General features: G+C 39.8%; 2 protein-coding genes across 3 annotated transcripts; one reads left to right on the forward strand and one right to left on the reverse strand.

Annotated features, from left to right (window-relative positions):
* Positions 1-24,359: 24,359 nt before the first annotated feature.
* Positions 24,360-116,766, reverse strand: alg2 (ALG2 alpha-1,3/1,6-mannosyltransferase). Of its 2 annotated transcripts, none has more exons than XM_056249455.1 (3): positions 116,744-116,766; positions 28,568-28,893; positions 24,360-26,161 (listed from the first exon to the last, which is right to left on the reverse strand). In XM_056249455.1, exons 2-3 carry the CDS (start codon positions 28,874-28,876, stop codon positions 25,262-25,264), a joined length of 1,209 nt encoding a protein of 402 aa, XP_056105430.1. In that variant the 5' UTR covers positions 28,877-28,893; positions 116,744-116,766; the 3' UTR covers positions 24,360-25,261. The 2 variants fall into 2 exon arrangements, with proteins under 2 accessions (XP_056105430.1, XP_056105429.1); XM_056249454.1 differs by lacking the exon at positions 116,744-116,766 and adding an exon at positions 29,551-29,665.
* On the forward strand, positions 29,884-33,262 carry sec61b (SEC61 translocon subunit beta). Its single transcript, XM_056249456.1, has 4 exons — positions 29,884-30,034; positions 30,696-30,793; positions 31,092-31,196; positions 32,909-33,262. The coding sequence occupies exons 1-4, from the start codon at positions 30,032-30,034 to the stop codon at positions 32,994-32,996; spliced, it is 294 nt and encodes a 97-aa protein (XP_056105431.1). The 5' UTR covers positions 29,884-30,031; the 3' UTR covers positions 32,997-33,262.
* Positions 116,767-119,524: the final 2,758 nt, after the last annotated feature.

A 119,524-nucleotide genomic window follows, 5' to 3' on the forward strand; every position in this document is an offset into this window, starting at 1 on the left:
CCTGCTTGACCAGAGCTTTAAAAACAAATCAGTATCTGCGAACTATTATGGCATTTCATTTGAAATTTTCAAGAAAGTCTCTTTTTAAGGCATGTTGTGCATTTTAACAACATATACAACCTAAATTTCAGCATGCAGATGCTGATATCAAATGATGTCTTTGATTTTCACTTGTTAATTAACATAGTAAAAAAATAGGTGTAAAACATAGGTGTCTACTTTTCATTATTCAAAGTAGATGTCTTCACTGAACCAAAATATCAAGCTGCCAAGACTTAAAATCTGCCATCATTTTTTGTCAATTTTAAGAAGGTATCTAAAACAAATACTATGCAGATTGTTCCCTTCAATTAAATCATAAATGTACATTCAAGGAGAGCAAAATCCTTACTGTCTTAATGCTAAAGATCAGGCCCTTCATATCGGAGCATGCTACACAACTCCTCGTCCAAGCTCTTGTTCTATTCAGAATGGACTATTGCAATGCTCTCTTGGCAGGCCTTCCAGCATGTACTGTCAAACCCCTGCAACTGATCCAGAACGCTGGAGCAAGAGTGAAGAGAGCGCATGTCACACCTCTCTTCATCAATTTGCACTGGTTGCCAATTGGCACTTGCATCAAATGATGTTTGCAGAACAACCGCTGGCTCTGCAGTCGGCACCCCTATACCTAAACTCACTTCTTCAGACTTATGTGCCCTCCAGAAGCTTTGTGTTCTGCAAGCGAACGGCTCCTTGTGGAGACATCCCAAAGAGGCATAAAATCATTTTTACAGACCTTTAACTGGACTGTTCCCTGCTGGTGGAATGACCTAACTCAACCCGAGCTGCTGAGTCTTTCAAGAAACAGCTAGATGCATCTTTTTCATCAACACTTTACCAAAAGCGTCTGCTGCTAAACGATTAAATGTAAATGTACTGTCTTAAAGTCGCAATTTAACGGAAATATAGTAGGGTGCGGATTTGGTTCAGTCTATCGGTTATTGATTGAATGGAGGCAGATCTCAATGCAAGCTTGCAGACCATTGTGAGGAAGTGGCGGAGTATAAGCAACTAAATGATTGGAGAAGTCTGGCATTCGTCACCAGAGAGAAGTCTGCGTTTCTCCAGAAGATTGAGTTATGATATTTGAATTTAAAAAGATTTTTATTTAACATTTAATATATGGACGAATAATATAACAATAAAAAAATACTATGCATTTAGAAACAGGGTGAATTTTCATTTTCAACTATTGACATCATCATGAAAGAAAAAATAAACTAAAATTGAAATGTTAAGGGATATACATGTTTGAATAAACTGTAGAAATAAAGGGTAAAACAACTGTACCATATTTATTAATGCAGCAGTGCGTGTTGGGAGAGGTTTCTGTGTTCTGTAAAAATGCATTAACAGGTTACTTGCTGTTACTTAAAAAAATCCTATTAGATCCTATACAATTAAAAGGCTGCATTGATCTATGTGTTCCTAAAAGTTGCAAGTATTTTTTTTTAACAAAAAGCATTAGAGTCCTTTTTTGCAGTGAAATATTATTTTTAAGGAGCATTTAAGGTTTTTACTTAATAACCAGATGAAATGGGCCTGGTTGACTGTTAAAACAGGCCACAGTTTCACCTCCATATATTCCACATATTGTTGGCAACTATATTATTATTTGAGTGCACACACACCCCAAAACACTTAATGGTTATTGACAGAAAGAAAAAGGGCCCTATTATTCCTGAGAGAGCCTGTGTGAGGCTTCATCTTAACTTGTCAACAGTCCTTACGCACTGTCAGCAGAGCAAGCACTGGTGACATACCCATCACTCTTTCCCTCGCTTTGAGTCTAGTACACAGAACAGACATGCACACATACAGAGGGATCGATTTACGTCTGTTGCCCACTGAAGACGGGAGTGTCTGCCGCGTCCCCGGGAGCACATTATGGGCACGTGCCTGGTGTTAACCCATTAATCTGGCGATGGTCGGATGTGTTATGTTCCCTCTCCCATGAGAGAGCGTTGTGGTGATAGATTGAGCCTATGTGTGTGCGCGCAACGCGAGCACGGCCGCATTAACAATAGGGCTAGGCGGGGCTAAAGCCCCGGGGCCCGAACAAGGAGGGGGCCCTTGATTGGCTGTGGAGCAGATAATACTAGCCATCTGATTGCCAAAGCCTTACCACGCAACGCCCCCCACAAATTAGCCCTGTTATTTAGTAGCGCTTTGCCGAATATTCCATGCATTATCATGGAATCATTATCATTAATATTATAGTGACCGTTCGCAAAGACCCGCCTTTTTTTAGTTAAGTACTGTGTGACAAGCCAGGCGGCTCTCACGAGTCACGCACATCATGTTCTCACTCACACACTAACGTTACACAATTGACTACGAGAGAGAGTTCAGAGCAGCTTACTGTTGATATGAAACAAAGTCTCAACTTTCAAATATTGTAATTAAATAATTTAAACCATACCGTTTTCAAGTTCAAGTCCACCGACGTTAATCTACTGACAGCATTGTTGTCTGACAAAATTGCATATTCGGCGTTATGATTGGACAGGTCGCCTGTCAATCAAACCCCCGTGGGCAGCAGGACAGGGCATGGTGAAATGAAACGTCACGTTTTAATTTAACATAATACATTTATTCTATATTTAACTTGTGAACGATCGACCTGCTGCTGCACATAGGCCTATAGATAGCTGCCTGGAGTGCCTGCGCCTTATTAGAATATAGCTACGCATCAACCAATAAATCGCCTCCACCCTTCACTTCATTCTAGAGTCTAGACTATTTTTTAAAACACAGCGTCATCGTCGACCCCACAAATTTTCGGTAAGTTTGATTATTAACTTGATGGATGTTTGATCTTGCTTTTTGTGTTTGATCAAACTCTATATTCGCCTAAAGGGCTGGCGATAATATATCCGGTAGAAATATGTAAATTTTGCTGAGACATCATGATGTAAGTTTATAAATTAAACGCGTTTTTAATCATTGTGGTTTGGATACAAATTATTTTAAATGATAACTTGAAGCGGTTTTGCACAGCGCACTTGAGTTCCGACCCTGAGGTCTTAAAGTGACAGTAGCTGCTAATAAAGCTGCTGTCGCCATTTGTGTCCATAATGTTAATCAAACATCAGAAAGAAAGTAATTTACTGCCCTTGAATGAATCACTTTTGTAAAATTAATAAGAATGAATGTTGAATTTATAGTGAAAATTATGTTTTGTATATTTGATTACTTTATACAATATAATATTATTCAGTGCTTTACATTTTTCAAGGTCGATTTCTTATGTGCCTTTGTTCTATTGTTATTTGTGACTCTTGTCATCGGTAAGCTTGAGATTCTTTTCTTAAGTTACTATTATTGAAATTGGTCACAAGAATTATGAAATGTTAGTCCCATTAAATTTTGATATGATAAAAAATCGTTTTAAAAGTAATATAACTTAACTGTGAAGTATATCATAGATGGATAAAATGACTCGTATAATGATAGAACATTTAGCTCATGTAGTTGGTGACCTGTAGTGGTGGGGGGCCCTGCAGTAACTCATAGCCCCGGGGCCCAGTGAGCTCTTAATGCGGCCCTGAACGCGAGGAGTGATCTTCAATTCTTAGTTTGAGCAAATAGAGATCGAGGGCGAGCACTTATGAGCTTTCTGTTTCTCTAGTTGTCTCTTGCGCGCTCATTTGGAGTCCGGTCACAGAAATCTCCGCTTTGTCTGACTGCCGCTTGATTGCTATTTGATCCTGGAGCGATCGCAGCTTTTCTCTCGCTATACGAGCCCGTCCCGTCAATGTGTTTGCTTTGCGCTATTTGTTTCCGCGGTTGTACAGGTGTACTCAGCTAATCCGATTGGTTTGACAGAGGCTGTTAGAACACAAACACCCGCGTGTTCCAATCAATAGCGTCATTAAACGTGAATTAGCGCTAACTCAATCAAACTAGTTTAGAACCAATCTTGGTCGTTTACCATGGTAACCCGGGGAGGTCATATCGTTAACTGACGTGCAGATCTTTGTGGATCACGGCAGGGCCTGTCAATCATTCCGCGCTCCTGTATTCAGGATGGATGACGCGGGATGATGGGAAGGAAAAATAAGGAGTCTCCATAGTCTCCTCCAGCATATCAGTGAAATTTTGCAGAACACTTCAATGTTTCATGTTTTTAAATCCAGTGTATGTTTGCTGATTGCCGCTTGCCAATGTGTTGTTTGATAAAATGCTTTGTCTGGGTGATTAGTCTGTCATGCCATGTGTCAAGATCCATTACATTACAAACATGAAAAGTATATAGGCCTACCGTCTTAGCTGGTTCCTCTCTTGGTTCCTTCCTGGTGGTGAATACACAGGCCTCCTTCCAGACCTGTCAAGAGAAGAAAATATAGTTTTATAAATACCGATAGATGATGATTAATACCCTACATCTATTGGATTGAGATCTGGTGACTGTGTGGAGGCCATTTGAATACAGTGAAGTCACTGCCATGTTCAAGAAACCAGTTTGAGATGATTTGATATTTGTGATATGCTGTGTTATCCTGCTGGAAGTAGCTATCAGAAGATGGGTAGGCCTACACAATAAAGGGATGGACATGAAATCATAAGCTGAATGTCACAGCAGAAATCGAGACTCATCAGACCAGGCAACGTTTCCCCCCAAATATTTTGTCCAAATTTGGTGAGCCTGTGTGAATAGCCTCAGTTACCTGTTCTTAGCTGATAGGAGTGGCACTGGTGTGTCTTCTGTTGCTGTAGCCCATCTGCTTCAAGGCTCGATGTGTTGTGCGTTCACAGATGCTCTTCTGCAGACCTCAGTTGTAATGCGTGGTTATTTGAGTTTCTGTTGCCTTTCTATCAGCTCGAACCAGCCTGGCCATTCTCCTCTGACCTCTGGCATCAACAAAGCATTTTTGCCCACAGAACTGCCGCTCACTGGATATTTTCTCTTTTTTGGACTATTCTCGGTAAACCCTAGAGATGGTTGTGTGAAAATCCCAGTAGATCAGCAGTTTCTGAAATATTCTTTCTGGCACCAACAACCATGCCACGTGACTTTAATCACCTTTCTTCCTTCTTCTGATGCTCAGTTTGAACTTCAGCAGATTGTCTTGACCATGTTTACCTGCCTAAATGCATTGCATGTGATTGGCTGATTAGATATCTGCGTTAATGAGCAGTTTAATAGGTGTACATAATAAAGTGGCCTTTGAGTATATATCTGTGCCTGCACTCCTGGCATAGGTCAGACCCTCAGTCATCTCTCAGATAACACACACACACACACACACGTTACTTTTTGTAGGACAAAATAATGTGGTCATTCCATCGGTGTGTCCACTTTTGGCCATGTTGTGCATCACTTTTTGCTGTATGGATAGTACACAGCCAGCATGCACTTAAACTGCATTCTGTGTGTGGCTCCATGTGGATTTGATAAATTAGGTTTTAGACACAAGCCCCCCCTGCTCTGCCCTCTGGACAGATTCTCCTAATGAGAGACCAGTGCATTTGTGTACTAACATCATTATTGTAATCACAGACACTGATGAGGTTATCATTATCATGATTTCTGTGGTCGCACACACAAACAGTTGCACACGCTTGCATAAATAATCTCCTGTCAGAGTGTTTGTTAATGTAATTGATGTAGTTATGAAAATAACCTGCAGTTCCTGCTGTAATTGGTACATATAAAATGTGATGAATACATAACACACTTCATAATAACTCTTAATTAATACACACTGTACAAAGCTCCACTGTGGATACGCATCATGTACAACAAAACATCTCTTCATATAGATTTCTCTACTGTAGTTCTCTCATTAAGTAAAGAAAAAATGTCATGGTGGTGAATGACAAATCTGCTCATATATGGTTAAAAGTTTGGAAAAATTAAGATTAGTTTTTTATGTTTTTAAAAGTCTCCTATGTGCACCATGCAAGGGAGCATTTATTTGATCAAAAATACAATAAAACATTAATATTAGAATTTAAAAGAAGTGTTCTTTTTAAATATCCTTTAAAATGATATTACTTGAGTCTAATGATCCTTCAGAAATCATTCTAATATGCTGATTTCAATTTGCTGCTCAATGATTATTGGTGCTCAATTATTAATATTGTTCTTATTATGTTGATTAATGGTTTTGCTACTTAATATTTTGTGGAAACTGTGAAACATTTTGGATTCTGGATTCTGTTGATAAATAGAAAGTTCAGTGAACAGCATTTATTTGAAATTATTATTATATTAAATAAATATTTTGTAGAATTATACATTTATTTATGGTCAATTTTAATCAATTTAATTGGTCCTTGCTTATTAAAAGTATTAATTTATTTTCTTTAAAAAAAAAAAGTGTTCACCCCAATTGTTTGAATGGTATTATATCATGGTTTTCAAAAAAAAGAGAGAAAAAATTATAAACTGTATAAATATATATTATATATATGAGGCAGCACAACAATTTTCGACACTGATAATAATAAGAAATGTTTCTTGAGCAGCAAAAGCATATTAGAATGATTTCTGAAGGATCATGTGACATTGAAGATTAAAGGAATGGCTACTGAACATTCAGACAGGAATAAATGACATTAAAATATATATAAAAGAGAAAACACTTAAAATGCAGCCTTGGTGAGCACAAGAGACTTCTTTCAAAAATCTTAATTATCCCCCCTCCCCTCCCCTCCCAGACTAACAGATTCAGAATTTAAAACAAGAAAATATGAAAAAAAAATGTGAAGAATGGGATTATGGGAGGAAATGACACATCCGAGTGTCTTTGTCCTGTTAGACCCCTCTCTATTGACCTTCAGTATCTCAGCAGCTCCTCTGCGGATCACGCTACAGATGTTTGCAGTGCCGTGGCGCGCAGTGATTTCCCATGTGTTCTCCCCTTCCTGCACCTTTCCTTTCTCGCCTCTCCTCCGTCTCGTATAGATTGCTGGCTGAGGTTCAGTTGCTAATTGAATATGTTATGAGTCTGTTCGAATGACAGGAAATGATGATTAAGAGATGAAATCAATTCAGCTCAACAGATGCTGTTTGCTGTCAAATTCATTACAGGCATTCAGAAAAAAAAGATTGCGATACTTACGATTGTTAGCACGTTAACAGTCATCTTCCATACTAAAATACTGCCGTAGCATCTGTTTAGTATCCTGAATGTGAAAGGGATGCCTGTAGAACTGCTAAATTCAAATGTTGAATCTCGCTAGATGGGGCTATACTCTTACCTGAATCCATGCTGCTTAGCGTTTCCACATTCACACACACACACACACACACACTTCTGACAGGCCCCTGAGCTGTGATTATCTGCACAGGCAGCACAGGGATCTCTCATAAGCATCCTAACCCCTGCCTGCCAATAATTAGCCCCAGTTAATTACAGCCCTACTGCAGGTTAAGCTAGTGGAAATCACCCAGGAGATACCCTCACACCTTCAGGTACACACACACGCGAGCGCTCACACCTCCCAAGAGGTGAGCTTTATGAGCTCAGTGTCCAGAGCTGAGCCAGATCAGCGTCAATATTGTAACTGACAGCTGACAACATCGGCCCTCAACACTTGCATAGACACAGCAGGCGTGCGAGCAACAGGGGGGAGCGAAAAAGGAAAGATTAAGAAATGGTTTCAGGTTCTGATGTGCTGAGGAGACTGACTCACTCTCGTCTCCTTTGGCTGCTTGCCTTTTCCTACCTCAGATTTCATCCTATCTTCTTTTTCTCTTTCTTTCCAGTACTCCTTTACTTTAATTCCGACATGTTGTTAGTTGCAAAAAACAAACAAACTATTGGACTGTTGGAAACATGCGGTGAAAGCATTCTCATTTTTCTTAATGGCAGTTGCTAGGCTGTGAAGGGTTGGTCAAAATCCCTTGCCTCTTCAAATACATATATAATCATATATCATTTTGAATGGTTATATACTTCCTTTATAAAAATCAATAATCAAATATATTCATTATCACATAATAATTTTTATATTCTTGTGCTTGTGAAATTATATTTTCTTAAATGCATGGATGCAAGTAACCAGTTTCTTTTAGGTGCATTCCAATCTTACTTTGAGATTGCACGTAGTACACGCAGGACACGAAGGCCACGTAACCCACAAGGCCGTTTGTCTCTTTCTCTGGGATCAGTAGAAAGGTTAGAGGGTCCTAAAGGCAGCGTGGGCACATATGATTCTTCGCTGGACATATGGTCAAGCTATATTGAGCGTTACTATCAAACTTGAATTGTTGTATTAAAATGTATTCTTTCCAGTATATTTCCTTCCTTGGGAGTAAATGCCAGTGATCTGTTTTTCTCCCAAACGAGTGAATGTTTTAGCAGTATGTTTTGGTATACTTAACTGATAATAAGGAGCTCAGACTCTCTTCAGCCTTGATGGGAGCTGTTATTTGCTAGTGTCTGTTATTTGTGTGTGTGTGCGTATGACATTCTATGTAGGTTCTGGACGGTCGGACCAGACACCCCGGCGCCCTTCTCTAACCTGCGAGGCCACCACAGGCCTAAATCCAATGAGTGGACGACAACTATCTTTACTAATGGCGATAGGCACCCCTATCTCCTCACATGTGTTAAATTGTTTAGGCTTTAATGTTTCTTAGCCAATGAGAATCATTCAACCTCTAAGCAATGACGTAGCTTAGACCTTGGAAATGGTATAACTGCTGTGATCTTTGTAACTGTAAGGGAGGCGGCCTACGAACTCCTGTGTGAGTCTTGAAGCTGGCTTCTGCTGATGAAAATGCAAACTATCTTCAGTAAAACTTTTCTTTAATTTTTTATAATTCTGACTCCGGGTCTTCATTCTTCATATCTGGTTCTGGGTCTTTGACTGTATACCCCTTACAGTTATGGTGGAGGATGCGCTGGCAATTATTCTCGGTGACACCCCTGGCAAATCAACAAACAAGGTAGTAAGCTTTTGTTAATTGTTAGGGCTGTCTGACTGGAAGAGATTTTGAAGGAGAGCGGGAGAGCTTCACTCCGATGAGGCGAGTGAAGCTTCACTCCGATGAGGCGAGTGAAGGAGTAAGTTAATTATACTGCTGACAGTATAAGTCGCTGAGAGCGTCGTTAAGGGTAACGGCAGCAGACAGCGCAAGCGAAGCGTGCTCTGTGGGGGCCCCGCTGGGCATTACTGGTGTAGCACCACCCCAGCAGAGCACGTCCCTGGGCTAGAGGTCCAGTGGCACCGTAAACCTGCTCAATCTCTTCCATCTCAGATAGGGGATCCCCGAACTTAGTGAAGTGAATCAGGCAGTTAGGGATACTAACAATAACAGGGTTGTTTGCCAGGGATGCATCAGGAACGATTCCGAGAGAAAAATTAAAAAAGTTGTGACCCAAATTGGCATGGACCAGTATATGTAACTGTGATTTTGGAGTATACTTTGCAGTTTCATCACGCAGAAGCCAAGCTGTGTTGTTCAAAGATCGCCGCCTCCATTTCTGCAATAACTTCAGGTGAGTATGAACCATGATTAAGATATGGCAGAAAAATGTAATAACTTAATCAGTAACCTGAAGAGTCCTGAAACAAATAGTGAGACAGGAAAAGCAAACGCTGTAAGCAGCTGTGCTCTAAAGCCCTCACTTTAAATAAATTTGCAGAAATGATTAAGTAAATGGTAGTCAGGATTTTGATTCTGATTGGAAATTTAAACAACATGACTGGCTACAAACAAACAAAGAAACTGAAAAATTAAAATGTTTAGCCTCGTATTGCTTACGATGATTACAAGAAGCAAGTGAAAGAAATTCTGGGTCAGGGATAATTTCCCTCGACAAGCGACTAAAGTTAAACAGACACTTTGTGAAAACAACTTAGAATATTTTGCAGCTTATGAAAATTAATGTTCTGCCAATAATAATGATGAAGATTATGATTGGGTTATTATGATTAAATCCGCCACTGGTGGACTGTAAAAGAATACAGAGAACTGCTTAATCAGTGGCTCTGTTTACATTCCTGAATGGGACACACACTGCTTCAAGGGCGTGTAGTAAGTTGGAGCCGTTGAGGCTGACACATGAACCCTTTTGAAGAAAAGATCTATAATAGTAATTTTTATAAGTTGATGTAAAATTAATGACTCCAACAAATGTGAGTTGCAAAATATATCAAAGTAACTTAAAGGATGATTGTGTTGTAATTAAACATTTTAAAAAGGTTTTAGATGATATAGAGAGACTAATCTCACAGATGATTTACAATAACTGCAAAAGTATCACAAGCAGAGAGTGCTTGCCTCGTCAAACTTAGTGTGTGAATCCTAATTGGAGATTGATAAACTCCAAGAGAAAACTGAAGTCAAATATTAAACTATGGTTGAGAACTTGACAATTAAAATTGAGATTGAGAAATGTGAAACGTTATTGAGAACTAAAATAATTATTTTTATGTAAGAACAAATAAGCAAAAGCAGTACTGGATTAACAGTTGCTAAATGCTGATTAAACAAACAGCTTGAAAAGTTGACCATGAAAGAACTAGAAGCTGATGTTTTGCTTTCAAAAGATAAGTTTGTTATTGGCTGTAATGAAACAGTTTGCTTATCTGAATCTGATGTGTGCTGTGGCTGAAACTGCCAGTGCAACAGACTCAATCTGAGTGGAAATTTGTAATGCCTAAATTTCCTGATGTGTGGGCAAAAGACAAATATAAATAATATGTTTATTTGAAACCGTATGTAATATCTGGCAAAGATGCCTTAAGCTGGGATAGAGTTAAAAGATGGTAGATAAAGTTAGACGTTCAGAGTGCAGTGTACCAGTCCCTCTCTCATTCAATGTCTCTCTCTCAGTCAATGTCAGCTAAAAGCTGTTACCTGAGTCGGTGTCATAAGTGATAATAAGCTATTTGTAGTGACATTTTTGATTAGGTTAATTTAGGACCAGTAACTTCTTTGTCTGATCTTAGTCCCCACCATGAAACGGGGGAGGGGCCGACGGAAATGTACACTGAATGTACGGTTGTGATCTAAATTCACTGAGTATAAATCTAAGCAGCTAGGTTTCTGCTTTTAAGATGGTTAATGGATTTAAGTGATTAAATACTGTTGTTATTAATCTGTCTCCCTATGTGAACACTATTAGGCAATCCGAATGGCTCTGGTGACTCTTGAACGTGCCTTTCCTAAGCTCTAGAAAACAGCTGAGTTCTGTTGAAGCAAACAGCCTGTGATGGGAAAGAGCGGTCACCAGTGGGCACGAGTGGCCATCTCTATGACGGGTAAGACCTTCTATTGGCCTGACAGGGGGCAACCCAAGCCAGAGTGGATCACGTAAAGTCATTGGGCATCTCCTGAATGGAGGTGTGTTATGTGAGACAGGTATGAGGGTTGAGCAGGAGCTGTGAGGCCAGCAGCGTCCTTATGGCGTTAAGGGGAGATGACGCGGTGACGAGTCACGGCATGTCTCCCCAATAAAGCAAAGCTCCTCGATATATACCACTCGCCAGAAGAAACCGCATTAGTTGTATGGCTTGTTTTTTTTATTGTGACAAGCGTCTGCAAATATGCCAGGGGAAAACACCCTGATGGAGATTATAGATAAAGGGCTAACAGAAATGGGCTTTCAAGAGCCAGCTGAGGCCATGAAGTGATTCCCATTAGTTGTTGTGGAGACAGTAGCAAAACTTTTTATGTACTGGTTTGCCTTATGGGCAAGGAAAATCATAGTGATGATTTTGAACTAATAGGTCTATGACATAGTTTTAACTCCTGAAGGTCGTTAGACATGGTGGTGGCTAAAGATGAAGACAGTTTTTGTAGATTTGAGAAAAGTCTGGATAACAAGGTGAATGGTCAAAGGTTATTGTAATTAATTTAATATTACATTTTGTGTAAGTTACAGCCTTAGAAGGCTGTTGAAAAAGATTATTTATTTATAGTGAGAGAGACTGCTTGAGCAGAGGAAGGGATGGTAACTGTGTCTGTCTTTCCATTATTGGCCTGCTAGAGCAAGCTGAAGCAAAATAATGATAATGAAACAAAACAACCCAGCTGACCTTGTTAAATTCTAATGAATAATGAACAGGCATGCTTTGAAACTGGTTGGGAGACCATGTAAAATTAGGTAGAAGCTACCGGAAAATGGGAAGTTTAAAATCTTATTTAAAATTTAAATCTTTTAGCAATAATATAAAGAAAAATGAACATTGAAAATGAACAGTTAACATATGTGTGTCTAGTATGAGTGCGTATGATGGTGACAGCACTTTATGTCTTGTATGTATTAGTTTGGGGTACTATTATTTCCTGATTTTGAGGATATTGTGTCATTAACCTCTGGAATTAGTGTTTTATCATTACAGATGGGTTAAGTGAAATGACCAACTTTAGAAAAGTTGATAATTCTAAGTCAATCTGATGAAAAGACAATGCAGAACATGGGACGAGCTTTAATTGGAGTGGTTTTCCAGCTCTGTCTGCTATTGGTAATTATGAATGCTTTTGTCATTTATGATATTGAACTGAATTACTCTCTGGATTAGTATTTTATATAAATTGGAATTGTAAAGAAGATTGCCGTCCATTCTGGGGTAAAACTCTTGTCTAAATTCAACTGAGGGTCTAAATTTAAATAGACAACTAGGTGGGATCATAAGGATAAACGTAGGAAAAAAAAAAAAAAAAGATATATACATATAGACTTGACGGCAGAGAGACAAAGTGACACATTGGCTAAGTCACTATCCAAATTATCCAGAGTGAGCTCCCTCATTTTTATTGAAAGGCCGGAGGGCGAACAAAGAAGGAGTGAATATAACTTCTAAAAAGAAAAGGTTTTATTTCTCAATCCCTTGAATGTATGTATGACATTAGATGTCTAAGAAAACTACAATTTAATAAAGGTAAAAAGAGAAAGCAGCTATATGGCTGTGGGCTGGGATCTGAGTAACATAATATTTTGGTTTCTGTAAAACTGTAAAGATAAGTGGAACTGAGACAAATACTGTGAGAAGTAGTTATAATGAAAAATAAAGTTGAAGTTAATGATAAGAAAACAAGAGTATTGAAGAATTAATAAAATACCATGATTCCCCTAACGAGGGAACTTTAAGTGTCAGTAGGCTGACAGTGGTGAGAGACTCGGATGCAGAAGGAACTGGCATGTAGGGCAAGATGGAAGAAATATAGTAGAAGAAAATGTATGTTATGAAAATACAATTTCTGATAGGATTTATGGAAGTCAAATTAAGTTTAAATGGTATGAAAAAGGTTAGGGTTAGACATTGTATGATTGACAGGGATTCAAGTGATATAAAGATAAGGAATAAACAAAAGCTTTATTAAGCAGAATGGGGAACGATCCTATATTTTAGTGGTAAAATAATGACTGAAATGATGATGTGAATTTGTTTTATTTTATTTCTATTTTTGAAACAAACAAAAAAGGGTATAAGATGTTATACAATTAAAATGGTACATGCTATGTGACCGTAAACTGAAGGATGATTTCAGTAAAGACTTAAAGGGCTTACATCGATTATTATGGGTCTTAATTATTAATATTTTATTGTTTGTTGTTTATTTTTTGTTAGACAACCATTGTGTTTTGAACCTAAAGGGTCTATAAAAGGGGTAGTGAAAATAATGGATTAACCATCCAACTTTGTTTATAATAAAAGGATTTGGAAATCATAATTTTATAAAAAAATAAAAAAACTAGTGCATATATTCTGGTATTCATGATTATAGACAATGTCTTTATTTAGGATCTGAGTAGTGACTGTGGATCTAGCCCATGCTAGTAGGAATACAGCAATAGTGCTTGCTTATTTAGCCTGGCTTCCAGAGAAAAAATATGTACTTGTTTCGTAATCAGTTATGTGTTTTATAAAAATTTTAACCTGACTGATAAACTGAGGAAGAATGACATTGATGTCCTGTTGTGAGTGGAAGGTGGGAGAGCCTCTTAATGGGGACTGGAATTTTTAATATCCAGCATGTCCGTGACGAGGTGAAGAGACAAGTGTGACCCGTCAGGGGAGCATGCGTCACCACTCCTCCCTTCCGTAGTGACCTCACTGGTTAGACCAGACGTGGCGGTATTGGACCCCACATTGGTCTAAAACGGGGGACTGAAGGGTTGGTCAAAATCCCTTGCCTCTTCAAATACATATATAATCATATATCATTTTGAATGGTTATATACTTCCTTTATAAAAATCAATAATCAAATATATTCATTATCACATAATAATTTTTATATTCTTGTGCTTGTGAAATTATATTTTCTTAAATGCATGGATGCAAGTAACCAGTTTCTTTTAGGTGCATTCCAATCTTACTTTGAGATTGCACGTAGTACACGCAGGACACGAAGGCCACGTAACCCACAAGGCCGTTTGTCTCTTTCTCTGGGATCAGTAGAAAGGTTAGAGGGTCCTAAAGGCAGCGTGGGCACATATGATTCTTCGCTGGACATATGGTCAAGCTATATTGAGCGTTACTATCAAACTTGAATTGTTGTATTAAAATGTATTCTTTCCAGTATATTTCCTTCCTTGGGAGTAAATGCCAGTGATCTGTTTTTCTCCCAAACGAGTGAATGTTTTAGCAGTATGTTTTGGTATACTTAACTGATAATAAGGAGCTCAGACTCTCTTCAGCCTTGATGGGAGCTGTTATTTGCTAGTGTCTGTTATTTGTGTGTGTGTGCGTATGACATTCTATGTAGGTTCTGGACGGTCGGACCAGACACCCCGGCGCCCTTCTCTAACCTGCGAGGCCACCACAGGCCTAAATCCAATGAGTGGACGACAACTATCTTTACTAATGGCGATAGGCACCCCTATCTCCTCACATGTGTTAAATTGTTTAGGCTTTAATGTTTCTTAGCCAATGAGAATCATTCAACCTGTAAGCAATGACGTAGCTTAGACCTTGGAAATGGTATAACTGCTGTGATCTTTGTAACTGTAAGGGAGGCGGCCTACGAACTCCTGTGTGAGTCTTGAAGCTGGCTTCTGCTGATGAAAATGCAAACTATCTTCAGTAAAACTTTTCTTTAATTTTTTATAATTCTGACTCCGGGTCTTCATTCTTCATATCTGGTTCTGGGTCTTTGACTGTATACCCCTTACAGCTGGCACAGGACCGCCGAGAGTTGGGACTCAAGGGTCTTCAGTTCTGTAGCTGGTTGTTTTGAGCTGTGACATCAAAGACAGCAGACAGTGAAAATATCCATTTCACACCAAAATTTGTTAATTTTTTGCACAAAAAACTGCCAGCTGTGGTTTCCAGAATAATTCTGTAAAAAATACAGCAAAAATGTAAACATGTTATTTACAGGACAACCTTTAAATTTCACAATTAAACGGTAAATTACAAAGACAAAATCTTAAAATAAAATACTTTTAACATATACTGACAACCACATAATAACGCTATAGTGGTAAAGAGAAAAGCCACACGATGAATCAAAGTTCATCACAAACTTAGATAATACTAATATACATTGAACAAAATTATAAATGCAACTCTTTTGTTTTTGCCCCCATTTTTCATGAGCTGAACTCAAAGATCTAAGACTTTTTCTATGTTCACAGAAGGCCTATTTCTCTCAAATATTGTTCACAAATCTGTCTAAATCTGTGTTAGTGAGCACTTCTCCTTTGCTGAGATAATCCATCCACCTCACAGGTGTGGCATATCAAGATGCTGATTAGACAGCATGATTATTGCACAGGTGTGCCTTAGGCTGGCCACAATAAAAGGCCACTCTAAAATGTGCAGTTTTCACTTTTCACTGTAAATTATAAGTATAAGATGATTTGTTCAACTTACAATACACAAAATCTACACAAAATGTAAGGTTAGATCTATTACAGTTTTTCTCCATATGAGTATGGGAACTTACTATAAACCATCCATCTTCTTCCACTTATCCGGGGCCGGGGCAGCAGTCTAAGCAGAGATGCCCAGACTTCCCTCTCCCTAGACACTTCCTCCAGCTCTTCCGGGGGGACACCGAGGCATTCCCAGGCCAGCCGGGAGACATAGTCCCTCCAGCGTGTCCAAGGTCTTCCCCGGGGTCTCCTCCCAGTGGGACGTGCCCGGAACACCTTCCCGGGAAGGCGTCCAGGAGGCATCCGGAACAGATGCCCGAGCCACCTCAGCTGACCCCTCTCGATGGGGAGGAGCAGCGGCTCTACTCTGAGCTCTTCCCGAGTGACCGAGCTTCTCACCCTATCTCTAAGGGATCGTCCAGCCACCCTGCAGAGAAAGCTCATTTCGGCCGCCTGTATCCGGGATCTTGTCCTTTCGGTCATGACTCAAAGCTCATGACCATAGGTGAGAGTAGGAACGTAGATTGACCGGTAAATCGAGAGCTTCGCCTTGCGGCTCAGCTCCTTCTTCACCACGACAGACCGGTACATCGACCGCATTACTGCAGAAGCTGCACCGATCCGTCTGTCAATCTCCCGTTCCATCCTTCCCTCACCCGTGAACAAAACCCCAAGATACTTAAACTCCTCCACTTGAGGCAGGAACTCTCCACCAACCTGAAGTGGGCAAGCCACCCTTTTCCGACTGAGGACCATGGCCTCGGATTTGGAGGTGCTGATTCTCATCCCAGCCGCTTCACACTCGGCTGCAAACCGTCCCAGTGCATGCTGAAGGTCCTGGTCTGAAGGGGCCAACACGATAACATCATCTGCAAAGAGCAGAGACGAAATCGTGTGGTCCCCAAACTTGACACCCTCCGGCCCCTGGCTGCGCCTAGAAATTCTGTCCATAAAAATTATGAACAGAACCGGCGACAAAGGGCAGCCCTGCCGGAGTCCAACATGCACCGGGAAGAAGTCTGACTTACTGCCGGCAATGTGAACCAAGCTCCTGCTTCGGTCGTGCAGGGACCGGACAGCCCTTAGCAAAGGACCCAGGACCCCATACTCCTGGAGCACCCTCCACAGGCCGCCGCGAGGGACACAGTTGAATGCCTTCTCCAAATCCACAAAGCACATGTGGATTGGTTGGGAAAACTCCCATGAACCCTCCAGCACCCTGTAGAGGGTATAGAGCTGGTCCAGTGTTCCACGGCCTGGAGGAAAACCGCACTGTTCCTCCTGAATCCGAGGTTCCACTATCGGCCGTATTCTCCTCTGCAGTACCCTGGCATAGACTTTCCCAGGGAGGCTGAGAAGTGTGATCCCCCTGTAGTTGGAACGCACCCTCCGGTCCCCCTTCTTAAAAAGAGGACCACCACCCCGGTCTGCCATCCCAGAGGCACTGTCCCCAACCGCCACGCGATGCTGTAGAAGCGTGTCAGCCAAGACAGCCCCACAACATCCAGAGACTTGAGGTACTCAGGGCTGATCTCATCCACCCCCGGTGCCTTGCCACTGAGGAGTTTCTTGACTACCTCGGTGACTTCAGCTAGGGTGATGGACGAGTCCACCTCTGAGCCCTCAGCCTCTGCTTCCTCAATGGAAGACGTGACGGCGGGATTTTTGGAGATCCTCGAAGTATTCCTTCCACCGTCCGATGACAACCCAGTTGAGGTCAACAGCTGCCCACCTCCACTGTAAACAGCTTTGGTAGGGCACTGCTTCCCTCTCCTGAGGCGCCGGACAGTTTGCCAGAATCTCTTCGAGGCCAGCCGATAGTCCTTCTCCATGGCCTCACCGAACTCCTCCCAGGCCCGAGTTTTTGCCTCCACAACCACCCAGGCTGCAGTCCGCTTGGCCTGCCGGTACACGTCAGCTGCCTCAGGAGTCCCACAAGCCAACCAGGCCCGATAGGACTCCTTCTTTAGCTTGACGGCATCCTTTACTTCCGGTGTCCACTACCGGGTTTGGAGATTGCCGCCTCGACAGACACCGGAGACCTTACGGCCACAGCTCCGAGTGGCCGCTTCGACAATGGAGGTGGAGAACATGGTCCACTCGGACTCAATATCTCCAGCCTCCCTTGGGATCCGGTCGAGGCTCCGCCGGAGATGGGAGTTGAAGATCTTTCTGACAGGAGACTCGGCCAAACGTTAACCAATTAACAGGTTTTTACTGTCGCATTTTTACAGTCTTTTACAATTAAAAATATATTTTTTTAATTAGATAATTTTTTTATTAGTGTATTTATTAAGATTTTGAATTCATTTTACTTTAAGTTTTAGTAATGTCCTTTTGACATTTTTTATTCTTTTTTTAATATTTTTTATATACAAATTTTCAATTAAAGCTGCAGTCCGGCATTTTTCCTCTTTGTCGCCATCTCTGTTCGAAATCTGCAATTGCAGTCATTCGCGGAATTATCAACTTTACGTGAGTTGTAGTTCAACACCCTCTACACGGCACAGCGCGGATGAACACAATATTTGAGGAGATTGTGCGGCTGTCAGTCACCGCGCCGATGTGGATAATGGCATTCTGAATCACAGATTATTCTTTTTGGAAGTATGACCAACATAATCACTTTCACCGGAAAATGTCATCTGAACTAAGAAACATCCACCTTTGTTCTGGTTCTGACATTGCAGTAAATCCGCTGATTAAATCTAACAATCGCTTATAAGTTATCATATCACGCAAAACCGTGCAAATTATACTTTGTTCTCAAATTGTTAATGTTAACAACATAAGCAAGCATTGCGTGACTACATGTAATGTCCTTCCGATATGTATCCTCCTTGTTTTCGCATGGGTCCGGTTGCAGCCTCTTCTTTCTGTAGCCACTCCGAAGTCCGAACGAAGTTTTTTGCATTTTACAGCGGGTGAATCTCCAGTTGTCACTGGTGATTGTCGTTTGAACCTTTCTGGATCCGCCATCAAATTGATAAGTTTAATTATATCAAGTGCTGTGAGAAAAGGCTTTAAATCTCCACCTCCAACATCCTCACACGCAATATAGCCTATACTAGCCGAAACTCCTTCTTTATGTGTACAGATGTGACATAATGACGCAAAGACATGCTTGAATCTCCTGCGGAAATCCACCAGTACCACTGGAATTAAAAACATTATTACAAGCTTACCGCTTTGAATCGAGCTACGGCAAGCAGAGAGTTTTGAACACTGGCTGGTTATGTATTTTCTCAAATATGTATTTTGGATCATTTTTAACCCCAAAAAAGCTACGGACTGCAGCTTTAACATAAATGATTTTTAATATTTTAAGTTAACAAAAACAACATTGTTTTAAACTTCTAAAGGGAACAGGTTTTTGGTAAAATCTCTACTGTAATATAATTAAAAAAAAAAAAACATTTCAACAGAATACATGGCTACTTTTGAATGGGTATCTATAGAGGAAAATGCTTTCATGGCCTAGATGGTGTAGTTATGATCTTCTGCAGAGCAAACCTGATACTAAATAATTTTATCAAGCACACACAGTCACACTCACAATAGCTGTAAACTCTCTGCTTAGTGAGTCATTAAAATCATATATCCTTCATCACTCTCATGGGAATCTGAGTGATAGCTGGCCATTTGCAACAACACAATTAACCATTATAGATCAGTAATGAGCCAATTAGCAATTACACACTGTTTAAGAGCCATCAGAGTGTGCTTAATTCACACCTCTGGAACTTGTTAAAGTTGTGTATTTCATTCAGCTATAATTCCTCTTTCCCATTCTCCACTCAGTCACACTGACTTAGCACTCTTTTGGCATTCCTTTGCTTTTAACCATTCACACCCCTATCAAATCTAAAAAAGGGGAAACGGCAAATACTGTGGATATTCAGTAATGTGATTTGCGAGATCACTTCATCTCTTAGCCCATATTAATCAAGTGTAATGCCAGTGTGAGTCTTCACTTCTTGAATAGTGCCCAATGTCCTTATTACCCTGAATGAAGCTTCTGTTCCAATGAAACGCTTCTATACACATCCACTAAAAACACTCCATTAATATCATCACCCTGAAAACTCTGGGGAAGGCCAAGTTGCCCTTTACAAAAAGTTAGAGAAAGAAAATAACAAACATGCACATGTATCGATGACTCCAAATATCTTTTTTCAATAAGATTTTTGTCTTGTTTTCTGCTAAACAATATCATAATGTCTGTAGACGCAAAAGTTCTTGTTTTCAGTTGCCATTTTGTTCTGGTTTTAAGCATTTAACAACTTTTTTTGGCTTATATGTATAACAATATATTGCCAATGCTTTATTGAAAATAATTACACATTTTTTTAAGTATTGCTTGGGTTGGGGAAAATCAGCTTTCACAATATAGCCCTGATATGACTTTCATTTTATTTTAAGATTTGTTTAAATTGCCTATTTTTACTGAAAACCAAGACAAAATTCCAACCATCCATCATGGGAAACACAATTACAGATTACGTTTTTTTTTTTTTTTTTTGCTGTATAAAAGTTGTTATCTCTCTCTTCCCCTCTCTGAGTTTCTAAAACTCAGATGCCTGATTACTAATAAACGTCAGTAGTCCACAATGTCATTATCTCAACAACTGAGTTTCTCTCTCCCAACCCAACAGCTCCACTCACCCCGTTGACTCTTAATTAAATCCTTGGCACGCATATTCCTTTACCTCTTCATTTGCGCACACACACTCGCACAATGAAGTGTTGTTTTACTCGCTCGCTGATAGCTTTTAAGGGTGGGTGCTTTTATTGAGGGGCCACGCTGTGGGTTTATCAGAGCGGTCTGTGAATAAATGGCTAACCCTCGTGCCCTCTCTCTTGGCCGTCTCTGTAATTCCTGCGCTTCCATTAGCTGCTGTATTGATAACGGTCATTAGCATATTTATGGTGATGGCGGGAACGTTATTGTTTGTGTTGGTTATTAATCTTCCCTCTGAGCAACTGCTCTGACAGCTCAATCTATTCTGCCATCTCGACACACACCCGCTCACACGCACAGCGCTTTCAAGTTGAACGGCGCTTTTGTTTGAGGGTAAATAGGCGGTGTCGGGGGGCGCTCGGTAAGCAGGACGGGATGGGTGATTGACGCGACCCCTCCTCAGGTGAGCGCTGATCTCCAGCTGGGCCGAGAGCTCGCTGGCATCACTGTCACTCTGCCAACCGCTGCCAGCCTCACGCGATCAGTCCTCCTGATTACAATTAAAATACATTTACTGTAAACACACAACTCAACACTTTCTAGAGTGGAGTCAAGAGTGTGTGTATGTAGGACAAAACCTGGTTTGCTAAGAGTGTGTGTAGTTGACTCTGAGGGGAGTTGTTTTTTTGTGCCCAGGGAGGGCGGATGGGGGTAGCTGAGTGTCTAATCGGGGGTCCCAGGTGACTGGTGAATATGCGCGGTGTCACTCCCTCTGTTTGAGTGACAGCTCGCTGATTAAGGGCCAACTGAAGGCTGGAAAGCAGCCAGGATCACTGAGGGCAATGAGCATCTCAACCACACATTCTCTATCTCAAACCACACACACACACACACACACCATCTCCAGAAACAAATGGCACTCCTAGATCAGAGCAAAACACCTGGACAGGGAAGCAAAAATAAAAGGGGTTGGATAAAGGTCTTGTGTTCTTGTCTGGGTCAACTTTTACTAAGTTCAAATGATATCCAAAGCTACGATGGTACGCAAAGCCACTTTCACCGGAATAAAAATGTTCCCTTATGTATTTGATGTAACAGTCATACACTATAACACTAGTTATTTAATAGACATAGTCTTAGAAATCAAATTTCCTAAGCTTCCTGCACGGGGCCATTGTCTATTGTAAATTTGACACGTAACGTTTCTTTATCTTTGGCGATAAATAACTGGTTTTATTGAGGCTATCATTTTGCTCATAACTTGCCATGGAGAGATGTTATTGATTGCTATTTAAAAAAAACGGAGCAAGATTTTTATTTGTTTTATACCACAAATGTAAATCAAAGCCCACCCCTCACAGTGCACCAATAATCCGCACCAGATATATGCTAATGTGATGGAATATTTTATTGAAGCTGTAAAATTTGAAATCATAATTTGCAAGCGTTTCATATAAGAAAACACCAAAAGACAGGCTATGAATACAAATGGTTGTAAACTAATATGTCATACAAAACAGTTAAGAGATATTCCTGTCTGCGTGTATCCATCAGGGGAAAGATATTATTCCTACTTCCTTTTTTACAATGCGCTTCTTTGGGAACAAATGCTGTTACTATGAGATTTACCACTGATCAGCAAATGCTCAACTGGGAATTAGTGTTGTCTGTGTTTTACGCAGATTTCTCTTACTCTTCTCTTACTTTTTAAAGTAAACACCACAGTTATAAATTAATGAATCTTTTTCGACATCATTGCAAAACTAGTTTGAAGAAAATGTATTGCTCATACTTTAATTCATGTGCGATTGCAGCAAACAATATGGAGCCCAATGTCTCGTTCATTGTATTCTCGAGTGCAGGCTTGATGAAAACAGTTAATTACAGCCAGGTCATGTCCATCACATCTGCACAACAAAACCTAAAACGTTCCTCCATTCTCCTATTCAATGATTCATATCTAAGTATCTTTAGCCCAAACACAGGCAGTGCTAGCGAGAGGTTTGAAGGTTGTGCATTCTGACCTTGTTATTGTGCCTGCTTGATTTACATGTTCGCTGGCCCCATAACCCCTCTTTTTATGTATGATTAAAACCCAATCAGCGCAAGGCTAAAAATAAGGTCCTCATCTTTAACGCATTGAGTGTTAATGAGGAAATGCAACAAAAACTGCTCCCAAACTGCCAACAAAACGGATGTGACGCTAGCGAGGCAATATATCTGACCGTCTGCGATACAGAATTAAAGCCTATTTAAAAACACCCGCCCCCATCCCCCTTTATTAATTTAGCTGCAAGCCCAAGTGCGCTCACCTCTGAGGTTATCACAGATATCCAGTGTTTCATATGAGTGGACAGGTCGTTTAAAGCAGTGGTTCTTAACCAGGGGCCAATGGCCTACTAAAAAGCCTTAGCAAACTTCAAAGGGGGCCTCAAGATGATTTCAAATGATTTTAAATAAGACTTTAAAATAAGCAAAAACAACAAAAAATCAAGATATTTCTTATTTTAATTCACCTCCTCAACAACACTATCCTTTGAAAAACACCCACAGTCTTGGAAAGCCTGAATATACAAGGTAGTCTAATTTTGAATTTGTGATTTCTAGACCTGGAAAAATGTTGAAATAATTAAAGCTGCAGTCCGTAGCTTTTTTTGGGTTAAAAATGATCCAAAATACATATTTGAGAAAATACATAACCAGCCAGTGTTCAACGCTATCTGCTTGCCGTACCTCGATTCAAAACGGTAAGCTTGTAATAATGTTTTTAATTCCAGTGGTCTTTGCGTCATTACGTCACATCTGTACACATAAAGAAGGAGTCTCGGCTAGTAGGCTATATTGCGTGTGAGGATGTTGGAGGTGGAGATTTATAGCCTTTTCTCACAGCACTTGATATAATTAAAGTTATCAATTTGATGGCGGATCCAGAAAGGTTCAAATGACAATCACCAGTGACAACAGATTCACCCGCTGTAAAATACAAAAGACTTCGTTCAGACCTTGGAGTGGCTACAGAAAAAAAAGAGACTGGGAAGGGCAATACATGTAGTCACGCAATGCTGGCGTTGTTAACATTAACAATTTGAGAACAAAGTATAATTTGCACGGTTTTGCGTGATATGATAAGCGATTTTTAGATTTAATCAGCGGATTTACTGCAATGTCAGAACCAGAACAAAAGTGGATGTTTCTTACTTGTTCAGATGACATTTTCCGGTGAAAATGATTATGTTGGTCATACTTCCAAAAAGTATAATCTGTGATTCTGAATGCCAGTATCGACACCGGCACGGTGACTGACAGCCTCAGTCTCCTCAAACATTGTGTTCATCCGCGCTGTGCGGTGTCGAACTACAACTCACGTAAAGTTGATTGCAGATTTCGAACAGAGATGGCGAGGAAGAGGAAAAACTGCGGACTGCAGCTTTAAAATTATAAAAACACTGGGCATTTTAAAAACAAATATGTTTTAACTGAACTATCCCATTTTATGATTATGCTGAGCTCTAAAATATTTTATGGGGAAAAAATTGTGAATAACAAAGGATTTAATAATTTTTAAAATCCTTATTCTTAATCCATATCCATTAAATCACGAATAACTTTAAAAGTCATGTAAATGCATTGGTTAAAAAGAGTGAGATAGTTGAAGAACAGCACTTGAAAACAATGCTTTGGTATTACAGAAAAAGTACTTGTTGTGGAAAAAGGAGTCACAAAGATCGAGAACCACTGAATTAAATGGACTTAAATCATCACCAATTCCCATCAAGACATTCTAAACCTGTATGACTTTCTTTCTTCAGTCGAACACAATAGAAAATATTTTGAACACAATGAAAGTCAATGGGGTCCAAAAAACGTATTTTATTATATGCACAAAAACAGTTGAAATTTCTTTGTTTAGCAGAAGAAAGTTAGTCATGCAAGTTTGAAACAACATGAGGGTGATTAAATAATGAAAGGATTTTCATTTTAGATTAACTATCCCAAAAATGGGGTTTTGGAAAATTTGAAAATAAAATGCTCAAAAATACAAAACGGTTGGTCAAATTAAATAAAACAAAAAATGTTAACACAACAGTGATCTGTTTTAATTTGAAGTAAATAGGCCACTGTTCTGTCTGGTCAGTCTGTATCCAATGTATACAAAAAAAGAAAAGCTTCAAATGACAAAGTCAAACACGACACAGCATCTCATTTAATCTGGGCTTTGGTCTTGTATCAATAGCATGAGGAGATACACAATCAGTAACAACCTCAAACCCAATACAGCATATGACCTTCAGTGTCCTAGGAAAACTTCTTTTCTACTCAAACAACCTTATTATGAGCATCTTTAGTTTGAGACTTTAATAACTCGTAACATCCTCTATTGTTATCACTAAACAAAAGCATAGACACTGGTGAACAGAGCAGGGCACAGAAACTTCTCTATCGATTTCTGTCCGAGAAACTCTCTAATGGTCCTTCGGCATAAAAAAATGCACACACATACGGTCCTCAGGCCTCGCAGTGACCAGCTTGATCAATGTGGCTGGCGCACAATAATTCATTACCCTCTCGGTCGGACGAGTGCTCCACATTCTTCAAGGCTTGTATTATACTCTTAAGCCATGTTAACTCCTGCTGCTCTTTTCTTTCATTAGTGACGACATACTTTCATTAGTCCCTCCACGGCAACCGGACAGGTAGGATGCATCCGTGTGCTGGTCCGAAGCGGAGTGGCCTTTATGATGTCATAATTGGTTATTGGGTAAGGTTGGTGATATGACTGTAGAGCTGCTCAGTAAAGGCCTGCAGCGAAAAGCGCTGCTGTACCCGCTCTCTGCCAGCCTGTCCCATACGCTGCTTGAGTTTAGGGTCTGAAACAAACTTCTGCATTGCTTCGGAGAAGCACTCGGGGGTGGGTTCACAGAGGAAGCCTGTTTCGTCATGGGCCACAGACTCTAGCGGTCCACCCGAGTTAACTGCAATAACGGGGCAACGTGAGTACATGGCTTCAATGGGTACAATGCCAAAGTGTTCATTGCTGGGGGTGTACAGTACACAAGTGCTGCTGTGCAGCAAAGACAGTTTCTGTTTGTCTGAAAAAGAGCGCAGGAATGTGACATGGTCCTCCAGGCCAAGAGAGGCCACTAGTGAGCGCAGCTCTTCGTAGTGCTCTACATTCTCAACCACGCGTTCATCGTAACCCCCCGCCATTACAAGCTGCACACGCTCCCATTCCCCCGTAGACAGACGCTCCTTCAGGACCGCTAACGCTTGCAGCGCCAACGGCAGGTTCTTCTTGCGTTCATAGCGGTTGATTGACAGAAAGAGGAAGCTTCGCCCTTCAGGGAGCAGCCCGCTGAGATCCTCCACTTCATCATTGAAAGCTGCAGAGTTCAGAGAGGGATAGAGGACGTCGGTGTGGATCTCAGCTAGTTTGGGGAACGTCTGTTTGAAGACTTCTGCCGTGAACTGGCTGTTGACCAAAATTCGATCGGCCATGCCTGTGGTCAGTTCCTCAAACCAGTCGATGGGGCCGCGATATAGCCGCTTTAGAGCAGAGCGACGCTGAGTCAGTAGTTGGTCAGGGAAATGACAGTAGAATAAGACTTTCTTCCTGTGACGTGCCAAACGTAAAAAGGGAATACATGCTGAAACCTGGAAATAGGAGATAAAATTAAACCTGGTGCTTTTGATGACAACCAAAGACTTTAGAGACTTAATACTTTAATATGCACTCCTATTACTTATGAATGGGAGCAAAGTGCAGCATGCAATATAGCGGAATAAGTCCTGCCTTTTAAATAAAAGGACCAATCGGCAATTGGTAGTCATCACGTCACTGGTGTTAGAAGCTCCAGTTTCTACAGAAAGTGTTCTGAGACTGGCGCTTAGGACTGCGCATTGGCTGGTCTAGCTTGTGAAATAAGCTTTTTTTAATGCTATTTGAGCATAAGAAACAACATTTATGGCACAGTTCATGTCCGATTCTGTTGCTGATTTAAAATATGTTATTTAGATGTGAGTTCGACAAGCAGTTTTTGAGATTTCAGGATTCCCCCATTCAAGTAGATAGGGCTTGGTATTGGATTCACAAAATAGCTGCCCGGAGGCGTTGCAAATATAGGGGCGCAGAGTGAACAGACTTTCCTTTGAAAGGGATTTTGATGAGAACGGCTCTCTGGAATACTCAATTCTGACTGGGCAATCGCAGCACTGAGTGGTCAAATGTTTCTCTATAATGACCACTACATTTTATTTGACCAGTGTCTATGGTGCTACTGTGCTAGTTTTTATGTCTCTTGGCTTTTCTAGCAACGCCAAAGTCATGGGTTTGATTCCCAGGGAATGCATGAAGTCATTGTTGCAAAATAAACCTCTTCAAGATGAAACAAGACTTCTGTTGGGTTTAATTTTGTGATGATGACTTGCCAGATGAGTAATTATGACTATTATTATTTTTTAATATTCATTTATGATTTTTATGGCATTTTCAGTTCACAAACAACTTACAGTTATGTAGAAGCTAAATATTGTCATTTTACGACAACATTACATTTTAAAATAAACAATAATAAAATTTGTCATTAGTACCTCACTTTCACTTTACTCCAGGCTCTTGTCTTATTTTGGGTCAGACTTGACGAATTCGGTTGTTAAAGTTTAACTAGAGACTCACTCTGACCAGATCATTGAATCAATCAATGAGTTGATGAATTGATGAATTGAGAATACGGTGCTTAGCATAAGTGAACACACCCATGCTAAAGTTGACTAAAAATAAAAAATCATCCGTTGGAAATTAATCTTAATGCCTTAATTAAAAAGAATGAGGAAAAATCCAACCTTTAAGGACACCAATTTTCTTTGTCAATGAAAAATGTATTGTAAATACATAAATGTTCTTCCTTAAAATACAGGGGGCATAAGTCAGGACACCCCTATGTTAAATTCCCATAGAGGCAGGCATATTTTTATTTTTAAAGGCCAGTTATTTCATGGATCCAGGATACTATGGATCCTGATAAAGTTCCCTTGGCTTTTGGAATTAAAATAGTCCCACATCATCACATACCCTTCACCATACCTAGAGACTGGCATGGGGTACTTTCCATAAGATCATTTCTCAATGCAAATCAAACCAGCTATTAGGCTAACTCAAATACAACCATGCCAGTCTCTAGGTATGGTGAAGGGTATGTGATGATGTGGGACTATTTTAATACCAAAGGCCAAGGGAACTTTATCAGGATGCATAGTATCCTGGATCCATGAAATAACTGGCCTTTAAAAATAAAAATCTGCCTGCCTCTATGGGAATTTAGCATAGGGGTGTCCTGACTTATGCCCCCTGTATTTTAAGGAAGAACATTTGCTTTCTTGAACAAAGAAAATTGGTGTCCTTAAAGGTTGGATTTTTCCTCATTTATTAAATTAAGGCATTAAGATCAATTTCCAAAAGATTATTTTTTATTCCTCTTTTTAGTCAACTTTAGCATGGGTGTGTTCACTTATCAGATTCTGTGCGATTGATATCTAGATATCAGTTCGAAACAACAAGTAATGATATGTTTTTTATGAAATATAGCGGAAAAGTCACATAATATGCTTTGGAATGTAATGAAGTTAAATGAAAATAAAATACAGATACTTGAAAAATAAGTACAGTAACAAAGTACAAATACTGTTACTGTCCACCACAGATAATTGTTGTTAACTAAAACTGTAAAAAAAAAAAAAAAAAAATTGTAATTGAAATAAAGTATAGTTGAAATCTATAAAATAAAAATTCAGATGAAAAAAGTATTATCTTTGCAATTAACTTAAATAAAAAAGTTGAAGTTGAAGTACTAAAATTACTAAAACTGAAATAAAGATATATTAAAGCTAAATAATAAAAAAATAAAAAAATGTTAAAAGCACATACCATAATTACTAAAACTTACTGACAACTGAAAATATAAAAATTAAATCTAATTCAAAAATAAATACTATAGTAGTATATAAACAATACAAACATAACACTGATAATAAGTAGCTAGTTTTAGTAGCATTAGTAGTTACCTGATCACAGAAAATAACATCAAACTCCTCCCCACTAAAGAGCACAAGATAGAGAGTTAGGTAGATCATGCGCAGGTATGCACAGAGAGCGTGGAAATAACCAAACACACTGGTGGGCAGCCAGTCGCCCACACACAGCACAGGCAGGTCAGGTGAGAGAGTCTCAGAGAAGCAGTGCTGGGGGTCATAGTGTGCCGTCCAGATCTGAACAGTGCAGCCGCGAGATCGCAGAGCTACAGCTGCATCCACCACCAGACGCTCCGCTCCACCTATACCCAGATCAGGGTGCAGAAACACCACCCGAACCATCCTGTTCTGACCAGAACCTGTTGAGTCAAAAGGTGGTCAAATGACAGTTACACCTCATTTTTAAGCTCAACACAAAGCAACTAGATTTTCCAGTTACTCTTTTTCCACAAAACCTATAATTATCACACATACACTTATATTTGCTTTATTTAAATGACAACATTTCATAGACATCTATTTTTTTTGTCAGATTTAGCTCACTTCTGAGTACACATTTGTTCCCAAAGTATGGTTATAAAGTTACCATTGTTTTTATCAGATGATTAATCTAATCACATCTTAGCCTTGATTACATCAAGTATCTCATGTCTCTACGATGTTACAACAGGCCAGAGCGCGCCCACGTCTCTGTGCACGTTCACGTGTCCATGTCACTGGGACATCTGTCATAAACTCTAATGCCTTCTATTGTATATTATTACAGCAGTCCTGCATCATTAAATGTCTGCAGATATCTATAAACAAGTGCGATACGCCAAATCAAAGTTGGGAAAACATCCATATTCATTCTTATACATTATACAGTAAGTCTAGACTCAGTATATACCCTGCTACATACTAAGTAGTGACAACATTGCACACAAAGCACATAAAACATCATATTTTCTTTACACAAACTCAAATTGTGCTTACAGTAAAATGTTTAAAAAACATTGAGGCGAGAAAATGCGTACCTTTACCGTCAGGTGTCTGTATGAATGATCAAATATAGCTCAAAGTTCGCGATTTAGTGAAACTGGCTTCCTGATTGAGCCAAAATGTCTGCCCTACTCTGTACACATCATCAATTGCACGCGACACGTCACTGCACTCTCTTCTACCGCCTTTGGGTTTTCACAAAATACATTTAGAAGCTGAGCTGCATTCGCTGATTTTAGTTACCTTTATTCGGGACGGTTTGAACGTTTTATATCAAATTAGGTTTACAAACGAATCCAAATTGCGTTTAAAGTAACACGCAAGATCACAGTTCCGGTCAGGCGCTCTACTGGCTCCTATTGGGGTCCTTTAGATGGCTGTCGTGGCCTTCTCAGCGAGACGTCATCAATAGTCTTTCTCTTGTAGTTGTCTGGATCGGCTGGAGTTCAGTTATAGAGACAGTCACTTATTCATTATTTTACCCGCAGTCTCCTGAAACATACACTATTAAACAAAATGGTAAGGTTCTTAATCCAGCTTTTCGTAGATGTGGAGCTTTATATTAAATGTTTTGCGCGTATTAGTCATATCTGGATTGCTAGCTGTCTAGCCAGTCATGCTTTCTAATAACGTAACGTTACCGTTATTTGGAATAGTCTACTCAGTTTTACCATTTAATTGCTTAGTAGCTAATCGCATGTGAGTTTCAATTACTAGCAGTGGGGTTTTGAATAGTATTAAGTCTTGTTGTGCTAGACGATTCAATGCAGTTTGTGGGTTGGTTTGCTCACTAGCTGCAATCAGCGCATTTGTTTGGGAGACGTGGCTCTCTTTTGGACCCCCTCAGTCTAAATCTGGTCCACTCTTTTACCATGGATACTATCTTGTACTATTGAGTCTAGGTGGCATTATCTCACTATTATCTTGGATTGAACATCTAGTGATCTATATCTTTTAAAAAATATTTTATCATCCTCACATAAGATATATATATATATATATATTTATTTTATCTTGGTGGGATTTATCAGCCATTTAAGGTCTACTATAGCATTATTAACTTATTGTTCTTACTGTAGCATGTTTACACATACACAAGTTTCTGTTTGTGCCAGAAGTCATATTAAGTCAATCACTGTGCATTTGGTGTACCAAGTCCTTTATTTGTCTGTCATCTCAGCCTGGTCCCGCAGCTAGTGCAACAAATGTTGGTGCCTCCAGCCGTTCCCCGAGTAAGACCGTGGCCCCCCGCGCTGCCGGCACCTCAGCCAGACAGAGGTAAGAACCTTGCAAGAACAGTTGCACCATCAAGCTGGATCTAATAGTGTTCCTGTGATTTGATCAGCAGACCTGAGTGTTATTGTTTATTCTGACCTCTGTAAGTGACAGTTGACCATCATTAGTCTCTATTTAATGTCTGTCCTGTGAATTTGACACCGTCAGGGTATGATTTAGTTGCTCACTGAACTGATAGTCAGGCTCTTATCAGTTGGTTGGCATTTTAATTTAATTTTAGTGTTTGATAATATCTGACACTTTTATTTGTCTTGAATGTTAAAGCATATTTTCTTATTAGGAAAGCCCCTAGCAGTGGCGCACGTAGCGGAGGCAGATCCACAGCATCAGCTGGCACAGGAGGGATGTGGCGCTTTTACACTGAGGACTCACCGGGACTTAAAGTGTGAGTACTCGCGCAGAAGGATTTAGAACTCTTTCTACCCAAAGAGAGAGTAAAATATATATATAAAAAAAAGAATACTTTTATTCAGGAAGGATGCATTGCATTTATAAAAAGTAACAGTAAAGACATGTATAATGTTACAAAAGATTTCTATTTAAAATAAATTCTGTTCTTTTTAACTTTTTATTCAAAGAATCCTGAAAAAATGTATCAAGTTTTCTACAAAAATATTAAGTGGCACAACTTCAGCTTTGTAATCACAGGGATAAATTACATTTTAAAATCTATTAAAATAGAAAAAGATTACTATGATTTGTTATAATATTTCACAGTATAACTGTATTTTTGATCAAATAAATGCAGCATTGGTGAACATAAGATACTTTTTTCAAAACCCCAACATTTTTGAATGGGAGTCCGAGTGTATGTACATGAATAACATTGTTTGAAAATTACATTTATTTGTTTATTAGAAATGTTCATATAAATAGTGCTTTTAGTAACATTATTATATATAATTATTATTCAGTTATTCAAATATATAACCGGCATGTATTTGAAAATAGACTGCAGAAATGAAGCAATAAAAAAAAAATACAGGTATAATCAGCCAATGTTGATATCAGTTTTTTCTTATTACAAGAAAAATCTTATGTAATATTCATTTCCTTTTTTATCGCTTGTTATTATGACTTTAAAAAAATCATAATAAAACCACAAGCTAGGAAATCATGCTAGACATTTTTATTGCTTGATTTAAGGACAAAATAAGAAAAGGTGATGATTTGAGGTACTTAATGTGCAGAGAACCAACACAGACGCTCATTTTTAATTCATCCCCTCAGCTCAACAGGAAGTGACACGAAAGGGACGGGCAGAGGGTTCTGAGAGGTTTAGCATTTATAAGGATAAACATGAAATTTTAACGACAGGAAATTGGCCTCATGGGCTCAACCTCCGTCTTTATTTGATGTCTCCCCTGCCGTTTCCCCTCCTACAGCTGTGTGCGCCTGTATTTACAGGCTCTCTCAATGAAACTAACTTCTGTTATAGTCTGTTCATCTACAGCAATTTCTCCTTTTTTTATTTAAAGAGCGGTTCTAGATTTGTAATGTTACATCTGTTCATTCAATATGTAGGAATTATCCGAGCATGTCAGAATGGATTTGAGTGTGGTTACAGTGGCTGTATTTACAGTCAAGAGTCTCTTAGAGTTAGAGAGTCTGGAGTTATGAGTGAAGTCTTTTTCACTCTTTAGATTGTGTGTGTGTCTGTGTGTTTTGAGCTTAATTAAAGTTCCGTTGGAAAAGGTCACATCAATTAAAGCCTGAGGGGTGGGCCTTCTGTCGGCATGGTTACGCGGCTGCCTAGCGACTCAGGGGATGGTCAGTTCCTGCTTTAATAAAGCCCCACATTTTCCACCTAGCTCGTTAACAGTATCCTACTCGCCAGCATTTAGAATCCTAATTACACCATCTTCTATCACATGATTAAGACGAGCAGTCCCGATTGGCCCACAGAGAGGAAGTTTGTGCCAAGCTTTATCTAAATTCCTCTCATATTCTAATCAAGGATCTTCTGAAATTTGAGAATTAGTTACTGAGTTTAGTCTGTCTGTCCTCCACTAGGGGTCCCTCTGTCTTACCAATTGTTTAATGATCATAATGAGATCTGGCAGTAATACCATCTATTTCTTTTCCCCCTTCTTGCAGTGGCCCAGTACCCGTTTTGGTGATGAGTCTGCTCTTTATCGCATCTGTATTCATGCTGCACATCTGGGGAAAGTACACACGCTCCTAAACCTGCATGACCTCTGGACCCTAAAGCCTGCCGCTGAATCTTAAGCCATTGGACTTGGACCAAACTCTGACCATCAACACCTTTTCCTTCATTAAAACCTCAATTTCAAAGGGTTTTCAACCCCATTCAAGTTTACCCAGCCACTACAACCGTTTGGTAATTTACAAACCCTCAGCTTGCCCTCCTTCCACCAGATCAGGACATCTTTTTTGTTAAACCTTTGTACAAACTAATATGTAAAATTGTACAATAAAATGCTGTAAAACTTGTCACCATTGTTTTTCTTTCATTTTCACTAAGGGAAAAAACCAGAGGGTCTGATTTGCATCACAGAGCATAATTAGCACATCTCCAGTCTGTGGGATAAAAAGTGGTTGTATGCAAATGTGCATTCCAGACGTGCCGTTACTGTGTGAGCTGTTTTGGCTCCACCAGTCTCTGAACGTGACGTAATAGGTGTGCTATTATTCCAATTCCATTGAGCTTACAGTCATGTCCTATCAACACTAAATCAACCGTGCCTGTGCAAAAACAAAATCTTGCCCTGCCAAGCTCACAAAATTATATAAAAAGGGAATAAGAAATTTCTTTAAATCAGGTGTTAATTTATATTTTAAAACAGCACAATGTGTGGCTTTGCTTTAAAATAGCAATTATATATTCCTAATCTGTTGTAAATGGTTAGATTCTTTCAGTCATTGAAATGATGGGTTTCTCAGCACCCCAGAAGCCAGAAAATCTGAAACTGCATAGAGTTTCGCATCTGAGCTCCTCATAAGTTCTTTTCAGAAAGTGGGCAGGTTTAATTTGCAGCCTGTAATGGAAGGGATTGAGTTGTATCTGAACATAAATAAGGGCTTAGACTAAGCCTGAACTAGTTCTTAGTTCGATTAGGACATTTATATAGCTTTTATAAATGTGCCTTAGAAAAAAAAACATTACTGGTGTGCACCTTGAGACAAAACAATGGCACTGACATATTTTAAGATATGTCAGTGCAAGTTGCTTTCAGTTAAAACAGCTCAAACATGCATTTTAGTCTTCGTTTGTGAAACTCAGGGAAGGAGTTGTGGCGGATGCAAGAACTGTTTGAAGGAAAGCCAAAGCAAGTGACCAATAAAACTGTACTGATTAGTAGAATTATAAAATTCATGCTATTTGAATTCATGAGGGATTCCATATGGCTTATCTTTTGGCTGAAAGATACATGAATTAGCCTCAGTTTAACAGAAATCTTCTTCACTTAAAAATAGACAAGCATTCCTTCCATTTGCAACACTGAGATACATGTTTGTCAAAACATCTAAATTAAATGTTCTATTTTTTGTATATTTAATGACCTACGGGATTATAGAGCCTGTTACACATAATTTAGGCATGTTCAGAATCAAACAGGCCTGTTCATGTCATTTACCTCAGTTCATGGCATATACAATTTGCTAAAGGAATACTTCACCCACAAATGAATATCCCTCAGAATGTCTATTCTAGATTGTGCTAAATTGTTTTTGCTGATAATATCCACAAACGGACATAAAACTGAAGGCGCAGTAGCGATTTAGCTGTTGTTAGCGGGCGCGTATTCATATACGAACGTCAATCATAATCTTCACCCGACAGCATGAAATGATCCTGTAGGAGGCGCTGTGACCCACTCTAATAGGTTAAACAGCCTCTCTGTTTCTGTGTGTGCGAGTTTAAGTCTGTGATCTTCATTATTCATGTCCTAACTGAGAGTAAGGTTTCCCTCTGGTTCATTCTAATCCCAACAGCTAACAACACACTCAGAATTATTCAGTATCATCTGAAAAATGGATCCATATGGGCAAGGAGTGCTGCATTTGAGTGTGTGTGTGTGATAGAGATTGCATGGAGTGTGTTTTAATTGTTGTCTACTGGGCTCTATGTGCTACTTTAGGCTGAGATCCAGTGTTTATGACTAATGCATTAACATACAATAATCTGCTCCAGATACAAAAACAAAAAAGAGTGATTATAAATGTATTTATATTAAAAGCATTTTATTTATTGTTTTTAAATACATTTTTTTAAATATTTTGACTATTTTTAAAATATATACTTTTCATGTTTATTTGTCATATATTGCACCATTAGTGTTTTTACTATATATTTATTTTGACATGGATATGGGTCTATTTGCATATTCAAGGACTAGAGGAAGTCACTGAAATTCACACTGAATTTCTTTGAAATTTGAAAACGTGTCTGGGTGAGCGTGTTCACACCTCGAGATTCAGAGTTTTTTTCTGTTCATTTTTTTTTTTTCTTGTAACCATTTCCTGACTTCTAACCACTGCCTGTGTAGAGGGACAGCCCCGGAGAAAAGACACTCACAGAAATCACCAACAACAGCTGCATGCAGAAGCTCAATGCTTTCAGTTTTTTAAGGCCGCATGGCTCATTTTCTATGCAGATACCTCTTCCTTTCTTCTTTATTTCTCTCACATACACATATTACCAGACTTTTTCTTTCCTCAGAGGACACACAAACATTCACCCCTTTACTTCAGTGATATCACTTTCAACACATTCTCTGTATAAGTTTTTTAACTTGTTATAATCAAAATTAGAACACAATTATTTTCGAGAGAAAGGGAGTGATGTGGAGGAAACCAGAAGTGGAGCGGATCAGTTTGGAAACCCCAGGTTGGCAGTCGCTAGTCAAGGTGGAAATGCAGGTTTAGCTCATTTTCAGAGGATGTGGTTCAGGAAAGAGTGCAGTTTGCCCCCGCCCCCTAAAAGTTGGTATGGTGGACCCTTCCACTTGGGGAAATTCTGTGTAATACTGGAACAAGAAAGTTGAGGGAGTGGTCAGGTCTAAACGGGGTCCAAAACGCTTTGTGATCCGATGACTCAAACCAAATTGGAGGTAAAAACCCCCATTACGACATCGCATTTGTAGTGTAAATGTTAATGTGTTGTTGATTAAAAGTCCGCCTACTCAACTGTCAGTCATCCATTGTGCTAAACCTACGGTTTTGAACATTGAAAGTAAGATATCAAAATTTGGCAAAACACACACGTTCCTGAAATGGAACACTCAAGAGTCAAGATGGATGATAATACCAGGTGTAAACAGGCCAGGTCATGCTCGTCTAAATCTGGTCACTTTACACCATTCTGTCAAAACAAAACCCGATTCATACCTTGGATATTTCAGTAGTTATTTGTAACTCTGGAATCGCATTCACATGCACAGCAACCCAGGTGTGTCGCACATTACAGCAGAGCAGTATCTGTGACATGTTATTGTCACACTATGATACATGTGATGTGAAATAAAAACTGACAAGTGCGGTTTATCTTCTTGAAAGAGACATTTTGTGAGGATGACTTTGTAATAGCCCGGAGGTGATGACACGGTGGCATTTGCATAAGTAGAACAAGAGCAGTGGCAAGCCACTCCTTGTCTGTGGGAAGTGAGCCTCCTGCATTCTTACATCTTTTGTACTTACTTATCATGAATTTCATATGTGCTAAGGAGATTCACTGAAATACATAATGATCTTAGAATTGTTTCCCTAAATATTCACGTGTCTGCTCACATAAAACATTTAGACTTTTTCAAACTGTTTCGTTTATGTTAAAACAGTTATCAAATGTCCTGGAATATCTGAAAATATTTCATTTTCTTCAAACCGTCACTATAAATGTGACAGTATATAGTGACAGTTTGAAGAAAATGAAGTATTTTCAGATATTCCAGGACATTTGATAACTGTTTTAACATAAACGAAACAGTTTATCTATATCTAAAATAACTCAATAACTTTAATTACTAAATATTCTTTTAAATTGTTTTCTAGAATGCTTGGCATGATGGTGATGACATCAAAATTGGTGACAGTGAATTTTAACATTTGTATTTATTTATCACATAAAATGTACACATAATCGCTAAATGAAAATATGTCAAGGTTCTTTGGAAAATAAAATTTTGACGTATGATTTCCCTGATTTAAACACTTTTTAAAATTTACTGCGAAGGAAAACTTCCAAAATCCAAAGAAAAAAAGAAGAAGATTTCAACACCTGAGGTTAAGTGAGTAGACACTAAAAAGTTTAAATTCATTACAATGCTTACAGTGCTATAGCATCCTTTCAAAGTAGATTTTTTTTTATTTTATATTTTTTCTCTATTTTGTCCTCTTATTGAAGAATCGCCCATATAACAGAGACTTTGTGGTTATCACACCTTCACCCGTGGTTCAAACCAAATCTGTGATAAGTGTTTAAAGTCAAAAAGAAAGCTGATTGTTGGCCTCCATTAGTAATCTGTCTCTTTGATCTGTGCGCTTCTGATGTTTGGGTGTATTTCTGTTTCGGTCTCTGTCTCTGTCCATTTCTGCCTCGTGTAAACCGAGTGTGTGTGTGTGTGTGTGTGTCTGGCAGTGTAACTGGGCGTATGGCTCAATGAGTTTGAGCCGTATTGGAATTGCCTACTCTCCTCAGGGAGCCAGAGCGGACAACTGGTGTGGAATGGCGGGAGAAGAGCAGCAGCTTCAGGATGGTAGTGTGTGTGTGTAGGGAAGCGTGCTAGTAGAGTGCCTGGTTTTAATGGATCATATGGTTGATAAAGCGTGGAATGGAGAGACAGCGGCCATTGATCCTACACTAAGGCTACACCAAGTTACTGAGGTCCTTTGAGACACACACACACACACACACACACACACACACACACACACACACACACACACACACACACACACACACACACACACACACACACACACACACACACACACACACACACACACACACACACACACACACACACACACACACACACACACACACACACACAAGAGGAACACTGAGTATGTATCATTGCTGACATTGCTTATATATAATGACAGAAATCTGTCTTCATTTTGACATTTTGATACATATTCAGTTCAGTGAGTCAGATGCTGATTCTCTGATTCAATTAAGTGAAGGATTCATGATACTGATTAAAACTGATAACTGCCAGTCTTTTTAAACTAATTGACTGAACTATTCATTAAAAGAGTTGGCTCATAAGAGTCATTTGTTCGTGAAGCAGACTTTGTTATTGATTCATTCAAATGGTTTGGAGTCTTTCCACCCGCTACTGTTATGGCAATTTCGTACGTTTTTGTATGATCTGCTTATGCCCCAGTAATATGTTTTAGGGGTGGGGTTAGGGAACCTTCATGTTTACTTCTTTTTAATAATAATGTTTTTGTACGACTCATATCGTGATTCATATAAAATCACCACCCTGTAACTTTTTTTACAATTTCCCATGAGATCAGGTTGGGTAATCAGACACTGCGCTGTATGTTTTGATTTACTAAAAAGAATGGGCTCATAAGAATAATTTGTTCGTCAATCGGACTACACTGGTCATGCTGTATGTTTTTTGATTCACTTAAAAGAACCATATAATAAGAGTCATTTGTTTGGTAATCATTCTACACTGGCTGCTTTGTACGTTGTTTGTGTTTGCAACAGAAAAAACGCTTTGCGGTACTATGTGTTTTTTTTGCGTCACATTCAAACTATAAAATCTCATTCACATCTGAAGTACAAAAAAAAAATATATATATATATATATATATAAATTATATATAGTAAAATATGTTCATCAATCAGAATACTCTGCTCTGTAAAAAGTGATCAGTTGACTTAACTTAAAGGGGTCATAATGCCATTTTTGTACAAGCTAATATGATTCTTTAGGGTCTAAATTAAAAGTTTGTAATATACTTTAATTAAAAATTCTCGTTAGTATTGTAAGAAAACACTTATTTTACCTGGTCAAAAACAGCTCTGTTTTCAGCACGCCGTTTCAGTGCATATGACTTTAAATGATAATGAGCTTTGCTCACCCCGCCTCTCTGTTCTGTGCGTACACCGTTTGAACACAATAACACAATAACCATAACGCGTTGTTCAGTATAAACGTGGGATTATGAATTATATTGAGAACATCATACATAGAAAACATGGCGTAATGTACCCTAAGTGTAAACCTTAGACACATTCATTGTGAAGCGTGCAGCTAGCGATTTGCAAAGATTATTTAATATATTAATATAAAGTTTAAAGTCCCCATGAATTCAAAATTGACCATACTTACTTTGTTTGCCTAAATTGATCGTTTTGTGTTGAACAATTCATCCATGCAAGTCAATCCACACAAAAAAAAATTTTGGCTTCGTAATCTTTCATCAAAATCTGAAATTTCCCCTCCCCTCTGCGTTGGAGGACCTTGCCTGATGACGTAGGTTTCACGGTTTGGGCGTCTTCTTAACATCCGTAATCACGCCCCTCCAACTGACAGTAGACAGGCTGAATGAAAACACCTACTTTTCTAGATCCAAACAGGTGCTAGTTGGGAAAAAAGCCACGCCCACCATTTTGCCTCATTTAGTATTCCGTTTCTCTCGGAAATACGTCACAACACTGGAGAAAAGTCGTTTGCAACTTCCGGTTCACGGGGACTTTAATAAAACGTTACACTCACTTCCGTTCTTCTGGAGATTCAGCAGGAACACCAATAGTTGGTACCGATCCTTTATTCATGAGCAGCTTCTTAGCAAATCCAGCTTTATACTGATCCTCGTTTATAAAGCAGTCTGGTGTGTGAAATGATTCGCGCAAACATGAGAGCATTGACGTTGCTCGTGGGGAATATTTCCTTCGAAAACAAACTCAGCCACTGGGTCTTCAGCGGTTCGGATTTAGGAACATTAAAATGACTGCTGTGTTCGTTATTACACCCAAGAACAGAACACCACAATCGCTTAGACCGTTAGACGCCATTCTGCTCATAGACAGTGCTCCAGCATATAAACAATGACCGCGCCGGTCCGCGCGGACTATGATTGACAGCTCCCTCACGAGCGAGGGCGGGTCTGTGTTGAAACGCTCATGTCAATCAACAATCGTGGGAGGGGCTTCCGACCGTGTGAGGTCACACGGTCGAACGGCTTGATTTGAGGCAGGGGAAAACATATAAGGAGATTAAAACAAAAACACTGGATGGATTTTTATCATTTTATGATGGTTGTGTACAGGCACTGCCAACACACATTTCAGTACAATCAACTTGTAAAAGTGCATGTACCATTATATGACCCCTTTAATAAAGTGAGGAAATCCATTGCCTTAAAATTATTAAGTAAATAAACTTAATGGGTATTGAAAAAATTCAAAAAAATTTGAACTTGACAATTCCACATAACTTATTTTTTTCAATTACGCATGACGTTTATTTACCTAATAATTAAGGCAACAGGTTTCCTCACTTTTTTTTAAGTAAAGTCAACTGATCACTTTTTACAGTGGCGGATTACACTCGCCTATACATGAATTCACATGTTAATACTCTCTAAAAGTGAACATTGTAATTCAGAACCAAACAGAGGCCTGGTTTACATCCTAAACCAATAAAACTGTTTAGTGAATGCCGGTTTTGATCAGTCAATCATTAATGAGGAAGAAACCGGCCGCCATGTGAGCAGGAGAGCAGAAGAACTGACAGAAGACAAGCAAACGATCGCGAGCCAATGAGCTCAATATCATCATCTGATGTATAGTGATAACGGTGTCATCACGTCTTCATTTTGAACAGTGGCATGTGGCCAAACGTCAGCTGGCACAGTGGTGGTTTAAACCAAACCAGGCTGTTCATCTGGAACTGTTGTAACTCTGGATGGATGACAGACAGAAAGTTGGCCTAATGTGACTCCGTTGGCAGTGAGGAGTGAATACCCCCTACCTTTCTTTCTCTCTTCCTCTCGAATTGTCCACCACTGTCTTTTTCCAGGTCCACACAGACAGAAATAGCAGTGTACTGAGTGCTGAGAAGGCAGTGATGATACAGCGTGTGTGACTGCCGCTGGAATGTGGAATATGTGTGTATGTGTGTGAACGTGTGACCTGCTGAAGAATGCGCTACGTTCGTATGACGTTGGGGGGCACGAGGATATCCCAAGTCACAGATTAAAATGGCGCAGGCAACGCGGATGGTCTCCCCTCTTCCTATTACTGTATGTGCTTTCTAATATTAACCCCCCCTCTCACCAGCACACATGTTCTGTCCCATCCCTGAGGTGCATGAGTATGTGAGTGTTATTTTTAGGGCCTGCTTTTTTCCACTACTGCTCAAGGAGGCCGGTCAGGTGGTGAGACGTGAGGGGGGCTTGCCTAATGAGAGAGGGCCAAATGCAAGACTATGTAACAGACACTCAGCACTATTACACAAACGCCCGTGCTATATATCACCAAAGACCTCAGCGATTGTAACACATGCTTCTGTAGGGCCTGGATTAGCTCTCACAAGACAACACACACTCCCAGTGTGCATTTCATGGGTGGTAGAGCCAGACAGAGCATGTGTGAGTGTGTAATTTGCTTTTTGAGGCTGTACCACGGGTCAGGTGCAGCTGTCACTAGCCAAGAATATATTCCAATTTGTTGTAATTTGCTGATCTAATTGTATTAAAAGCTACTTCATCATTTACTCATCACCATGTTGTTACAAACCCATTCAAAACCCTGGCTGCTTTTCCATTCACTGAAGGTATAGGATGTCATGCCCCAACATAGACAAAAACGCTAAAAAAGAAGAAAAAAAAAAGTAGTCAGTGAGGCTTTTGTCGTTTCATGTCGTCCGTTGGCATACATTAATTGATAGCACATTTGTACATTATCATAATTTTCCCGTCTTTCTGCAGTTCTGTTATTGTTAAGTTTGGTATTTGACAAATCTGTAATAAAATAAAATATAAATAATGAAAAACTTAAGCTAAGATACAAAAATTACAAAAGCTAATACAAAAAGACAAAATTACTAAAACTAAAATTCAAATAAAAATGGAAAATATAAACAATCATTAAAAAAAATCATAAAAAGCTAATTCAACATATCCAATAATCATATATAAATAACACTAAAATATTAATTTACAAAAAAACAAGATAAACAGTTAAAGTAAAAAAAAAAAAAAAACGTTTTTCTGGACACATCCTGTTCACAGTCTCTTTCTGTTGTTAGAGAGCACGAGGGTGAGTAAATTATTACCAAAAAAAAAAAACATTTTTGGGTGACCTATTACTTAAAAATGAAGAGAACTGGATAACATTTTTGAGGAATTTGGCATTAAAACTGTGGAAACAAGTTCCAACTGAACGAATTGTTCTCTTTCTCTCAGCTTCCACATGTCCAAACAGACGTGACCGTTGTAATGCTTTAGGGACAGCCGGGAGATAAGGCTTATGGAAGCATGAGTGTGCATGTGTGTTTTCTTGCTGTCCCAGCCAGCATCACCCTGTGATGTCACGGGGCAGGGGGTGGACACAGGACCAGGGTGTCACTGTCACGTCTCACACACTATGTCCTTCCTCTCTCCTTGTCCACTGCAGTACTGTCGCTCTTCTCATTTATCCCTCGTATGTTTTCCTTGCACATTCTGGAAAGCTTACCACGCATAAAGGGGGGCTACATTTAAATAAATCTCTCCCCCATTCCCCTTTATAGTACCAACATATCTATTTTTCACTCTCTATATAAATGTTACATGATTGAGGTGAGTGTATGCTGCGATCTCACATGAACAAGCTTGTGTGTCTTGTGTTTTGAGTGTTTATCTAGGTCTTCAGTCGCTCACAAGTGCAGATGAAAGGACACGCTTCATTTTGTGTCATGGAAAATCTGTTTGATTCATCCACAGTCAGCAGAGTCCAAGCGTAGCCGGAGATATCAGACATGGTCTCGGTTGAATTCTTGTAAGATGAACATTTCAATGATTTAATTAGTCCAGAAAGTTTTGACTTGTGTTTGAATATCCAAGTTTTTTTTAAAAGAAATTAATAATTTTATTAGAATGCATTACATTTGAATTATTCAATGGTGCAAACAGATATCATTTTGGCTGTGCAGCAGCTCTAAAAAAAAAAAAGTGTTATTGTTAAGCTGAAGTCAGTTCAGAGTGGATTCAGTTCTAATGTACTGAATCAACACTGTAAAGTGACAGTGACAGTAAAGTCATTTATAATATTACAAAAGATTTGGGTAACACTTTATAAGGTCTTATTTGTTAACATTAGTTCATGTATTAATTAACATGAACTCACAATGAGCAATACATTTGTTTCAGTATTAATTAATCTGTGTTATTACACGGCTCTGTGAAATGGTTGATTCTGATTGGTCAATCGCGCCATCCATCGGTATGTTATTCCCCGATAACAACCGCTAAAAACTGATAACACAGGCTCATCCGAGTAACTGAAGTCAGCGCTATACACTTGCTAGGAAGAGTTTTTCTTTGTGGATGTTTAGTGAGCTAATAAAATACTACAATTCAAATCAATATTTTGTGTACAATTATTTAATTATGTCATCCGGGTATCGCAGACTCACTCTCTCGTTTCATACAAACGCACATGCTGCCATTTTACAACGATTGTTTTGTACACTGTAATGGATTATAACAAACAGGTACAATTTTAAAACAGATTCATCTCAGATCAATCTTATCCCCATAATTATGAATGTGGTGAAATACCTTGTAATCCCGTATCCCTTAAAGGCGCAATATGGAACTTTTGGCCACCAGGGGTCACTCAATCAAAATAATAACAAAAGACGTACTTTGATGACGTCGGGAAAGTGCGTGGTCTCATGGGAGTTGTTGTCATTGTCACTGTCAAGCAGCGAATCTGGCATCTCCAGCAGAAAACATGTTCACTGACGAGGTAATGTATTGTTATATTCATAGGCGTCATTTACGGGGGGGACGGGTGGGACATGTCCCCACCACATTTTGCCAGGGTCGATTTTGTCCCCACCACTTTTGAAACATCTCGGATGTACCAATACAAGTAAAACATCTCCAGTTAACTAGCAGAGCATTCGTTTCGTTCGTTAGTTAAATAAGAGGCGATCTAGCGCTGAAATGTGTTGCTTTTTTAATCAAGTGATCATGTGCTCGTTGCCTCTGCGATCAGAGCCGCGGATAGTGTTCTGTTGTGGCTCGCGCATGCGCCGCAATGTCTTCACTCGGACGCGCGCTTCAATCCGTTGCGGAGATTCTCTATTTGTTCCGGTGAAATCGCAAAACAAAATGCAAACAAAGTGTCCCTGCTTGATATACAACCACTGATAAACATTATCGGTTTTGATGAGGAAAAAAAAAAAAACTACACGAGTGGCGTGTGGATTAGAACCGAGAACCTCCGACACGCTTGGGAAAAATTCTGCCACTCGACCATTGTAGTACATACATACATTAGGCTGATCTATGACACTAAACATATATTAGATCTCATTGTACGACCAATTAAACCCAAAGTACTATTTAACCCCCCCACCCATCACATTTTTGGTCGGACATCATCACATCTTTGTATACATTTTTATTTATTTACATCAGTAAGCTACAGGACATCGTCTTTCAAAACATGACCTGCGCGAAAGAGAAAAAAAAAATGAATGTGTCATTGTACCCAGCACTTTTGAAAATGCACTTTCGAATGGGTCTCTGTCCCCAGCACATTTCAAACCAAACTGACGCCCATGGTTATATTACATCTCTATTGTTGTTACGTTTAGTTACGGCTTTTCACTTTATATAATGTCAATCTAATGAAATAGCCGCGAGCTACAGTTAGTTAACAAACTTATTAGTAAAGTGTGAGACAGAATGTTGTGCGTGTGGTCGCTATGTCAACATACCTATTAGTTGAGTGACTTATATGCATCTTATGTGACCATAATGGTGTGTTCACACCGAACGCGAATAGAGCGTCAAATACGCGTCTATCGCGTCTAGTTAGACGCTTGAACATTCGCGCTAGTTCAAATTTTTCAACTTGCGCGGAAGACATTCGCGGCACACGCGACGCCCGGCGTGAATGATGCGTCTATTCGCGTCTTTACATTGACTTTGTATGTAATCTACTCGCGCAAATAATTAAATTCACGTTCGTTGTGAACACAGCATAAGACTATTGCTATGGGTTTGTACTTATCGAATTATAATGTTAAACATTTAATCATGTCATGTTAAACAATACAAGATGTATACGTATTCAGCTAAACCCGTCTCAATGTTGTCAAGATCGCAATGCAATATGCAAACATACATTATGCTATGATTATACGATTATTATGTTAGCTGAATGGTTACTTAACTTACCTGTTTATTAAGACGCAAGCGAGATCAGCATCTCTCTGCAATGCGAGCTTATCACGAAGCTTTCGCCATCTTTCAAAGGCTTCTCCCAGGTTTACGCGTCTCTTGCTTCTTCTATGGTCCCAAAATCTTCTCGGGTCATTTTTTTCACCCGTACGTTTGCGCTTTGTTGAGCTGGCAGAACGTACAGGCAAAGAGTAGGCATGATCCATTCTCATACACAGACTTTTTAATACGGGTGTTCCCCTTATACTGTCAGTGTTCCTCTTTGAGTTTGGCGGTTCCGCCGAGTTCCGTAGGAAGGAAGACGCAAACGCGGATATGACGTGATAGACGGGCGACATAACGGAAATAAAGAAACGGTCCGTGTCTTCGAATTAAAATATTAATTTCTCTGGATTTAGAAGTTAATTGGAACTGTCGGGATAATGTAAATACACAACTTTAAAAAATATATAACATAGATATAGTGATTTCTTATATTTTTTAAGCAAAAAAATGACATATTGTGCCTTTAAATGTCTGTATAGTTTGAACTTGGCTTGCTAGCAACTGCTTTCTCCATGGAAGCTTTGCGTTTTAAGACCTATTTAAATATTTCAAATCAAGTCAATATTTCGTGTCTAATTATTTATGTGGCAAGTAGCCGTTTAATAAGCGGGATAATGTACATTCAGCCAGTTGTTATCGTAGAATAAACCCCTTCAGGCTAACTCCAACTGGCTGGATGTACATTATCCCTTAATGTTAGTTCAGTCAGGACCTAACTGAAATCTATGGACAATCTTTGGATTTGGCGAGAGGCTTAAGGTGCTCGAGCTGCCATGACAGCTTGAGATAACATCCTTGAGACAAAAATCTCCCAAGCCTTTTAATAACCAAATGTTTCTTAGCATATGTTTACAGATGGAGATACAATGATTGCGTACATAGAGTTTATATACAGAATCCACTGCTCTATTATGAAGATGCTAGGAGGTGAAGGGGTGGAGGTGGATGTACATGTCTGTGCGACAGACTGCGGAGCATTCGTTGAATGGGCATAAATACTATAGTTGATTAGAGTAGGTGGAGTAACAAATCAGCTGAGTGTCAGCTGATATTGTTTAGCGTTCAGTGGTCTGCCTGAACTACGCTTGAATTCCATTCGATCACTTAAGCTCTATTTAATAAAAATCCAGCTGTTCATTGATTGTTCAAGTTCGTGCACAGAGCATTAACTAATGTTAACAAATACAACTTTTGATTTTAATAATGTATTAATAAATTGTCAAATTACCTCCTAGGGCTTAGTGGCCACATAGGTGGACAGCACTTGTTTGCTCTTATGTCCACAATTGTGTTCACTGCTGAATTGGTGGTATTATGGACACGTATGGGGGTACTTATACTGCCATCTGGTAGTGTCAGAAATTTATAACACACTATGGTCAAAATTCAAAATGGCGGCAAACACAAGGAAAGATTCAAGTGGTAGCTCCATACACAAACGTCGACCAGTTAAGAAGTTCTGTCATATTTCATGGCTTATTCTGATTTAGATATTTATAAAAGCCTTGTATATTTGTCATGACATGCAAATTTGAAAAAAAAAGTGCAAAACTACCAACTTTGTAGGTCGCTAAACATGAAGTACACGTATGTGTACTTATGGACTGAAGCTCCTCGAAACAGCTAATATGCTAGTAAACATGCACACACATAAAATGGGAAAAAAGCTAGCTCTGATGCAGCTGCACATGGTCCCAATGACATAAATAACAATTAAATCACTAAGTACATACGTACATACTTAAATTAGTTGGGTTGAAAATGTTAGTAAAAATGTAATATGCTAGTAAAAATGTGCACATGTAAATTAGCTTGTATATTATCCCATTGGAATAAATAAAAAATAAATAATGCAAACCTACATAAATTAATTAAATTTGTATTTGATTTTATCATGTTTTTATTTCCAGAGCGTTTTTCTGTGCAAAGAGCATTGGAGCTACTTTGGGTTAATTGATGGAGATAACACAGATTTGGATGTGTCTGATAACGATGATCCCTTAGAGATGTCTTATTGATCACAAGTTCAGTATGGTGTACCACAAGGCAGAAGGCTCAGTACTAGGACCGTTGCTGTTCACTCTATACATGCTCCCCTTGGGAGATATCATTAGGAAGCATGGCATTAGTTTTCACTGTTATGCTGATGATACTCAGCTCTATATTTTTTCACGCCCCGACGAAACTTGCCAATACAAAAAAACCTAATGCATTGCTGATATAAAAACTGGATGACTAGCAATTACCAACTTTAAAACTAAAAAATCTAAATTACGTCATGTGCTTTCAATGAAAAATGTGGAACAGTTAGTTCATTACATCAAGGCTAGATCATTGTAATGCTCTACTGGGTGGTTGCCCTGCACGCTTAATAAACAAACCTCAGCTGGTTCAAAACGCAGCTACTAGAGTTCTAACCAGAACCAGGAAGTATGACCATATTGCCCGGTTATGTCAACATTGCATTGGCTCCCTATTAACCATCGTATACATTTTTAAATATTGCAATGTTTCCATGTTGTTTTTACTCTCTGATAGTCAAAACATGTTAAAAAATATGTGTGTATGTGTTATTAATACATTAAAAAACAGTCAGGAAAAAAACTGCTGTGTTCAAGGCAGAAATAAAGGGTTTTTCATTCTATTACACAAAGGTGACTTTATTGTGTTTTATGGAAATTCGGACCATGAGTCCACATATGTGGACATCATTTTTCTCTAAAAGTACATCATATCAAAAGATGATTCTTAGTTTTTATTCTAATTAGGTTCCAATAAGCCCAAATAGCAAAGAGAATAAAAAAATGCATGTAAAAAATCAGCTTGGGCCTTAAGAGGTTGGAGCTGCAGTCCGCAGTTTTTCCTCTTTGTCGCCATCTCTGTTCGAAATCTGCAATTGCAGTCATTCGCGGAATTATCAGCTTTACGTAAGTTGTAGAACACCCTCGACACGACACAGCGCGGATGAACACAATGTTTGAGGAGAGTGTGAGGCTGTCAGTCACCGCACCGGTGTCGATACTGGCATTCAGAATCACAGATTATTCTTTTTGGAAGTATGACCAACATAATAATTTTCCCCGGAAAATGTCATCTGAACAAGTAAGAAACATCCACTTTTGTTCTGGTTCTGACATTGCAGTAATTCGCGCTGATTAAATCTAACAATGGCTTATCATATCACGCAAAACCGTGCAAATTATACTTTGTTCTCAAATTGTTAATGTTAACAACGCCAGCATTGCGTGACTACATGTAATGTCCTTCCGAAATGTATCCTTGTTTTCGCATGTGCCGGTTGCAGTCTCTTTTTTTCTACTCCGAATTCCGAACGAAGTCTTTTGCATTTTACAGCGGGTGAATCTGTTGTCACTGGTGATTGTCGTTTGAACCTTTCTGGATCCACCATCAAATTGATAAGTTTAATTATATCAAGTGCTGTGAGAAAAGGATATAAATCTCCACCTCCAACATTCTCACACGCAATATAGCCTACTAGCCGAGACTCCTTCTTTATGTGTACAGATGTGACGTAATGACGCAAAGACATGCTTGAATCTCCCGCGGAAATCCACCAGTACCACTGGAATTAAAAACATTATTACAAGCTTACCGCTTTGAATCGAGCTAAGGCAAGCAGAGAGTTTTGAACACTGGCTGGTTATGTATTTTCTCAAATATGTATTTTGGATCATTTTTAACCCAAAAAAAGCTACGGACTGCAGCTCACCCGTTGTAAAACGCAAAAGACTTCGTTCGGACTTCGGAGTGGCTAACTTACAGAAAAAAAGAGACTGCAACCGGCACATGCGAAAACAAGGATACATATCGGAAGGACATTACATGTAGTCACGCAATACTGACGTTGTTAACATTAACAATTTGAGAACAAAGTATAATTTGCACGGTTTTGCGTGATATGATAACTTATAAGCAATTGTTAGATTTAATCAGCGGATTTACTGCAATGTCAGAACCAGAACAAAAGTGGACGTTACTTACTTGTTCAGATGACATTTTCCGGTGAAACTTTTTATGTTGGTCATACTTCCAAAAAGAATAATCTGTGATTCTGAATGCCAGTATCCACACCGGTGCGGTGACTGACAGCCGCACACTCTCCTCAAACATTGTTCATCCGCGCTGTGCCGTGTCGAGGGTGTCGAAGTACAACTCACGTAAAGCTGATAATTCCGCGAATAACTGCAATTGCAGATTTCGAAAAGAGATGGCGACAAAGAGGAAAAACTGCGGACTGCAGCTTTAACTAAAGTATAGCCAATTAATGAAACCGTATTGTAGTGTTACCAAGATTTGTAATTCAAATAAAAACTGCTTTTATTAATAAATTTCTTTTATCAAAATGATGCATAATGACATGCAACTAATGTTAAACCAAACCCTAATCCTAACCCTATAGTAAGTACATGTAGTTAATTAATATTACTCAATACTTAAATGTATAATTTCACTGTAACAAGAACACCTTAAAATAAAGTGTAACCGAAATGTTCTTGAGCAACAAATCAGCATATCAGAATGATTTCTGAAGGATCATGTGACACTGAGAGTAATGATGCTGAAAATTCAGCTTTGCTATCACATGTATAAATTACATTTTAAAATATATTCAAATAGTAAATAGTTAAGTTATTTTAAATATTTAACAATATTACTGCTTTTACTGTATTTTTGAATACTGTAAGTTTGGAATACTGTCCAGTTTTCAGTTTCCAGAAGTCTATCAAAACTTTCACATTTTGTTTTTAAATCATAAATGACTGAATTCGGTCATTGTGACTCATAAACATGAATTTAGAAGCTGTTGTGTTTTTCACAAACAAAAGCATTTTGCTAACTAAGCAAAATCTGGCAGTTATCTGGTCCATCAAGTATGTAAACTCATCCTTTTGGTCTTTATTTGGAAACTTGCTAGCATGTTAACATACATGTTTAGAAGCACAACTGCTTGGACGCTAGAGGTATGACTGTATTTAAATTGTGCTGCAGAACAAACGTGAAAGTGTCTTGACCATAAACTGAAAACAAATATTCCAAAAACCCTTGGTCAGTAAAGGTAACTGCTACTCTAAAAATCTCAGTAGACCTGACTAATCAATTTGCATACAAGACTGAGTCTATAATGAAGGTGTGGACATGTATGAGTGTGGTTTGCCTAAGGAACACAGATCCACCCTTCTCACACACATTCTGAATTATTCAGTCTACAAAGTTTACTATTTTAGAAACAGTTTTGCAGACTTTGAACCAGCTTTGCTTCTGGCCCATTAATCTGGGCATGTTCTTCAGACTTAAATTATGATTGTCAGCCACAATGTTGGATTGAGATCAGAGCACTGACTTGCACTGCAGGGCTTTGGGATCACTATCCTGAAAGACTTTCTCCAAAGCTTCAGTTTTTTAGACTCTTACAGTTTTATCCTGCAATGCACACCATCCATCCTTCCTTCTGTTTTAAAAAGATTTCCAGTCTCTCTTGATGAAAAGCCGCTCCACAATATGATCCTCCCACCATCATACACTGTAGCAATGGTGCTTTCTAAGTCAAAGTGTCTGCATTGTTAGATTTTCCCCAAATATACAGTATTGCTGTGAAGTTAGTCTCGTTTAACCACAAAATCTTTTCCCACATCCAACTGGCTCACTAATGCCTTCTGGCAAACTCCAGACAAGCTTTCCATTTGGATTCTGGTTCTTTAGTTCAACCCTTCCATACAAGCCAGTGTTCTCTAGAGCTCTTGACATGGTTCACTAGTATTTATTCTCAGATGCTGTACTATATGGCATCTTCAACATGATTGTTGATTTCTTTATAGCTTTTCTTAAAAATCTCAGAGAGTTGAGGAAAGTACAGGTGGATTGAAGCAGCTTTCCCTTCCAGGCAAATGAACTAACTGTCCCCTCTGGGACATCCTAACATCAAACTTCACTATTTTATTTGAAATGCCTTGTAGACATAATACACTTTTATCTGCAGTGAATTACATAGGAACAACCGGTAAACTCTATGTTGTCAATCATCGGAAACGACCTGTAAACGCTGAGCTGTTTTCTTTATCCGCCTGGATGAGGAGAAGTGCTTTAAGTCTCATTTTAGATTCAAAAAAAATTCTGAGTGACAGGGATGATCTTAAAAACATGAGACACATAACAGTTACTATAGTATTGCAGTTACCACATGGCTACAGAATAACTGCATGCGCATTGCTGATGAATGGAAAAGAAGACAGGATCTCCAGTGCGAGATGCGGCGCAACGGTCAACTTGCGTTTCAGACTTCCTCCTCACTGCAAAAATAGCATTTGTTGAAACCAAGTGGCCAAAATGACTAGTTTTCTACTTCAATTTGTGACTTCACAATGTGACAGATATTTGCACTTCAACACTTCAACTCTTTCAGTGTGTATGTGAGTGAGTGTGTGTCTGTGACAGCTAATAATCAGCTAGTAATAGTGTAAGTTTGCATTGCTAAAGTCATTCACACATTGATATATATTTACTAATAATCTACACATTTTGTTTTAGATCAGAAGCAGTCTTGTTTTATGGAAAGAATAAAATATTCACATTTCAAATAATATACTTTCAGTTTTAACCTCTAAAGCAGGCAGAGCCTTGCTAATCAAAGGACAAGTAATTTGCTGCAATTAACCTTGATCTCTGAAATAGGCCCATTATAATTCAAGTACAGAATGTTGTTTTCAGGGCTAAAATAAAACGGTTCTGAGAGGCGTGGTCGGTCAGGTGAGGTGGATTACTTTGATGTCTTGACTGTAGGCATCGGTGGAGGCTCTGGGGCGAGGAAAGGGAGGGGTACACTGAGCGACCATCCAGCCATGGCTGCACGCAGCGCTCCTGAATGATTCATGCACCAAAGAAAAATGCAAACTCGCCGATTTAGCGCACAGATATTTGTTCTTTTAAAAGATTGATGGCCTTGAGCGGAGAAAGAATGGGGTGAATAACTAATGTATGTGTTTGTTTCTTCTGAATGTGCACATTAGAGAAGCAGCTGATAATATTTGTTTTTGAATATGCTAGTGAGCGTGCTTAACTGGCTAAGGAGTTGTGTGTGTGTGTGTGTGTGTGTGTGTGTATGTGTGTGTGTTGGCCCTTGATGCATAATTGAGCTTTTCAGAGAACAGGTTGTAGTGGAGATTATTATATATTAATATATTTTTAGGTTAGAGACGTTTCGTGATTTGTTTCTCTGTGGACAAAAAAAAAACCGGTCTCAACTAAAGCAGAATAATGTCTCTCTTCCTACAACAGTTTGATTTAGTCTCACACTGACATTAATGCCTCAATCAGCAGATATTACAGTAAACCTGTGCAGCCAGTTTCTCAATTCGTTCGAACTAAATTGTTTTACATGAATCCTGTGTATCCGGATGTTTTAAATCGCCATACGTGTTTCACTTTCAGTGTTGCTAAAGATTAATGTTAATTTTTACAATCTTTATATTACAATCCTGCAAAGATGACAGAAAATGTACCTGCAATTGATGTCCTGTGGCAAATCATGCACTGTAAAAAAAAAGTTGCTGCCTTATATTTTTTAGTACAATCAACTTGGATGTTTAAGTCATATAAACTTGAATTACATTAAACTGTCTTAATAAAAAAAACTAGTTGAATCTTGTATAACTTATAAAAAATTGCCTAACCTATTTTGATGAGTTAAAGCAATGTAAAAACATATGTTGTCATAACTTACTGATCTTATACATTTCAGTGTAAGGATAATTGCATTTTAGACCTTCATGGAATAGCGTTTGAGACATAGACACACCAGTAAGTGGTGACATATTTTGTTAATAAAATGAAACGACAAGAATAGCGTAATAACTTTATTACGTCTGGTCTCTCGGTATGGTGCATGCAGTAAGTTTTATTGAGGGCATCCTTTTTAAATGTAGTCATAGCCTAAGTGGTATTTTGCCAGTAAAAACAGTTAAAACATTCTTAAAAATATCTTCTTTTGTGTTTCATACAGTCAAACAGATTTGGAATGACATGAGGTTGAGTAAATGATGACAGAATGTTTAAGTGAACTGTCCCTTTAACATAAAAACAGCATATCAGATTGTCTGTAGGTACGCTCACCTGAAGCTGCACTCTCCAAACCTTTGTTCCTCTACAGAAGACATTTTTTAATTGCTTGGGAAGACTTAATTGAATAAATTCTAATCTAATTTAATTATATTCTGGCCTGCAGAGGGACTATATCATCAAAAGTGCACAGCCCTGAATATCACCGAGACCCACTCACACACAAGCGTGTTCCTGCCCGTGAAGGAACTTGGCTGGGAACATTAAGAGACACGGATGACATGCTAGACCTGTCTGACTGCTGCTACACATTCTCTCACTCTTCTGCCCTGCGTGCAACTCACAAACAATACACACACACTACTAGGGATGAGCAGGGCCTAAATATTTTCAGAACCTAGTCCATTGTGCACACAGTCATAGGAAAACAAAAACTCAAAAACAACAGGATAGTGTGTATAGTGTGTGATTCTAGGTTGATGCTCGTGTGGAAAGCTGGCGGTTGTCCTGGGTTTATCAGTGCATGCGTCCGGAACGTGTCACCTCACGCTGGGGTCTCCCCGCCTATAAAATATGCATTACATACAGGATAACATGGAAAGAGCGCGGCAGCACAACACACACACACACACACACACTCAGACCCGGGACAACAATTGGGCTTTGCACCAATGAGCATGAGCCCGGCGAACACACGCGCGCACACACACGTACCCACATGCACAAAAGTGAGATTATCTAAAGGCCTGGTGAGAAGGTATATCCTCGCTATCTTGATTTGCAGTATCTGTTACATTTTAGTAAACAAATATGGGCGGATCATACAGTGGTGGTAACATAAGACACAACAGCACTTTAATTTGTTGATGAATGTGTAATGTGTGTGTGTATTTGATATGAAGGATTAAGCAAACTTTTGTTCTCATCAGGTTTCCACAGGGTTCCATAAATATGTGCATGATTACAAAATGCAATTAGCAGTTCAATGCGGTCACATTTACCGTTATTTGTCAAATTTTCACAGGTGAAATCCAGTCATTTCAATAGGAATCCACTCAATGTGGAATTCCATTTGAGGGCAAAGGTTTTCCCCACACACGTATTTTGCATCGGCTTCAAGTTGGAAACGCAAATTCGCCACGCTGGACAACAGAGAGTGACTTCTGTGTAAGATGTGTTTCATATATCGTTACTCTATTGACAATTGACCTTTTTTTCCCTGAACATTTCACCGAAACCTTAAAGGGATAGTTCACCCCAAAATGAAAATTCTGTCAGTAATTACTCACCCTCATGTTGTTCCAACCCCGTAAGACTTTCGTTCATCTTCGGAACACAAATTAAGAAATTTGTGATTAAATCTGAGAGCTGGATCACTCCTCCATAGACTTCTTAAGGGATCGAAACTGGCCGGCCGAGAAAAGTTAAAGACATCGTTAAAATAGTCCTAGTGACTACAGTGGCTCAACCTTAAGTTTATCAAGCGACGAGAATACTTTTTGTACGCAAAAAACAAACAAAAATAACGACTTTATTCAACTATTCATTTCCTTCTCTGTGGGCCTCGAGATAGTTCACGTAGTGAAACTGCGCAGCGCTTCTGGGTTGTACGTCACACGTAGGCTCACTATTGGCCGACGCTGGTCATGTGTGTGACGTACAACCCAGAAGTGCTGCGCAGTTTCACTACGTGAACTATCTCGAGGTGATTTTGCTGGTAACACTTTAGTTTAGGGTCCAATTCTCACTATTAACTAGTTGCTTATTAGCATACATAATACTAGGATATAAGCTGTTTATCAGTACTACAGTATAAAGCACATATTAATGCCTAATTCTGCATGATCATATTCTACATCCCTTAATCCTACCCAATACCTAAACTTAACAACTACCTGACTAATAATAAGCAGTAATGAGTTTATTGAGGCAAAATTCATAGTTAATAGTGAGTTAATAGTGAGAATTGGACTCTATAATCGAAAGCGTGACCATGTTGTTTTATATAATGATGAACAGTGAAAAGTGTTAAAAAGGATGAACATTAAAACAATTTTTTTTTACAGCGCACACTTGGAAGTGTAACATGTTTTGCTATCTTTCTGTCAATCTTTGTTTGATGGCTAACAGCAAGCTAATAAATAATAATAATATTAATTGGAAGCATATTCATAATAAATCATCAACAAGAACATGCACGTTTAATCACATGCAGAAAGTTCCAACTTTTTCCAAACATCATACAGTTCTCGGAATAACTGTGGCTTTCCAGCTGTGAGAGAGCAATATGATGTGCGTGTTACATAATTCTCCTACTTACATATAATCCCATAACTCACCACACCTGAGAGTTACGTTGCAATACATTTCAGGATGCACACGTCATTATGTCATACGTGCAGCATGGTCCAGCCTGAATGACATCGGAGCATCGTTCAAGGCTGACCACGCCTTCACAGACACATGACCCTTGACCCAGATAAATCTTGACCACTGCACATCAGGGACAGATGGAATGCAGTCACTCGCTGCCAGAAACTCCATAGTGTGTGTGTATGTGTGTGTCTGTTTGCGTCTTTATCAGAGAGACGACGCTGGCCTGTGAGGTCACAGCTGTGCTGGTCAACAAGCTCCGCCTACAGCAGCTGTCTCAGGTCCCCGTGAGACAAATGGGAAAAATCAGACTGTCTCTTGCAAATAAACACAGTCAAAAAGACATGTACATAGACTACGCACAAACATACACGCATGCTTACCGCAGCACGTAGACTGCGCTGAGAAGGCAGCTGAATAATAACGTTTTCTGACGTGCATCAGCTTTCAATTCTTACTTCCGACTTGATTTTACCCCGTCAACACCCTCCTTCAGACCAGAAGGGGGCACGTCATCGCAGCATCATAGCAACTTGCTCACATACAGCACACATTCACTAGGCCACTGCAGTGACGCCCTGTAGACCACAGTCTGGGCAGATGTCCATCAGACAACAGGAAGTCTCCTTGGCCTGAGAGTTTTCTTATTGTTATTTTTGACAGCCATTACAAATGACCTCCGCCTGCGTGAAAGCCACTAAACACCTCAGATTTACATGGTTTGCTAGCATTTCACCAAAAGTACACAGTTTTTAAGAAACATGATTGTGAGCATTTACTGTATGTGATTCTGCTAGAATGTGAAATGACTTTAAAGGTGAAGTGCATAATTTGTGCACCACTAGCGACTCTCGATTCGATTCTCAATACTAGCAAGAAATGACTTAGGTGTCAAGACACCTAACCCCCCCATCGCAGTGAATAGCTGCCCAGGTGTGTGTGTCCACGGTTTTCAGTGTGTGTGTTCAGTACTCACTACTCTTAATGGGTGTCCACTAACTTGAATGGGTTAAATGCAGAGGAAAAATTCTGAGTATGGGTTACCATACGTGACTTTTACTTTCACTATTAACTTTACAGAGCCACAGTTTTGACCCTTTTGGAGGAAATCAACCACGAAATGGCTTTAAAATGGGTGCTTATAATATTTGCATATGCAGCTGGGATACAATAAATAAAATAATTGTAAAAAATACATTTGTCTACATATTTAGCTAGGATAGAAAATGAAAAAATACACTTTACTTAAATAGATTTGAATGTCTAAAAGCGAAAACTTAGCTACAGAGCCACAGTTTTTACACTTTTTTTGTGGAAATCAACCAATCAAATTATAGTTCAATCATGACAACTCTCTGAAAAGTTTCAGCATGTTATTGAATATGGCAATGTATTTGGTATTGGGGGACTAAATCTTCTACACTGCTGCTACTGCTGTTGATTATCGTTGCTGCTGCTGCAAAGCAAGTATGGATTTGCTACTGCTAATATACAGAGTAGACACACTGCAGTGAGCATGTAAGACATGCTACTGCTGCATGAATAGACATACATAAATCCATAGCAGATCTAGGCAGTTTGAGCTGTCAAGTCTGATTATTTCACTGCTCTCAAAATAAAGAGTCCAACGGAGCCACAAATGTGCATCAATGCAGGTACAGTGCTGAAAAAAAAAAAAAATGCATGCAAAAATAATGTCTGTATGTCATGTATGAAATGTATGTCACATTCCATAGATTTACTTTACTATACATTTACTTTAGATGGGCCGTAAATCTTTACTGGAAAAAGAATCCCGATTTACTGGACAGTTCAGTAAGTGTCAGTGTGTCCTTGTACATCTTTCAGTTCGATTTACATGCAGCAGAATGTATCTGTGACAGTTTGCTTGTGTGGAAGAGTTTTCTAAGAGAAGGTAAAAGCCCAAATCTCTGTGATGCTGCTGCTTGTTGACAATACAACTAAGGCTGTGATTCTTACGACAGTCAGGACAATAGCATGTCCAACAAGTGGGCACCAAAACGATTCAGATTTTGGCCAGAAACAAACTTTCACTAATCTGTTAATGCAAATTATCCAAAAATATGTGACAAACCAAATGTGTTATTAATCATGTAAAAATCGAGCTACATGCCAAAAGCTTCACTAACTTGCTCAGCAAGATTCTTTTCAAACTGTTGTTACACCATGACAGTTATTAATCTGAAAGAGATAAATGATTTTTGTCTAGGTCATTGGGTTTGAGTCCTAGGGAATGCATGAACTTACAACATATATACCTTGGAAGCTAAGTGAGATGCATCTGGCAAAGCTTAAAATGTAAAAGACATATTTGCAGTGAAATCTAACTTGCATAGCTAAAATGTTTGCGTTTATTTACTTGAGTACAATATGTCTTGGGCCTTAGATTCAGATATCGAATGGCCCATCGCATAGTTTATATTTATGATAGCAGCCTGTGTGTGATTGAAGCAGGAAGCACTAGTTCCATTCCCCGTCGTTTACACATTGTGCCACAGCTGTTTCCCCCTGTGGGCAGTACCTATAATTGTGTGTGAGAGATAGAGAAAGTGAGACAGGAGAAAAAGAGGTGAGAACGGTCTTGGAGAGGTATGTGGTGTTGGATATTGTTTTCTCATTGCTCTGGTAATGTACTCATCTATAATGGATCAGAATCTAAGATTCTTTGTCTAAACAAATCCTCTCAAATGTACTTTTCATGTTTGGCTGTCTCCTGTAACACGTGACCCTTGTAATACAGACATATTCTGTTACATGATACACACAGACACAGACATACACAGACTCAAGACATTTAAGACCCTGTTTACACCTGGTATTAAGAAGCCTTTTTGTCAATTCGATCACAAGTGGACAACGCTTAATATTAAGGAAAGCGCGTTAGCCAGACGGGATTTAATCTTTGTCGGCTGAAGACCCAAGTTTGGTTTGAAGACGAAAAACATACCAAGCACAGTGTTTCTTTCACCATTCCTGATTTCTAACACGGCGTGGTCTTGAAGCTATCAAAGCTAAAACAAAAGCTGCTGCTCTCCATATGTTTTTCCGTCGTCTCTGGTCGCGTTCATATGTAAATTGCTTGAGCTTATTTCATCCATTAGACCGAAAGAAATGAAACCCATACATTCACCCACACATAGACCTCTCCACTCAAATAAATCAGGAAAGAAGTGCTCGAAAGTGCAAGAAAATGATTTAAACACCAGGTGTAAACGGGTATGTGTCTGCCTCATCAACTTGTGATCTGATCGACCAAAACACATCTTAGGCCCTGTCCCAAATGGCACACTTCATATGCACTTTCGGTCTTGTGGACTTACAATGGCTCCCACGTGTGTGTGTCTCCAGCCTGTTCTCACGTAAATGCGTCTCTATAGCACGCATTGTGTATTATCGTCCAATTTATACGCGAAAATGAGTTTTTACGCGCATATGATACGCAGTTTTCGCGTGCATTTGATACGCAGTTCATTTGCGTGTAATACGCACGCACCCCACTCCACTAATTCTACCCAAACGTATAATACACACGCACCCCACACCACTACTAAACCTACCCTAACCAACCCATGCGTATCCTATGCACGTAAAAACTCATTTTCGCGTATAAATTACACGATAAACACACTGCGTGCTATAGAGATGCATTTAGTGTGATCGGGTTGGTGTCTCTCAGTCCATGAGACCATAGGTTCCCATTTAGTCATTTTAGGTTTCAGAAGGGTGCTCACGAGCATCCATTTTGTGGTCGATATGCGTCCTCGATACGCACTTTTGCCGAGCCCCCACTGCTCCGCACCTGACTTCTTCCCGACAGTCAAAGTGGCGTTACGTTACAAAAGTGCGGATTCAGAGGAAGACCGCGAGTGTTTAGGGTGCCATTTGGGAGAGGGCCTTAATACCAGGTGTAAACAGGGCCTAAGAGTATTTTACAAGCCCTTGTTCTTCAGTATCACAAAGGCTGACAGGGTTTTGCTCTGGGATATCCAATTAATAATTAAATAATTAATTATTATAATCACACACACAAACACACACACATTAATATAATATATAACAGACTATTAATAGGTGGTAGAACAGACACAGATTAGATTGTTAGTAAAAAAAGATGCTCAGAAGATCCATATCCACTTTATTTTTTAATGTAAGAGCAGACTGTGCAAGACTTCCTGTATCAAAAACAGTCCATTATGCTGTTTGATATTGCAAACTGGTATTTGTTATCTCATTATTAGAGAGGGAAAGGATAGGGCCAACACAGGTTATACTCCTCTTGCCCTCTGGCTCAGGTGCTGATGTCCTTGTTGGATTGCACATGCATGTTCATTTATAAGCCAGAGCATGAGTTTCAGAGTTTGCAAGTGTTCTCTCAAGTGTTCTCTCCCTGTGTAAAAATACTGCCCATATGATGGCAAGCGCGTGGCATGGTGCTGCTGATGACACAAGTAGCGCCTCCAAACAGCTCCGCCAAGACTAAAAATAGTCTCCCTCTGAATGCAGCCAGCCACAAGTACAGAGCAGCACTATCATTTTACTCACCCTGAAAGAGAGAGAGAGCCTGTCCCCTTGTTTAACAGTTTCATTATGTGAAGAGTGCGTCACTATGAGGTGGAAAAAAAGTGAAAAAGAGGGAAAAAATTAAAGAAAGGAAAGTAAGAGTGAGGGCGTAGTTGGCAGGGGGAAAACGGTAACCAGAGGGGATTATGGGGTTCGGCAAACAAGAACCCTGTATGAGTGCGTGTTTTGGATCTGCGCGTTGGATCTGGTGAGTTACCTAATGAGATGTATGCAAGTTCCTCTCAAAGAAGAATAAGACGTTCGGTCCTAAAGGTCCCCTACTTTTACGTAACGAGACGGGACCTTTGAAATGGTGGCAAATTTTTTTAATGTTGCACGGTCTGCCATTTGTGTTTGGTGAAAACTTCCCCCCTCTTATATCACACAACTCAAACCACTTCCTCCTTCTATGACATCATCACGATGGCCCACTGCCCCTGATGCTCTCACCACAGCGATGACTCCACGCCAGGCCTCTTTCTCTCTCTCTTTCCACTCCTCCGCTCTGGCCCGTTTGCACGTCTGCTCTTGCGCGGGACACAGAGAGAGAGAGAGAGAAAGAGAGACACACACACACGGGAGCGTGTGACGCAGCCAGACTTGGTTGGGCTCCTGTGGCCTGGTTCTCAGAGGCAGTACTGACTGGACTCTTTGTCTCAGCGGCGGAGTTAAAAATAAAACCCGGGAAAGAGTTTGGCTAGCGTTATACCAGTGTTAGTGATACGTTTCACCGACGTCTGGGGAATAGAGACCCCTCTTACACACTCAGACGCATACGGATACACTCACACCTCTCTTGGGAGCTGAACTCACGATGAACTTGGATGTGAAAAACATCCCAAAGCAATGGCCCACAGTGTTTTCTGGACCGGGCAGGAGCGTCCACAAAACCGCCACCTCATGACGGAACACTTGTGTCATATTGCGTAACTCAGACACACATGCAAATTAAATATACGTCCATGTAAACATGCAGCTCTGATACAGCTGTAAGGGTTATTTATTATACTACATTTCCTTTAGCTTAATAAGATGAAAAAGGAGGGTATTTTATAATGGAGATTTTGGGGAAGATTATGAAATGTAAAACTCACAGATAACTTTTAACCCAACACTACCTTGTTCTCTCAAGTGTGCAGCGATTCTGAATGTACCACTTCAGAGCTCTTTCTTGTCACAAATACCTATTATATTACATAGAAATAAAATTTTAAAAAAGTTTTAAAAAATAGGACTTCTCGGATGAGAATTTAACATTGCATATAAAAAGCACTGTACTATAAATGAGAGTGAAGGGAAAGAGGAAAAACGTCCAAATGCATTGTCCATTGAATGGAATCCACTAAAAAATGAAATGTAGAAATAAAATCCCTGATATATAAAAAATAAATAAATATGAAAAAACATTTTCATATATAAATATAAACACATACATTTAATTATACACATACATTACAAACATACATATAAATGACAATTAAAAAGAAAAATGTAAATTAAGTTGCTTTCAAAATGAATATATATATATATATATATGGTGCAAATTTGTATAATATATAAATATAAATTTTAAAATATTTTTATTTTGCACTTACAACTTGCTTTTCTTCATCCATACAAATACATAAAGAAAAGGCCAATGTTATTCAATGAAATCGTTGTTTTCAAAAATGATTTAGTCATGTATTATTTTATTACATTTAACTGACATTTTAACCATAAAAACTAAATATGTTGGATAATTTGAAAAGTGATTTATCAAATAATTAATTAATAATTAATAATGTATTCCTTCACTTATTAACATCAAAAGACTGTACGAGCAGTATAACATCAAGACGAGGATGAGAGTGTGCTTGGTAATTTAAAGCTGCTGCCTTTATGTGTGTGTGTGTGTGTGTGTGTGTCAGTGAGAGATGTTATGGGGTCACCTCATCCCCTCGAGGCAGGGCAAACCCTTGGCACATTCTGTGAGTACTGGACTCAAGAAACAGTCACAAGGGATCCCACTTGCCAAAGTACACACACACCCAAGGATGCCATAGAAGAATTTGTCAGCTTGCTGGATGAGCTGGGTGGGGTAGGGGATCTTAAACTACACCCCGCCCCTCCTTCCAACCCAAAGAGGAATCAGGTGGTGCGACGACACACAGTGTGATGGAAAGAGAGCCAGATATATCAGCAGGCGGGCTATTAATGTCTCACAGACACACACACGTAACACAGGGGTATGGTTACAGTGCATTATATGGAGATGATGCTCTTAGACTCTCTGGCATCGACTTGTCCGTTTGTAAGTTGTGTAACAGAGATGCTGTCAATAGAAAGTGTTTATTTTCATTTCTTTGTCTGTAAAAGCAAAAACTATGTAGACATAAGTCAAAATAACCTGAATATTATCTTTCTGTACCTCTGTACACAATGCAGAACAAACCCAAAATAAAAATAAAATAAAATAAAACAAAATAATGTAAAATAGAATATAAATATTAGATGAAGCACATTGGAATCCGTGTATCATTCGTTTATTTTTTATTTTTTATATTGAATGTAGAAAAACTGAGCAGCCCCCTGACCTGAACCCTATAGAAAATGTGTGGGGTGAACTGAAGAGGAGAGTGTATCAACATGGACTTGTGAATCTGAAGGATGGAGAGATTCTGTATGGAGGAATGGCATTATAGGAGAAGACTCTGAGCTGTTATCTTGGTAAATGGAGGTTGCAAAAAGTATTGAGTGCCAATAATTGTTTACTTCAATGAAAGGTTAGATTTCATTTTAGATTTGATTTTTTTTTTTTTATGAAAGATCAAAAGGATGAGCAATGCACATTTATTTTCATAGCCTTCTTTGCTTCTTTGCTCATATTTACCAAGGGTGCCATAATTCTGACCATTATGGTGCTCTTCTGAGGTTTATACTGTAGGCCTTGTGTTTTACTAATATTGATTAAAATTAATATTTCAAAATGATGCGCTTGTGCGCTTACTGCGCACTCGCATGAATGTACACAAGGGTGCTACGCCAAAATTTAAACTTAACAATAAATTACATTTTCGGTTTGTTTCTTGCCAATTTATTATTTATTATTTTTATAGCCCTATACGGGAAAAGTATTACCAGGTGACCTCTAGTCATTTGTAATAATTGCGGTGGTTGTCTGTGATCTTAATCCCGTGCGAATCGGCCATGTCTGTAATTTGTAAAGTAAAAATTCCCCCGCAAATGACCTACCATATTTCGCCGAACACCGAGGTCCTGTGTTAACATTAGTCCCGTGCGAATCGGCATCTCTGTGATTTGGCGGGGTCATTTATAATTTTTTCAAGGTTTTTATTTCCTGTGCGCTTTTTTATCCATCTTTCGCGAAGAATGGAGTGTTGGAACACTGTTGGAGTGTTTTGATAGTATTTTGTGTGCTGGGTCATATCGCTATACACCATACAACTATACAATTTGCAGAAAGAGAAAGCTGAAAATCATCAGAAGAGCAAAAACAAAAAGAATGATTAGATGGAGATGGATGACATGTTTAGCAGCATGCGGTACGGACCATTCTTCTGTTTATGATAGCCTATTTCATACAGCTAGACCTATAATAACGACAAGACATTTCCAAGCAATAGCCTAATGTCATCATATCCGGGAGATAAGTCAGTAAATTCTAGTAAAATCACAGGCTTCGCTTATCCCGTGCGAATGCGCCACACGAAACTCAGATGTCAAATTCGCACGAGGTCCCCAGATAATACTAATCCCGTGCGAATAGGACTTATGACACGTTTGTATCCACGTAAAAAAAAAAGCTTAAAGGCAGGGTAGGCAGGTTTTTTCTAAAACACTTTTTCCTAAATTTGTTTAAACTGTCTTTATATACTAATACATATTTAAAATGTAAGTACTCTGAAAAGGAGAGTATAAAAATCGAGTGTCTGTAGTCCTCTCAGGGCTGCAATAAACACAGCTACTTGTCACTCCCCATCGCAACCATGGCTACTACCCCTGCTGCAACAGGAGCAGCCCACATGCACTCGTGCACAAACTGCAGATAAAAGCCACCGCTCAGGCCATTGGGAGGGCCATGGCCAGTTTAGTGGTGCTGGAGGACCACTTATGGTTAAACTTGACGGAGATTAAGGACGCGGATAGAACCGCCTTCCTCGACTCCCCCATTTCCTCCACTGGTCTCTTCGGCTCTGCTGTGGACGGTTTTGCTGAGTGCTTAACTGCCGCATCTGAGCGCATCTCCTTCCTGGGTGCAGTAATAGACTCGGCTCAAATGAGGGCGTGGCTGTCAGACGAGCGCATTCTGGCTATTCAGTGACTCGCAAGCTCGTTCAGAGTGGGGACCAAGCGCCCCCTCAGAACCTTTCAGAGGATGCTAGGCCTCTGCGTTATCAGTACCTCCGCTGGGTATGCTTCAAATCCGGCCCCTGCAGTACTGGCTAAAGCCACAGGTTCCTCTCCAGGCATGGCGCTCAGGCCATCTTCATATCAGGGTGGACCACGGCTGCACCAGAGCCCTGGCCCCTTCGATAAAACCCAGCCTCTTCGAGTCAGAGGTAAGCTTGGGGATAGTCTCAAGAAGGATGGTGGTCACGACAGATGCCTCCAACACAGGTTGGGGTGCTCTGTGCGAGGGCAAACCGGCCTCCGGCTCTTGGACGAGCACAGAGGGACGGTTGCATATCAACTGCCTAGAAAGGCTGGCGGTTTTGCTGGCCCTCAAAACCTTCCTACCACACCTGGCAGGTCACCACGTCCTGGTCCGGACGGACAACACGACAGTGGTGTCCTATATAAACCGCCAGGGTGGGCTCAGGTCGAGACATCTGTACGAACTTGCCAGAAGTCTCCTCTTATGGGCAAAAAGCAACCTGCGCTCGCTGAGAGCTACACGTGTCGGCAAACTAAACCAGGGAGGATATGCTGTCCCGGGGCAAGGTGTCCCCAGAGGAATGGACCTTCCATCCCCAAACTGTTCAAACGATCTGGGATGTTTTCGGGGAGGGCAGAGGTTGACCTCTTCGCCTCCGAAGACAACTCTCACTTCCCACTATTTTTCTCGAAGGACAGGGATGCGCTGGCCCACGAATAACCCAGCCTTCCCCTGTATGCTTTTCCTCTGGTCACGCTCCTCTCTCAGGTCATAAAAAAGGATCAGGGAGGGCAGACACACAGTCCTACTAATGGCCCCCCTCTGGCAGAACCAGCCTTGGTTACCCAAGTTGATCCAGCTGCTCACAGCAGTCCCGTGGTCAATACCCCTGAGGGAAGACCTTCTTTCCCAGGCGAACAGGACAGTTTGGCACCCCGTCCCAAACTATGGGCCCTCCATGTGTGGCTTCTCGACGGGAGCTTGCGGACCTCCCAGCAAAGAGTCCTGAGCACAATCAGCGAAGCTAGAGCTCCGTCTACGAGACGCCTCTATGCTCTTAAGTGGTCTGTGTTCTCCGGCTGGTGCTCAACCAGGAACCAGAACCCGACTTTATATGAAGTATCTCTGATACTTTCATTTCTCCAAGAGCTGCTGGATGCAGGCCGTACCCCATCCACGCTCAAAGTCTACGTGGCAGCCATCGCAGCCTTCCCTGCCCCAGTGGCCGGCCAGTCGATAGGGAGAAGCGACATGATTGTCCGCTTCCTAAGGGGAGCAAGGAGGCTTAACCCTACAGTGCTCTCCTGAGACCTATCAACGGTCCTCAGGGCCCTCAAAGGGCCTCCATTCGAGCCACTACAATCGGCCGAATTATATATGCCATTATATATGGCGATATATGCACGGCAGCCGGCTAGTCCTCATCGTCTACCTTCGCCAGATTTTATAACTTAGAAGTCCCTGCGCTGCAGACGCACATCCTTTCCGTATAATTGAGTTGGCCTCTGCACGAGCCAGCCCATCATCATTAGGGTCTTGCCCTATCAAGGCGTCATGTCAGACTTAGGCCCTTGCTTTGGACTCTTGTTCAAGCGTCCCAACTTGGGTCATAGAACATGTCGTTACACTTAACATAGCACGGCGTGATTGGATTGGTTCCCCATAGCGTATAGCTACGCAATACGACTGACATTTGAAAGGGAACGACTCGGTTACTAACGTAACCTCGGTTCCCTGAGATAAGGGAACGAGTATTGCGTAGACGGCCGTGCTATGACGCATACGACTCTGCGTTCGTCGCTTCAGTTTTTCTTCTTCTTATTCTGAAATATACTTATAATATGAAAAAAAAACCCAGAATGAACAGATGATACACGGATTCCTTGGCAACCAACTGAAATAAAGTAGCCTGAAATAAAGAACTAAAATCACTAAAACAGAAAAATGTATTAAAGCTGAATAGGAATATAAAAAACCCCTGAAAATTTAAAAACTCATAAATAAGAATCAAAATATTATTAAATACTCAAATAGAACCGATTTTTTTTTTTGGTCTAAAATAGCTTTTTTCACTAATGGATGAGATGTGCTTGTTTTCACTAATGGATAAGCTTATCTGCTTGGTAGATTGATATACACTTCATATAGTAATTTACTGGCACACATGAAAGCTTACCTGCCCTAAATAAAGTGTTTTTGTGTGTGGTTTGGCCTTGAGTTTATGCCCTAAACATGCCCTCATTATGGGTTGGGTCTGTGAGGCGTTATCTCAGCACAAACATACTCTATTTTTCTCTTTTTCACTACATACAGACTAATGCCGCGTGCTTATGTAACCGTGTCACACAAAAGAAACTGAAGTAAACAGCCCATGTATACACAACAAATCAATTGCTTTGCATCCTTCACCCGTCCATTTTTCTCATATATACACACAAACACACAACTTGTGCAAAGTTTGTCTGTTGCTGTGTAGAAGATCAAAGCAGATTCTTCTGAGAGGTATGTGTGTGTGAATGCTTGCGTATGTATGTGCACAAGTTTTTGAAATAGATACAAATATGTTATCGCTCAGCCAGCACAGTTCACTCAGAGTAGCAGCAGTGCAACGATGGGATTCTGTGGATTTGGTATTGAGGGGCCAAAAAACACCCGCCAGTGTAAATCTTCCTGTGGAATCCAGACTACTCCGTTAGCTGTTCCTTATCAGAAAGAACCTCCTACGTCCCTAATACATCATCACAATCACTCTGTTCCTCACCTGGAATTCTACATATTCCGAATTCCTCACATATTCTTAAAAGCTTCCCATTTCGGAATGCATCGGCGGGCATGATTACCGCATCAGCATCACGTGAAGCACTGAAGAATCAGGAAGACTCAGCTGAGCATTCGAAATGGACAACAGCAGGAATTCCCTCTGCGCTCAGAATTATGGGACAACTCCCACACAGACAGACACTGCTCCTCAACACGCTCTCCAAGCCAACCAGACCTAGTATGGTATGGGGAGTGAACGCACACTCCAAATGAAATCCAAAATGATAAAGATCCCATCTTTGATGTGTATGAGGTTGAAGCTGTTCCTTCCAAAGTTTGCTGTAAATGAGGCGTCTGAACATGCCTGAGGAATGAGAGCCACACCAGATTAAAACTATTACACAACACACAATAAAATGACCACAGCATTCTCATATCATCAAGATTAGGAACTCTCTCACTGATATTACTCAGGCCTATGGAAGCTCCTGCCGCTCTCCCTCTTATGGGCATTAGTGGTTTGTTTCCGTCGGCCAAAACAATTTGTTCATGTATTATATCAAGAGACAGAGAAATTCTACTAGGGGCTCATGAGATCAAAAGAGTGCCTTTAAAAGAGACCAGATTTTAAGCACAAGCATCATAGCAACCACCAAAACACCCTATAGCAACTGCCTAGAGATATCTATCTATAGTGACAGTTTGTCTTACTATATTATTTACTGTAATGCATCCATCCATCTGTCTGTATGTAAATGTATCTGAGTCTATCTATATCTGACAATCTATCTGATGATTTTCCTAAGTATGTAACTAGCTAGTGGTGACTGTTTTTCTTACACTACTTGATGCATGTTATAACCATCAAACCTTAAAGTTAAAACTAGTCTAAACCTTTATACAAAGCTTTGTCAAGCCAACAAAGTGTGTCATGACAAACTGTACCGATCTACTATGAACATTATTGAATTCAATTGAATTGAATTTTTTTATCGTCACTGTATGCATACAACTCTCGTTGTTCCCGCCAACGATTACAAAATTACACATGCAGTTCCACACTAGATGCAATTAATAAACTGAATAACAGATAGAATAACAATTAAATGTTTACAATCAGTCCAAGCATATTTGACAAACACTACTATGAATCAGTGTCCAACAGTATTAATTGTTCGAACAAACTAATAAAACTTAACACTGTTCAACAATGTTCCTTAAATCGATTCAATTCAATTACACACTATTTCCATGAGATAACATTCTCTGTGCATTTCATCAAATTTGCCAAACAATTAAAAGAGTTAAAATAATTACAACACAACAGGCTTGTTGGCTTGATTCAGAGTGTCAATGGCTCTGGGAATAAAACTGTTCCTCAGTCGTGAAGTACAGGCATAAAATGCCTTATAACGCCTACGGGAGTAAACATGTCATCACATGTTTGATGGGATTAGTTCAAACATGTGACGACATGGATGTGTAGAATCCTTACAGATGCTGATAGCTTTTGCCAAACAACGTAATCTATAGATATCTTTTAGTGCTGGTAATTCAACTCCGATTATCTTCTGTGCTTGCAAGACAACCTTCTGGAGTGCTTTCTTATGACCAGCTGTTCAGCAAGAAAACCGTACAGAAATGCAGTATGTTATGCTCTCTATAGTACACAGATAAAAAGTAATCAGCGTCTGTTGAGGCAAACAAGCCTTCTTCATTCTTAGCAAAAACTGTTTTTGCTGTGCTTTCTCAATCAAAACAGTAGTGTTTGTGGACCAAGTATGTCCCCCGAGATGTATAGGAACTTGAAACTGGACACTCTCCACTCTGTCCCCTTTGATGAATACTGGAGCATATTCCAGCTGTTGTGCTCTCCCCATGTTGATGATTAGCTCCCTAGTTTTCTCTGTATTAAGGGTCAGGTTACTTTTAGAGCACCAGCTTACCAAGTTCTGTTCCTCCCCTCTATAGGCTGATTCATCATTGTTGGAAATCAGACCAATCACAGTTGTGACATCAGCTATTTTTACAATGATGTAATCAGAAAGTGCAGGGACACAATCATGTGTTAAGAGGGAATAAAGAATGGGACTCAGTACACATTATTATAATAAGGTTGTCGGCCCACTGGGTAAAGTCAACCTCCCCGCTGAATTCTGCCTCGGATTTTTCATATATCTCATATATTAATCAGGATGCACTACACCAACGAAAGGAAACCACACGCCAACACAAGAGACATAAGAAAGAGCATATTTTGTGTTTCAGTACAGAATGACTGTGTGCATAGGTATAGTGAGAGAAAAAATCATCTCATGAACCAAAACACATGACTTGAAACTGTACCCCATATAAAGTATAGTTAAGATCTATAAAGAATATTAAAAACTTGAATATAAGTTCCAATATGACTACCGCAGTGATATTGAGCTTGAGGGCTGAAGTCTCTGGAGTGTTTTGCTTTATTAAGAGCTATATATTGGCTTAGAGAGCCAGCGGAGCACAAAATAACTTAAGATTTCTATCCCTGCTGTCAGTCAAAACAGTAACTAACTACCGATGGCACACTGAACACAGGTGTACGTGTGCGTAGGCATGAGTAAGGGCAAGAGAACAGCCCTAGGCTTTACAGAGATGAATAAAGACATCAGGGAGCAATCCGTAACACCGCATTGCTGCAGGGACACACACGCACACATGTAACACCAGGTACGCACAGTTGTTGCAGCTGTCAGAAGCCAGCACATTCCAGTCATCAGGCTGTGCATTGTCTCTCTCCCTCTCTCGTTGGTTCTCTCTATAATCAATGCCTGGCTAAATTTGAAGGTACAATCCTTGAGTGCTCAAAATACGAGAGAACCGAGAAACTGGTTTTGTAATTGATATGGGTGTTGCTTCTAAAGCACAATATGGAAGATTACTGTGTGTTGGATGTTTCTTTGCTGCTAACAGGCAGTTGCAGAAGTTATATTGGTAATACACTTTAATAAGGTTCAATTTGTTGATATTACTTAAAAATATTTAAAAATGCTGTAAAATGATTGACTATTGTTAGTTCATTATACTTAAAGGGTTAGTTCACCCAAAAATTCGTGTCGTTCCAAACCCGTAAGAATTTCATTCATCTTCGAAACACAAATTAAGATATTTTAATGAAATCTGAGATATTTCTGTCCCTCCATTGACAGTCCATGCAACTACAACTTTGTCTCTTCAAAAAGTTTATAAAGAGATTGTAACTAATCCATATGAATTGTAGCCTGGTTTCCCCATACTGCCTTTGCGCAGCGCGATTTTGTTCACGCTGCTAGGCAGTCTGGATACCATGGACCAAATTTTCGCCTCAGCGAGGGGACCAATCACAGAACGGGGAGGGAGCAGCAAGACGATGACGACGTCTATGCGACACACCGAAGCAGTTTGTTTATACCTATGGATCAAACATGGCAGACGCAAAGTTACCTTTCGATGCAGCCTTAGATATTGTTCTAAGTAGTTTAGAACGCAAATAAATCTCTGACCCATAGTCTTCTTCCTCGTCTAATTTCTTTCGCTCTACATACGTCATCTGGTATAATTGAAACGATTGGCTATGAGCTACAGGTGCATTTGATAGACATTCGTAGCACCCAATAAACGGCTCTGGGCATTCGTAAACCACGCCTCAAATACGAGAAAATGAACATGTGGTTCCCAGACCACGTCTCAATGTCAACGAGACGTGGTCTGACGTTAGCCAGGCTATATGAATTGAGCAGTTTAGTCCAAATTTTCTGCAGAGACATGATCGTTTTGTGTGATTAACAGATTGAATTTAAGCTTTTATTCACAAACATTCATCAATGCACACATCAGTTGTGGTAAACGGAAGCTCAAGCATGTTCGCTTGACGTGCGAGAGCCAATGAGGTTAATTCTCGTGTGTTACGCAACCAAGTGTGCTGCACAAATCCTGAAAAGTGAAGCCAAATTGTTTTGATCGCCCCCAGGTGGCTGGATGCAGTATAGCTCATAAACCCCGCCCTCTCCATGTAATCTAATGGGACCTGAGACTAAACAATCAATTACACTTCAAATATTTTTTTTCCAAAGATAGTTTCTGTCATTTTAGGTAGTTTTTATCATGCTGATGTAAGTTCAAGGGTTTTAATTAATATTTGGTGCTATAAAAACGGGAGTGTGACGTCATGACTGACAGCTAAGATTTACAGCTTCTCTAAGCAAAGTAGTAGGCACCAGCTGACTTTTTTGGAAATTTTTGGGAGACGATTGGATCTTCAACTTTAATTTCTAAATTTCCATAACTGTTTATTTCACACCAACATGATGAGTTGTTCTGCAGTAAACTGCACTAACCGATGTGTGGGCGGGACTTGATAACGCAGATCCACTTCATGCTCACTAGTGCGCAGACTCGGACTATGCAGAGCCATATTTGGACATTGGCGGCTTCACTTCGCTACAAGTGCATGTATGAAATAACGTTATAGGCCAAAATGCGGAAACGATTTAGCATTTTAGCACTTCCGGTTTGTTATGCTTATAATTGTGCTTGCTTTTATAAACTCTTCTAACTCAAACTTTCTGGGAAAATGTTTTTAGATAAAAATTGAAAAAGTTGTCGGAAGCTTAGTGATGGTGACGTTGAAATCGTGGGACCGTGGTGTAGTTCATTTATAGCCTACCTTTAGCTGTTCTGACGACTGCATTTAGGCTTCAAAATTCATAAAAGTTGTGTTAATCTGTTACAAATATCTTGATGGACAAAACGTGTAAGTATCAGAAACTTTTGTTGATCACAGAGCTTTTTTTGTGATAATCCAAAAGCCTATGGGAAAATCCTATTTTTGTTTTGATTTTTGTCTAGGGAACCAGTGTAATGCTAACTGCCGGTTGTCCTAGAAAGTGATGTCATACCTGCCCCACCATTAAGCCAGATTGGCCTACTATTCAATTCACTTCTCTAAAATGCTGTATGAACATCACAAATCAGCAGTCAAACCGGTTAATAAATATGTTGTCAGTGCGAAACACTTTGTGAACAAAACCAATGACTACCACTTTATTGATATAAATGTATTATTAATAATGTCATTAATAAAAATTATGAATTAATTAATGTTACATTATAAGTTGCTGACTGCGAACGGCTATTGACAAAATGAATGGTGCTCCTCTTTACGCTTGTCTATGGGTGTTTGTGTGTAATTGGCCCTTAAACACTCCCAGAAGTTGTCTGTCCGATCATCTTGTTTGACCCGGTGGCACTGTGCTCTTCCTGCCAATTAAACATTATCTCATTACAGCCATATCACTGCACACACACAGACATTTTAAGCAGGAGTGCAAACTCTTACACTCTCTGTACTTCCAACATATACTGGCACAGATGTAGAAACACAAACAAACCTTTTTTACACACAAACACATTTCACACACACATAGAATGATCACAACGCCATGTATATACATTTCAGCACAAACACACACACACACAAAGTGAACATTCGCTGGCTCCCAGCAGTGTTATAATGAGAGTGTTGGCAAGGGCATATGGCTATGTTGGATTTATCCAGATGAAGTGATGATTATTTAAACGAGTTGTACTCATCTTTTAATGACTGACTAATTCTGCTGACCCAGGGCTGTTGACCTTGAGCAAGGCATGTATGCATGTGTCCTTTTGTATGTGAGCATGCCAGAAACGTACAATGTAAAAAATAAGGATTCCTCAGTAGTTCTTTGTAGAAGTACTTTAATATGTTCTTTCTGTGTATTGGTTTTAAGTATTATCCATTAACAGAGGAAATGTAAAACAGTTTTGATTCTTTAAAACACTAAATTCTCTTATATAGCACCAGGATCTAAAACTGAGTTAATTGAAAAAAAAAGGTCAAATAAATCAATAATGTAAGATGAACATCCTGTTTACAAATCAGACATATTTATGACCACATAACTTTTGTACTTCTAGTTTCAAAGTGTTCAGTTTTAATAGGCATGGTGTTTTACATGGGAATACCAAGAATATTTAAAATCATTAGATAAAGTGAAAAATAAGATACAGTCAACCAACTTCGTGTATACAGACAGGAGCCATCTTTGGAAAACAGTCTCGACTAATCAAACCACGAACGCCATTCATACAGTTCAGAAATTCACTGAACTTCATACAGTTCAGCTCACTTAGCACGTCGTTCGTGGTTTGATTAGTCTAGACTGTTTTCCAAAGATGGCTCCTGTCTGTATACACGAAGTGGACTGTCTTTATCTTTATCTTCTTATTAAACGGTCTGTACACTTACAAAGTTCTCAATGCTTCGTTTTGCATGTAGGGACCCTCATTATGTTACTGTGTTCGTGTGGGGCTATTTTGAGCCTTGTTAGTGGTATAAACTAGCGATTTCTTTTTACTTATTATATGCCCCCATTACTAGCGTTATACGCTAAACAGTTTTTAGAGATAAAACTCTTTACATTCGATTATCATGAAAACAAATCTAAGAGAACGGTTGACTAGGTACCAATGTTTTATTAGACCAAAGGTTCATTTTGCGCCGGAGTTCTCTTTAAGTTAAAGACACTTTTGAGTTTTGATGAAACTACAAATGATGTCTCATACATTAAAACATTTCTTTCTTTTGTAGGATATACCTGGAACTTGCTTACACAACAAGCTAGCTAGCAGTCAATTAACTATTGACTATGTGTCACGTTTTTTGGCGTGGCAACCCAAATTGCACAAATCATATATACAATCTGAATAGTCAGGGCTCCAGACTAACTTTTCCACTGGTTGCACTGGTGCTACCAACTTTCTCAGTTGGTCGCACCAGCATATGATTTGGTCGCACCTTTTCTTTTTTTTTTTGCTACATGCCATGGGATTAATCAATGCATGCTGATGAATAGTGGTTTTAATGGACCAAGGCTAGCAAAGGCTTTCTGGGTTGCAGCAGAAATACCTGTAATATATTAATTATCATTGCCAAATTTCAGGATTTTCATGGATTTTGGACAGTAATTTTAATCTGTAATTTTAAGCATTTTACATTTGAATTAAATACAATCTATCTATTTACATTTGAATCATATTCTATCTATCTATCTATCTATCTGTCTATTATCATCTTTCTATCTTTTAAAAATCATTAAACATTCAAATGTATGCATTACATTTTAAAAGATTAGAGTATTATAATAAACTGATACAGATTTTTCGTTATCAAAGTTTATAGTTGTAACAAAAAGCAGAAATCTCACACTCCTTACCTTCTGCATTTTATAATAATTTCCTTTTCCTCTGTCGAGCGATCATGAGAGTAATCGTTCGACAGAGGAAAATATAACCGCTGAAAAGACGTAGGAGGAAGGGGCTCGGTGTTTCGTGAGACCATTTTTATCATTTTTATATGCCTTAATTCGTGAATTCGTAATTGGCGCGTTTCACCATCAGTGTGCAATGCGCGTGACGTCTACGTTCGTCAATAAATAAACTGCACGTGTCTTGCGGAAGAACATTGTAGACGGAACTTCTCTCCGTTAATGTCTATGGCGAGTCACGCAGGCACTGGGCTACTCCGCAGCCGAGACGACCCCGGGATAAAACAGTCCGAATATAAACACTTATTATAGGCGTACCGTAGTGATTCAGAATAAGTCAAAAACACGGTTTGGAAAATGGATTCATGATGTAGCCTACTCGTTCATTTTGAACATAAGTTACGGACTGCAGCAGCTGATACAACGGCGTTCTGTTGCTCAAGCGTCCACTCGCACAAATGCGACCACATAACATTTTAACTCGCACATTCTCAAAAAATGGTCGCATATGCGACCAATTTGGTCGCAGTCTGGAACCCTGATAGTATGTAATCGCAAACCAAAATACTCAGGAGAGCTACAGGAACAAACAGCCACACTAAACAAAGATGATAACCGACAAAGATAACTGAAAACACAGGGCTATATATACCAAGACAAACACAGGCAACTAAACGAGACACAGGTGTAAATCACGCGTAACCATAGTAACAAACATGGACCTAATAAGCAACCAAGGAAACAGAAATAAACTGAAATAAAACACAAAAGAAAATCCAGAAACAAAAATAAAGTTTAATGCTATTATGTTATTTAAAACTAAAATGTAAATATATATATATTGCAGTACACAAAAGTTATTTTAAATGAATCGCATAATAGAGGTAGGTCAGCTGACCCATCTTATTCACTCTCTGGGGTCCTTTTTCCATATCCTGAATTTTGACACAAGAGAATGGAATATGAATGCAAAAGCAACCTGGAACAAATGGAAAAATAAATGAATGGAACGGTAAAACCAAATGCCTGCCTGTTTCCAAATCCGGTGTTTATTTACACACAATCACAAATGTGTACACGTAAACAGAAATGCACACTTTGTAGGTTGGTAACATTAAGCAAAACTGACCTGTTTGCAGTGAGATATTTTCAGTGTCTGTCACTAATAAACAAACCTCACACACTGCATATTCCAAACAGTTGCACAAGTCACAATGAAACCCTATAATGTGCTTTCTTGAAATATGTCTGATGTCAAAAGGACTCAGTATATTGAACAATGAAGCTGGGTAGGCTGACTGTGTGTTGAAGACTGTCATTATCAGAAAGAGAGATAGAGATGACTGTGTGTGTGTATGCCAAGTGAGGGGGGCATTTCCCTAAGGGAAAAATCACCATTGGACCCCCACCCCCCATTCTACTCTCGTCCCCCAGTTCAGACTGTGAGCCTGTCAGAACCGATCACCTCACACAGTCTCCTCAGGGACAGAGAGAGAGAGACAGACAGACCGAGATAGAAACTTAGAGGGGGATTTTTATTAGTATGAAATACATACGAATAGCTTCAATATTTACATCTTTAAGCTTTCCATAACTTGTTGCTCACTAGATGATAAACATGCCTCCCCTCTTTTTTAGTAAACGCTAAAAATAATTAAATCCATTTTATTTCAAAAGTTCTGTTACCTCGAAGTGGACGGAAATAACTATAATCCACACAGAAAGTCATTTTGAAATGTATTTCTGAAAAAAAAAAAAAAAGTCAAGTAGTCTGAAGATTGTGGAGGAGGGAGAGAGGTAAGAAGTGTGTCTTATTAATTTATGTGCTGCTGGGCTGGTCTAATGAGATTACAAGCAGAGATGGTAAGGAGACCGAGCCACTCTATTAGAGCTCTGAGTCAGACTAGGAGAAGAACCCTGAGCCCCGGGCCCCTTCCCGACTACATTGCTCAGCTACAGGGGCCCCTAACCTTAAACCCAGTGCCACTGCGGCTTATCACATACACACAGACCTGCATGAGTCAATGGCTATGTTGAGCTCTTATACACGTATATACACACACACACACATTTTTTTATATGAAAAATTAAAATAGATTCGATTTTTTTGATAGAAAAGCTAATTATATTTAATAATGATATTATTATAATTATAAATATAAGACTAACCCAATCACTAACCTTTAACGAATTTTGCATTATATAAAAAAAACTGCCTTCAAATATACACTACTGTGCAAAAGTCTTAGTATTAGGTCTTAGGCGCGTTAGTATTTTCACCCCCAAAAATGGTTTTAAACCAGTTATTTATGTTTTTTGCTGTAGTGTCAGTAGGAAATATCAGTTTACAAAAAATTCCTTTTGCCAATAATTCAGTGAGATTTTTGTATGCACAAGGAGACTGACAATAGTCAGTCACCACAGAGATCTGATCGCACCATCATCGAGTCTGTCTGTGATTACAAGAAATTTGACTAAATCCAGAAGAACTGTGGCAACGTCTCTAAGAAGATTGAAGAAACCCACCTGCAAAGCTACATGAAAAACTGTGCAAGTGTACCTAGGATAAAAGCTGTTTTAAACGCAAAGGGTGGTCACACCAAATATTTATTTTGATTTAGTTAGTAGAAGTTAATTGATAAATAAAGTATATTTGAAGTTATTTTTGAAAGCATCCTCACTTTATAAAACTTGCATAAAACTTTTCACAGTAGCCTAATGTAGCTTTGCAGGTGGGTTTATTCAAGCATCTTGGAGACGTTGACACAGTTCTTCTGGATTTAGTCTGTCTCAGTTTCTTCTGTTTCTTGTAATCACAGACAGACTCGATGATGGTGAGATCAGATCTCTGTGTGGAGCAGACTGGCTGTTGTCAGTCTCCTTGTGCATACAAAAATCTCACCGGCTTATTACATTTAAAGGTCCAGGGTGTGATTTTTCGCGACATCTAGCGGTTCGGTTTCGAGTTTACACTAAGGCCCCGTCCACACTACTGCGTTTTCGTTTAAAAACGGAGACCTTTTGCTACGTTTGCACCTCCCGTCCACACTAAAACGGCAAAAACGGAGACCCAAAACGGAGAAGTTTAGAAAAGCTGCCGATCCGTTTTTCGTTTTGAAAATCCGGAGGGCGTTTTAGTGTAGACGGGTCCAAACGGAGGACTTTAGAAACGATGACGTAGTAGAAGCTCACGCTCGGCTCTATGATTGGGTGTCATCAGTCATGGCGTATATCTTTGCTAGCAGCTGTTGTACAAGTAAATTCTGCATTTTACAACGCTATAACTGCCTACATGCGCCGGAGACCCGGAGTCAAGCTATTATTCGAGCGATCTGTGACAATTCCCATGTGCAGCGGCGGCGTTGACCGTACATGGAGCGTCGGTTTGGGGTTAACCCAGAGCATGGTGGGATAATTTTATCAATGAAGTTGTGTTTACACCGGCATGTGCATGCCCAGTGTTGGTGAATGGTCACGTGATCCGCGTTTTCAGTCGTTTTAATGTGGACGGAGATCAATTCTAATACGCAGCTAAAACGCTGGTGTGGACGGAGATCGTATTCGTTTTAATTCTCCGTTTCTAAACTAAAACGCAGTAGTGTGGATGGGGCCTAAGGGCTCAGCCCACCGCTCACCCCTCCCTTTCGAAGAAGCTAAGGTGGCTAAAACGGGACAAACATCGTCGTCTGAGACAGCAGAGAATAGCCAGCGTAAACCCAGTTTCTGTACCACAGTCCATTATAAACCACATCATGGATAAAGTTTCAGGTGAGGATCAAGGGTCTTAATACATAATATAATAATAGTAATCAGCTGATTGTCTCACGAACGTAACCAGCACATTCTCCCCACATAGCAAACCCATAATACAGCGAGGGAGAAGAACCACATGAAACTATGCAACTATATATTTTTTCTAACAGGGTAGTAAAAGTTTGGCTGGCTAATATGAGCTGTTACTGTGTAGTACCCCAGAGTGCAGTCTGGACGATGGGGCGGGGCGACACTTTTAGGCGGTCCGCCCACCCCCAATTTAATTGGTTTATAATACCGCAATCTTATTGGTGTAAACGATTCAGGTCTGAGCATGCGCATTCCTTAATGTACGACTTTGTAAATGATTTGGCCATATCAAAGAAAAATTAAATGCTAACTTTAATCGTATCTTATTATCAGTTTACCATGGTAATTTTTGTTAATATCTATTGGCTAATACTTTATTATACTTAAGACACAGTATAGATTAAGTTATTGTTTAAAAACGAACGCTTGGTGACGTTACTTCTACTTCAGGGAGATGTTTTACATTAGATTAGTGCGTCATTCACTTGGCTTCTTCATATTTCTATCAGGATCGATGGATCAGCACAAACTCGGGATTTTACGCAAATGATGATAATTGACTGTAAGAATGTAAGCAGCTGATTTTAAATTCTAAAGCATGACCGTTTTTTGTTGTCATTTTTTAAACGAGATTGTCCAATGCTTACATTATTTGGTACAAAGTGCAAATAAAATGTTTAATGGCAAACACGTTTCCTGGTTGATTACCTGTTCATACAAAATGAGGGCCTATTGGTTCTGTAAAGCCTTATGTTATATTTTTTAAAGATTCATGTTTTCTAATAAGTGTCAACCGGTTATGTACGACTGTCTATCTGTGACTGTGACATCAGTAGGCTATATTAAAAATCCAATTGTTTATTCATCCACCATCGCATTGCGTGTTCATGTTCATGTAGGCTACTGGATAAAAATGGTTACAAATATTAACACTCACATATAGGCTCTGCATAACCATAAAAAAAAACACGCTGCTATAAATCTGTGCAATTATAATAGGCTGTAATAAATATAAAAATAAAATAAAACACACTTTCGGATTTATCCTTTGTTTTACTGAAATACAGGGAATTATCATAATTTGTGCAAAATCCCGAGTTTGTGTTTATTCACTGATCCTAATGGAAAAACGAAGAAGCACGAATGATGTAAAATTAAGGAGCTCTGCATGACATGCGGAAAAATATTATCTAAATGAGCCCACATAGAAATGATCTCTCCTTTGATCTGCCAGTAATTTCATGCAGTCATTCTCATTGCCCACCAAAAGTGGCACTGACTTATCTGTAGGGTAAATTAATATAGTATAGCTAGGCTAAATCTCAAACAGTGTATTATTTATCAGCAACATATTTTGTGATATCGCCAACCCATAAAACTGCTCAATATTAAAGCTTACAATATGACTTTTTGTAAAGCTGCTTTGAAACGATGTGAATTGTGAATACATTTTGACAGTAACTTCATCTAACTTGATTCGTAAGTTCATCAAAACATTATCCAATTGATCGTTACTGAAATCGCAATGGTTATCACTTAATATAGTAGGCTACTACGGCCAAACAGCGTCATAGATAATTCATAAACTCGTACATAAAAGAATGTGCATGCTCGTGCCTCAAGCGTCTATGCCAATAAGATTGCTGTATTATAAACCAATAAAATCGGGTGTGGGCGGAGCGACACGTGTCGCCCCACCTAAAAGTGTCGCCCCGCCCCATCGTCCAGACTGCACTCTACTCGTTACTGTGGCTGAGCTGATTAAAGCGTAAAGCCTTGTTTAAACTCGACGCGTCCGCATGAGCCCAAAGGTGCGTGCGGCAAAAATGACGTGATTGTAACCCCCAATTTCCACCAACTGCGGAAAGGCTGCGGATCCGCTCCGGAACGGCGGCGGAGTCAATAGGTTTCCAATTTTCCATTCAAGTCAATGTGTGTATTTTCACTGACTGCGGAACGGCTGCGTTCCGACTCCGTCCCAGCTCCGGCGACCGCAGCCCTCCGGAGCAGATACGCAAAATTTCTATTTTTGCCGGATGCCGGAGAGCGCCGCAGGAAGTCGAGCACAGAAACAAAATAAAATATCCGGTAATTTTCAAAATAAAAATATACTTTTTCCTTTTCCAACAAGAACAATAGTTAACTTTATTTACACAGCCTACTACTTTCCCAATTCATTCAAAAAGGAACCCAAAATAAACATTTATCATTTTATAAGTTGATTATATAATTATAAACATTGTACTAGAATCACAATAATCTCCACAAAAAAAGGAGATCAGCAGGTCAGCACAGAGTTGTTTCCCCTGTACTCCTCTGGATGGAAACAAACTGTTGCTGGTTTTGTGGTTCTGTTTATAGAAACTAAATCCTGTTATATCGCGCGATCAAACGTAAATTCGCGAGATATCGTATGTCCTCGTGACTTCAGCTGTCAGTCATGGCCGCAGCCGTTCTGCAACAGATCCGGATCTGGTAGGTTTTGAAGGACGGCGGAACACGGATCCGACACGCAGCGGAGCCGATCCGCAGCCGTTCTGCAGTTGGTGGAAATCCGGGGTAACAGCGCGCGCGCCTCCGCATCCCCTAGACACACTTACTACACACACAATAGACTCTGATTTTGGAAACTCGATCGACTTAAAATGCTTCCAAGATCGACGGGTTGGTGATTCCTGTAGCTAACTGTTTTACGGTCAATGACAAGAGTAGCCTACTAATCAGCTGTCTCACGAACTTAACCAGCACATTTATCCCCACATAGCAAAGCCATAACACAGCGAGGTAGAAGAATTAAGTTACATGAAACAATCCAACTACATATTTACACCACTGACAAGGGAAAAGTCACTACTCACGGTGTTTATGACTAGCTTCTTCTAGCTTCCTGCGGCTTCTCTTTCAAGGTAGTGACGAAACGCGCTCTGTATGCGTTGTTTGTTCGCGTTCGGTTACTGTAGAAACATGACGTCACAATATGGCGACCTTCGTAGAAGGGGATTCCCGCACCTATGTAGATATAAGTGCCTCATTCTAAGGTAATAAAAACATTACGGTTTATTAAGTAAGTTCTTTATACACCACTGAACACATAGTTATGGATGTCATATTGCATTTCTGTTAATAAATACTCAAAAATGTTACTCACTGCTCCTTTAATAGCAAAATGAATGTTTGGAAATGTAAATTGATATTTCCCACTGACACTACAGCAAAAGACATAAATAACTGGCGTAAAACCCTTTTTTGGGGTAAAAATGCTAACGTGCCTAAGACTTTTGCACAGTAGTGTATATATATATATACAAAGTTCTGTCATTAAACTCTAGATGGCGCAGGCTAATAGGTCCTTAACTCCACCTGCTTGCAATCACATTGTTATCTATAGGGCACAGCTGATTGGTTCCTGCTGTATCAGTAGCCAATGAGCTTGCATACTCAAGCTTTAAATGCTGGTTAGCATTTTCGCAGTGCACTTTCAGAAACCCTCACCTTCCCCTGCTCCACCTGTTTAGATCTGTTACGGGTAATTCATGTACACTATATTGTACAGCAGCAGCATGTCTTACTTGCCCACAGCAACGTGTCATGTATGTATTGGCAATAGGAAGTCCCATACTTGGGCTGCGTTCCAGTCCACTTTTAGACACGCACTTGCGAACTTCCATAAGCACTTCCCCTCGAGGGAATCCCTGCCGCCATTTTGAAGTGCGTTCCACTTCATGAAGTGGACGAGGGAAGTTTATATGGTCAGACACTTGTTCCTTCGATTTTGACAGAGGGAGCGAGTCTACATACCGGTATGTACACTTCAGGCAGCTCCATATACCACAATGCAAAACAATTGTGACGTCACCGCAGATCTCGTCTAATCACCACCACCACCACAAACAACTCTGATATATTAATTATATATATATTTAATTTAAAACAACCCAAACACACCTATATACATTTGGATGCTGCATTAAACAAATTCTAAAAGGAAAAAAATAAATAAATAATAAATCAACTCAATGGCTGATTCCAAGTGATCAAGGGCTTAGGACGTTCCAATTCAGCCAATTGCAGTTTCCGCCAGTAGTGGGCACTCGTGCAACGTAAGCAATGACGTACATCTGAGTGAACAAGACGGAGGGAAGTTGGCGAGTAAAGGGCATGACAATTTTGGACTGGAACGCAGCCTTGTTCTGCAGCAGCAGCAGCAACAATAGCAGCGTAGCAGATCTATTCCACCAAGACCAAACACGTTGTCATAAGGGGCTTTCGCACAGGAGGAACCTTTTCATAGTTCCTAGAACTATTAGCGGAAGTACCCGGATTTTGGCGGGTTCGCACAGCAGGAACTATTTTAGTTGTACGAACCATAGATATCCATAATAAAGGCTAGATGTCTCGTCCGCGCTGCTGGCCAATGGAGGTCGACGTCCGCACCTGCCGGCCATCTTGTCACAGGCAGGCAGCTCGCTCACTCATAACATTCTGTTTTAATGGTCCATGTACTTGTTAAATAACCATAACTTACTCAATTTTCTACCGATTTTCAAACGGTTTGGTTTGTTATAAACGTCAGAGATCTAGTTATGACACTACACACTTTTGAAAAAGAAGTGTATCAATAAATAATCATCCAGAATTATAGCCACGTTAATAACGTTTGTAACAAACCAAACCGTTTGTAAATCCGTCAAGATTTCAATGAGATAAGAGTATTTGTGTTCGTGCTGATCACTCATCTTACATCAGGTACCAGTTGCCTGTGACAAGATGGCCGCCGGTGATGACGATAGAGACTCCGCCGTAAGACATCTAGCCTTTATTATGGATATCTATGGTACAAACTCTTTTGGAAGAACTAATGTATCTCCTACTTCAGAGTAGGGTCTAAATCAGCACTATAGGAACTATCCGTGATGTTAGTGTACGCTGATTGACCGAACACACGAAAAACCAAGGGGGTAATCCACCAGCCGGAAACTGAAGTCTCCCCGGGGGCCGCCATTGGCTAACAAGCCTTCACCTGCTGTTAGCATTCCATTGACTCCCATTCATTTTGACAGCGAATAACTTTACATCCGAGGCGTTTAAAGACTCCATTTGTCCATTGTTTATTTCCAAAGAAACAAGACAATGTATAAAAGGCTCCATTACCTTGTATCTTACGTTATGGTCCCGTTGAAGCAGTTTTTGTAAAAATAGGCTAACGATTGCGTCATAACACGCGATTCTCTGTCGCACAGTAGAGAAATTACCGTCCAGACAGAAGTAGAAGCTCGCGCGCAATCGGGGGACGTGGAGGCATAAAGTCAAGGGAGAAGCCCATAGAGAGTCATAAAGTTGATCCTGCTGCGAGCTTATGGACAACTAATACTCACGATCTCTGGCTCTGCAAGATTCGGAAGGGAATGATTCAGATTCCCCTTGGCACAGCTACTAGAAGACGTACAACTGTGAGACAGGTTGCTCACGTCACATGTACGTCGTCAAACTCAGTTTGAGCCTGCGCAGTGCACTTGGCAATCAGGAAGTGAGTGCTTCTAATTGACTTCACTTTTCTCCGTTCAAGTCTATGGGGTCGCTGTGTCCATTTCTTTTACTGTCTATGCGCAAAACACCAGCACCCGCCATTTTTAAAAAGGCTGTGTAAACACACAGATTATAGACTATATATTTACTCAACAAACTAACTCTACGAACATGGAAACCAGTGATAGGTGGGCCTCTTAACCTTTACGCTGAGGAGAAAATCCAACGCAACTTTGAGGGGACCAAGCGAAACATGATTATGTATTTCTGCTCAGCTAGCATCACTGGACATCAACCACACGCTATAACTTTTCATCACTGTCTACTTTCTATGTATAATAGTTCTATCTAATAACATATTAAGACAGGACTGTTAGACAGATCGTAAACTAATGAACACTGTTTGCTCTGGCTCTGGTGTTTCTCAGCGCCGTCAAAATAAAGGTCCGCAACACCGTCAAAATAAAAGTCACAACAACAAGTGCTGCTTACGTCACTTCAGAGTTCCTACTGGCGGTGCGAATGCAACTAGAAAACGTTCCTAGGGGAACCATTAGTTCTCGGGGACCCATCCTGATGGTTAGTTCCTAGAGCTAACTATCCGGTTGCGAAAGCCCCTATACCCATTACCGTGCCAAACACTCAAAGAGTTGTCATGACAGAAATATATATATACATATATATTTAAAGTATGTTACCAAAGTGAGGGTTTATTAGATTTAGTTAGTTCGATTCTGGGAATAATTAGGTTAACTTGCACCCCTAAAACTAACCTTTTTGCATTTTTATATTTTCATTAAAGGTCCCGTTCTTCGCGATTCCATTTTTCAAACTTTAATTAGTGTGTAATTTTGCTGTTAGAGTATAAATAATACCTGTAAAATTATAAAGCTCAAAGTTCAATGCCTAGCGAGATATTTTATTTAACAGAAGTCCCCTTTCAAAGCCTGCAGCGAATGGCCGGTTTGAACTACATCCCTCTACTTCCTTTTTTAATGACGTAACAGTTTTTTGACTCATCTCCGCCCACAGGAATACACCAAAAAAAGGGGCGTGGTCTTGTTGCGCTCCCATGGAGAAGAAGCACTTCAGCTGCGCATGCATCTCCAATTTATGGTAAGAGGCGTGACCTTTCCGGGCAACGTGCGATAAGCTACTGTCGAATCACAACACAGGAACCGCTGGCACAATCATAACTCGTTACGTATTTCTGAAGGAGAGACTTCATAGAACAAGGAAGTCATCAGGCCGTTTTTTGGACAGTAAAAAACAGCGGTATACAGATAAGTAAATTGTGTGAAAAATACTGTGTTTTTTTGACACGCGAAACATGAACACATGTTATATTGCACACTGTAAACACAATCAAAGCTTCAAAAAAACATGAAGAACGGGACCTTTAAGAGACAATTTAGTATGTTTATTAAGTTGTTTTTCTTGTAAAGACCGTTGGATTTTCCTCACAATGTGATTTCAGGAACATTTAGTTCCCACAATGCAGACACAACATGACCCACGCACAGAAGATGACAAAAAGTGTCAGAGCCATAGTGCTGTGGGAAGTGCACGTGAAGAGCCGTTGTGTTCATGAGGGTACAGGTTTGAGACCTGTCTGCATCATTTCTATTACACAGGTAGTAGGCTACACATGCTTCGACATTTTCTGCTATGGTGGTTATGTAGGTGACCCGAGTCAAAATACAGAATTTTATTTCTCTGATTGTCTATAAAATATATATATATATTTTTTTTAAAGTGAAATATTTTTACAGTGAAATAACTGATGGGATCAGATTGCCCATTACAGTAATTGAGTAATAACGCAAAAGGGACATTAATGAGACATTAAATATCTGAAGACAACAAGTGAAAACGCTTCTATTTTGCATTTTTATAATTTTATATCCACTACCGTTCAAAGGTTTGGGTTTTTTATGTTTTTGAAAGAAGTCTTACTAGCCCTTTTTTTTTTTTTTTTTACAGTACTGTATATCAATTAGCCTACTAAATGTATTATTAGTATTAAAAAAATTGTGAAAAATTTAAATGAAATCTTTGACATGAATTCCAGAAATGCTCAGTGTCAAAAAAAAATAGCCTATTTGATTATTGACCTAGAAATAGACATAATATTAAAAATATTTACATTTTACATTGTTATACATTTTTTAAAAATTCTAATTTATTTACAGGTATAAATTAGATTTTGAACGGCAGATTTTCTTTTGAACACCACTGTCCATTCAAAAGCTCTGAGTTATTCATATTAGCTTATATGCTAACAACTATATTAGCTTAGTAACAGAACCGGAAGCTCTAAAAAGGTTTACGGGCATCTATCCAACTCCTTCCTCAGCATTTGCCCTCTCTCAGTATGCTCTCCTTTTTCCATGATGTCTTTCTGATCTCAAATCCCCTCCAACAAGGTGTCCAAGTTTAGATTTAAACATGCATACGGGGAAAGACTCTTAAGACGGCCTTTACGAGTTAGCATGTCTTGGTGTGACGTGTGGGAGGATCAAGGCTCTTAGGGCTGTCCTGGCTAAACTAGTTAAATGTTTCCGGCTGCGGCTTCCCCCGCTCCTGTTGCCTCATGGCGTCTCCCTTACTTGGTGTATTGGGCCGTGCCACAATAGCTACGAGGAGGGACAAATGCACTTTTAAGGATGGCTAATAGGCTTGGGATAGCCTGACCTAACGAGATCACTATCAGTGTGTTTGTGAGTGTGCTTATTCATATCTAGAACACACTTAGACACATACATTGATACACTTTGTATTCATGACTGTTGCTGTTAGGTTAAAAGTAAATGATACACATAGGTGGTATATGCGGTTTTGTGAGGGAAATAAGATTATAAACAGACTAAGCTGTTACCACACTACATATTGAACCATGGTGTTTTTTCTTGTCTTAAGCATAAATCACACGAAATATTAGAGTTAGACTTAAAACAAGAAGAAAAAACAACAGTGTAAGAAAGATAAACTTAGTTCAAGATATGTTCTCTCAAAAAAAAGGTTTCACTTCATTTTGATGGTCCCTTTAAGACTTTCAATTGACTAAGTAAAGTTGCTCCTACATAAATGTCAATTAACTCTCATTACAGACTGATCTCATGAAATGGCGTATGTATGACACGCCAATTCGTATTTTCATTTTTGGCGTGCTATCAACACGCATAATCGCTTTTCAGCGTGTTTATCAACGCCTTTGACTTAACGTTATATTACTGTATTATGTATATATAAATATATGACCTACCCCAACCCCGTCCCTAAACCTACCCGTCACTGGGGTTAATACCATTTATGAGTCTTCTCCTACCATCCTAGGAAAAGAAATATCGCTCCACAGATGTAGATATAGATTTTGCTTCGTTTCGCTCGGACATTTAACGGCGTACACATACACGCGGAATCACTCGGACATTTAACGGCGTAGACATACACGCAAAAGATTTCGGCGTGGACATACACGCGGATAGCTCAATGCGTATAGATAACACGCCACTTGAATTGAAAGTGGCGTGTATGTTTACGCAAAGTCATGATGTCATGTTGCTCATTAGAGCATTTGGGGTCGTGTTTGGGTAAGTAGAATAAATTGACATCTAGTTGCAAAGTTACTTATAGTCACTAGAATGTCTGTTGAGGATCATACAAATAAAATGTTAGCAGATATTTAGCAAACAGTTTACTAATAACTGAGAGTTAGTTGATATGTAGTTGCAATATTACTTATAGTCAAGTTTGAAATTTGCATACGAACGTTTTCACACACAAATTTGTTCTTGCAAATGGCATATGCTGATTTTACACACAAATTGTATGTTACATATGCACAGTTTGTGAATGAGACCCAAATATTATTTTTTGCAACGTAGTGTATATGTGTGTCATAATCCTGGATGGAATTCCCTTATCAGTGAGATGGTGTGTGAAGTCGGCTCTCTGTAATCCTAATCCAGATTCCACGTCAGAACCCGCAATGTGTCCCCCATGTCGTAACTCTGTGTTGACAGCCAGGATTACCTCCTCTTTATTCCTCCTGCTGATCGAGAATTCCATCAGCAGCTCACCTGTCACGTGTATAAACACACACACACACACACAATGAGATTTTATATTTAGTGGTGCACATAACTGGTGTGCCGGTGCGCATGCGTGGAAAAAATAGACAATGCTTAGCAGAAAACGAATCGGTTACCTAACGTAACCTCGGTTCTCTCTAGATGAGGGAACGAGTATTGCGTAATCTAGCTTACGCTACGGGAAAGATTAATCTTTTCTGAGAAATTGAAGCCCAAAAATTATCCTATAATTTTGTATCCATTGTCAACGCAGTTCAGCTGCAGCAGACCATGAGCGGGCTAGCTAGCAGCTCATTGGTTCGCTCACAGAGAACTGCTTAAGCCTATGAGGAGACGCGAATGAACTCTCGGCCAATGAGAGTCTGACATGCTCTCATTGCGTCAGAGCCCGCCGAAACGGGCGTGGTCAGAGAGTATAAATTCGCCTCTCAGGCTGTAAACACTAGTTTTCATAGAATGAAGCGAGAACGCTAGTAGCACAAGCACGGCCAGGAACGCAATACTCGTTCCCTCATCTAGAGAGAACCGAGGTTACGTTAGGTAACCGATTCGTTCTCTTACGAGAGGTTCTCTAGTATTGCGTAAGCTAGCTTACGCTACGGGAACACCTGGTCAACGCCGTGCGTGCTAAGCATCCACTATGAGTCCCAGGGGAGACCCCGGGGAACCCTTATGAGTGGGAATAAATATATGTACCTGTGACAAAGGCCAGCAGAACGGGCCGGAGATTATGTAGTACATAAGCACATGATAGAGAGGGACAGAGCGAAACCGGTCTGAGTGAATAATTCCCTATAGTGCAGCTCAACCAGAAGAGCTGTAACCTACTAGACTGCTAGTAGTTTAGCCTGCAAGGCGGGAACTTCCAGATTGTAAAATCTGACAAAAGTGGAGGGGGAAGCCCATCCCGCTGCCACACAAATGTCATGAATGGAAATTCCGCTGGACCATGCCCACGATGAGGCCATGCCTCTAGTGGAATGAGCCCTGATGCCCAGAGGGCATGGCAGGTCTTTTGATGCGTATGCGGCTGCAATGGCATCAACTATCCATCTGGATAGAGTCTGTTTCGAGGCGGCCAACCCCTTGGTGCGCCCACCGAACGAAACGAAAAGCTGCTCAGATCGTCTGACCGGAGCAGTGCGAGTAATGTATAATCTCAGGGCCCTGACCGGACACAGGAGATTAGAGTCAGATTCGCTATCGGAAGCAGGCAGAGCCGATAGGGAAATAACTTGTGCCCTGAACGGGGTAGCAATCGCTTTTGGGACATAACCATGTCTAGGTTTGAGAACGACTAAGGAGTCATTGGGCCCAAACTCGAGACAGGAAGCGCTACTGGACAGCGTGTGAAGGTCTCCCACACGTTTTACTGACGCGAGCGCGAGCAGAAAAACGGTTTTGAGCGAAAGGTATTTGAGGTCCACGGTGTTTAGCGGTTCGAATGGGGGGGCTTTCATAGCTTCAAGAACTATGGAAAGGTCCCAAATCGCCACCGAAGGGGGGCGCGGGGGGTTCATCCTTCTAGCTCCCCTGAGGAAGCGGATGACCAAGCCCTCTTTGCCCAGTGACTGGCTGCGCCGGGGTTCAACGAACGCTGCGACGGCTGCCACATACACCTTGAGAGTGGACGGGGACCTGCCCTTGTCCAACATCTCTTGGAGAAAAACTAGCAAGGAAGCAAGGAAGGGACCTCGCATGACCGTGGGTCCAAATTTCTGTCGGTGCACCATTTAGAGAACACAGACCATTTAGACGCATAGAGCCTTCTAGTAGAAGCCGCCCTAGCCTGCGTGATCGTGTTTAACACTCCCTCTGGCAAAGCGACGGGTAGTCGTTGATCACCCACGCATGTAGCGCCCAGCGCTCTGGGTGGGGATGCCAGATCGTGCCGCGAGCTTGGGAGAGGAGATCTGCTCTGACTGGAATGGGCCACGGGGCTGTCTGTGACAGCTGAGTGAGCTCCGGAAACCAAGTCTGACCCTCCCAACGCGGGGCTATGAGGAGCACAGAGTGGCGTGTTTCCCTGATTCTCTGAAGCACCTGTGGTAGCAGAGAAACCGGAGGGAATGCATAAAGCGGGTGGCTGGGCCAGGTCTGGGCTAGCGCGTCCTTGCTCTTTGAGAAAAATATTGGGCAGTGGGTGTTCTCTTCTGAGGCGAAGAGGTCCACCTCTGCTCTGCCGAATATTCGCCACAGCTTTTGGACTGTAAGAGGGTGCAGGGACCATTCCCCGGGGGGAATGGGGTTCCTGGACAGACTGTCTGGACCGTCGTTCAGATGACCCGGCACGTGCGTCGCTCTGAGCGAGAGCAGGTGACACTGAGACCAAGCTAAGATGCGTTCTGTCAGCTGGAAGAGATTCCTGGATCTGACTCCGCCCTGACGGTTTAGATAGGAGACCACGGCTATATTGTCCGAACGGATCAGCATGTGGTGACCGTGAATGCGCGGAAGAAAGCGCGTAAGCGCGTTCTCGACCGCCAGCATCTCCAAACAGTTTATGTGGAGGAGACTCTCCTGAGCTGACCAGGGGCCGAAGGCCGGTGAGCCCTCGCAGACCGCACCCCAACCCGTGTTGGATGCGTCTGTCGAGAGGACTTTTCGACGAGAAAAGGTCCCCATGGAAACCCCCCGCTGAAACCATTCTGCCACGGTCCATGGCTGCAGAGCTGTGATACAGGTCTGCGTTACCTTTATCAGCTGGCGGCCCGTGGTCCACGCGCGGTGAGACACACGGCTCTTCAACCAGAGCTGAAGCGGGCGCATGCGCAGTAACCCCAGCTGGAGCACCGCGGAGGCTGAGGCCATGTAACCCAACGCCTTCTGAAAAGTTTTCAGAGGTGTGAGTCTGTTCATCTGAAAAGATGCGGCGAGACGCTGAATACGGCGCGCGCGCTGTGTTGACAGACGAGCCGTCATCGTGACCGAGTCTAGCTCTATACCCAAGAAGGATATAGTCTGACTGGGTTGTAGTGCGCTCTTTGTCCAGTTGACAGAGAGGCCCAAAGCTTTCAGATGGTCGAGGAGAACTGCACGATGAGACAGTAGCTCTCTCTGTGATTGTGCCAAAATCAGCCAGTCGTCCAAATAGTTCAGTATTTGCAGCCCCTGACTCCGCAGGGGGGCGAGCACCGCATCCATGCACTTCGTGAACGTGCGGGGTGCTAGGGATAAGCCGAACGGGAGGACGGTGTATTGATAAACCTGGCCTTCGAAGGCGAAACGTAAGAATGGCCTGTGAAGGGGATTTATCTGAATCTGAAAGTAAGCATCTTTCAGATCTAGTGAAATGAACCAGTCCCCCTGGCGCACGTGCGCGAGGAGTTTTCTGATAGTGAGCATTTTGAACGGTCTCTTCATGAGAACTTTGTTCAGAAATCTGAGGTCTAAGATTGGTCTGAGGCCGCCGTATTTCTTTGGAACCAGAAAATAACGGCCGTAAAACCCTGACTCGCTCATAGATAGAGGAACTCTCTCTATAGCCCTTTTGCACAATAGTTTTGCTATCTCTGAACGGATCTCTCACTGCTTCTGGGGTCACAATAGTTTCTAGCCGCGCTCGGAAACGTGGAGGGCGGCGGTGAAACTGTAAGCGATAGCCTAGCCTTATTGTGTTTAGCACCCACTGGGAAATTCCCGGAATAGCTTCCCACGCTTTGAAGCGTAACGCTAAGGGGTGAATGGCTACATGGTCCCCGTTGCTGCACATAGCGGGCTGCGCTGGCGCGCTCATAGTGTTTATGACAGCGGGACTTACACTCAGAGAGGAGTTTAAGGGCCGTGTAACAGAGTGAGCAGAGGTGGGATGCGCACACGGGCTCGTGGGCGCGCTTATGCACTCTGAAACTCGAGCGGGTTGGAACCGCTTTATGAGAGTGGGCTCTGTGAGACACACGGGAACTGAAATGCTTTTGTGTATGAGTGAACACAGTGTTGTGGGCACATTTTCTACCAATGAGGCTTTATGCTCTTTTTGAGATTTCTCTGGGTCTCCGTGAAAACGGCGTTTGTGCTCATGCAAGTGGGAAAGGGGACCGGCTTGGTAATGGCGGGGTACACTGCTGTAGTAGCCGCGTGAGCGGGGACTAACAGAGGGCGAAACTTTGACGGCGGTCCGGCCGCGGCGGGAGAGCGTTGTCTTTTCCTCAGCTGTGCTAGGCAGACTTCGAGTGATCAGGTTTCAGCGTGATCCTGGGCCGAGGCCCCCGGGGAGGCGGCGGTCTGTGGCGGCTGTCAGAGCGAGAATGAGGGCGGCCGCCCTGGCGTCGCTGAGAAGTCTGACTATGCTGAGCTGGGCGCTGGGGCGGGGCTCGTGCAGGAGGCTGGTCACGTGAGCGGCCTGCAGAGGAGCTAGCGCGACGAGGCAGAAAAAGATTCATGGCCTGGGAGGCTTTCTGCACTTCGGAGAAACGGTCAACGATACCCGTGACAGCAGATCCGAAGAGGCCGGATGGAGAGAGCGGGGCGTTGAGAAAGGCGGCGCGCTCAGAATCTCCAATGTCGGCGAGTGTGAGCCACAAATGTCTTTCAGACACACAAATGGCGGCCATGCATTTCCCCAGGGCTTGAGCAGCAGATTTTGTAGCGCGAAGGGCAATGTCCGTGGCGCTCCTCAAATCCGCGACTGAGGGGGGATTTTTTCCGCTCTCGTCCCATTCACAAAGTAAATCGCCCTGTAGAATCTGAAGGACGGACATGGAGTGTAGTGCAGAGGCTGCTTGGCCGGCGGCTGAGTAAGCGCGGGCGTGAAAGCTCGAAGTCGCTCTGCAGGCTTTAGAGGGAAGCACAGGTGATGAGCGCCATCTCGTGGAAGGCGGGCATAAATGTGCGGCGACCAGGTCCTCTACAGGGGGAATGGAGAGATAGCCCTTTTCTGCGGCTCCGTCCACAACGCGAAGCGGGGCGGAAGAGTCAGAGCGAGTTCTGGCAGAGAGCGGGGCATTCCATGACTTCGTGAGTTCCGCGTGCAGTTCAGGCAGGAAGAGCGCGGCCCGTTTAGTGACGGGAGTCGAGCGCTGGCGGAAGTAGCTGCCGTCCATACGGTTGATGGTCTGCTCGGGGGGAGGGGACCAATCGAGCCGGAGGCGTTCGACGGCCCGTGAGAGGAGGCGCACTAATTCCTCCTAAATTCCAGCGCGGGTCCCAGAGGATTCTCGGGCCGAGGAGGCGTGAGAACCGGACCATTCCTCACTGTCTGAAGCGAGAAGCGAACAGGTTTCCTTGATGTCCGCGGCGTCATCGGAGGCGACAGAGCGGCCACTCGGCGGCAACTGTACGTCCGGAAGCGGCGGAGAAGGAGAGCGGGAGGCGACAGGCTCCGGCGGGATGAACGCTTCCAGCTGGGGTTCCGGCGGCCTCTGAGAGCGGCGTTTCTTCTTCCGCGGCGAAGTCAGAGGCGGCGCGGAAGCAACTTTAGTGGCCTGAAGTCGAGCCCGCAGGGTCGACAACGGCATCTCCTCGCAGAGAACGCAGCCGCCATCGGCGAGGGCGAGCTCGGCGTGCTCCAATCCGAGGCAGAGAGCGCAGATGACGTGGCGGTCTCCAGTCTCGAGGGGAGCGCGGCAAGAACCGCAGGAAGATTTACGAGACATCTTTACAAAGACGCTCGGCTCTTTTAGATACAATACAATACAGGAAGCTTTTTCGTAAAAAGGATACAAATCCGTCGGATGGCGCTAGCTCGCAGGACGGCTGAAGGTGGCGAAGACGGCCGGCTTCCTCAGTCTCCCAGATGCTCGCTAGAGTTGCCTTTTTCTGACGACGGCGGCTTCTCTCAGGATCAGCAGATGCGTGTAGCCTCGCTGAAGAGATGAAAATCAGTGTTTACAGCCTGAGAGGCGAATTTATACTCTCTGACCACGCCCGTTTCGGCGGGCTCTGACGCAATGAGAGCATGTCAGACTCTCATTGGCCGAGAGTTCATTCGCGTCTCCTCATAGGCTTAAGCAGTTCTCTGTGAGCGAACCAATGAGCTGCTAGCTAGCCCGCTCATGGTCTGCTGCAGCTGAACTGCGTTGACAAAGGATACAAAATTATAGGATAATTTTTTGGCTTCAATTTCTCAGAAAAGATTAATCTTTCCCGTAGCGTAAGCTAGCTTACGCAATACGAGAGAACCTCTCGTAAGAGAACAAAGCGCTTTTGAGTAAATTTTTCTTACTGGAGTAGGTTTTTTCTCCATCTCTGCCTCTGGTAAGATATCGTGATGATAAGTCTGTTCATTAATTATTAGGAGTGCAACGGATCGCAGTTGATCCATAATCCGTACGGACCAGGCCCCACAGTTCGGCAAGCATGTGATTTCGTGGATTAACTGCTAAGTTTAACCATCATAGAGTGAAATTTTATCATTTGGACTTGCCAATTTACACATTCAAACGATTTTAAATGCGGTAGAAGAGGCGAAAATTGGGACTCGCACGCTGTTATCTGTGCGCAGCCTCACACACCAAACGCGTGCGCACACAGAGAGAGAGAGAGAGAGAGGCGTGTTTCATACAGCACTTGAACACCGAATTGAAGAGACACATACACACCAAAATTATATCAAAATATCTGAGTATTCTCTCAGTAATGTCATAAGTGAACAGTTGAGAAAGACACCGGATGCGTGTCAGTATATTCGATCGGTGCATTCGGTCTTAAAAGTGACAGCAGCCTAATATTCCTGCTGTTGGCGGTGTCATTTATGTTAATAAAAAAAAAAAACATCATCCTCATCATCAACCATGTTCAAGAGAAAAGAAGATACATTTAGGAGTAAAGTGATGACGACAGCTTGTAGGATAAGTGTGCCACATAAAGTGTGAGCACCAAGCAGCATCTCCAGGTGCTGCCTTGAGAACCAGACCAAAAAAAGTTATGTACCCCATATTATATTGTTAGTAGGTGCAATTCATTATTAGTGAATCTTGTTAAGTACTTTTCATCATTTGTAAATGCTGTCGAACATTCTGCTAAAAGATGCCAAAAGTGGTATTTGTGTAACCTCAACATGTAACCTCCCCTGACCTGACTTATTTTATATAAACCGGGTTACGGAACTTATTTTTTTCTTCCCACAGCGTGGCTGAAGTTACCAAAGTCTTCTATGTGAACTCTGACTATATCTCAAGTAATAGATCAGTCACTGTGGGTCTGAATGAGTCTCTTTGTCTCCCTGTGCAGCTACGACCGGAAACACACGCACGTACGCATGTACGTACAGCATTCTGCGTAAGTTTTGCGTAAGTATACGCAGGCCACCCATCATTGGTATGGTCACGCTGTTGTTTTAGGACTGAATCGTCAGCAAACGCCCAACTGTCTTTGGGAAGGAAATCAGAACGCAGCACTCTAGAAATAAAATCATCCCAGAGTGAGTCTCAGTACCGTCTCACTCTTGCTTACTTTTCATTTGCCTGTCCTCATCTCCTGCTCTCTCTCTCTCTCTCTCTCTTCTCAAGATATACCCATAGGAGGTATGAAGACAATGCTGACTCTCACACTCCCTTCAGCCCAGAACACTAGAGGCAATAAACTTTTCATTTGACATCTGTGTTTCTGTCTCTACTTTTTTTTTCAAAATCTCTCATTTTTCATTTGCGCTTGTGTCAAACTTGCTGCTGTCACAGCGTGACTTTGTAAATTGTGCAGTGGCCGTGATCAGCATGCCACCATTGTGAGTATGTATGTGCGTATTTGTGCAGTCTGCTAGTTTAGACTGCTATCATCAAGGGAACTGTGAATAAAATCCATAACTTTCATTGACATTTCTGTGGTGGAACCAGGAAGCTCTGGATTTCCACAGTGAAAAGAAGCATTGAATGATAAACACTATCGGACTGACCCAAGATCAGGGCATTTACATAGATACTTTTTTGTATTCAAAACATTTACATACAAAGACGCTCAGATAGCTCTCAAAAACGTGACGGCTCATGAAAGTAAACGTTTGTTGTTTTGTTTGGCATGATTTTAATAAAGTTGTAAATACCTGGAGAAAGCCAGTACATTTTAATTGGCATATACTGTACTGTACTGTATAAAAGAATCTTAACATTGACGAAGCGTAACATTAAATATACATACTCATTTACACAAAAACTCATCTAAAATAAACAGATAACAATAATGTAAGTAAATATTTTAATAGGTTATGACACCTGTGATGTTATGCTTTATCTATGGTGCATTGGATGGAGCAGTCCCACTGCCTAACATGTGCTGAATGGTCGGTTGAGCAATAAGATCGCAGCACATCTCAATTCTCACAAAGATGCGTTTTGTGTCCTCGTATCCTTCCGAGTTTGTTCTTTCAAGGTAGCCTGGCAGACCGGTCTAAGCGACAACGCAAGTCCGTTCTTTGAATTGAGAAACAGCCATTGTTTAATTGTTCTGAGAAAGTTAGAAAAACATTCAATTTTCTCTCATAATTGATGAACTGTTTGTGTACAGAACTTTGGCGTGGAATGAAAATTCACTCCATTTTGTAAATAGATCTTATTGTGAAAAAATCATCCATGTATATATATTTTTTGACCTGATAATGTTTAATCAAAATGTCATAACTTGGTCTTCCAGTGAAAACAACACACTACTCCAATCATTTAGACTGCTTAAACCCGCCCTCCACAATCGACTGCAAGCTTGGATTCATTTGTGTCCAAAGACTATAGGCTACATCTCAAAATCCAATCAACAACTGATGGATACAGCCACATTTTCTCTTTTTTGATAATCTGTCACACTCGGATGTAAATAACAATATGGAGAAAAAGATCCATCACTGTTTCAGTTTCACTGTGACTTTTAGCAGACAAATGTATTTAGCTACAATGTGCATGTGGTAATATATTTATTTTTTGTGTCTGTCACTAACCCCTTTCAAAAGCTGCTGAGAACAGGTGTAGCCTTCTGTCCTTTCAGCCCCAGAATGTGCTACGACTCCACAAAGTAATACCCAGACTAAAAATGAATTTAATTTGCACCTGCGTCACTTCCGCTATAACATTTTCAGGGTGTTTCTTATCGGTTCTTTCTGGCATTTATGAAAAGGTCAGAGAAGAATACGCTCTGTAGACTGCAAGACTGTTCTGTACAAGCCCAAATCGCAGCTTTACTCCCCGGCTTTGTATCGCCGCATCCTGAAACATTTAACTAACGTTGGACCATTTCAATGCACAATGGAACATGGCTGTTTAAGAGTAGATTGGTGGAGAATGTGAGTGTGTGCTGCTAGTTTTCATGTTCCATATACATGAAAGACATAAACTAGCCTCCATAACAACAAATATACAATCTGGACAATTTCCACAACATCTGCTGCACTTTTATTCATTAGTGTAAATGTGTGTGTGTGTGTGTGTCAATGGGGTCTCACTGACTTCATTCTGTGGGGCTTTGTGAACTTGTGAGTCATAATTCTGACGATGAGTGTCTTTCCACCGGAACAAACGACACAAGGAACAAAAAGAACAGAGCAGTCCTCCTTTATTCTATTCCTAGTTCTTACACAAAAGCACAAACACAAACAGAACGATTCTGCATACAACAGTTTTTTTGACAACTTTGTTCCATCTAAACCTTTGTCTCCCTTACAGTTCAGATATAAAATCATCTTTGTGGGCTGAAATATAATGTTTAATGTGTGGTGATCTCTTTTAACTTTTAACACCAACACAACTGAGACGTTCAAGATATATGGGTCTGTGATTTTGTATCTCTTTTGCACTGCATATAGCATGCTTGCATTTGAAGAGTGATAGTCTTGTTCTAGAATATTCTTCTTGACAAACAGATTAAACATTTATCACTTTCATTTCCAATTCACAAATATGCCAGGCCAAATATTACGACTTGCCATTTACACATGCTAACAGCACATCTAGGTCAGGTTAATGCAAAAGCATGAGAATATTTTTACTGTAACCACTGATGGAGGTTGTCCTAAATAACGGATGGTAATAGCATATGTTCCATGGACTAAGTCTCTTAATAATCATAACAGAGTCTGTGAATCTTATTTGACTACTAAAGTAAAATAAATCTTTGTTTTGAATGTAGGTTAGCAGTCTGTATTAAATGTGATGGCATGAAAAGACCATGTATTGTTAAATATTGTCAAGAAACTTCTTTAAGGGTGCTTTCACAATGGCAGTTTAGTCCGAAACCAAGCATGGTTTGCATGAAAAATTGATAATGTGAAAGCTGTCATACGGATCCGGGAGTGCACTGGGGAAATCATGCCGAGACTACATGTAGGAGATGGTCTGAGTTCGGTTGCACTGGAACTGTGGTGCGATTTGCATTAATGTGAGTTTGCAAGCAGCAGAAGCTGCCTTCATGCGGAGCACATAAAGTAGATGGAAGTGTTGTTCACTCTGCAGCACAAATAATACCAACTTAATAATAAAAACAACAACTCAATACATTGACCCACGTTCTGTTTACTATCATGAGCCATGCACCTTTGTTATGATGAATTAAAATGCATTAAGATGAATGCAAATGCACCAGGGTTCAATAGAATCAAGTGAGTGTGAAACCAGACCAACACTGCAGGGGGCACCGGGAACAATCAGAGTTTTGTATTTTAATATTTTTAAATGTAATTTATTCCTGTGCTGGCAAAACTGATTTTTTTTCCAGTTTTCAGTGTCACATGATCCTTCAGAAATCATTCTAATATGCTTATCTGATGCTCAAAAGCATTTCTTATTATTATCAATGTTAAAAACGGCTGAGCAGCTTAATATTTTGTAGAAACTGTGATGCATTTTTTCCCCAGGATTTGTTAATAAGTAAACGGTAAAAAGAACTGCATTTTTTTTATATATATTAAAAATGCCTTTACTCTCACTTTTGATTAATTAAATGCATCCTTGCTGAATAAAATTAATTTTAAAAAATCTTCAAACTTTTGAACGGTAGTGTATAAAGTAAACAATATGAATAGTTGTTTTTGTATAATAGTATAATAACAATTTTCCGATAGCAGATTATAACTAGGGGTGCAACAAATTATTATTTTGATAATCAATTATTCTAATGGTTATTAGATTGAATAATTGACTAATTGTTGATTAATCAATAGGTTTTGATCTATTATTCAGCTTTTGCAGTTTGTAAAACAATTAGTCCTATTTTAACTAAGTAAAACAAGGAAATCACTTCAGTGTTGGCAGGTTTTAAGTTGGCAGCCCTGCATGTGAAAGCATTTTTTTTTTTCGTTATGTGAAAGGCGCACTATGTAATTTTTCGCCACTAGAGGTCGCTTATTCAAATCAAAGGCGAAGCTTGATGACGCCTTGATTTCGCGGAATCATGGGAATTGTTGTCTTCACCTCTACAGCCGGTGGCAAATACGACAGGACTCGTGCAGAAATCATATTCATGGATGACCGGTAATGTAAAGATTTATTGACGTTACGAAAGCTGTTTGAGCGATTGCTAATGAGAGACAAATGCGACACACGGCTCGAGAGCAGTGGAGCTTTTATTATGCCGCTTCCGCTTATTCCGGTCATGCGTATGTGAGGTAACGCAGTGCTGTTTTATCATATTAGATACATTTGAGTGTGTTGAAAGTTGTTATAATCAAGAAAGTTGCTACTCTGTGCGTTCGCTCTGCGGCTACTATATGAGACACTTGTTGCACACTGCAGTGAGCTAGATCGATATTAGGCATGGTAAATATGGTACTCGCCAGTTGCTCACCTGTCTAATAATAAATCACATATAAAGCGTCTTTGGTGTTTAATAATAAATCACATAATATATTAAAGCGTCTTTGGTGTTTCCATGGTTTCTACAAAATAAAACCGTAAATCGAGGGTAATTAAACCGGAAATCGAGGGTAACGCGGGTATGATGTCATTGATAGGCGACGCACGGACACGGTCCGTGTCCTGGTTAAAACTGTTTAAATCCAGAGAAATAAGCATTCTTATAAACATTGTAAGTAAACAAATCAACCAAATATATAACATTGTTCTAGTGGTTTTTGGATATTTTGATCCACAAATCTTACATAAGTGTGCCTTTAACCTCTTAAAGGTCCCGTTCTTCGCGATTCCATTTTTCAAACTTTAATTAGTGTTTAATGTTGCTGTTAGAGCATAAATAATACCTGTAAAATTATAAATCTCAAAGTTCAATGCCTAGCGAGATATTTTATTTAACAGAAGTCCCATTTCAAAGCCTACAGCGAACGGCCGGTTTGGACTACATCCCTCTACTTCCTTTTTTAATGACGTAACTAGAATAGTTTTTTGACTCATCTCCGCCCACAGGAATACACAAAAAAAGGGGCGTGGTCTTGTTGCGCTCCCATGGAGAAGAAGCACTTCAGCTGCGCATGCATCTCCAATTTATGGTAAGAGGCGTGACCTTTCCGGGCAACGTGCGATAAGCTACTGTCGAATCACAACACAGGAACCGCTGGCACAATCAGAACTCGTTACGTATTTCTGAAGGAGGGACTTCATAGAAGTCATCAGGCCGTTTTTTGGACAGTGAAAACAGCGGTATACAGATATTAGTAAATTGTGTGAAAAATACTGTGTTTTTTTTACACGCGAAACATGAACACATGTTATATTGCACACTGTAAACACAATCAAAGCTTCAAAAAAACATGAAGAACGGGACCTTTAAGTGTCACCGGCCCACTGATGGGCCCAAATCCATTACATTTTTAAAACAGTAATATCCTATACTAAACCTAAACTAATCTTGACAAACTATATATCATTTGAAAGCTTACAATCTCTAGTTTCTATTTTCAAAATAAATTACAGAGGAGCCGTAATTTATCAATTTGCAACAATAATATTTTCATACTCCCAAGGCATGTTTAGACCTTTATTTTGAAATAGTGATGAACATGCAAAATCATGAAAGAAGGGTAGAAACCTCAGTTTGTTTTCATGCCAAGAGTTCAAAAGATAGCATCCATTCAATTATTTTAGAAAAAAAGGTCTGAATTTTTTATAAATATAAAGAATTTTTTTTTAGATTCACCATTTGTGATGTGGCAGCAAACTATAACGCACATAATTGTTCTTTTTATGTGTTTCTTAGAGGTTGAATTCATATCAAAATCTGCCAAACTTCTCATACTACTTCTGAATAGGATGTCTACTTCATAAATTGTTTGAAAATTGTGTAAATAATGGTTCAGATCACTCAAAACACATATGGAAATGGAGGCGCCCTTATATGGGCAGTAATGAAGTCTGGTTGTCATCTAGTGAAAAAGTTTGGTACTGCGTCCAAACAAAATCTTACTGAAAGCTAATTTTTTGAGATATCAACCTATAATTTGAAACGCGACTTGTTCAGATTTTTGGCTTTGATTTTTTTTGTGCAGTTTTAGAGTCGCCAAAAAATAAGAATGAATTAGTAGCCTATCTAATTAAATCATATTGAGAGTTTTTGAACCAATAGCAGCCATTCCTGATTCAGGTAACAAACCATTGAAAATGTCTTCTATCTTTCAACAAATTCAGCATACTGAACAAACTGCATTCCCTTGCAAGCTTTTGTTGTGTGCATCAAATAACTGGCAACTACAGTCTATGGGCAGAAATAATTTAATCTTATTTACAGCACCCTCACAACTAGTGAGACAGACCCTGTTAGATCACTGTACAGCCTCGTACACATTTATGACAATATTTGGATTCTGTATTGAGCACGTTTTGGGATTAAGTGGCCCTACACAGAGTTATCCTGTGAATCTGCGCAGTCAAGTATGTGAGGGGAGAAAGTGAAATATTTCAGGTTAGATGCAGATCTGTCTGTGGCTTTCTCATAGAGCTACAAAGACAAGAAGTGGAATAAATATCCTCTTACTGACACACACATACACACACACACACACACACACACACACAAATGCACGTCACTAGGAACACGGTGCCTTGTTACACAAGCCCCCACTGGAAACAGGATGCTGCCTTATCACACACATAGACTCAATGAGTAAACACACTCACCAACAAATTTAGAAGTCTGTATCTAAACCCTGTCACCACGTTTGAGAGTGTGTGTGTGTGTGTGTGTGTGTGTGTCAACGAATGTGTTAAAAGTTAACACAGAGAGCTGTTATTCACAGAATGAATCAGCAGAGAGGAAAAAGGAGAAGGAAACGTTGTGGTTGAGCACGCACATACACGTTAAAGCACTCGCTCACATATATATGTGCACACACACACACACACACACACAGACACACACACACACACACGCTCGTGCACAAAAATAGCTCAGTCAGCGTAAACAACACATTTCATTCATGAAAAGCAGCTCAGTCTCCGCCCATACATGGTCTGTCATCAGAGTCATGTGACCTTAAACCGCACAAAGCAGAAACAGAGAGACATATACCCTGAAAGGGAAAGGAGTGAGAAGAAAAGAAGGAAAGGGAAACAGAAAGACAGAGAGAGAGAGAAAATAGAGTAAGAGAGATGAGGATGTTAACGGTTCTCTCGTCATCACTAGTTCCAGTTCCTTGGTTGGTGAAAGTAGGAAACACCACAAACGTCACGTGGACAGAGTTCACTTTCCATTGTGCGCAACCCACCCCCTCACACACGCTAATACACACACACTCACCCATACAAATTTGGCAACTGTACACTAGAGTCACCAGCTGCCTTTCTCTCCACCCACGAATTTCACCATTGCAACAAACAACTTTCCATGTTTCGCACAAACACTTAGACAATTACAGCATGACAGCTGCATCCATGATGGGCTGAACATCACAAAAGGCTGTGTTTGTGTGTGAGACAGAGAGAGAGATTCATAATTTCTGTCAGATGGAGCATTGTTTCTTTGGTCTATATTCAGTTCTAAGTTTATTTTTGTGACGGGAACTAAAGGCATTTATTTTGGGGTAGTTGACGCATAATACACCCATCGACTTTTTTCTATATCAAAATGACGATTTCTATATCAAGTCAGAGTAATGGGGAAGTCAGTGCATATTTTAGGTCCTGTGACAATTTATTTGAAGTTGGTGCCCATTTTTAGTTACTTTTTTCCTTCACCTTCAATTTCAAATGGTCACATGATGTAACAAAATAATTGTTTTACTATGCAACTGTATATATACACTTATTTTTTACATACTAACATATACTTCACTTGACATCTACAGTACATGTGCTTCTCATTGTTTGTGATGCAACTCCCCAGACAGGGGTGTCTGTGTTTGAGTGAAACAGAGATATTTCAGTTCCATTGTAACTTGTGACAGAGACTGAAAATGCGTAGGTAACCTGCAGATGCGTGGGTGTGTCATCGGAGACTCATGACCGACCACTTCCCCTTTCTACAGGTATACAGGACACTGGTCACATGGTGGGAGGAGAGTCAGGCGGTCAAACAGACTGAGGTAGGCTACGTGTGACATCCATAAAAGGACATCTAATTGGGATTAGAAAGCACACAGACACAATCATGATTGTTTATCTAATTGTCAATGCATAATTATAATTATCGAACAGCCTCAAATGGTTAGGTTCCAAAACGTTGTGTTTCTCTGGATAAATAATGTCTTATAACATACCAGTCAGTCAAAAATAACCATTGGATGACATCTTGAAAATAATCTAAGTACACACAAGCACTAACAGCATGCTAAATTTGGGGGGAGAATCATTATGCACGTATGTAAATGAGGTTGAAAAATAGATGTCCTAGTATTGTGACAATTTAAACAGGGCTGCACTTTGTAAACAAGTCCATGCTATTGCATAAATCACAGTTTTGTAATTAGACTGTTTCTCTAACAGCCCTTGTGTTTTACCAACATACACACATATGCACACACGCAAACATTCGCGCTCACAAACACACAGAGCGGCGTTTTGGGCAGCCGTGCGTAGGAGACCTTTGCGTGTTTGGTGCGGAACCGGGCTGTTGAAGGCCTGAGTTGTCATGGCGATGATAGTTTGATTCACCATGGCGACTAATGAGTGAAAGAGAAATGGAAAGACAGACATGAGCAAGGGAGATAGCATCATAGGAAAAGAGCGAGAGAGATCCAACTTAAGCATCATCCACCTAATGGTTAGATGAAACCTGCCAACGCTGGCTAAATAAAACTGTAAATATGAAGATGATTCAAATGGTGTGAAAACAGTGAGAAAATCAAAACAGAAAAAAAAGTGCTTGATTGCTCAGATTTTTTACACTTAATTGAATTCAGCTGTCCACAGCCATGAACAATGAATTGTTTCTATCTTCTCCAGTGACACAAGTATATATTGTATAGTATGCATGCATAGTGTGCACAGTATGCAAATTTCTCTTTATGCATAAATACCTCAGGTGACCACGTTTGCCAAAATACATACTGCATAATACTGTATACTTTGTGCACCTCATACTTTGACCTTCCATTGCCAGTTTGACTGATCAGTAGTAATAATAGTAAGTAATAGCTCATGGGGACGCAGGTTCCCCGGCTCATGAGTCTGACCTGGGTCATCATGTCCCGATACTATTTTCTTTCTCTCACCCCTACTTTCCTGTCTACACCGCAATTTACTATAAAATGAAGACAAAGCCTAAAGAATAAAATTATTTTAATTAGATAATTACCTGATTTATTTTTTATTTTTATCTCGATGATAAGTGGGTGCCACCCAAATCCAATGTGACGAAGTCATGACAACAATGTAGTATTTTACTATTTGAAACAGGCCACAACAGGGCCTAACTAATGGTAGAGAGTCGGACTTGTAACCTGAAGTTCGTGGGTTCGAGTCTCAGTACCGGCAGGAAATGTAGGTGGGGGGAGTAAATTAACAGCACTCTCTTCCACTCTCATTACCCGCAACTGAGTTGAGCAAGTGTGTGTGTGTGTGTGTGTTCAATACGCACTTGGACGGGTGAAATGCAGAGCACAAATTCCGAGAATGGGACACCATACTTGGCTACACACGTCACGTCACTTAACGTTCTTGTAAAATGGTTACAGTTTCATTTACTATGTAAAAAAATACATCACTAAAGCATGGAAGCAAGGGCTTTGGGTACCATTTGGGGCAAAGACAAAAAGTAAGGTAGTATTTCATTCTGAACATAACCACAGTTACCCAATATCCTCTGTGAACTTCTTAGGGAGGTTAAAAGTCAAAGACAAGAGTGTGTAATAGTTTATTTCTAGCAGCATAGTAAGTTCTAAAAGGGAAGAACCCTTAATACATTCCTCACATTTTTAATTGGTGAAACAGCTCTGAAATACCAAGGTCTCTTTATCACTCCACTGCTCGCTCTCCAGAAAATATAAACAGATCCGCTCCATTTATTCTACTTGTAACAAACATTAGGTTCCTAATATGTCATCACTGGGGAAGGAACAGACCATGACTAGTTAGTCAGAATATAAACAGTGAGTAGCCAATTTTTAGAAAGAGCCTGATCCATCACAGTTGGTGATAGCTAGTTATGCTGTATATTGGAGATGACCTCATCCCTCTGTTACAAGTCCAAGCCGACTCATTTGAATCCGAAGTTTGAATGAAATACCATTCCAGTGGTAAAGGAACTCATTATCAATGGTGCGGTTGCTATGACCTAAGGCCTGATGGACATTCATAGTATTGTCTGGGTGATTTGAATACTGTTTTTGTTAATAGTGCAGATAGGGCTCTGTTGCGTAGGTTGTGGTTTGAGTGCAATGAGCACACCTCAGGCCATTTATTGAACATAAATAACTATGGAATCTATATTTGTCAATAACTATTTTTGTTTGCCTATTTATGGAATTGTGTTTCCATCTCAGATTAAAAAATAAAACAGGCAAATGTGAGAAAGTTTAAAAAAAATAGTCACAATGTATTTCTTTCTGTGATACAATACAGCCAAAATTGAGATATCATAATTACAAGAAATAAATGAGTAATTGTGGTATTTATGAGAAAGAAACACGCAAATGTGAGATCTAAAGTCACAATGAGAAATAAAATAACTTTGAGATAAAATATCACAATTTGACAGTCACAATGTGAGATATAAAAATATAAATATGACAAATAAAGTAAAATCTACAATATAAATTGTCTTAATTATGATCACAATTAAAATAAATAAAGTAGTAGTGAGAAAGTAGCAATTGTGAATGTCACATTTCTGAAAAGTGAGTTCTAAAGTCACATTTATGAAAAAAAGTCAATTATGAGACAAGACACAATTTGAGATTTTGAGAATTTGACAAATTAAAAATATAAGATTAAAAAGAGAAATGAGAAATGGGGCACAATGACCTTTTTTTTCTTTTTCTTTTTTTTTTACTTTGAGGTGAAAACATGCTTCCATAGTTATCAGCTTTGCTTAATGGAAGAAAAATAGGACTTCTGAGCAGATGAACAGATAAGTGGTTGGGTGGAGTTTGACAGTTGGACATGTGCACGCTCAACACCTCGTTTGAATTTTCCAGTATATACTACAGGTTCAGGTTAGTGGAATGCACCTGTTCAGCAGCTCCTGAAAGATCAATAGAAATGGCCATATTTATTCCATTTTCTTCTTCCCTTCTCTGATAACATATTATATTTGGTGCTGCATTGACCTAAAATGACAACAATCTATGCGTCTCTTTTCTTCACCCCTTTTTAACCTTTAAGCAGCACTGAGTGCATATGTGGGAAAAAGAGAGAGAGAGAGAGAATGAGAGAGAGAGCGAGAGCGTGTAACTAGATCGTTTTGGCTTCTTTTAAACTCTCCTCCATTTGGGAACTTCCATAACCATCAAAGTACTCCACTTGGGGAAAAAAAACAATCTACCCCTGCTTTTCCATTTACACACACACACACACACACACACACACACACACACACACACACACACACACACACACACACAATGTCACATTTTTAAGTCCAATACAAAATTACATTCACACAAAACATGATGTAACCGAATAGACAAGTAAATGTTAGTTAAACCATATAGGTAAATCCTACAGTGTTTCACTCTTGAGTCATCAAAATCTTTAATTCTTTAATTTCTGCATTCTAGCCTCAACGGCAGAGCTGTAAGGTATGACTTTGTCCTCTGCACCCTGTCTGGCCTTTAGCTATGCCCCCAACCACCTATATGGAGACAGATTTTCTGTGACCATTTAGCCCAGTATGTGACACTCCTAGCTGTAACTTTAACCACCCACGGGCTGCACACTCGGCTGGCCCACTGTGTTGAACTCATTCATCAGCCGCCAATCAAACATGACCCTGACCACAGTGACTGGCCAGCAGCGTCTACATTAACAAAACAGTCTGCAGGTACTTCTCTCTTCCCTCTCACTTTGTTCAAATTATTCATGAAACTACATTTTTATCGTTTTAATTCATTCTTAATGAAACCACTTTTTATCCCAGAAAATCAGAAGTTTAAGCTTGAGCATGAATACAAATTAAAGGCAAGGAATTCAAAGAAATAATTAGAGTGCAGACTGACTGTTGTAGGGTTGTAGGCAGTTCAATAGAAAGCCATACGTTTTCAGTCAATGAAAATCAGATAAAGTCTGCAGGGGAATACAAGAAAAAAGGAGTAAGGATGGAGTGAAAGTGAAGGAGTGTTGATAAAGGTGCTCATGCGAGATAGAGCAGCTCTTAGCTCTCTTATACCGTGTTCTAAACCACTGGAGCCAAATCACAGACAAAAGCCCCACTGTTTCAAACTTCCTGTCTGTGCGGGTATCAGAGCGCCCAGGTTATGTATGTATGTGTGTGTGTTTGTGTGTGAGAGTTACTCTTAAATGAAAAGACTTCAAAAAGATTTGACGTAAATTTCGTCAAGCCTACCTTATCTATAATTTAGATAAGCTGGGTTTGATGAGATTAACATCTATGGTTATAGTTTAACACCTCAGTCAGTTCTCTATAGGACGCCACCATGGGCACGTATTCATGGGCTGACCACAGGACAGGTGATATGATTTGTCCTCTCAGCCAAACAGGCCTGAGGGTTGTGTGCCAAGGATCCAATCAGGCTGCAGGCTGCTGAATCTCAGGCAATAAGAGATGAGTTTCACCCTGCGTCTGGCCTCAAACACCTTCAAGGACTAAACACGTCAGTCTGGCTGTAACTAGAAGTATGCCAACAATAGATTATTTACATGCACATTAGTGAGTGTGCCTCTGTTCAAAGAAAAGGGAACACTTTATAGTGCATAAACAGTCAAAAAAAAAGTATAGCCAAACTCGGGTGAAACTCATGACCCTTAATCAATTCAATACAAGTTCAAATCAAATTTGTCCCAATAAAAAAAATTCAAAGATGTGCAGAGTGAGCAGTAAATGTGTCACTACTAGCTGCAAGTTCTTTTATTATTATTTATTAGCTTTTTTTCTTTATTATAGAGGATAGTGAATATTTGACAGAAAAGTGGAGGAAAGGGGTTGGGCTCAATGTCCCATGTGCACAATAGCTCCTCAAATCTCACGAGCAATGCGCTTTAATAATTCTATTTACATTATAAAAGCAATTATGTCCTTGTAAGCAATTAAAAGTGCCTTATTTTGACTTAAATGGATACATTTGATAATTTAATGGGAATGTAAAATAGTAGCCATGCACTACTATTTGAGCTACAGGAATGTTAATGCACAATTTTTCATTAAACAATGTAGTTTGCCCTCATTTCACATGTATTACTTAGCTAAGTGCTTTGAATAAGTACTCAGTGTTGTAATGGAGTCAAATGGGGAAGTCCCTCTCACTTTAGAGTGAAGATCAGTTCGATTTATGCTTTAACTACTGTACTGCATACTTGGCGGCCATTCAGCTCTCTACTGATCCAGCACCGAAGAAACCATCGTATCACTAAACACAAACATCCGATAGATATGATACAATTATTATTTTTTTTTAAATCCCTTTTACCTAAATATGAAAGAGTTTTGTGTTTGGAAGTGTTTGCTAATAATACATAGTATTCTCTTTGTATTAGAGATCAAGAGGGCGATAAGCTAATGACGTTCCTTCTTGACATAGAAAGTCTAAAAGAGCCTTTTGGTTCCCAAAACCTCAAGCAATCACAAGACAGAAGAAGTATAGTGTGTTTGCATGTGTATCTTCCCACAAAACCTATCTCTGACGTTAAGTTGTCAGTCTTGTATGCAGTCATAAACTATCAAACTGTGGGCCATACAACTGACTGTCATATCAAAGCCAGATTGTGATTGTACCTACTTGATAAAACTGCAGTTCAATCTGAGGTGACATAAATTCATTAAACATGCAGAGCAGTATGTCAGGTGACATCAGGTATATTGACCTGGTCTTGACCTACTTTTATTGGCCCTGTAAAATCCGGAGATTTGCAGGTTTTTCTGTAATGTGGTTTACTGGTGAAAGCAGCCATGGTGGGGGGAACCGACATGGCAGAGTGACGCTTAATGCGATTATTTATTATACAAAAACGTCTCTGTCCAAACATTTAGATAAGACCATCCCCTTTCTACTCTAAAACCAGCACATCTGAATCATATCCTCTTAGAAACATACAAACACACATACACCCCCATACATTCACTCAACAGGCCTATAAATGCAACCATAAGAAATATTACACAAAACAGGCACACTTTGTAGCCATGTTGCCGAGTTAACTTTCCACCATTAAGTCAATGTGCTACTGTGATCTGTAACATGCTAGGGCTTGCTTAAGAATAATCTAGTTACATAATTCTGACATCATTAGACACAAAAAAATGGGTAGTGCAAAATTAATAATGACTTTTAAAAAAACTGAATATTTTGTAATATTTTAATATTTTAATAATACACACATTTTTTTGTTTAATGTGTGTATTATAGAGTCACAAATTCTCTTTACTTTAACTCTATTGTTTCATATTATTCTTGTCCATCATATAGCTTAGTATATTACTTACATTTATAAAAAGATTAAAAAATATATATTTGTCTTATATTTAAATATTAAAAGAAATATTTAAATAGATCAATTTGAATATAAAAAAGTAAATAAAGTAAAATAAATATCATAAATCCAATAACAGACACCAAAGGACTGATCTAAGGAAAGTTGTTTTTGAACCTTTGTAAACATCATTTTAGAGAAATTCCCAGCACAGAGGGGAAAATACAAGATAAGACATATAAATAAGGTTCAGGATATTAAATTCTGAGTTTCTCATTCACTTCAACACTATCTTGCTCTCATTTATACACTATGTACAAAAGTGCACAAACCACACATTAACTTAAAGCTTGAGTAAAAATCATGTTTTAGAATGTTTCAAAAGTTCAAAGGTCACCTCATCGCCCCCTTTCTACTAAGGTCAGAATAGTATATTTAACTGACATGAGAAGACAATCTGATATGACTCATTCAGATCCAAAATGCTTAAAAACAGGGCACAGCACACCCTATTCAAAAGAGCAAACAATGAAATGTATTTATATTTGTAAATGTATTTCAATTCAATTATATATATATAAAAAAAGTTTTGATCCAAACTAATTTAAAGACCAAATTGCATTATATTGTTCATAATTCTTGCATTGTTATATATGCCAGAATTTTAGGTTACATTGTTTGAAATCATTTTGTGACCTAACAAAAAAGATCATACTTTGGGCCCATTTATGTCAACCCTGATGCCTCTATTTTATAGAAATAGTTTTTTTTATAGATAGTTTTATGCAGCTACATCATTGGTACATCAAAGTTTGTAATATACTTTAATTAAAAATTCTCATTAGTATTGTAAGAAAACACTTGGTATTTTACTTGGTCAAAAACAGCTCTGTTTTCAGCACACCGTTTCAGTGCATATGACTTTAAATGATAATGAGCTTTGCTCACCCCGCCTCTCTGTTCTGTGTGTACACCGTTTGTAACACAATAACACAATAACCATAATGCGTTGTTCAGTATAAACGTGGGATTATGAATTATATTGAGAACATCATACATAGAAAACATGCCGTAATGTACCCTAAGTGTAAACCTTAGACGCATTCATTGTGAAGCGTGCAGCTAGCGATTTGCAAAGATTAATATAAATATTAATATAAAGTTTAATAAAACGTTTCACTTATTTCAGTTGTTCTAGAGGTTCAGCAGGAACACGAATAGCTGGTACCGATCCTTTTTTCATGAGCAGCTTCTTAGCAAATCCAGCTTTATACTGACCCTCGTTTATAAAGCAGTCTGGTGAGAAATGATTCGCGCAAACATGAAAGCATTGACGTTGCCCGTGGGAAATATTTCCTTCGAAAACAAACTCAGCCACTGGGTCTTCAGCGGTTCGGATTTAGGAACATTAAAATGACTGCTGTGTTCGTTATTACACCCAAGAACAGAACACCACAATCGCTTAGATGCCATTCTGCTCATAGACAGTGCTCCAGCATATCAACAATGACCGCGCCGGTCCGCGCAGACTATGATTGACAGCTCGCTCACGAGCGAGGGCGGGTCTGTGTTGAAACTATGCTGTCAATCAACAATCGTGGGAGGGGCTTCCAAGCGTGTGACGTCACAAAATCGAACGGCTCAATTTGAGGCAGGGGAAAACATATAAGGAGATTAAAACAAAAACACTGGATGGATTTTTATCATTTTATGATGGTTGTGTACAGGCAGTGCCAACACACATTTCAGTACAATCAACTTGTAAAAGTGCATGTACCATTATATGACCCCTTTAAATCTTTGAAATTGAAAAAACTTTCAGTGAGGCTGTTTTAAAGGGTTTGGGGAATCCCTGTCTGGACATGAGCTTGACCTTCTGAGTCATTTGGTAAACTAAAAGGATGAAAGTATTTGCTGTTTACCTAAATGCTTGTATGTCTCGACCTCTGTACGTTTTAACAGAATGTGTGTGTGTGGCAGACAATGTATCTGAACTAAAACTTATAAAGTCTCAAGGGAAACTTTCATTTGTTCAGAATACAGATTTCAAGATCAAAATAATTGAAGGTTATTTCATAATTGTTCAACCTGTGTATCCCTTCCCCCCATCTGAAATCCTTTGAATGAAGTTGCATAAAACAGGCAACTGTTATGCAAGTAATGCCTTATAGGCAACGTCCCACACATACACATTTCTTAGCATCGTGTGTGTCAGAGGGTGTGGCACCGGTTTGGTGTGAAACCCAGCTAGAGAGAGTGATTCCGGAATATGACGAAAACTGGCTAGACCTTATTGGTTAAAAAATGCGGGGGGAGCATATTTTTCCACAACTATTGCAGGGAAATTCACAATGGCAATGACAGGTAGTTCTTTAAAACCCACACAATGTATGAATGTGTGAGATTACATTTTATCATCATCGAAACTATTCTCACAACTTTCACCAAAGCGGTGAGTAATACGCTCTTTGTGAGTGTAAATGTATCATTGTGAGTGACCCCAGATTTAAAGGTCAAGATGCCGCTATGCTGATTCACGACTATGACGGAAGGTCAGAAGACATGAGACAAGTTTTCCCCTTGATTTCATGGACTTCAAGTACTGCATGTATCCTTACATTCCCAAAGGTGAAAATGTGGGTGTCTGAAAGTACACTATTCCAAACATTGACATAAATGGTGCAATTCTGCATCCCAGATTACAGAAATGGGTTGCATCTTGAGAAGAGGAGTGCAGGCTACATGAACAACTCTCAGGCCCTAAAATATGTCAAATTCAAGTCACGAAGGCCAAGTGTCACTGTGATGATACCACCGGGAAGGAGTGTCCTTAGCTATGGAGTGAAGCGGATACAGAGCTTCAATATAAAAGACACCAGTGTCCAAAAAAGAGTTACATTTATTTGTGGTTGCCAAGTCATACAACTACTTGGTGCATTGATATATAACATTCTGAAAAGTTTAATTTAGTCACACACCTTTCTTAAGAATTTAGAATTGGAATTATACATTTTATAAATCTGCTTTCAATCCCAAGCAAACACAGATTAATTGATTAAATCTTTTAGCGGTGAAATAATTATAATTAATTAATTAATTTTAAAAAGATTGTATTCCACAGTCTTTTTAAATGCAATGATTGCTTCAAAACACTTTCCTTTAATAGAAATTTAAGCAGGCCCAAATGGTTGTAATAAGCAATTGTTGTTGAAAATATTTGGGAAAAGATGCCCTAAATTTCAAATAAGTTGAAAATTACAAATAACTGATGAACTATTGAGCTGTGAGAACAAGGAAATATTTTCACCAAATTAATCAACTGCAGTAATTGTGTCAGTACTCATAGTGTTTGAATGAAAGTCAAACCCCAAAGGGATAGTTCACCCCAAAATGAAAATTCTGTCAGTAATTACTCACCCTCATGTTGTTCCAACCCCGTAAGACTTTCATTCATCTTCGGAACACAAATTAAGATATTTTTGATTAAATCTGAGAGCTGGATCACTCCTCCATAGACTTCTTAAGGGATCGAAACTGGCCGGCCAAGAAAAGTTAAAGACATCGTTAAAATAGTCCGAGTGACTACAGTGGCTCAACCTTAAGTTTATCAAGCGACGAGAATACTTTTTGTGTGCAAAAAACAAACAAAAACAACGACTTTATTCAACTATTCATTTCCTTCTCTGTTAGCCTCGAGTTAGTTCACGTAGTGAAACTGCGCAGCGCTTCAAGGTTGTACGTCACATGCATCACACACATGACCAGCGTCGGCCAATAGTGAGCCTACATGTAACGTACAACAACACAGAAGCTTTGCGTCACTACGCAAACTATCTCGAGGCCCACAGAGAAGAAAATAAATAGTTGAATAAAGTCGTTATTTTTGTTTGTTTTTTGCGCACAAAAAGTATTCTCGTCGCTTGATAAACTTAAGATTGAGCCACTGTAGTCACTTGGACTATTTTAACGAATATTTTACTTTATTTATCTATTTTACTTTAACTTTTCTGGGGCGGCAAGTTTCGATCCCTTAAGAAGCCTATGGAGGAGTGATCCAGCTCTCAGATTTAATAAAAAAATATCTTAATTTTGTGTTCCGAAGATGAACGAAAATCTTACGGGGTTGGAACAACATGAGGGTGAGTAATTACTGACAGAATTTTCATTTTGGGGTGAACTATCCCTTTAATAAAGGCAATAAACAACACCAACGCACTGACATTTTAAACTAACCCTTGCAACATACACCAAGAAGTAATCTGTTTCTCTGCGTGTGGTGTTTATGAGTCTCTATGAGGTGCGCTATATGATAACATTCTACAAAGAATTGTTATCTTAAGAGAGAGTACATCTCTTTTCTATACACACACTCTCTCTGCTTAAACTAGGCTTGCCTGCCTTGCCTTTCAGGAACTCATTCACCTGGCCAACAGACAACACGCATGTCATGGTCTGCTCCCCTGAAAAGTTCAAAACAAACATGCACACAAAGAAAACTACTATGCATGCATTCCAAGAGGTTTGCACATGGGTATCACTTCATAGGCTCACATGCAAATTACAATATACAGCAAAGACTTTAAAATAGCAAATCAACTCTCCATTGCTTACACACTGGGAAAGCCTCATTCATAAGTTTGGTGTGTCAGACAGTTCATTTGTTTAATGTTTAATGAGCCTTCTAATTAATGGCATATATATATATATATATATATATATATATATATATATATATATATATATTTAAACTCTGACAGGACTATCTTTTTTAATATTCAATAATATATGAATATGTCTGTGCTGTTAGGAGATTATATTTGTTTTGTGTTAAATATTTGAGGTTATGATGAATCTAAACACAATGACATACTAAAAAATATGTATGATCAACACTGATCAATAATCAGTCCTCATATGCATGAACCATGAGTTTCAGTACTCATTTATTTATCTTTCTGACTCAATGGTACGCTCACAACAAAAGCAGTCTGCATACTTAACCTCTGAACACCTGCAGAACTATCAGTCGGAATTCCTGTACAATTGTTCTACCACCCCACACAGTGGGGGCAACACAAATACTGAGGAGTGGTAAGAGGATGAGATGCACGCATACACCCACATGCTTCATGCATTGTGAAAATCCTGTTAAATCTACGATTTCAAAACTGGCAGGTGTAGTTGCCAGACATTCACTGTAAACAAAACAAATAAGAGGGGCATTACTACAGTTCGGTGGATTTTAGTTTGTTGAAATACATTTTTTTAAATTCTTTTTTAGTCTTTCTAAAAAAATTCCAGTCCGTCATAAAAAAACACACTGTCAAGCTCAGGCTAGTATAACCTAATTATAATGAACCAAATATTTCACATATGGTCTAGGCAATTTGTCCACCCTGTTACATGACGTTTTTTACAATGCAATGTGAAACTGGGTGGATGTTTTAAGCCAACAAAGAACAACATTACAATATATAGAAATAAAATGGATATAAATAGATATAAAATCTATTAAAAAAAAGCCCAGTATTAATTGCCACAACAGCTATTAGATAAGTCTTCCAAAATGAGGAAAAGAGAGAAAAGTTTATATTTTTTTCTTGTAGTCGCTTGTTAATGATGTTACTTCTAGCAAGTCATGTGATTTTATACGCTTAAAGGACCACTGAAGTGCCTTAGAACGCACAGCTGTGTATGATGTGTTGACGTAGTTTCCACTGGAACAGGAAGCTAAGGCGGGACATATTTAATGGCCCCTCCCCCTTTTCAAATAGCCAATAGCGTTTAGTTTACCTCACAGACTGCAATTCGTACTTGACAGCACCATGGAAGTGAATCCGAACGCTGATGATACGTTGGATTCAATAGCAGAGGTGTGAATAAATTCTAGACATTTCATTCTTAACCAATGTACAGTTTAATTAAAACGAAATAAAACTCAAGAGTTTGAGCAACCGAAAAACACATCTCCAACTTATATTGCTCCGTGGCGTGTTAATGCCGGTTGCTTTGGCCAGGTGGTATTTATAGCAATAGGGGGCGGGACACTTAAGATTCTAGAGAGCATTTTATTGGACAGAAGATGTGATTTGATTAGATTTTAATTGGACAGTTCGCAGTGATGTCATAAAAATCTATGATCCATTTTAGAGGAAGTGAGAGACTGTAAGTTTTTAATGCTTATAACTCCTAAATGGAAATTTTGTCATTGATTTGAAACACACCAGATTATTCATAACCTTAAGGCTAACATATTCATACTAAAAGCTAAAAAACTTCAATTTTGATTTCAGGGGGCCTTTAAGATTTTAAAGGGCAAATAGAACCAATGTAACAACGCCGCCTATGGTTTCATGGGGACATAACATACAGCAAACAGTTGGAATGACCTAGTAGGAACATTAAAGACATTACAGAATGACATTTTTGGCACCTTTATGTTTTTCAGTACATAAACATATCTCAATAACAGACATAGTACTATACCAAACTTAAACTAGAAAAAGCAGCTTAGTTCTGCTTTAAACTGTTCCATTCATGCTTAGTTTTTGCACAAACAACCCCACTGTCATACAAAAAGGAGTTCATAAGACAAGTTTATGAGGAAGATGTTCATTTGATCCAGCCAATCAGCATTAGAGGACGCATATATAGGCTAAACCACCACTAACCTCAGTCCTAAGACTGTTTTCCGGCATCCGCACCACCCCAACTCCACCTTCTCTGCAGGTTTTTCTCTAAGGTTTCGGATCAAGTCTTGAACTCGAGCCCACCAACTCAAATACGTTTATTTCCTGTTCAATTCAAAGATTATATGAACATATGAAATCATAAATTATTCTTTAACAATTGAGCAAAATAGACTTCACGGCATTATACTTTCCACTATTAAAGCACAACTCACCGTTGTGCTCGCGTTTGTTTGGCAGTGAATGACCACCTCCAAGCTTTAAAAAGATGCAAAAGTATCATAAAATAATCCAATGCCACTCAAGTGTTCTGAAGGCACATGACAGGGTTTTGCGAAAAAGCAAAGTGAAATGTAATAAAAAATGTAGCAAAATTCTTGACCTTGGCCATTGCTCTCCTGTTGCACGAGCATTGGAGTGCCTGAGAGGCGAGCAACATTTCCGGCCAATGGGCTCAGTGAAAGCATGTGCGCTCCATTTTTGGAAAATCTAGATAGAAAAAAAAAAGTATAACTTTAATTAACACATTAATGTACATGGATTTTATAAGAAGAGTCAAATAACATTTGTATATCCACTCCTAGAAACTGCCCTTGTCTGCTAAGCAGTTTAGTATAATCACATACGAACATATACAATTACACTTGACACTTTTTTTTTTTTTTTAAAGCAGGTATACCCTGTCTTTGATGATGTCACTCACATCCAGGTCTTTGCTCATCATGTGACTATTATCATTCACCTAAAAGCAGTTTTCTCTTCCTTTTTGATGAGTCAGTGCTGTAAAAGCCATTAGGATATCTGTCACTCATAAATGTATCCATTGCACAATCACTGCCGGAAAACGTGGGAGTTTAAGTTGAAATCTTTTACAGTATATGGTTGAAATAGGCTACATGTCTTTCCAATGTAAAGAGTAAAGTTCAAGACCTTCATAAATGTGCTCATTATTCATAATATTCTCCAAACAGTTACCATTTGTGTATATTCGTTCATGTAAAAAAAAAAAAAAAAATAGGCCTAGAAGTACTATAAGAATATTCTCCTAATTCTAATTTTAAACCCTTCCTGATTTTATGGCTTCAGTTCACTGTTCTAATCAGATCGAGTGAGTGACCTTATGAATAAAGAGCCTCCGCTAAAGTAGACATCCTCAATCAGATAGATAGGAGCAACAAGGTGTTTAGGTGTGATTGTGTGACCACCCAGAATATTTGGGTCTCGAAAATATTTAAGTATTTGTATATATTTTATTTTGTATTTATATATGTCTATTTCAATTTATTTACAGTATATATATGTTTTATTTAAATTACTTTAATTATATGAGTTTGCACTGAACAGTCCAGTTGCATTTTCTAAATTCCACTGGAATAAAACACAGTTTTGTCTCTCTCACTCTCATTTATCACTAAAGGTTAGTAAAAATGATCAAATTTCAGAAAACAACAGTTATTCAGATGCGTCTACTATATTAGTTCAATTGGGTGTTTGTTTCATGAATGATTTTGGTATAGTTATAATAGAAAAGTCTGTTAGTGTATCATCTGTGTGAAACAACTGTGAGAGAGTCTGAAATATTGTATTATTATTATAGTTGTTGTTTGATAGTGTGTATATTTGTTTACTTATTTATTGAGAGTATTGAAAACTATGATTAAATAAAAACAACACAGAGAGGACCACTGGAATAAAACAGTTTTGTCTCTCTGACTCTCATTTATCACTAAAGGGAGTAACTTACAATTGCGTCGATTTCAAAATGAAAAAGCATGTGAATTTCTGTTGTAGTAAAAAAAATATATACACAGATGTTATGGTTAGTGCAGAGCCTTTATATTTGAAAATACAGAAAAAAGTCATATTGTAATAATTGCTTATAGTCAGTCAAGAACTTTATTTTATTTTCTAGACCAATGTACAAAAAGTAAACATCTGAGAAGTGTGCCTTTGTCAAGACAGAACATCCCCACACCTTTTGACCTATTCATTTTCATGACTTTTACAGTCATTTATAATTACAGCATGTATTCTTTTTTAAAGAGATGTTTTCCGAAATCAGGGACTTTTATGACACTCACAATGACTTCTGTTTTGTTTTCAGCTTATATCTTTCATTCAGCTTTAACTTTCGCACATATGTTATAGGCCATCAGTAAATACTGAGCCATTTTCTGGTTCTTTGAAAGGTATGTAATTTAACTAGTTGTCTCTAACCACCCCAAGCAGAACCTGTCTTGTCACAAACGAGGCTAATATCACTTGACCCGCTTAGAGGCGGGGAAGGTCAGGGAAAGGGGATTCCCCGTGACGGCAAGCAGGCAGCAGAGCTAAAAGAAACGAGTTTCCCTCAGCGCGCGCAGCGTTTCCATAACGTCTCGCGACGAGGAACATGTTCCCCACAACTACAGACCACGTGATGAACTACTGGACTTCTTGAAGTTGGGAAATGGTCAAAGTAAATGAGTTTTATTTTGGCAAACAAATATCACAAGCAAACACAAGCCAATTGCTCGCTCCAAAATAGAAGAATATTTATCCAGGCATTTATACGTTTTACTTTCAGATATAGACCCTGGTGTATGTTCTTAGCAAGAACAGCCTTATTTACAACTTCTTTGCAACAGCTTTTCGTGAGCTGTGGAAGAAAAATGACTTGTGGTCTTTTACCGACTAACTTATTCCTGCTACGCGATATTTTGTCGCGAGACTTAGCTAAGTACGAACTAGCAGCTATTCCTTTTAAACGATTGCCTTAAACCA

This window comes from Rhinichthys klamathensis, unplaced genomic scaffold (genome assembly GCF_029890125.1).
Source record: "Rhinichthys klamathensis goyatoka isolate OS25496 unplaced genomic scaffold, OSU_Roscu_1.1 h1tg000060l_1, whole genome shotgun sequence".
Taxonomy (NCBI): domain Eukaryota; kingdom Metazoa; phylum Chordata; class Actinopteri; order Cypriniformes; family Leuciscidae; genus Rhinichthys; species Rhinichthys klamathensis.

What these genes read in the sequence shown, in the direction of transcription:
- alg2 (XM_056249455.1), bottom strand. Translation starts at nt 28,876, where the DNA reads ATGGTTCGGGTGGTGTTTCTGCACCCTGATCTGGGTATAGGTGGAGCG. An exon ending in ATGTTATTTTCTGTGATCAG is followed by an intron (nt 26,162 to 28,567) that starts GTAACTACTAAT and finishes TCCTATTTCCAG; the next exon opens with GTTTCAGCATGTATTCCCTT.
- sec61b (XM_056249456.1), top strand. An exon ending in GGCACCTCAGCCAGACAGAG is followed by an intron (nt 30,794 to 31,091) that starts GTAAGAACCTTG and finishes TTTTCTTATTAG; the next exon opens with GAAAGCCCCTAGCAGTGGCG. An exon ending in GACTCACCGGGACTTAAAGT is followed by an intron (nt 31,197 to 32,908) that starts GTGAGTACTCGC and finishes CCCTTCTTGCAG; the next exon opens with TGGCCCAGTACCCGTTTTGG.